Consider the following 144,179-nt stretch of genomic DNA (forward strand, 5'->3'; position numbering starts at 1 on the left):
ACTGAAGCAACTGAACAACAATAACAAAATATATTTTAAAAAGAAAATGTAACCTTATATTTATTTTTGTACTTTATCCTTCTCAAAGTGTGTCAAGAGAAACACTGATTGTCTCATTGAATCCTTAGATTGTACTTGTAAGACCTAAATTATCCCTATTTGGTTTCAAACAATAGAATGGGCAGATTGACTAATGAAGTGGAGACAGAAAATAGACATTTCATTGCCTCTCAGAAATTCTGCCTCATATTCTGGAATTAGGGACAACCTGCTTTGCAAGAACCCCAGCATCATAAATTGAACAGTGTTCTCATTTTACAGCTGGGAAACTTGAGGTCTGGAGACAAGAAACTTATCCAATAGAAGAAGTGGAAGCCAAACCCATATCTTTCAACTTCAAATCCAAGATGTGCTCACAACACAATGCTGTCAGTCAGCTCCAATAGTCAGTAAAGGGTAAGAAGCAATCAATCAATCGATCAATTATATGGATAGATGATGTAGAGATAGAGAGAAAGAGAGTGGGAAGAGAGATATATGTCTGTATGTATGTAAGGATGGATGGATGGATGGATGGATGGATGGATGGATGGATGGATGGATGGATGGATGGATGATAGATCAATATGCAAATTAAAAAAGATAAATGAATGAATGAAAAATAAAAAGGGTGTCTGGGAGCCAAGACTAGATAAGCAAGTTAACATGTGCAGGCACCTCCATCTATAAAGCATAAAACTAGAAAGTACAAAAATGAGAAGCTGCTTTCCCTTAGGGTCTGCTTTTTTTTAAATGTGGTGACTGATTGAAATGAAAGAAAAGCTCATCAAAGTTTCAACAGACAGCAGCAGTAGCTTAGGGGACTGGGAACAGGCATGGAAGAGCCTGGGAGTTGAATTAGCAAAGCAGTACTATTTCTCCTAGGACCATATAGCCCAGGAAGCAACTACATGGGAACAAGCTTTTAATCTTTCAGTAAGAGCTACTTTTCCAAAACATAACTCAAAGCATTGCCCATTGTCTACTTGTGCATCTGTGTCACTTTGTAACAACTAAATAAGGGAATTCCAACCAAGATGATATACAATAGAGACTGTGTATCCCCTGAGATTGCTAGAGTAACTGTGAAGTCCAGGGAAGAGAGCTGTAATACTTGCCAGTTGGGTCCTGGTGATACCATTGGGTTTGGGTTAGCACCCTGTCCAGTCTAATGTAATGCGATCCTTTGAATCTGGGGAGGAGCTGGGACAGCATAGAGTTGTAGACTGGCCCAACATGCCTTCTCCCTAAAGATCAATTGGAGTCAGGACAATGAAATGAAGTGTATTTTTTTTAATACCACAACTACATCAGGACAAGTTGGAAATCCAACCCAGGTGTCATCCTTAACACCTTATGCTCTTCCCTCAACCCCAAAAGCATGAATTCTTTTGAGAACACTACTTCCTTGGATTATAGAAATAATACAAACATCAAAAAAGTTGCTTTATTAAAAGGGTTTAGGGACTTTTAATGACTCAGTCATTTTTTTTATGACCATCACTGAAACTCTGAGTAAATCATAGTAATGATCACTTGCATTTAAATACTACTTTGTGGGTCCAAAACATTTTTACTGACATGTCATTTGAACTTCCCAATAAATTTGTGAGATAAGCAACACAATTGTTATTATCCCCATTTTACAGATGATAAAACAGGATCAAAGAAGTTGTTACCCAAATGATGAGTAATAAACCTATGACCAAAAGTCCAAATTCAGTGTGTTTTGTACTACACTAACTTTCCTCTGTCTTGTAAAATGTATTTATCAAGGAAATTTTATTTAGATCAAATGGATAAATATTAATGAATGAATGAAAAATTATTTATTATAATATGCTAAGTAATATGCTAATTACAGTAATGTACTGAACATTTCAATTAAAAAAAGATTCTAATTGGGGGAAGAAAAACATGTAAAGAAAGTTTGACTACAGAGTAAACCAAAAGTCCTAAAGGGGGCATGATGGATCAGACAACAAGGGACTAGGATCCTTAGGCTACATCAGTAGGTTAGATTATTGCAACCAAAGTCTGCAGAGTGAAGAGGCAGGAAAGTTGATAAAACCTAGAGAAACCTAAGAAGCAGTGTCCAGGGAAGCTGGTGGACCTCTATCTCATGAGAAGGAATAAATTTGGCATTTCCCATCTCACTCAAGTCAACTGAATGATTAAGCCACCTGGAGGGATTCTGGTTGACCAGAAATGGGGTGAAAGAAGAATAGAAAGGAGAAGAGGAAAGGGTAAGTGTGCTTCCTGTGGTGGTGGTCATCTTACTTTCACTAAGGAACTCTAACAAAGTTAAGAAAAATCAGGTTTGTATAGCAGGAAAGAATTTGAAATAGAACCATAGAATCAGAAAGTCCTGTATTCAAATTTGACCTCAGATATTTACTAGCTGTGGGACAAAGATCAAGTCACTTAACCTTTGATTGCCTCAGTTTTTTTACTATAAAATGGAGATAGTATTAGCACCTACTTTATAGGTTATTGTGAGTTTCAGATGATTTATTTGTTTTTAAAATGCTTAGCATATTTCCTTTTTTATAATGGCTATTCTTTTCCCTACCCATAAAATATGACTTAAGCAATGAACTTTATTGCCCTATTAATGGTACATGAAGAGCCAAACCAAACTTCTACATATGTACAGCATAAACATAGGGAATCAGAACAAAAGTATTTTTTTATTTAATTTCAACTAAGTTGTTCAAGTTATACAGGTGACTGGCACTGATTGTTCAGAGATTTCAAAAAATATTCACCTTTGTTGCATCCCTTCCAAAGCATAAGTAGAATATGTATGTATCTATAGCAGAGATGCATGTATGCAAGTATATATGTTTCATCTTGGTATGTTTATATTATTTATATGTGTACTATATACATGCATTATCTCTGTGTCTGCATTATATATATATTATTTATGCATATATTATGTATATATTTTTTAAAGTAATCCAGACATACAGACTGTTTTTAGAAACAAAGCTTTACATACTAAATTGATAAATGATAAAATGGTTCTTGAGAGAATATATTCCTTCATTTCATGAGCAAATTAAAAACTCAGTACCAAGAAAAATGATGGCATGCTGATCATTTTGCTAAAGCATGGACATGGAAAAGGCAATGCATTGAGTGATGTGAATAAAGTCTGTCATAAGATTTTTAAAATCAGCATAAATGTCTGTAATGTTGTAATGGATGTGGTTCTTCAAATGGCTCTCAGATATTGATTTTAAATACATCTACATGAATACTAGAGAATCATTTACCATATCTCTAATTTGCTTAATTAGTATTATAAAATGCTTTGGTTAGAAATAAGATCTAAGAACCAGAGTAGAAAACTCAAATCTAATAAAACAATTGAGATATTTATTAGAAAAGGAATAGGCTATGATATTTCCTATTAGTGGGGTATGAGTCTCAGTTTTTTCCACAATAAATCGATAATAAAAACACCTACCTCCTAAGACTGTGGTGAGGATCAAATGAGATAATATTTGTAAAGTGCTTTGCAGACTAAGTTTTTTATACATAGGATGTATGTATGTGTGTGAGTGTAGCTAGTGTTTATATAATTCTTTAAAGTTTATGAAACCATTATCTCATTTAATACCTACTGTATTAACCCTATTATTATATTAATATTATCTATCCTATGGCAGATATTGAATATAATAAATTTTATATATGGCAAGCTGCTATATAATTTGTACAAAAACTATGAATATAACTCCAGTGATACCAAAGCACTAGAAATAAATTATTTTATATGAAAGTCCTTCACCTTAAGGGGGAGGAAATAATTTGTAGGTCCTGGGAAGCAATATTGATATGTCATAGATAAAATATTAGACCAAATATACTAATGTTAACATATCCTAACATTTTGCCCACAGTAGCAAAGGGGTGGTATAACAAGGCATGGAACACATTATATCACCATGAAAGTTGACACCCCGGGAGAGGAAATTAGGTCAGATAACCCATAATTTTGTTAACATTCACAATTCTTTTCCTTATTGTGTCTTTGCTAACTCCTTGCTACTTCCCCCAATTTTATTTTTTTATTTTTTCTTTAGTATTTTATTTTCCTCAGTTACTGTAAAAACAATTTTTGACATTCATTTTTAAAACTTTCTTCTCAAATTCTCTCTCTTCTTCCCTTCCTCCCTCCCCATATTAAGAAGGCAAGCAGTTTGATATAGGTCATACATGTGCAGTCAGACAAAATATTTCTATAATAGTCATGTAAAAGGAATCACAGACAAAAAAATTAAGAAAAAATAAAGAATGTAAAAATGTAGTTTCAATCTGTATTCAGACACCATCAGTTCTTTCTCTGAAAATGGATAGCAATTTTCATCATAAGTAAGATAACTCACTTATGATGTTATGAGTTGTCTTGCCTAGTTGTATTGCTGAAAATAAGTCATTCACAGATGATCATCTTACAATATTTTTGCTATTTTGTACACAATACATTTCACTTTGCATCAGCTCATATAAGTCTTTCCAGGTTTTTCTGAGAGCATTCTGTTCATTATTTCTTATAGCACAATAGTGTTCCATCATAAGCACATTCCATAATTTGTTCAGCAATTCCCCAATGGATGGACATTCTTTTGATTTCCAATTCTTTGCACCAGAAAAGAGCTACTATAAATATCTTTTGTACATATAGGTTCTTTTCCTTTCAGCTTTTTTAAATCATTTTTTGGCAATACAAACCTAGTAGTGGTATAGCTAGGCTAATGAGTATTCATGGTTTAATATCAATTTGGGTATAGTTAAAAATTTCACTACAGAATGGTTGAATCAGTTCACAATTCCATCATCAGTGCATTAATGTCTCATATTTTTCTATGTATTCAGCATTTATCAGTTTTAGATCAGTCAATCTAATAGGTATAAAGCATTGTTTTAATTTGCATTTCTTCAATCAATAGTGAGTTAGAGTATTTTTTCATAAGACTATAGTTAGCTTTGATTAATTCATCTGAAAATTATTCATATTTTTAATCATATATCAATTGGAGAATGGCTCTTATATTTATAAATTTGACTCAGTTCTATATATGTTTGAGAAATGAGGTCTTTATCAGAGAAACTAGCTTCAAAACTTTTTTCACATTTATGATAACTAATTGTTTTCCCTCCATCCTATTCCCTTACCATTTATTCTATTCTTTCTCTCCTTTCACTGTATCCCTTCTCAAAAGCATTTTGTTTCTGATTATCTCCTCCCTCAAATGTCCTCCCTTTTATCACCTCTCCCAATCCTTTCTTATTCCCTTCCTCACTTTCCTGTAGGGTAAGACAGATTTCTATATATAATTGAGTGTGTATGTATTATTCCCAATTTGAGCCAATTCTGATAAGGTTCAATCACTACCCCAAACTTTTTGTCTCCTTTCTATGAAAAATCTTGTTCTTGCCTCCTTTGTGTGAGACAATTTGTCCCATTCTACCTCTCTCTTTCCCTTTATCCAGTAATTTCTTTCTCACGCCTTAATTTTGTTTTTTGATTTAACACCTTCATATTCAACTCACACTCTGCCTTCTCTATATATATATTCTTTCTAAATGCCCTAATAATGAGAAAGTTTTTTAGGAATTATCAGAATCATCTTCCTATCTAGGAATGCAAGCAGTTTAACCTTATTAAGTCCCTTATGATTTCCCTTTCCTGTTTACCATCTTATGCATCTCTTGAGTTTATTATTTGAAAGTCAAATTCTCAGCTATTCAGAAATATTCAATTCTGTTCTTTTTATCAGAAATATCTGGAAATATCTGGAAGTCTTCTATAACATTGAATATCAGTCTTTCTGGTTAAGTCATTCTTGATTGTAATCCTAGCTCCTTTGCTCTCCAGAAAATCATATTCCAGCTCCTCTGATCTTTTATGTAGAAGCTGCCAGATCTTTTGTTATCTTGACTATGATTCCACAATACTTGAATTGTTTGTTTCTGGTTGCTTGCAATATTTTCTTCTTGCCTTGGTAACTCTGCAATTTAGTTATAATATTATCCCCAGGAGTTTTCATTTTGGAATCTCTTTCAGGATATCATAAATGGATTCTTTTAATTTCTATTTTACCCTCTAGATTTAGATTGGCATGGCAGTTTTCCTTGATAATTTCTTGAAAGATGATAGCTAGGATCTTTTTTTTTTGGATCATGGCTTTCAGGTAGCTCAATAATTTTTCAATTATTTTCTCTTGATCTATTTTCCAGGTTGTTTACCCAATGTCTTCTATTTATTTTATTATTTTTGTTTTGTTTTGTTATATTATTTCTTGATGTTTCATAAAGTCATTAGCTTCCATTTGCTCAATTCTATTTTTTAAGGAGTTTTTTTTTATTACAATGAACTTGAATATCTCTTTTTCTAATTGACCAATTCTGCTTTTTTAAAGAATTCTTCTCCCCATTGGTTTTTGTACCTCTTTCACCATATAACTTGGCCTGTTTTTTTAAGATGTTATTTTCTTCAGCATTTTTGTGACTACTTTACCAAACTGTTGATGTATTTTTCATGATTTTCTTATATAACTCTCATTTCTTTTCCCAATTTTTCCTCTACCAATCTTACTTGATTTTCAAAATCCTTTTTGAGTTCTTACATGGCATGGCATATTTTTCTTGTAGGAGCTTTGACTTTATTATTTTCTGAGTACATATTTTGATCTTCCTTGTCACCATATCACTTTCTAGTCAAAATTTTTTCCTGCTGTTTGTTCATTTACCCAGTCTAGTACTTGACTTTTAGCTCTTTGTTAAAGTAGGGCTTTGCTTCCAGGGTGGAGGTCAGACTGTCTCAAGCCTCTAGGGTTTTGCCCAGCTGTTTTCAGAGATACTTCTAGGTAGCTGTAATTTTTCAGTTCTTCAGAGGTAGTATGGTTTAAGGAGAGGTATTTACCACTCTCCTGGCCTTTGCTTTGGTCTATAAGTGACCACAAGTACTCTTTTATGCCCCAGAACTGTGTCGAGAGTCCCTGTTCCACTGTAACCCTAGTTCTGATGTGCTAGTGCTACTCCTCATGCTGGAATTGCCACCAGACTGCAATACAGATCTGAGTTTGAGCAAAGCCATTTTAATTTCCTTCTGACCAGTAGTTCTACCCCCTACCTCTGTGGGTTGAGAACTCTGGAAGCAGCTTCAGGTACTGATGATTCAATGCCTCCAAAGACCTGCTCCTAGTTTGGTGGGGTCAGTCTATGCTGGCATGGCCAGCACTGAATTGTGCACCTCTCTCACCCAACAGACCTTTCCTAAGTCATCTTTGACTGGAAAATTGCTTATCTTTTTGTGGATTCATATATATTATTCTTTCTCTGGATACAGGTGGTATTTTCCATTGCAGATAGCCCAAAATTGTCCCTGATTATTGCACTGATGGAATGAGCAAGTCCATCAAGGTTGATCACCATCCCCATGTTGCTGTTAGGGTGTCAGTGTTCTTCTGGTTCTGCTCATCTTACTCAGTATCAGTTCATGCAATTCCTTCCAGACTTCCCTGAATTCCCATCCTGCCTGGTTTCTAATAGAACAATAGTGTTCCATGACATATATATATATATACTGCAGTTTAAGCCATTTCCCAATTGAAGCATATTAACTTAATTTCCAATTCTTTGCCTCCACAAACAGGACTGCTATGAATATTTTTGTACAAGTGATGTTTTTACCCTTTTTCATAATGTCTTCAGAGTATAGATCCAGTAGTGGCATTGCTGAATCAAAGGGTATGCGCATTTTTGTTGCCCTTTGGGTGCAATTCCAAACTGCTCTCCAGAAAAGTTGGATGAGTTCACAGCTCCACCAACAATGTATTAGTGTCCCAGATTTCCCACATCCCTTCCAACATTGATCATTGTCCTTTCTGGTCATATTGGCCAGTCTGAGAAGTATGAGGTGGTACCTTGGAGCTGCTTTAATTTGCATTTCTATAAATAAGTAATGGTTTAGGGAAATTTTTCATGTGACTATGGATCGCTTTGATTTCCTCATTTGTAAATTGCCTTTGCATATCCTCTGACCATTTGTCAATTGGTACTTCCCCAATTTTAAAGCAATGATTCAAACTGCCCTTTTATCCTCCCCCCCCCTTAAAATTCAAAGGACACTGGTTTGAACTTGAATAGTTTTTGCTTAGTTTCCCTAAGGTCACCACATTATCTTTCACCATAAGTACTCTTCCCCTGGACACAGTGATGATCTTAACTCACTATCCCCCCATCTCTAGTCTATCTTCTTTTTTTCTCTAGGCTACCAATAGAAAATAAGGCACAATGAACAGAGAATTGAATTTCAGTCAAGAAGATTTGAGTTCAGTCTGACTGATACACTTGATGATTGACCCTAAAAAAGTCACTTAAATTTTCGTTACCTCAGTGTTCATATCTTCAAAATCAGGAACATAATAGTACCTACATCACAGGGTTGTTATGAGTTTCAAATGTGATCATAAATGTCAGTCAAATTTCTAGAAATCTTAAAGTTATATTCTAATGTCAACTATTGTTATTAGGTCCACTCCTAAAAAAGAAGGCTCATTCATTCAAGTATTCTTCATCTGACAAGGCCTTCAGACCCTTCACTATTATACCCTCCTCCTCAAACCATCTTTCACTCCCATCTCAAAATGTGGTGCTCAGAACTGAAAATCATACTCTAGGGATCTCCTCACCAATGCACAATACTATAGAAGTTTTCTATTTTGGGGCCTGAAACATATAAATTTATTATCAATTCATATTGAATTTGTAGTCAATTTAATATTCCTATCTTCTTTAGTGAATGGTCATTAAATCAGATTTCTCCCTTTTTATACATGTGCAGTTTATGTTGTTAACTTCAATTCTTACAATCCAGTTCTGTCAGTCACAAACATGGCTCCATCCTTGATTTTACAGTCTTTCAAAACTATATACTTTCAGTTTTGTTGATGTGTTTTGTATTTACATGACAAATACAGATTACAAATTAAAATACTCAAATAAAATCCATTAGACAGTGAGCCCAGGGAAAGTTCATATACCATTTCACATCTATAATACCTCTACCCCCTATTTTTTAAAAATATTAACAAATCTATTTTCTTTTCTTCTCACTCTAATTATAAAAGGAAGCAAAACACAAGTTTCTTAAAACAAACTGCATCCATCATTAAAAATTACTATATTCAGATACTCTGGAAAGCATGTCTATGCTGCCTATATTATTTTTATATCTATAGCAAAATATCATATGAAAGTAGATTATTTTGAATCCTTTTCATTTGAAGAACTACCACTTTTTTACTTCTTTTCTTTTCTTGAAAATACCTTATTTTTTCAATTATATGAAAAAATAGTTTTCAACATTCATTTTTATAAGATTTTGAGTTTCAATTTTTTTCTCCCTCCCAGCACCCCTCCCTAAGATGGCAAGATGATATAGTTTATATATGTTAATCATATAAATTTATTTCTATATTTGTCATGTTATAAAAGAAAAAACAAAACAAAAAAGAAAAGCTACAAAAAATGTTAAAATAGTATGCTTCAATCAGCATTCAGATTTCATCAGTTATTCCTTTGGATGTGGAGAACATTTTCCATCATGAGTCTTTTGGAATTATTTTAGATCATTATGTTACTGAGAACTAAGTTAATCATAGCTGATCATCATACAATGTTATTGATTATGATATATTGGTATATATCATATTATTTAATTGGCAATTCTGAAGATTTAAAGATGGAAGGGCATTATAAAGTATAAATCAACAGAGTTCTACCCAATTTAATTAGTAGTTATTTTATTTATTTAGTGACTTTGTCATTAAAAAATCCAAAAGAATTGACTGTGTTATTTGATGTAGAAATTTTGGCTATTGACCAGTATTATAATTGAATCACTGGGCATAGTACGTAGTTTTTATCTACAGGGAATGAAAAATAATGACTTCCAGGGAAGAACCCAAGATGACAACATAAAGCTAAGAAGCTCCCAAAGGTGTTCTTGACACAACTTTAAATGAAGACTGTATATAGACCCTAAAGCTACAGATCCTACATCAAAAAAGAGTGAAACAAGTTCTCAACTCAAGATATCATGGAGGATTTTTAATAAAGATCTTTCTCTTCTAGGGAAAATGGGAAGTATAGCCCAGAGAAGGCAGAAAAGCCTGTGGGAGGCTCTTAATCACAGGGCAACCTAGGCCCCAGCTCAGCAAGGCAGCTTGATAGCAGGCCAACAGGGAAGGTCCCAATCCCAAAGTCCAAGCCCTGAGAACACCAGGGCAACAGAAAGGACTGGGTTGTGAACAAACTTCTGCATAGACAAAGCCTTGACATAAAGGAGGAAAAAAATAACCCAAGGACCAGATCCCAGCCCTAGAACCAAAAGCTTGGAACTATCCTCCCTGTACCCCTGTAGCAGAGCTCAAATATCAAAATAAAAGCAAAAAAGAGCACTAACCATAGAAAGTTCCTATTCTGATACAGATCATAAAAAATGCAATCTCAGAAGACAAAAGCAGCGACAAATTGCCTACATGTGAAACCTCAAAGGAGTTCATGAATTAATCTCAAATTCAAAACCTCTTGGAAGAGTTCAAAATGATTTTAAAAACCAAAGAAGAAAGAGGGATAAGAAAAATGGGAAAATGAAATGAAAGAATTATGAAAAATTGACTAAAGAAATCAACTCCTTCAAAAGTAAAATTGACACAGCTGAAAAAGAAAAACAATTCATTTAAAAGTAAAATTAACCTTTCCAAGGAAACATGAAAGCTAACAAAAGAAAATAAAACCCTAAAAATTAGAATTGGACAAATGGAAACTAATGACTCTATGAGAAACCAAGATACCACCAGTTAAAACTAAAAGACTGAAAAAATAAAAGTAAATATAAAGTATCTTTTAGGAAAAACAAATGACCTCAAGAATAGATACAGGAGAGGTAATTTACGAATTATTGATCTCCCTGAAAGCCTCAATTAAAAAAAAGAACTTGGAAAATATTTTTCAGAACATTATCATGGAAAAGTGTCCTAATATCCTAGAACAATAAAACAGTAGTTCTTGGAAGAATACACCAATCATCTCTAGAAAGAGAATCCAGAATAGAAACTCCAAGGAATATTGTAGCCAAAACTCAGAATTGTCAGCTAAAGGAGAAAATACTATCAACAGTCAAAAAAAAGTCATTTAAATACAAAGGAAGTACAATCAGAATTACTGAGAACTTATCAACTTCAACATTAAAGAATCACAGGACCTGAAATATTATATTCTGGAAGGCAAAGGACCTTGAATTACAACCAAGAATTAACTAGTCCCACAAAATTCATCATATTCCTACAGGGGGAAAGATAAATTTTCAATGAAATAGAGGACTTGCAAAATTTTCTGATTAAAAAAACTAGAACTGAATACACAATGCAATCTTCAAATTCCAAGACTCAAAAGAGATATAAAGAGATTTTAAAAGGTAAACATAGAAAGGGAAAACAATGCTAGTCAACAACATTAAACTATATACATTCCTACAAGGGAAAATAATATTTGTAACTCTTGAGAATAGTAGTTCTCTTAGGATAGTTAATAGAAACATACTTAGAGAGGGGGCATGGCTATAGAGAGAATATCAAAATATTGAGCCTTTAGTCAATATTTTAGCTAATAAAGGTTGAATATAGTTGGAGGGATTGTACTTAGAGAGTAAGAGAATAAATGAATCATGAAGTGATGTTCCTTAAAACAGGGTGCATTTCTACTGGGACAGGGGCAAAGTATGTACTTAAAGGATCTGTATGTAATTAAATGATGAAGTGATCTTGCTTTAATGAAACTTGAGTTAAAGAAGGCTGTATTACTATAGCTACTATAGAAAGGGGAAATATACTCGATATCTTTAGTCAATGAGGGTTGTAATAAAGTACAGACAAGAAAGTGAACTTAGAAGGATTGAACATTGCTAATGAAGATTGAAGTACTATAGTTTTAGTACTATAGTGACAGGGAACAGAGCGTACTTAAAGGGACTGGACATAAATAGATCATGAAATGATTTTGCCTTACTTGATATTTTAGCTACAATTAGAGGGAGTGTATATACATATATATATATATATATATATATATATATATATGTATTTGTATATATATATATATATATATATATATATATATATATATAGTAGGAGCAAAGAATTGGAAATTGAAGGGATGTCCATCAATTGGGGAATGGTATATATATATATATATATATATATATATATATATATATATATAGATGAATATAAATGATTCAGGAAGTAATTTACATGATCTTTACATATTTTAGCTTTTAGCTCATGGGGATTGCATGTCTATAGAGAGTACTTGAAAAGAGAGTATGGTAAAAATTAATTATAATTTGATGTTATTTATGACTCTTAAGAAGCATATTTCTACTGGGACAGAAGAGGGAAAAGACTTGGATAGAGCCCTTGAAATTTGACCAAGAAAGGAAATAACATACATTCCCAATAAAGTTTAAATATCTATTCAATCTACAGGGTGGTGGGGAGGGGAAGATGGGACTGAGAAGAGGGAAGGTGAAATTAAAATTAAAAAAGGTAAAGTTAAAATTAAAAAGAACGTTAAAATGTAAAGGGAACAAAACATTGATGAGGAGGGATAAAGGAATAGGAAAGGAGAAAATATAAATGGGGAAGCTAGCATAGAGTGAAGTACAATTAGTAATCTTAAGTGTAAAGGTGAATGAGATTAAGTCTTCCATAAAACAAAAGCAGATAGCTGAATGGATTAAAAAAAACAAAATCCTACAATATGTTGTTTACAAAAAACACATTTGAAACAAAGAGATACACACATGAATAAAGATAAAAGTTAGAGCAAAATATATTATGCTTCAGCAGAAGTAAAAAAATCAGGGTAGCAATCCTTATCTCAGACATAACAAAAGTAAAAATAAATCTTAATCACAACTTCTTAAAAGGCACCATGAGCAATGAAGCAATATCATTACCAAACATATATGCACCAAGTGGTATATCATCCAAACTTTTAGAGGAAAAGCTAAAGGAATTATAGGGAACTATAGAGAGCAGAACTATAATAGTGGAGAACCTCAACTTCCCTCTCTCAGACTTAGATAAATCTAACCACAAAATAAGCAAGAAGAAAGTCAAGAAGGTCAATAGAATTTTAGAAAATATAGATATGATAGACCTCTAGAGAAAACTGAGTGGAAATAGAAAGGAATATACCTTTAACTTTAGAGTATATGGTATCTATACCAAAAATGACCATATATTAGGTCATAAAAATATTACAATCAAACACAGAAAGGTAAAAATATTAAATACATCCACAATTAAATAGAAATTATAAATTCCAAAAATCATAGAAATTAATAAAATTAAAAGAAAACCATTGAACTAATAAATAAAACTGTTGATTTTATGAAAAGTCAATAAAATAGTTAAACCTTTAGTCATTTAAATTTTTTTTTAAAAAAAGAAAATCAAATTGCCATATCAAAAATGAAAAGAGTGAAATCAACATGAAAGAGGAGGAAGTTAAAGTAATAATTCAGAGCTATTTTGCCTAACTGTATGCCAATAAATTTGACAATCTAAGTGAAATGGATGAATATTTACAAAAACTTAAATTACCCATATTAACGGAAGAGTAATAAAATATTTAAATAATCCCATTTCGGGAAAAGAAATTGAAGAAACCATCAATAAACTCCCTAAGAAAAAATTCCCAGGTCCAGATGGATTTACAAGGGCATTCTACAAACATTTAAGGAAAAATTAATTCTAATTCCATATAAAATATTTTTTAAATGGGAGAAGCAGTTCTGCAAAATTCCTTTATCCCAAAGATTCTGTGATAAGAACTCATTATTAGACAAAAACTATTGGAAAATCTAAAAAATAGTATGGTAAAAACAAAGTATAGACCCACATATTACACCCTATACCAAAATAAGATCAAAATGGGTACAGGATTTAAGCATAAAGGGTGATACCATAGACCAATTAAGAGAACAAGAAATATTCTGTCAGATCTATAGAAAAGGGAGAAATTTGTGATCAAACAAGAAATAGAGACCATTATAAATTGCAAAATGGATGATTTTGACTATATTGAATTTCAAAGTTTTTGCACAAATAAAACCAATACAGTCAAGATTAGAAGGAAGGCAGAAAGCCGGGAAACAATTGTGACTGCTAGTATTTCTGATAGAGGACTAAGTTCTAAAATATATAGAGAATTGAATCAAATTTATAAGATAAATGTCAAAGGATATTAACAGGCAGTTTTTTAGAAAAAGAAAGTAAAACTGAATAAGTTATATGAAAAATGCTCCAAATCATTATTGATTAGAGAAATTCAAATTAAAACAACTATGAGGTACCAACTCATATTTATCAGATTAGTTAAGATGACAAAAATAGAAAATGATCAATATTGGAGAGGATGTTGAAAAAATTTGCACATTAATGCATTGTTGGTAGAGTTGTGAACTGATCCAGCCATTCTGGAAAACATTCTGGAACTTCACCCAAAGAGCAATAAAACTGATCATACCTTTTGATCCAGTAATACCAATACTAATTCTATATTCTAAAAGAAATCATAAAAAATAGGAAATGTTTCATATGTTCAAAAATATTTATAGCAGTTCTTTTTTGTAGGAGCAAAAATTGGAAATTGAAGGGATGTCCATCAATTGGGGAATAGTTTAACAAGTTATCATTTATGAATGTTATGGAGTACTATTGTTCTAGTAGAAGCCATGAATAGTTGGACATTAGAGAGGCATGGAAAGATTTGCATGAATTGATGCTGAGTGAAGTGGGCAGACTTAAGAGAATACATTGACAACATTATGAGATGATCAATTGGATTCAGCTTTTCTCAGCAGTTCAGAGCTCAAGGACAACCCTGAGAGGCCTGCTAGGTACCATGTCATCCACATTCAGAGGGAAAAAAGCTACAATGCCTGAATGCAGAGCAAAGCATGCCATATTCACTTTTTAAAAACTTCTATGTTTTTCCTTTCTCTATCATGGTTTTTTCCCCCTTGGTTTTAATTCCTCTTTCACAACATGACTAATCTGTAAATATGTTAAACAAAAATATATACCTACAACTTTTACCAGACTGTTCACCACTATATTCTGTTGAGGGCCAACTCCTGGGAATGATTTACACATATCCTTGGTGACCTTTTCCATCAGAGATATGTATATATTCTTGCTCATTAAATGAATTTGTTGGCTCTTCAGTTAACCCTGACCTGGGACAATCTGTGGCACTGGAGGTGGTTGTAAAAGGCTTTTCTGATAAAGAAGTATGCGGATTTCTAAGAATAAATGCTGTAAATTTACCTAGGAAATTGTGAAACTGGGTGTCCTTTAACCGATAATTCCTGAGATACGTTTTTGTTATAAAAAGTCTGAGTTTCCAAAAATATATGAATAGATTTGCATCATGACCTTGCATATATGTTTCTATTTGACCTGACTCTCATTCAATGTTTGGACACACACCAGAGCTATCTAGGGAGGTAGTTCACCACCATGGAGATGGGGGAGGAAAGAGAGGGTGGTAGGCAAATATGATACTCATAAATTTGCAAATGGATTAATGTTGAAAAACTATCATTGCATGTAATTGAAAAAATAAAACAAAATTTCATTTTAAAAAAATGCCAAAAAAAATGTCCCCAGAATACTTGATATTATTCTAATTTCAATTCACAATTTGCCTGCTTCTCCTTACTGGTACACTTCCCTCAGACCAATGTCTTGCTCCTAATCTTGGAAAATGCAGGACTCAAAAGAACAAATCCTTCATCAAGACCAGAATAATAGGCTTTAATGCTTAAAGGGTCCTCAGAGATCATTTAATGAACCCATCTTATTTTATAGAGAAGCAAATCCAGAAGCAAATAGGTTAGGTCACTTATATAGCAAATAACAGAACTGAGATTTGATACTATGTCCTAGGAATCCAAAAAATTCAATGATGTTTCCTCCATGTAGTACTAATTATATCAGCTTGGAAAACCTGAATCTCCTGAGAATAAAGACAAGCTTAGTGAGCTGGTAAATGTTTAACAACCTACTCTGGAGGGGAAGGTAGGTTTAATATGTTTTTAAGTTTAATCTGCAAAATTAACATTTTTCATTACTTTCTTACATCTAGGCAATCAACAAAACAATAAATCAAGTCTTGATTTGTATTTGCTGTTTTCCAAGGTATAAATGCTCACACTGAAAATCTATCAGCTCTCTTTGAAAACTGGTTCCAGTTTATCCCTGAGTTTAAGTGGCTATTAAGTAAAATTACCATGATAGAAACCATCAATGAACCCTCAGATTCTGTCAAAGGAACTTAAGATCATATAGTTCATAGGACTACTATGGGATTACTATGATTATTTAGTGGAATGATCAGTGAATAGAAAGGTGTGCAGGAGAGATGATGAGTGTCAATTTCTTAGGATTTCTGTTTCCTCATCTAAAAAAATGGCTAAATGATCTCCAAGGTCCCTTCCAGCTCCCCTAAACTCTATGCATCTATTACTAGAACCATATTTATGTGTCAGTCTTACTGTGCCTTAAATCTTGCCCTTTATGTGTTAATCTTACTGTGCCTTAAATCTTGCCCTTCTGATTTATGACTTCTGGTGTCAGCAACCACAAACTATCTAGGTTTAGCCTGAATTTGACTGATAAAATGTCCCAGCTAGCTTTAGATCAGTTTCCAGTTCTTTTACTCAATATTCTCAATATTTCCAACCATCCTCCTTGAGCTTCTTTCTATATTCTTTTCTTTAATATTGATGTCATTTCCCAATGTCTTCCCACCATCAAAATAGAACCATCCCTTGTGACAAAGAAATATAATTAAGAACAACATATCAACACATTGACTGCATCTGACATAAATGCCTCATTCCATTATTATTTATTATTAATTTATTAATTATATTATTAATTATTAAGCTCCATTATTAATCCCCTGTGGTCATAATGGGTCACTGAATTGAGATCTGAAATATTTCACTGTTGTTCTCCTTTACATAATCACATTACAAATGTATGCTCCTATTTATACTTATTTTATTCTGTGTCACATCATACAAGTCTTCTCCAAAGTTTTCTGAATTCTTTGTACTTATTTCTTTGAGTTTTATAAGATCCTATTGCATTCATATCCCATAATTTGTTTAGCCATTTCCCAGTTGATAGACATCTACTTTCTTTCCAATTTTAATTCTTTGCTTCTTCAAAAAGTGTTTCCATAAATGTTGGAATGAACAAAAATGTACATTTTTTAACTTCCTTGGGAGATAAGTCTAATAGTAGTTGTCTTATTAAATAAAAATTAAATAAAATAAAAATGTGTGGGTTCATAATTCCTGTTTTATTTTTCTTTGAATTCCCAGAAAACAGTATGGTCTTCCACATAAAAAATGCTTGACAATTATTTATCCAAATGAATGGAAATTGTTAAAACTGAATCACTCAAAACTTTGTTGTCTCCTAGCCTGAGAAGCAACATAGTCTGGGACATCAAGGACCAACACTGGATTATAAAAAACCCAAACCTAAATTCCTACTTCAGTGCATTAAGCAACTAAGAATAAATATAGGCAAGTCTGTGTTGATGAATAACAGTGTAGCCTTCCTTTTAGACTCACTCTCCCAACTTTCATGGGATTATGCAGGTTAACTAACTAACTAACCTTGTGTAACTAGATAACTGACTAGCCAGGCAACCAGGTTACCTACAGGGTGAAGACTATTTGTTCCCTCAGGAATCTAAAGATAACCCTGAGAGGTTGGTGTTTGTTGTCCTGCCACTAATAAGTGCCCATCCATCACAGTCCCCAACCAGTTGAAGTCAATTAGCTTTTACAAAAGGATATTTAATAAGAAAGTATAATATAAATAGAAATTACAAAACTCCCTACATATCCAAACTGACTGTAGGAACTGAGAGACAGTCAGAGAATTTAGATTTAAATAACAACAGCAATGAACACTTGGAACCATAAATTCTTTCAAAATTCCTGATCTTTGAAGTCCTTTTCTCCCTTTGAGCAGACTCCTTAGGGCATGGCATGGACAAGTCTCCCTTGATCAGTCAAGATAGTTCATAGCAAGGCTAGATGTCTCCACTGGTGGATTAATTGATTTCTTGGCTGGGTTAAGCTGGTCATTTGTTTGCTTCACAGAATCCTCACCAGTTTCAGCTGTTAATGCTACAGACTCTGCTGGACGACAGTGCAGATGATGGCTTTGATAGAGTTGGTCCCACTGGCAACCTAGATGCCTATCTTCATAGAGGACTAATTCATGTAAGATCAAAAAAGAATACATACACTTACACACACACAAACACACACACACACACACACACACACACACATGCCCCAAAACAAAAACAAAAGTAACAAGTGCTCACTGAGAATTATCTAGATGGGACAAAGGTCAGTCAATGTTTCCCAGTTCCAAAAGACGACTAACATCAGATCACTACTTGATCACTACTAGGAAAAAAAAGCATAAAAGGGTCAAGGGAAAGGCTTATCAATCTTTTTGCATTTAAACTCAATTCCAGTTCAATACCTCTAGAGTCATCAGTTCTTCCATGTCCTTAGCCAACCCAAAGAATTCTCAGTATCACAAAACACCAGCCCCTCAACCAGTCATGGTCAGACAGAGTGTGGGCTTACTCAAGCCTTCACATATTATATATTGGAAACAGGTGAAGATTATTGTACTATTCTGTGTACCCACCAGGAAGGGTAAATCCAAGCATGATCTAAAAGTCTTGCTCCAGTTTCCCTCCTCCTCCATGACAAGTATCATAGATTCAGCATTAGAAGGGACTTTATAGTCAATTCCACTTCCTCTGCAGATGAGGAAGCTGAGACACAAGAAAGGTCAAGTGACTTGTCCACTACCACACAGATCTTGAGTGGTCAAGGTAAGATTTGAATCCAGGTTCATCTGACCTCAAACTCAGCATTCTTTCCATTGCACCAACCAACCTCCACATCTGGAATTTCTCATCCTGATGAAATCACAGGTTAGAGTAAAAAATAATAATAAAATCCAGCAAGCAAAAATGCTCCTAGTCCAATGCATTATACATGGTTGGAGTTTAATAAATGCTTGTTGAATTAATACATTAATCAGTTGATGAAGTTTTACAAGTCACTTCTGGAAAGGTATATGAAAACTGCAATGATTTCTAGTTTACTTTGCCTGCCCCCACACTTAGGGGAAGACCTGTTATTTGTCAGCTGCCTCAGCTTGCCAGGTTATTAATTATCACGCTGCTAAAATACAAAACACTGGACAATTGTTCTATGGTGAATGTACATCCTAGTATAATAAATGTGCCAGTTTGTTCTCTGAATCACCCTAACCCCTTCTGGGGGGGAAAAAACCCCAAAATATTATCTAAGAGAATCAGCAGCATCACTGCAGTGAAAGTGAGAGTCTCACCTTCCCCCCTGACTGCCAGTTCCTTCTATGAGTAAATATCTTAGATCAGAGGGTACAATTCTCAGCTAAGAGCCTGGTTTTAGAATTACATAATCCCCTTGGGCAAAGTGCCAGCTGTGAAATCTGGCAATACTAAGTACCTACTGAAGCTAGTTTTATTTCTGTTTGTTTGGCTCTTTGCTTGTGTTTAGGTTTGATCATTGTATATGATGAGATGCTTATTCACAAATAAGGTCATCAATTTGTGTTGCAAGAAGGGCATGAGCTACTTTTATTTGCTTGGTCCAGTAATTAGCTTGTTATTTTGGTGACTGGAACTGAAAGATTTCAGTACATGATTTAATTCATGACTGTAATTCAAGTGAATGTTGCTCTCAATTTCAGTCTATATCTCAGAACCAAGCACCACAGAAATAAATTAATCCATAGGTAAAATTTATGAATTTGAAGATTCTGAACTTGGTAGATTTGCTGAATTTCAAGGCAAGGTTTCACATTAGAGACTCTTAATCTTATTTTCATTACTGCTTCATATCCAGATCGAATTGTCTATAAAAGTCACTCCAAAGACTTTGCTCAAAGTTGCCATTCCTAGTTCTGGTCAACCACATGAGACCTTTTAGGTCTCAATCTGGCTATAGGTGGCTCCAGTCTAAAGGGTTTGTACTTTGAGATGGCAAAAATTTAATTCTTACTGACTGTGGAGCCAGAAATGTAGGTGACCCAAGATATATGTAAAATGAATTAGGAGATTGTTTTCTCAGACTCTCTCTCCTCCTTTCTGTCGACAGATTCTTTTACTGTTTTGTACTGCTACCAGAGAGACAATTAGGAGATAAATTGACTTGCTTTAATCTTCATCCTCCTAGGGGGCAGCTAGGTGGCACAATGGTTAGAGCACTGGCCCGGAGTTAGAAGGACCTGAGTTCAAATCCATTCTCAGACACATAATAATTACTTAGCTGTGTGAATTTGGGCAAGTCAATTAACCCCACTGCCTTGCAAAAAGCAAAAACAAGCCAAAAAAAAAAAAAAACTTCACCCTCACCTCCACACTTCTGTGAGCAAGTAATATCTAAAGAATATATCCTTTATTAAGCTAATTCAAACTTGAGTTTGTGCTAACTTTTCTATGTTTGGTTTTTTCTTTCTTTTTTATTATAATGGATTTTATTAAGATATCTTTACAAAATGGGCACCTCCCTCATGGTGGGAGAGAAGGACCTCTCTTTCTTAATATTGAGTAAAAGAGTTATAAATTAAACCATTTGACCTGGGTTGGAATAGGAATTCCCCTTAATCATAGTGATCCAGTTTGTCTGGATTAAGCCCATATCTAGACATTCACTTAGTAAGGGGCTATTTAATCAAGCCCACTCACACCATTCTTATTTGGACCTAGAAGTAGCTACCATTTTATAACTTATTTATTCTTGATAATACTTAAGCAAGTCTTAGATTTAAGATGAAACTGGCTTTGTTCTAGGTCCTATAACTGGTCAAGATAGGGGACAGTCCTAGCATACAAGAACTTACAATTAGAGTTTGCTTACTTGCTGACAGGAGCAAGCAATGGTAGACAGCAAGTAAACTCAAACTATGTAGATAAATTTATGTGTGGATTTGACCCTGCATACTCTCACTGCCAAGGCTGTACAATAAAAAAATTCCTCTTCAGCATTCCTTTGATGTCCCTGAATAAAGAATCTGTGAAGCAGTAAGGATGGGATTTGTTTGAAACATCCTGCTCCCCTCAATTAGATAAGGACAAAACATTAGGATTGGATCTGACTTACATTACATTAAGATTTATCTGCCCTACAATTTACTCAAGTCAGTAGTATTTGCCATACATTCAGATTTACTTTACAAGAGTATTTATATAGTAAGATGCATGTGATTTGGCTTACTGATGACTTTGTTAGTTCAAGAGGTCAGAGATGATGTCTAGTTTTTGAAAAGAAAAGGTATTAATAAGAGAATTGTCTCAAGCCTGGTCATTTTACCAATATACATTTATCTAGAGTTGTTTAGACAGTGCAGTGTTGAGGTGAAATGTAAAATATCTAATTAGATATTCTGCAAAATGCTGAGATTAAGAATTAGACTTCCAGGGCCAGGGCCAAGATGGCGGCATGAGAACAGGCTTCCCCAGAAACTCTCTCCAAAATATTTCAAAAATCTTAAAATTAAACTCTAACTAAATTTTCAAGAATATCAGGGTAGGAGGGGATGGCAGCATAGCCAGGATCACCGTGCCAGAACAAAGGAACTCCAGCCTTCCAGGAAGAGCCTGCAGGGTGCCAGAGTTCCTGGGAGCACTGGATCTTGGCAGCAGAAGCAGTTTCCTGACATGTCAAGCACAACTTGGAAGATCAGCAGGGAAACCTCTGCTAGAGAAAGCATAAAGCCTAGGCTAGTTTGACCCTCAATGCAGCCATGGCCCTTAAAAGAGCACATATCTCAGGAAACAGACACAGGCCCACACATAGGCCCAGCAGGGAGCTGCCTGGGAGCTGCTTCAAGAGCACTCATACCATGGAAGGTTGGCTGGGAGGGGTACTGTTGAGGTCTCTCCTCTGTTCCTGGGAGAGGACCCTTGTGCTTTGTCCATATTCAGACCCTGATCATAGGCTGGACACCCAAATTGCCATAGCAGAACAGGGACCTTCCTCACAGCTCCAGGGTAGAGGGATGTGCTTGTGGTCATCCACAGACCAGAGCACAGGTCAGGGAAGCAGTGAGAGCCTCTCATAAGACCTTGAAGGAACCAAGATCCTTGCAGGGGTGTCCACTAACAACTCAAACTCCGGGGAAGCACCATCAAAACCAGGGCAAAGACTGGAGAAATGAGTAAACAGAAGGAATGGAACCTGATCATAGACAATTACTTTAATCCCATGGAGGATCAAATCACACACTAAGAAGATAAAAAAGTACAAGCTTTTGCATCTGAAGTCTCCAAGAAAAATAGGAATTGGGCTCAGGCTATGGCAGAGTTCAAAAAAGATTTTTAAAATCAAGTAAGGGAGGTAGAGGGAAAAATTGGAAAGAGAAATGAGAGAAATGCAGGAAATTCATGAAAACCAAGTCAGCAGCTTAGTCAAGAAGATCCAAAAAAGTTTTGAAGAAAACAATGTTATAAACTAGTTTAGTCAACTGGAAAAAGCAGTCCAAGAAGCTAATGTGGAGAAGAATACCTTAAAAAGCATAATTGATCAGATGGAAAAGAAGATAAGAAAACTCTCTGAAGAAAACTCCTTCAAATGTAGAATGGAGCTAAAGGAAGGCAATGACTTTGTGAGGAATCAAGAAACAATAAAACAATAACAAAAGAATGAAAAACTAGAAGAAAATGTGAAATATTTCATTGAGAAAAAAAACAACTGACCTGGAAAACAGATCCAGGAGACAATTTAAAAATTATTGGACTACATGAAAGTCATGATCAGGAAAAGCATCTTGACTTCAATTTTAAAAAATTTCTACAGGAAAATTGCCCTTATATCCTAGAAGCAGAGGGTAAAGTAGAAATTGAGAGAATTCACTTATCTCCTCTGGAAAGAGATCCAAAAAAATTATCTCCCAGGAATATTATAGCCAAATTCCAGAACTTCCAAGTCAAAGAGAAAATATTACAAGCAGCCAGAATGAAACAATTCAAATATCCTGGAGCTACAGTCAGCATTACACAGGACTTAGCAATATCCACATCAAGGGATCACAGGACCTGGAATATAATATTCTGGAAGGCAAAAGAGCTTGGAATGCAACTAAGAATCAACTACCCAGCAAAACTGAACATCCTCATCCAGGGGAAATAAAGGGATATTCAATGAAATAAAGGAGTTTCAAAGGTTCCTGTTGAAACAGCCAGAGCTGAACAGAAAGTTTGATCTCCAAGTACAGGACTCAGGTGAAGCACAGAGAGAAGGTGAATGAGAAGGGTAAATTATGAGGGATTTAATGATGTTGAACTGTGTGTATTCCTGCTTGGGAAGATGATACTCATATGACCCTTCTCATTTATTAAAGCAATTTGAAGGAGCATATATAGACAAGGCACAGGAGAGAGAGCTGAATTTGATGGTATAATATATTGTAAAAATGGAGTCAGTAGGTGAAAAGAAAATGTACTGGGAGAAAGGGAAAGGAGAGGTAGAATAGACTAAGATATTTTATATAAAAGAGTTAAGAAATAGCTTATTGCAATGGTATGGAAGGCAGGAAGGTGAAGGGGAATGAGGTGGCCTTCATACTCATTGAAAATGGCTCAGAGAGGAAACAACACATACTTAATAGGTTATAGAAATCTAGAGGAAAAAGGAGAGCAAGGGGATGAGAGAAAGAGAATGTGGAAGGGGAGGGGGAATGTAAATGGTTAGAGGAGAGGTAGATCATGGGAGAGGGTAGTCAGATATAACACATTTTATTTTTTATTTTTTGCAAAGTGGTGGGATTAGGTGGGCTGTCTGGGACCTTGGAGCTGGCTAGTTGCTGGGTCCCTGGGTGGGACACAGGCTTGGGGTCTCCTGGCCCCAGAGCCAGTGCTCTGTATGTTGCACCACAAAGCTGCCTCATAGCACACTTTTGAAGAAGGACAAAATGAAAGGAGAGAGAGAAAATATATTAAATGGTAGTGAGGAAGAATGGATGGAGGGAATTACAATCAGCAACAGCAACTGTGGAAAATATGGAAGTAACTTCTCTGATGGACTTATGATAAAGAATGCAATCCACCACAGAGACAGAACTGATGGTATCTGAACACAGACTGAAGCACATTTTTTTTTCCTCTTTCTTTCACTTTATTTCTCATAAGGTTTTTTATTTTGGGGGAGGGGGAATTATGTTTACTCTTATAAAAGACTATTTTAGTAAAGTATAAATAAGTAAAAATGTAAATTAAAATTAAAAAAGAAAGAAAGAAAAATGAATTAGACTTGTAATAATTTAAAACAGTTGGCATAATTTAAGTTACTAAATCATTTTTAAGTAGTTCTCAATTTGTACCTTTTTTGTCTTCAATATTTCTTTTAGCTAGGTGGTACAGGATAGTGCCAGGACTGAAATCAGGACTCATCTTCCTGAATTCTAATCTGATCTCAGACACTTACTCTCTGTGTGATCCTAGGCAAGTCACTTAATTCTATTTGCCTCAGTTTCCTCATTTATAAAATGAGTTGGAAAAGGAAATAGCAAAACACTCTACTATCTCAGTCAAGAAAAGCTCAAATGGGTCACTAAGAGTTGAACATGACTGAAAACAACTACACAACACAATTTCTTTTAGATATAGAAATGTTACTTGTCCTGTACTTGATCATATTTTGAGTCAAAAAGTATGATAAAAGAAAGACTCATAACATTTATTAGAAGTTCTTCCCCTAGGAATGAATCCATGCCTAGAAATAGAACAAGGGACAATCACAGAGCTCAGCCCTGGTGGGTGCAGCAGTAATTTCTTAAGATTAGTTATACAAAACCTGAAAAAGGTGAAACAGGGTAGGTTCATCTCATGTACCCAGGAGAGACTAAAATAATGAGAATGTCAAATAAAGAAGCTGTCATGTCAGTCCTCTATGCTCAATTTACCAAGTTGCATCTTCTTTTCCAATAATGTAATTATCTTTTAAGTTAAAGAGGTGACTATTGATTTTTCTTTTGCCACTCTGTCAAAACAATAGTGTCATCATCAACTAAGTGTGTACCAGGAAGAATCAGGTATATTAAGCCAATTAAAAGTCATTGAGGAACTTAGAGAACATTAGAGAAACTTTCTTTTTTGTTTCTCCTCTTTGTTCTTCTGTAAAAAATAATAACCCCTACATTGTTAAGAGTTGTTTTGCTACCACAAAAAAGTGCAAAAAAACGGGAACCAAAGTGAGGAATGACTGAACAAATCATGGTACATAAATGTAATGGGAGTATTATTGTGATATAAAAATAGCATAAAAGAATTTCAGAGAAACTTGGGAAGGCTTAGATGAATATTTCCAGAGTGAAGTAAGAAGAGCCAAGGGAATAATATATGCAATGATGACAGTAATGTAAAGGAAAAGTACAGTCAAAGACATCAGAAAATAGATCAATGCAATTCTCTCAGCTTCAGGAGTCTGATGATGAATTAACCACTCCCTGCAGTAAAGAGATGATGGACCATAGGTACAGATTAAACTATATACTATCAGAGATGGTCAATATGTCAATTCCTCCCCTTAATTTCTTTGGGGCAAAATGTAAAGTTTGGAAGTAGAAATTTTAGAGTTTTAGCAGATAACTGAAATAAATATTAAAAACAAACATCAATATGTTAAATACAAGAAAAGAAATGTCATATTTTAGATTAGTTTCTTTTGTTCTGCTCAAGTGTAACATGAGCTCCTTTAGAAAACCTAACTTTAAATATAGTATATTAGTGTCACCTTGAGTTACATAAGCCTATAACACCTCCATTAAGTTTAAAAATCTGATAGGGGTGGAGTGAAGTGATTGGAAGCTAGGGAGGTTGAGAATAAATGACTAAATGGTTAGGTCCCAAATGGATCAGCAAAATCAGTTTAAAATCTTGGAGATAGAGAAAAGTAAGTACAGTGAGGGAGAGAGTCAGAAAAAGAGAGGATAGGAGGGTGGAGAACAGAGATGTGGAAGAGAAAAGGGAGAAACAGAGAGAGAGAAGAGAGAGAGAGAGAAATGGAGGAGAGGGAGGAGAGGGGAGGAGAGATCATGAAAACGTATTAGAAAAGAAAGAAAGAAAGAAAGAAAGAAAGAAAGAAAGAAAGAAAGAAAGAAAGAAAGAAAGAAAGAAAGAAAGAAAGAAAGAAAGAAAGAAAGAAAGAAAGAAAGAAATTATTTACCAGTAGAGAAATTCTTTAAGATAACAGCTCCTGGAATACATGTAACATAATGCCTATTGCCAAGCACATGCAGGGAATGAGCCTGCTTTTCAAGAATATGAGGGGAAAGCACTCTTCTGTCCCTTTTCTTCATTCTTTCCCAGTCAGGATAACGCCTGGAGAGCAGAAAAATCCTATAAGCTCAGCAGGAATACTTTCACTAAATGGCACCCTGCTGGTCTGAATGAATAAATGGACCTTCCCTAACACCTAACTAACTATCTGAGAAGATACTAAGGAGAAGTGAGCCATTTATTTCTTATTAACTTGATGGTTCGGGAGACTGGTGGTTTCATTAACATAGAACAAGATGCTTGCCAGGTTATTTCCCCACAGATGGCATTGATAGCACCTATGGAGTTAGACAACATATGTAACACCATTTACACTCAGTGTCATCATTTCTGACACCTCAGCAAGTGCATTCATTCTTGTCAATGCCTCTTGCCTTTCTTGTTGGGAAAGGAGGAGGGGAAGAGAATAAGAGAAGTGGGTCTTCTGCTTTAGTATTACTGGCCCCACCCAAATACCCCCCTGAATTCCCCTTTCCTAAGCACATCTCTTCAAGGCATTACAACAGAGAAAGAAAAGAAAAACTTTCACAGTAGTACTTGTAAAAGCTGCTAGTCTTCTACCTCTCACTAGCCTCTGCACTGCAGATATTTTGGGACAGATCATTTTCATGTTCCTTACCAACCCTGCCCACTTTCCCCCAAAACACAAGAAATAAACAAAGAGATTTTCGGTGGCCACCAAAGTCATAGAGAATAAATCTGGGAAGCTTGGGGGGGGCAAGAATGTAGAGAAAAAATTCATTCTTTCTGTCCTATTTTAGACAGTTTTTCCCTACAAAACAATACTATTTTTTTGATGGGGTTTCTCTCTCTCCTAGACTGGTAGCACAAAGACCATCCATTAGCCTTATCTTGATAATTTTATCTGCTCTATTTCTATATTATGCCAGTTTGTCCCTTCCATAAGCAACCTGGTAGCTCCCTACTCTCAAGGGTTCATTACATTGGTGCCAGACTTTGTGCAGACAACTAATTGGCTTTATCCTTTTCTACAGCTCAGAACTCCTTAGCTCAAGCAATCCACCAGTCTCTAATTCTACCAGTAGCAAGGATTACAGTATGCATCATTATGATTTGCTATTGCTGTTATTACTTAAGAATCTGCCTCCCCCAATATTAAAGAAAATAAGCATCACCTGGAGAATAGCTAAACATAGCATGATTCATGAATGTAATGGAATATATTGCTCTGCTAAAATAAAACACAATGACTAATATAGAGAGGCATGGAAAGATTTCTATTGCAAAGTGAAGTAAGCAGAATCCTAAGTAGCATAATACACAATAATACAACAACATAAGTGGGAAAAATCAGTCATAACATAGTCAAAAGTGAATGTGGAAAAATTACATAATTTAGACATGGTGGCCCAGGGAATGGTGAACTAATCAAGTATAGAAATGATGCAGGTTAAAACTTTAATGTTAATAAGAAATGAGAGCAGAACTAATTCATTACCAAATTTCCAGCTTGGGTGAGAGGAGACTCAGTCTTATAACACACAGACAAACTTGCAAGAAACAAACATCATGAGATCTAGGATAAACAGTTGTTTATTAAAGATAGAATAAAAATCTTATAAGGTGCAATGGAAAAAAGAGAACAGAAGAGAAAGTATGGCTAGAGACAGGCAAGTCTGAGTTGTTCATTCCAACAGTCTCCTTTGCTAATTCTGCAGAAGGCACTTTGTCTCTCAACTTCCAAACGTCTTTCCTGTTTTGTTCCCATGCTGTTCCCTATACCTGGAATTCTCTCCCTCCTCATCTCTGATTCTTGACTTCCCTGGTTTCCTTCAAGTCCTATAAGAAGCCTTTCCTGATCCCCTTTAATGCTAGTGTCTTATGTCTGTTGTTTATCTCCAATCTATCTTTATGTCATCAGTGATAGACAAATGTAAGAGGAATTAGGGGTTAAGGGATAATAAATTCAACTTAAAAGTCAGAAAGACAAGTTCAAATCCTACCTCATATACTTACTAACCATAACTGGGTAAGTCATAAGCATTCTATGCCTCAATTTCCTCATCTGCAAAATATGAATGGTATACTTGGTGACTTGTAAGGTCCCTTCTAGTTTTAAGTCTATAATCTTATGCATTTCCTCAAAAATTTATGACACTTAAAAATTTTCTGAAAGAAATCATACATCACATATACACTCACACACATATACATTATCATTTCTTTTTTTTGCACAATGTCTAAAGACTAACCTAGTTTAACAAGTACTCAGATCTCAGAGACATCACCCCAGTAAATAATCAATAATGTTTGTTCATCTCAGATCCAGGATCCTACATTAAAGAAGAAGCAGTGACAAAGAACTGTATATTTTGAGAATTGGTTGAACAACTTGTGATATATGATTGTGGTGCAATGCTACTATATAAAAAAATGATGAGTTGGATGATCATAGAAAACCATGGAATGATACATGAAAAATGAAATGAGAAGAATCAAGACAAAATTGTATACAGTAACAGCAATATTGTTTTAAGAATAACTTCGAATAACTTAATCATTTTGAATTTTATAAATACCCAAATTAACTACAAAGGACCTATGAAGGAACACACTGTTTCCAAAGAACTGATAAATGGAAGTATGTATAGAATGATCTTATCTATATAGATGTATTTGTGTCTAAAATTAGTCATCTCTAGGGTGGAGGGAAGGGAAGAAAAAAAAATAAAGAAATTTACATATTATATATTACATATTATATATACATATATAATATATATGTATTATATATTACATAATATATAATATATACACATATTATATGTTACATATTATATATTTGGAAAAGATAACAAGATATGCATAATAGATTTGCAGTTTCATGTTCATGCAGTTCATGAAGTATCGTCTTTTTTATTATTCTATGTTATGGAATTTTTAAAAAAAGAAAATAGGTAACTTTGACCCTATGCAAAGCTGACACACAAATCTCTGGGACAAAATGGGGTTGTTTGACTTGGGAGCAACATTAATCTCATTCATCTAATAGTTTGTAAAAGAGATTTTGCCAGTCCTTTTGAAATAAGTGTGACTATAGTTTGTAATTAATTGAATTTTGAACTGAAGTCCCAAGAATCAGTGTTTCAATATGCTCATCAGAAGTCCTCAAACTGGTCAGTTTCAGAATTTGGGTTAAACTTTATTTGATGAACTTTTTTTCCTTATTTAAGATAAGACAATCTTTGGAATTTAAAGAATCATGGAAAATATATATGAACTGATGCTAAATTAAGTAAGAAGAGCAAGATATGCAATGATTAAAACAATAAATAAATGAAAAAAAGCAAAGAAAAACATTGTATAATTATAATCAATAGGCCTGGTCTAAAAGAAGAGTCCAGAAAATGCATCTCACTCTCTTCATTGCAGAGGTAAGGAGCTATGGATGTAGACTATTGAATACAATATCAGATGTATCCTCACCCCCACTCCCTTTCATTCTTTATTATGATATGGCTCCAGAGTAAGTGAGAGAAAAAGGAAATACCCAAAATGAGTGTGATGTAATTTCCAAGAAAAGAAAATTTCTGGGAATCATGGTTTAAGAAGCACAGTGATACATACACTAGAGACTGTCCAGAAGAGGGAAGTAACAGAGTCCATGTCCTATGAGGAAAACTTAAAGGAAATGGGTATATTTAACTTGGGGAAGAGAAGTTTTCAGGAAGGACATGATATTTTTCAAGAATTTAAAAGCTATTAAATGGAAGGGAATTAGGTTTATCTTGTTTGGTCCCAAAGGGCAGAATTTAAGCCAACGAATGAAAGTTGCATAGAAGTTAATTTAGACTTGAAAGCTGAAATAACTTGCTAACAATTAAAGCTGCCCAAAAGTGAAATGGGCTATGTAGATGAATGGCAAGTTCATCCTCCTAAAAGATTCGAATAGAAACTGAATGTCCACTTGCAGGATAATTTATAGTGGGATTTCCATTCAAGAATGGTTCAAACTAGTTAGATAGCTTTAACCTTGAACATTCAGTGATTCTATGGAATATCTACAGACATTCCACCACATAGAAAAAGAAATAATTGATAAGAACAAGTTATGGTTTTATTCTTTTAATAGATAATGGTCTCTAGTTATATTATCTGTAATATGCATATAGCACCATGCTTCAATATGTTTGGGGGTGGGGAAGAAGGAAGAAAAGCAAAAATAATAAATGATCCCTCTTAACTCTTCTCTTCCCTTTATTTTTTTATTTAGTGCTTTTTTTCATTCTCCTTGACTCATCTATGCCTTTGTGCAAGAATATATCTTAGGGGGCAGCAAGGTGGCACAGTTAATGGCATACTGGTCCTGGAGTCAGGAGGATCTGATTTCAATTCCATCCTCAGTCACTTAATAATTACCTGTGTGACCTTGGGCAAATCACTTATCTCCATCAGCTTGCAAAAAATAAAAGAATATATCTTAGGCTTCCATCCTAGGTTGGTCTCTCTCTCTCTCTCTCTCTCTCTCTCTCTCTCTCTCTCTCCTCTCATTTTTGGTGATCTCTTTAATTTCCTTGGGTTCAACTATCATCTCTTTACAGAAAACTGTAAAGAGACTAACACAAGGAATCCCAGCCTCTCTCCTGAATTATAGTTCCAAATCACTAACTACATAGATGTTCTACAGAAATGTCAAATTCAACCTATGAAAACAGAACTCATCTTTCCCCTAAATCCCTCTTTTTTCCTAACTTTCCAATTTCTGTTAGGGACAATACTATCTTTCCAGGTGCTCAGGTCCACAATCTCTAAGGTATCCTCTATTCTTCTCCCTTACTCTCAATCCTATATGTATATGTGTACACGCACACACATGCACACACACACACACACACACACACAAACACAAACACACACATACATATATAAATACTATTCAAATCTTTTTTTTCTGCCTCCATGATATAGCTCCAATAGGTCCCCTTCTCTCTATTCACACAATTTCTATTCTAGCTCAGACTTTTTTCACCTCCCACCTGGACAATTTCAATAGCTTCCTAATAGTTCTCACAAAATCCAATCTCTTCCCCCTGCAATTCATCCTTTGCAGAGCTTCCAAATTCATTTTCCTAAAATACTGGTCTTGCTATGTTACATCCCTCTTCAACATTCTCCAGTAACTCTTTCTTTCCAATAGGATAAAATATAATTCTTCTTTTAGGCTCTAAAATGCTTTCATGCTCTGACTATGGCCTATATCTGCAGTCTTATTGCACAATATTCTCTCCAGGCAAATGATGCTCCAGTCACATTGATCTTCACACACACACACACACACACACACACAGAGACACAAAAACACAGCGTGTTCATAGAATCACTAGCTCTCTTCAAGTACTTCTCAAGTAGCACCTCCTACAGGAAGCTTCTCCTAATTCCCCACCAAATAATTTGTGTCATTTTATATGCATTTTGTGTTAAATTCTTCATGTTTTTTCCCCTGGTAGAATAAATATAAATTCTCTGAGAACAGCCACTGATTCTTTTTTGTTTGCTTGTTTTAGTATCTCCAGTGCCTGCCACAATTCCAGATATATAGTAGATGTTGAGGGAATAAATGTTTAAAAGTTTGAGATTCACTTTTTTTTGTAAGGCAATGGAATTAAATGATTTGCCCAAGGTCACACAGTTAGGTTTTTATTATTATTATTATTATTAAGTGCCTGAGATGGAATTTGAACTCAGGTCCTCCTGACTCCAGGGCCAGTGTTCTATCCACTGTGCCACCTAGCTGCCCCTGAGCTTCATTTTTAATCCAAAGTATAATGAATTCCTGAGGCCTCCTGTTTAGCTCTGTGAAGAATCTACCCAATGATGAGGGAAATGTCAAATTTCTTTGTATACATTGCCCTTCCCGTTAGTTCTTAATAAAACTGAATGTAATTGAGTGCAAAAGCAATCCAGTAGCTTTCTGTGGGTCACAAACAATGACAATTTTAGGTTAAAAGAAATCTTCTTAAGGAAATATGGAAGCCAGAAAAGGATATCATTTAACAAACTATCAGCAAGAGTCCAAGCTAAGTTTTAAAGTAATAGTTATACTGAATACTTCTTAAGCAGGAGTGTATGATAATTCTATTATGGCTACTGTAGGAGAGGTGGGGAAGAAAAACTCAAAAGAAAGAACATAATATATGATAATCACCTGTCCAGCTGCTTTATGTAATGTTGAAATCATAATTAGACATTTTTGTGCCAAGGGTAAATGCCCTCCCAAAGATACCCTCAGTTGAAGGGAAGGGATGACGTTGTTCTTAGTGGAAGGTGAGAGACAAAGACCCAGGTTCATAGGTATAAGACTATTTCTGGTAAACTGCAGCTGAAAGGATCGTGAAGCTGAAAGGGAAAGAACAGCTAACTTCAGTGTACCAAAGGACTGGGAGATAATGTCACTGCCCTCTAAATTTAATGCTCTGGGAACATTGTTGTTCTGTCTTTGTTATAGTTCTATGGAATCCTATTCAGTTTGATGGTGTATCATAGCTATTATATAAACTCACCCTTTTAAAAACTTTTATTTGATACTTTAATTAAATATAATTACCACATTGATATGCAAGGGTCAGAAGAATTTAAAGTTTTAATGTTAATATGATATTGATAATCTTCAAATAATCTACAACTAAAACTCATGTTACAACAAATCTGCCCCATTTTCTATGAAAACTTTATTAGATGTCTTTTCAGAAAGAAAATATGAAAGATATCTGTTTTCATGAAAATGTGCTTCTTCTCATTCAGTCTCTGTCTTTTTATGAGACTGCCTATCTTACTTCCTCTCTGTATCTCTCCCTTTTATTGGGTCAATACAATTCATTTAGAAGAGACATGAAAGGAAAGAATTGGTTTTTGGGAATTGTACTTGCCTTCCAGCAGGTTGAAAATAATGTAGGTGTTACTTTCGGCTTTCCTTTGGCTAATTTTTTAACTTCTTGTTTAGTTAAGTGGTTAATGATGAAGCAGTCACAAGTTAACTACAGCAGACCACATGTCATAAATAAATCACTAATTTGTACAATCTCAATCAAAACCTGCCATGAAAGCAATGAGCAAAGAAAATACATTAGAGAAAACCACCTTCAGAGGAAAAAGTAATAACTTAAAATTGACTCCCTGAGGTTAAAAAAAAAAAGACTTTACTATTTGCAATTTATCCAAGTGCTTGGAGGTGACTTACAATTCTCCAACATACTCTCAGATCTGAGTTTAAAAAGTGCTTCTTTGAGCTGTTCTTGCAGGATAAATTATGACTTCAAAGCAAAGATGTCTCCATTCACAAAATGGGTCACTGACAAGAGCTCTAGGGTGCAAAGAAATTGTAACAAGCAAAGAAATATGGCAACAAGAAAAATGAATTTACTCTGATTCTACTTCCTCTTATCTTTCCATCAGCCCTGCAGCTGAATTCTCCTAGATGTATTGTCTCCCCCATTTAGAATACAAAGTTCTTGGAGTGCAGGGATATAGGGACTGTTTAGCTTTTCTTTCTTTTTCTTTTTTTTTCTTTTGATTCTTAGGTTTTACACTCATTGCTTGGCACACAGTAGTTCCTTCTGCTTAGTAGAGCTAGTTGCCTATCAATTGATCTTCATCCTTTGGTTTGGGAAGGATAGCACCTATTATTAGGATCTTCTTTTAGGATTACTTTCTTTCTTCTACCTTCTCTTAAGTCTGTTTTTGGTACAAAGATTTCATTAAACTTCTTCTGGACAGAGCAAAAAGAATAATGATACCTGGAGCAACTGGTCTCAAAAAGGAAGGACTTTCCTCCACACAGAGGTTAATTTAGACTCAGACTGTTTCTGGGTTCATTTAGTCCAAATTTATGTGAGCTGCTATTGAAAATTTTAAAAAATATGATTAAATAAAATCTTTTCCCAACTAGTTACATGCCTCCATGATTTTGACACAGAATGCTTCCAAGTTTTAATCATGGCTAATCTTACCCACTAGGACTCTACTCATAGAATTGTCTCCTTTCAGACTTTTAACCTCAAAAGTCACATAAATAATGCATTAATTCTCTAAAGAAACATTAGTTTGAAGAAACTTGAGAAACCTGAGGGTCTTTCCATCTGAGACTGATTTTTTTGACATTAAAAAGAGACCTTTTTTTAAATTTCATTTCTTTCTTACCTGCTTTAATCACTGAATGAACATTGCCTCAGTCAAACTGAAATCTGTTAAAGAATTTAGTGTTAAAAAGCCAAGGTTTCTTATTCTACCCAGGACCATCTGCAGTTGTCCTGATCCATATCTGGCCACTGGACCCACATGACTCCAGAGGAGAAAAATGAAGCTGAGGACTTTGCACAGTCCCTGCTCTGTTAAATATAATTCACTTGCATGTCATGGCATTGCACCCCTGATATCATGGTCCCCTTCAAGAATTAAGAACAAACAACAAGAAGTTTAGAGAAAATTCCCCCCTGCTCTCTCTCTCTCTCTCTCTCTCTCTCTCTCTCTCTCTCTCTCTTCCTCCCTCCCTCCCTCCCTCCCTCCTTCCTTCCATCTCATCCATCTATCCATCTATTATCTATCTATCTCTTAAAGTGGCCAAAAATGCAAATAAATTTGAGGAAAAAGGATTGGCAGTAGAGGTTCAGTATTTTGAGAACGAGTTAAAAAAGAGTGGACATGAGGAAAAAGTATGGTATGATTATCAGTTTTATTTTTGGCAATTGGGACAGCTACAACACTGGGAAATCATGACAGAGTCCAGCTACCATTGTCCCCTTCCTTCTTGCCATTTACTCTTTAACCTTCTGGCTTTGTCATAGTAGCATTCAGAAGTACCTGTAAGACTTGTCCCTTGAGGGGAGGCTAGGTGGCACAATGGATAGAGCACCGACCCTGGAGTCAGGAGTACCTCAGTTCAAATCCAGCCTCAGACATTTCATAATTACCTAGCTGTGTGGCCTTTGGCAAGTCACTTAACCCCACTGACTTGCAAAAAAAACCTAAAAAAAATAAAAATGTAAAAAAAAGACTTGTGCCTTGAGACATCTCTCCTCTTACCTCTCTTTGGCATTCCTTTCTGTTTCATAGCAATTAAACACAAGCAAATAAATATTAAAATATAATCATATTCTTAATGAATAAACATATATATGTACACATTCACATACATGCATATATGTATGAATTAAATAGCAATTTTTTCCTTGATAGAACTGTAAACATTTCTTCCATTTCCCCTATCATATCCTAAATTAATCTGGCCACCACTGCAGTAGCCCTAGTTCTTCTGTCACCTGCCACCCTCTCTATTCCTAGAGCAGAATTAGTTGATGATATGGGCTGATTATAGCCATCATTATAACTATATCCCTACAACCCTGAACTTGAATTTCTGGAGGATCTAGGCTAACTAGCAATGTTCCTATATTCTGTAGGGTATTTCTGTGCCTGAAGAATTGGTAAAGCTGAAGTTCCAGTCAGGAAAGATATTGCCATTTGGTTCCTACTCTTCCTTTATTTGAATTGGTTAATGGGTTGAAGAACAGGGATACTTTTTCATTTGACTATTTGTGAACCATTGCCTGAGTCAGTTTATAAAAAATGGTAAGCATTTCCTTTTGTAAGGAGTCCACTGAGGGGGCAGCTAGGTGGTGCAGTGAATTGAGCACCTGCCCTGGAGTCAGGAGGACCTGAGTTCAAATCCATCCTCAGACACTTAATAATTACCTAGCCCTGTGACCTTGGGCAAGTCACTTAACCCCATTGCCTTGCAAAAACCTAAAAAACAAACAAACAGAAAGAGTCCACTGATATAGGAATTCATTCATCTCTCTATCTGCCCATCTGAGAGTCAAATCAACCACTTTTCTGCCTGGGGTTATTTTTTTTTTAGTTTTTTTTTTTGCAAGGCAATGGGGTTAAGTGGCTTGCCCAAGGCCACACGGCTAGGTAATTATTAAGTGTCTGAGATCAGATTTGAACTCAGGTACTCCTGACTCCAAGGCCAGTGCTCTATCTACTACCTAGCCGCCCTGGGGTTATTTTTTAAATATGTTATTTTAGGGGCAACCAAGTGGTTCAGTAGATAGAGTACCCCACCATACAGTCAGAAGAGCCTGAGTTCAAATCTGAACTCAGACAACTTATTTAGCTGTGTGACCTTGGGCAAGTCACTTAACCCCATTCCCTTCCAAAAATAAAAACTGTACTATTTTGTAAATAGTAGCTCGGTCTTTCTACAAGTAAATATGGAGTAACTTAATATCATTGATATGTTCCATGAACACCAAGATTTCCCAGCAAACTTTTGTCACCTTGTTTAAAGTCTTGACAGTAAATTCAATCATGATAACATTGATTGTTTCTGCTAGTGCTTTTCATAATTGCTTTAACTAGGCAATAAGCTGCTTTTTTGTTCTAGATTTGAGTGCATGTGGTCTCTCCATCCTCAGAAATTGCAAAGCACAAGTTAAGTGTGGCCTTCATCCAGATATCATCAGGTGAAATATGAGACTAATTCCGTAATTCCTTGCAGAATTATATCATGTATCAGGAATGCCACATGTTGGCTCTACTCAGTTTCCCTAAATGCCCAGTGGATATGATATAACTCTAGGTCTCCTGATAAAAGCCAAAGATAAATTTTCCTTAAGTAGCAGTTTGTGATAAATCTGCCTTAGACCAAAATAATTATTGTAAGAAATCTACAGAGAAATATTTCTTCCACACCACTTTAACGACTACGAAACTTTTCTTTTTCCTGGTTGTGTATTCCTTTGCGCAATTTTTGAAATAGTCAGTCACCATCAATATGCTTCTTGTGAACATGTCATCTTCTTACATATTATTTCCTTCCAGAGATAAGAAATCAGTTCAGAAAGTCCCTATGTTTGCTAGAGTATAAATCTCCAACTAGGCATTACAAATTTATGGTATTTTTATCAAAATCTTACATTACTTAGCAATATCTGGAACAATCTTGGGGCAGTGGAATCTATTTCTTGCTAGTTCCAGATGTCTCTCTTGATTTATATGTCTAAGCATATGATACAGTCATATGTAGTGGACAACAACTGCCTTTTGGTACCATGTGTGGGATCACAGTAGTTGGGTATAATATTCTATTAACAGTTCCAAGTATTCTGTCTCTGTTATCTCCCCCATAGAAGGCAAGACAACACAAAGATTGTTTAATTTTTATCTTTGTCTTTCTAGGGCCCAACCACTGAATGATACTTAGTAGGTATTTACTATGTACTTGTTGATTGATTAAGTATAAGTTGATTAAGTTGCAGCCATGAGGCTAAAAATGAGAGGTTTCACCTAGAATAAATGTCAACTTTCAAATATCAGTACAATCTTATTACTTATCTTGTTCAAAAAACAAATCTCAAGATAAGGGGGGGGGGGCAGAGCCAAGATGGCAACATGAAGGGATCCAGTCTTAGGAGCTCTCTGATAAAAACTCATCAGCTAAGGACTCTAACTAAACTTTCGAGAGATAGAACCCACAAAGGGACCCAGTGAGGCAGTTCTCCTACTCAAGGTAACCTGGAAAAGAGCAGAAAGGCTCTGCTTCCCGGAGTCGGGGTCGGAGGGGTAGCCCACCGGAGGGGTGGCCCCCACAGAGGGAAAGAACTTCAGCCTCCCTGAGGCAGTCCCAGGGCCCTGGGAGCCCCAGCTCACAGCAGCGGGGGAGTCCCCTGAGCTACACCCCGGGAGCACCGGGCACAAAGTGGGGGAACAGCAGGGGAGCTCTGCCAGAGCAAGCACTTGGAGCCCAGCCCTCAGGGCACACAGCAAGCAGCTTGGTCTTTCCCCAGCCCAGATTCAGGAAACAGAAGCAGGAGGAGCCAGTAAGCAGGAGCCTCCAGGGCATGAGTCCATTGAACTGAGGGAGGGGAGTGAAGAGAGACTGCCCAGTTCTTCTGTCCTCTGCCTCTGGAACAGTACTCTGGGGCTCTGACTACATTCAGATCCTGATCGCAGTCTGGGCCCCCCCAATAGAACAGCAGGGCCCCCCCACCTCGGCCCCGTGGCAGAGAGTGGGGTACATATGGTCATTCACAGACCAGGAGGGAGGACAGAGCCTCACACACTGAGACCCTTGTGGGAGTGCCCCAAAAGCTCAGGAAGCACCCCAAAACCAGGCCCAGGCTGGGAAAATGAGCAAGCAGAGAAACAAAAGGAAGACTATTGAAAAATATTTTGCAAATGAGCCCAAGAAGGATCAAAATACTCAGTCTGAAGATGAGGAAGCACAAGCTCCTGCATCTAAAGACTCCAAGAAAAACAGAAATTGGGTTCAGGCTATAATAAAGCTCAAAAAAGACTTTGAAAATCAAATGAGGGAGTTGGAAGAAAAACTGGCAAAAGAAAGGAGAGAGATGCAGGAAAAACATGAAAATGAAGTCAGCAGCTTAGTCAAGGAAATCCAAAAAAATGCTGAAGAAAATAGCATGCTAAAAACCAGCTTAGGTCAAATGTATAAAACAGTTCAAAAAGTTATTGAGAAGAATGCTTTACAAAGCAAAATTGGCCAGATGGAAAAAGAGATAAGAAAACTCTTTGAGGAGAACAAATCCTTCAGACAAAGAATAAAATTCAGGGAGATTGATGAATTTACAAGAAATCAGGAATCAATACTTCAAAACCAAAAAAATGAAAAATTAGAAGAAAATGTGAAATATCTCATTGAAAAAACAACTGATATGGAAAACAGACTTAGGAAAGATAATTTAAAAATTATTGGAATACCTGAAAGTCATGATCAGGAAAAGAGCCTTGACATCATTTTCAAAGAATTACTACAGGAAAATTGCCCTGATATCCTAGAAGCAGAGGGCAAAATAGAAATGGAGAGAATCCACTGATGCCCCCGAGAAAGAGATCCAAAATAACAACCCCTAGGAATATTATAGCCAAGTTCCAGAACTCCCAAGTCAAAGAGAAAATATTACAAGCAGCCAGAAGGACACAGTTCAAATATCTTGGAGCTACAGTCAGGATCACACAGGACTTAGCAGCAACTACATTGGAAGCTCATAGGGCTTGGAATATAATATACCGGAAGGCAAAAGAGCTTAGAATGCGGCCAAGAATGAACTACCCAGCAAGGCTGAATGTCCTCTTCCAGGGAAAAAGATGGACTTTCAATGAACCAGGGGAATTTCAAAGGTTCCTTTTGGAATGGCCAGAGCTGAACAGAAGGTACGATCTTCAGATACAGGACTCAGGTGAAGCATGGAGATTGGAGGAGAGGGTGGAAATATGAGGGACTTAATGAGGATGAACTGCATTTATAGAAAAATGATACTGATAATATTCATATGAATTTTCTCAGTTAATAGAGCAGGTAGAGGGAGCTTTTATAGTTGAAGCACAGGAGAAAGCTGAATTTGAAAATAAAATATGGTATAAAAATGGAGTCAATAGAAAAAAAGGGAAATGAAATGGGAGAAAGAAAAAGGAGAGGGGAGAATAGTCCAAGATATTTCACATAAGTTTTTTTAATTACAATGAGCTATTGCAATGATATGGAAGGGGGGAGGCAAGGGGGAATGAGGGAACCTTTGCTCTCATCAGAGATGGCTAGGAGAGGAAACAGCAAATACACTCAATGGGGTATAGACATCTGGAGTAAGAAGGAGGGGGGGAGCAGGGGGAAGGTGTAGAGATGTGAATAAAGTGGGAGAGGATGGACTATGGGGGGACAGTGTTCAGATATAACACATTTTCTTTTTTACTTCTTGCAAGGGGCTGGGAATGGAAGGCCTGCCCAGGACCATAGGGCCAGGTGGATTCTGGGCCTAAGGGGTGGTATGGGGGCTCAGGGCTTCTTGGCCCCAGGACCAGGGATCTGTCTGCTGCGCCACTCAGCGACCCTACAGCAGAGTCAGAGTGAAAGGAGAGAGAAAATATAGCACATGATAGTGGAGAAATAAGAAAGGAGGGAGCTGTGATCAGCAATGGCAACGTTGGAAAAATATGGAAGTAACTTTTGTGATGGACTTGTCATAAAGAATGTGATCCACCCCTGACAGAGTTGTTGGTGTTGGAACAAAGACTGAAGCACATTTTTTTGTTATTATTATTTGGGGGAGGGTGCAGGGCAAATGGGGCTGGGTGGCCTGCCTGGGGCCACATAGCAGGGGGATCTTTGGGTGTCTGGGGCTGGATTTGGACCCAGGTGCTCCTGGCTCAAGGGCCAATGCTCTGTTTGCCACCCAGCCACCCCTACTATTATTACTATTTTATTTTATTAGGGGTCTTTTTTTTCTTCTTTTTGGTTTTTGCAGGGCAGTGGGGATCGGGTGGCTTGCATGTCACATGGCTGGGTGATTGTTGGGTCTACAGGGCTGGATGTGGGCTCGGGTGCTCGTGGTTCCAGGGCTGATGCTTCATCCATTGCGCCACCTGGCCATACCTACAATTATTACTATTATTTTTTTTTATTTTAATTTTTTTCTCTCCCCTTTACTTTTTTCACCCAAGCAAGTCTAGCTATACTCATGGGGGGAGGGGTATTTTGTTTACTTGTAAACACGAATATTTTATTAATGTAAAAAAATTTGTACAAAATGAGAATAAAAAATAAATTTAAAAAAAATAAAAAAAAAAACAAATCTCAGTGAAGAGAAAGCCTTCCAGGACCCAAGGCCAGAGATGTCACTAGGAGAAAGAGACAAAGTTCAGTGGAGATAGTTTAACATTTAGGGCAGTAATCTTTGCAGTTGGGTATGTAACATTAATGACCACAAACGGGTTGATGCATTTATCTTCACATTCCTCTCTAAGGGATTACTCTCAATTCTGGAATCACATATGCGTACAAAGTTTACTCTTGCAAGGTTTAATCCTTTACAAAGATACCTTCATACTTTCTGGGCCTTTTCAACCCATAGCCCCAGGGAATGTCACTTAAACTTTAGATTTGGCTTATGTCAAGAGTCTCCCTTAAAAAAAAGGAAAACAACTCACAAGGTAAATCAGGTATGAGGCAATTATTCCTACAACACAAAAGAAATCCTTGCATACAAGATACTCAAAAGCACAAGTTAAACATCAGCAATAACTTAAAGCTATTATTTTATTCTGTTGTGATATTGAGTATTTTATGAATTTGAAATATCAAAACACAAAAATCTTTTATGGGAATGCTGAATCAGCATTTCATTTCCACCTCAGTTCTGCCTATCTAAACAGTCTCTCCAGGTAGATGTTTCTGGAAAATCAGGTGAGGGATTAGACCAGAATATGATTTCACTAGTGTGTGAACATTTCAACAATTCAACTTTTCCACCCCGTGGCAAAGGTAAATTGCTACTCCTCAGCCTCTTCAGGAAAAGGCTTGCAGAGTTCTGAAATACTGAACCAATGGGAAGAAAAAAAGTACACAAGGACACAGTCCCTTAAAGGTCTACTGAATAGGTTACTCCCCCTAACTTAATGGCTAATTCTCTCTTATGGTTCTCTTTCATCCTACACTGAATGGGGAACCAAGGAACTCATCAAATTTGACTGCATCCACCCAAAGCAATAAACCTTTGGGGATTGAACCATAATTTCCTGAAAGAGGCCAGGATGTAGATCCAACATTCCTGACATGCTAGGACAATTAGAAGAAAGAGAACATTTGTGCCCAAAGGCAAAGCCATTTTTTTAAAAGGTCCACTATTCCTGACAGTGTAGTCTCTTCTTTAATGCTGCATTGATACAGCCTCCTTCCTGCTTTATCTTTAGACATCACAAAGGCAATAAAAAAACACTCAAGATTTGTTGTATCATCCCAAAGTGACAAGTTCCTTAATATTAAACCATACATCCCCCAGAAGTAACCAGAATGCAATTTTAGCAGTCCTTTGGGATATGCTTTGACTAGAGCAGACCAAGGGCACACTGTCACATTCCCCATTACATGTGAAATGCCAGTCAGTTTCTTATTCCCCAGGTTTTCTGGGTCTCATAAGCTATGTTTCAGGCAGTCTTCATCCTTAAATGGCAGTCCATTTTCACTGAAGATAATAGGACTGTTAAGACTGACTTACCTACTTCAACAAGACAAACAGACCAACAGAATCCTTTGTTGAGTCACCCTTGCCTGGGGGTCTATTAAGACAGGACTTTTCTGGGACTTGGTATTAATCCCTAAACTCTAGACTAAGCAATTCAACTCAAAACACAAGAAATTGTTCAGGACAGGAAACCAGACAGACTATCATAGAGAGGAATCCAGTCAGAATTTCTGAAATTCATTCTACTAAAGGCAAACCAACCCAGTGCACAAACACTGGAAAACTCTATTCAGTTCATTCAATAAATTTTTTGAGTGTCTATTATTTATCAGGAACTCAATGCACTAGATTCTGATGATAGGAAGACAAACTTAGCATAGGTCCTGTCCTTAAGAGGCTTATATTCTATTGGAGGGATCTAACATGTAGACAAGACATCAAATATATGAGGCAAAGATTAAATAGAGTCCATGATGGAGGGCCCTAGTGGATTAAAGAAGTGAGAGGGGGATAGGTCTTCTAGCAAAAAGTAGCATTTGATTTGAATCAGACAATATAGGAGAGATCAAGAAGTCATTAAGGTGCTCTTGGACCTCCACATGTTTAGAAGCTGTTAGTATCTTTGTTGTTTCCAATGTGGCTAAATCCTTAGTCATCATGTGTCTAGTTGTTGGAAATTTCTAGAACTCCAGATGCATTAGCCTATCTAGGCTACTCCAACTTCCATTACAATTAGAATGTTTTCTCATCTCACCTCTGTTCCCCTTCCTCTTTCATAGTTTTCTTCAAAACCCAAATCATCTCTCCAGTTGCCTATTGGACATTTTCAACTGAAGGTTCTACAAGCATTCTAAACTCAACATGTATAAAACTGAACTCATATTTTCTCCCAATCCTTCCATACTTTTGAACTTCTCTATTACTGTCAAGGGTACCATCCTCAGTCACCTAAGCCCACAACCTAGATTTCAGCCATAATTCTTCATTTTCTCTCACCTCTCCCTCCTTCCCACCCTCCATACATGCGCTATCTGTTGCCAAGTCCCATTGATTTTATTTTTATATAAGTCCCCTTCTCTCCTCTGCCACTGGAATTTGAACTATTATAAGGACCTACTAATTAGCCTAAATTCTCACTCCACTCCTTTATTCAGTCATCAAATTGTTCTTCCTAAAATTCAGATCTGATCACATCACCTTCACCCTCTACCCCCAATTAATAATAGGCAGCTTTAAACGGAAATGACTACAATTGAAAACTCTTCAATGATCTCTAGTGATTGTCACCTCCAGGATCAAATGAAAGAATCTTTGTTTGACATTCAAAGATGTTTATTCCCTGCCACTCTTTCTTTTCTAGTCTTCTTTCACATTTTTCATCCACACATACTCTGAGATTCATTTATCCAATTATTATTATTATTATTATTATTATTATTATTATCTCTATTTTACAGTTGAGGAAACTAAGGCAAATCAGAGGTGACTTTCCCAGGGTCACACAGCTAGTTAGTGTCTAAGGATGGCTTTGAATTCATCTTCCTGACTGTAGGCTCAGTTGTATTACCTAGCTTCCTCAAGATAATACATCTCTCCTCTTTGGATATTTTCATTGGCTACTGCCAAACATGGAATTCTCCCTCTTCTCATCTCTATCTCCTGACTTCCTCAGCTTCTTTCAAATTCCCACTAAAATTCCACTCTCAACAAGAATGTTTTTCCCAATCCCTCTTAATTCTTGTATTTTACCTCTTATAATTATTATGGCCAATTTATCTTGTAAATAGATTTTTTTGGTTCATAATTATTTGCATGTCGACTTCTCCATTAGATATGAGAGCAGGCAATGCCCAAAGCTTTTTTTGTATCTCTAATCATTAATACTTAATCTGGCACATAGTAGGTGCTTACTAAATGCTTAATAAATACCTGAGTGACTTCTTGATCCTTTCCTACATTGTGACAGTAGCAGAGTGGCATAATACCAGGTCAGGTAAAGAGGTAGACAATTTCTGATTAGTTCTCTCTTCCTTAAATTCTCCCAAACACTTCATGGAACTTGGAATCTACTAAAAATGGATAAAAAGTTTCTGTCTTGGGGGCATTGCCATGACAGCTATTTTCATATGACATCTAGCACAAAATGATTCAACTAGACAAGCTTGTTGAATTTGGAATCCTGGATGCTTTTCCCATGTTTATATTTTTTTGATTTTTTTTCTGATCTTAGATGAGTAGTATCTATTCTGAGATAGATGTGTCCAAACTTAAAAGTGATCTATTGAATTTGAGAGGCTCTCTTAAAAGTGAAAAAAATGTCCCAGTCAACAACTTCTGTGAGGAAGTGAGTAGTATGTTTCATCCTAAGTCCTCTGGAATTGTGATTGGATATTGCATTTGATCAGTGTTCCTAGGCATATATGTATTTTTGCATGCATGGATATGGATATGGATATACATATATATATATATATATATATATAGTTCTCTCTGTTTATATTTTTTTATTACTCTGAGCTTAAGATATAAAACAATCATTTTCACAATAATGTAGAATAGAAAAAAGAGAATTACACCAAAACTGCAGATCTATTATATACAACTTGCTATTCCTTTTAAATCTACAACAATTATTTTTGTTTTTCCCTACCTCCACCCCATCCTAAAAAAGGCTACCATCACATGTGTGTGTGTGTGTGTGTGTGAGAGAGAGAGAGAGAGAGAGAGTGTGAGAGAGAGAGAGAGAGAGAGAGAGAGAGAGAGAGAGAGAGAGAGAGACTGGTGGGAGTGGTAGAGGTGGATGTAAGTTCTTTCTCTGGATGCAAATAACATTGTCCTTCATAAGACCTCTGCAGTTAATTTGGGTATGTTTAATAGAATGCTTTGGTCACTCAGAAATTTGTGGTAGCAAAGAACTAGAAATTGAGGAAATGTCCATCAATCGGTAAATGACTGAACAAAGTCATAGTTATACGATTATGATGGAACACTATTATGCTATAAGAAATGATGAACAAGATACTTTCAGAAAAACCTGGCAGTACTTAACATGAACTAATGCAAAGAGAAATGAACAGGACCAGGAGAACATTGTACACAGTTACAGCAATATTGTAATAATCAACCATGAATAACTTTGTCCTCAGTAATGCAACATTTCAAGTATAGATTGAAACATAGTTTTCTTACTTTATTATTCTTGGGGGGGGGTTGGCCTGTGGTTTGTTTGGGTTTTTTTTTTGCAACAAGTCTAATACAGAATGTTTTGCATGACTGCACATACATAATTGATGATGTGAAGGGGAGAGAGGGAAGGAGAAAATTTGTGCTCATGAGATTTGGGCTCACCTCTTCATTTCAGGATCAATTTTGATAAGAATCAGGATTTCCTTCCTTTACAATAGCACACAATAGCTTAAGAAGAAATAGGGAAGCTGTACCCAATTAGCTCAATTTTATATCTTTGCTGAAGACCTTTTCCATTCTATGGCTAACAGAACTTCTTTTTTGCTAACTATTAGATGTTCTATATGTTTCAATTCACTCTAATTCTGAACCTGAGCCACTAATTAATCAATCAATAAACATTTATTAAATGCCTACTATGTGCCAGACACTCTGTTGGTAACACAGAAACAAACAAAAGATATACAGAGTAGGCTACATACAAGATAAGAAATGACAGAGAAAAAACACTGGAATTAAAAGGGATTGAGAAGGGTTTCCTGTAGAAGATAGGATTTAATTAGAACATAAAGAAAGTCAGGGAAGTTAGTAGGGGGAGCAGAGCAGAGAGAACACTACAGGCATGGGGGACAACCCAAGAGAATTCTCAGAGTCAAGAGATGAAGCATCATGTACACGGAACATGCAGAAGACTAGCATCATTTAATCAGAGTACATATCTGCAAATAAAATTTTAAAAGATTTTAAAGACAGGAGAAAGTCAGATTATGGAGCATTTTGAATGCCAAACCAAATCAACCAGAGTATGATCTGACCTAGTATATCACACCACCCTCTCTCAAGTAATAATATTTCTTAGATAAAAGTGGGGAGGGAATCTTACCTTATATTTGTCAAGAATTATTCAATTAAATAGGAAGCTGCCAAATGTTAAGATTCCCAAGGACAGACTGGCCTCCAGAGCAATAGCCTTATGTTCTCCTGCCATGTTTGTCTTACCCTATAAGGTGGTGTCTACACTATCCCATCCCCAAAGCTGCAACCAACAGGTCCCATCATGCATTTTTTATGTTTTCATCTTTCTAACTCTCCAACCCTCCCCTATATATATATGTATATATATAGGAACTAGACAACAGGTACATTTGACAATTTTTTTCATTCCACAGGCATACATAACCCAACAAATAAAAATATTGTGAAGATTATCTATATATTTCACCTGTAAAATAGGGAAGACAAAAGAAATAGAAAAAAATAGCTAGGGCTTTATGGTATACAAACCATTCCTTATCATTTTTTTCACAACAACCCTGGGACATTGGTAGGGTCTATTTTCATCTCTGTTTTAACTTTGAGGACACTGATGATTAAATGATGTTTGTCCAAGGTTATACTGCAAGCAAATATGAGTCTAAATTTGAATTGGGGTCTTCCTGAGTATGGTGTGGCACTCTGTTGACTATATCACATCATTGCCTTTTGAAGCTTGGAAAGTTACTTGGTTTTGTAGAAAGTTTGATTGAGATCCTATGATTTAAGGCTAATTTTTCTATTTTCACATAAACACAAAAAAAAGAAAACCTTTTCTCTTGTTTTCTCTTGAAGAGTTTGTCAAAATGGATAGGCTGCTCAGGTAGGAAACATCATAAAAGTGACATCATGATTTTTAACTTTCCTGATCATCAACAAAAGCTAAGAGCAGGATATCAGACTAGCTGTGCCTGCAGGAGGACCAGTTGTAGAAAATAATACATTTCAGACTGCCAGGGGCAGCCCAATTTCTTTCCTGTGGTTAAAATAAAAGCTATAAGATTCACTCCCTCTTGCTACTATTTCTATGGAAGAGTAATGAATTCATTTATACTGAAAAATCTTACCTTTTCTCTTCCATCTTAACTAACAGAAATATAGCCATGATTTTAAAGGTTTGCCATTGTAAAGTGAGACATTACTACTTTGCCTTCAATCATCAGTCTGTTTATAATTGCTTAGAACTTGGAATGAATGATGAGATTTGATGGCAGTCTTTGTTTACCAAGGCTGCTTTGAATTGCAGAAGAAAATACAAAGGAAAGTTTCAAAATAGTTCCACCTGCCCTAATCTACACACTAAAGAATTCTAAGGGAAGAAAGACAAGGAGTGCCTTATGCCTCCCCACATCACAAATTCCTTATATAATGATATTGATTATTATTCCAACAGAAATTTAAGAAGACTGTGTAAATCAACAGGGAATTGGGGTCCTGTTGTTGCCTCCCCACCTCACAAATACATCAATTCTACTTCTATAACACTGGGTAGTTCATCCTCATTAGTATGTACAAAATGAATAGAATAAGCATGGGGAGATTTATATTATACTATATGCAATTTAATTAATAAGCAACAGAGCTTATTTCTGCAGATTCCTAAGCTCCAAGCTAACATGTAACATAAATATCTTATGGCACAAAGATTTTATTGTGACTCCATCATTTTCTTCACTTATCAATGTTTATTAAATAAGTTCTTCAGTAGTGTACATATTTTAAATTACCATGATCATTAGGATGGAAAGAAAGATTTCATTTTAACCTTCAGCCCCCATCCCTAATCCCTTCTTTTAACAGTTTTAAAATGAATGTATTTTTTTAAATACATATATTACATAGTTGTCCACAAAGGATTAGCTCAGGAAGCATTGCTTACACAGGTCAAAACACAACCAAAAATTATAATATAGAGAACTGCATAAGCTTCAGAAACATTAAGTGATTTGCTCATGATTACATAGCAAATAGCTGATATTGGTAGAATTTGAACCAGGGTCTTCCTAATTCTGCTTCTAATTAGATTACCATACTCCCTCTCAGAAGAAAAAAAATAACAAGACTCATATTTTGGGAATTTCTCCCCTAAAACTGAATCTCTTGGTTCTATTTATTTTTCTACATGATCAAGTAAAATAGCAACAAAATCTATAATTTTGCACATGAAAGAAAATGAAGGTTGACCCCCACCTTTTTTTTCCTCAATCAGAACAATAATTATTTATCTCTGTTCATCTGGTACATTTCTTAATCTCATTCAAATACTCTCACTGATCTTAGTTTTGTGCCTCTGAGCAGGTCACTTAACTTCTTAGTCTCAGTTTCTTCATCTGTAGAGTGGAGATAATAATAGCATCTACTTTTCAAGATTGCGGACTATCCAGTGAACCAATACATGTAAAACACTTTGTAAGTCTTGAAACACTATTTAAATAATAGGTAGATTTAAACATTAGCTATTAGGGACACATTCACATATAAAGATTCTGGGTAGGTTCTGGTTATAAAGAATTATCAGATTTTATCCCTGTCCCTAAAAAGCTTGGAATTGCTGAGTTATAACAAGGCACATTGAATGATATCTTGAAATGATAAAAATACAAAACAATTTGAATACTAGAGCTATAAATAGTGATTCCTATTACTGGAGCAAGCACCACAAAATACACACTGGAACCAGCAGCAGGGTTAGAAAGGAAAGGGGAGGCTTGAAACTCAAGTCTCCTGCTAAGAGAGATCTTGGAAGACAAGCTCCTTTTGGTGGAAATCTCAGGACCACAGCTTTGGAGGCTGCTGCTGGAAAGGGAGAAAGCAGAATAGACTGACAAGTAGTAGTTCACATTTAAAAAATAGTGTGACTACTGGGAGGGAGGAAGGAGAATGATCTATGGTGATAACTTATTTTAAATATTTATTCTCACTAGGCAGGTAGTAAGCTCCATCATTTTTACCTGCTAAAGAATTATAATTGCTGTCAGTGCCCTCTAAATTCCAACACCCTTAGGCAAAACCCCATTTGCCCTCCCCAGTAAGTGACAAGTGAGTGGCACAGAGAAAAACTGTGGAAATCCAAAAATGGAAGAATCACATTGGAATTGATGTCTGGAGAAAGGTTCCAACAAAGGAAATGACTTGACCTGAGTTTTGAAGGAAGGATAGGAAGGAAGGATTTAGAGAAGACAAGAGGTTATATGCAAACATAAAATTGAAGAAATGCCTATGGAGACAAAATAAACTCTGAAATAGTCCATTAGTAGCAAATATCATATATGAGTGCTCAATGAAATTAAAATCTGTCAGATGACAAAAATATCTTTCCTGAATGGGGAACCCTGAGAAGGGGGAAAATGGGGAAGTAGAAAAATGAGCAAATACTGAATTATTCTGTAGGGATTGTTCCTAAAAGCAGCTTCAATGAATCTCTGATCCATATTAATTTTCCTTTCTTCCAAGTTCATTACCTCTCTCTCCCCTTCCATTCTCTCAAGGTCAGATTCTTTCCACATTAAAACTTGTGTTAAAAACTCCCAATTCACCATTATTTAGTCCCTAAAAAAAGCGTTTGAAGTTGTTCCAAAGATGAAATGAGCAGGGCAAGTCTAGAAATCAAGTAAGGTTTTGTCTACAAGTAAAAGCTGCTCCCAAAGGAACTCAGCTGAACCAAACACTACCCTCTATAAAATTTGCTTAGCACACAAACTTATGAAAAACTCACAGTAACTAAAATGTCCTGCAAAAGGCATTTTTTGCTTCTGAGACACTATCCAACCTCAGTCCCTCAATTATAAATCTAGTGGGAAAAAGATTTGGGACCATTATAATAACTCTGAATTAAATACTTCAACTCTTTTATGGTATGTAACTTTTAAAATTATGGTATTTTAAAACTAGTTCTTTTTCCTTGCTAACTTTCCAAAATATCTGCTAAGAGTCTGATATCTAAGACATGATAAGAATTAACACAAACATGTAAGACTGAGTCATTCTTCCATGGAAAAGTAGCCAAAGAAAATTAATAAGTACTCATCCAAAGAAAGACTGAAAACTAAAAATTAAAACAATTAAGAACCATATAAAAGATTGATCCAAATCATAAAGAATAAGAGAACTGCCAATCACAATATTTCTGAGATTTTACCTCACAACCAGGAAATTGTCAAAGTTGACAAAACATGGAAATAGTCTATGTCAGAGGGCTGCATAAATATAAGCAAACTACTACACTGTTGAAATTATGAATTGATCCACCCACTCTGGAAAGCACATAGAAATGATACCCCTACAAAAAAAATGCCTAAAATCCCCATTTCCTTTGGCCAAGAGATACATTAGACAGAAAGACCTCACCCAAATTTTCACAGCGGCACTTTTTTCTATATGTATGGTTGTCAACAAAGAAATATCTAAGTAAGTGCCAATCAATTAGGAAATAGAAAAACAGATAAAGATACATGTGCAACAGTAAAAATGGCTTAGAGTTGGGACTAGCTGGTACACTCATCCTCCCCCTTGTTGAGCTCTGAACCCATTTACAAATGAACAAGTTTCAGTCTTAGGGAAACCTGGTGTCTAGATTTTTATATGTCCATCTTGGACCTCAAGGACAATTACTTAAATCTTAATTTTAGCTCATGTTTAAGAACTTCCCATAAAGAGAGTAAAAAATAACTCAATGTACAATGTAAAAGAGGTACAAGATAGCTATTTCCTCTACACAAAAAAAAATTTTAACACGAAAAAACCATAAATGAACATGAAGAGCAAAAATACTCAAAATTACTGCTATCCTCTCCTAAGAGAATGTGCATCTGAGTTTATAACATTAATACTTAAGTATTTTATGACACTGCTGAATCAGCATAAATATGAACTTCCCTTGATTCTCTATCTTAACTAATCTCTCCAAGTCCATGTCTTTTAGTCAGTCAGACCAGAGATTGACCAAAAAATGAGAAAGATACCACCTGTGACCAGTTAGTCATATATACCAGTGTTGGGGAAGATGAGCCTTGGCTTCTACTCCCCCTTAACTCCCAGAATTTGAAAAGTTCTGAAAGAATGGACCAATGGGAAGAGAAAGAGTGTACCTGAAGGAAAAGTCAATCCCTTTCAGAGTCAACTGGTGGACCACTGTTTCTGATTTGGTGGCCTATTTCTGATTGTTTCCTAAAACTAATACAAGGTGAGGGGACAAGGGACTACTACATCATGATAAAGTATTGAGCCACATATTCATGGAAATGGCCAGAGGGTAGATTTAATATTCCATGGGCTATGTTCAAATCAAAGCAGGTTCATATAGGCTGATTGTTGACCCCCCATTATAGGGAAATGCAAAAACAATGAAAATGAAGAATTCAGAGAAATATGAGAAAACAGAAATTGATGTAAGCAGAACCAGGGGAAAAAAACCAGGAAAATAAAACTATTTTGCTATGTAACTTTCATAATCAAGCTTGACATTGCAGAAGATTGGAGGAAAAGTGCCCTGCCCCCGCACTTCAGTGCAGAGGGAGGAACTGTTTTGGTAGAATATTGCATAAACTTCAGATATGATCAATGTATCATTTGATTTTCTTAAACTTTTTTCTTTTTTAATCCATATTATGAGGGATATCTGGCTGTGTAGAGAACATGGTAGAAATGTATTCAGAAATAAATGTCATTTAAACACAAACATCATCAATTCAAAAAAAACAATTAACTTTCCAAGTTGATATTTTGCAGGTCTTAGCTGCATGATACCTTTTGATATTTTTATCTTATCAGGGAAACTATATATATATTGCATATTCTCTCTGAGGTTTTCAGCCTTATTATCTTTCTAGGTACTTCACTTTGAAAAATGACAAATAATATGATGTCCAATTATTTTTAATTATACTGTTATGGAAATGTTTGTGTTATTCCATATATTTAAAGCAAAATAACTATGTTTAATTGAGAAAGGCATTGAGGCAACTTTTTAGCCCTTTAGACAGGTCATCAGTGTCTTCTTGGGAAGAAAGTCTTAGTATTTTACTTGGAATAAGAAAAGCTTGTTTTTTAAAGTCACATTATGACCATAAGACAGTCATTTAACTTCTGAACCTTCATATGTAAATCTAATTAATACCTACCCTTCTACTTCACAAATTAGGTCACAGACTCACAGAATAGTGGAATTGTAAGGGATCCCAGGGGCTTTTCTAGTCCAACATATAACCCTCAAAAACATTCATACTATAACACATCCAAAAAGTAGTTCCCAGACCTTGGTTTGAAGCACTCTAATGGGGGAGAATCCCCCACTACCCAGAGTAGTCTATACCCCTTTTGAATAACTAGATTAGAAAGTCTTTTTCTTATATCAAATATAAATTTGCTTCATTGTATCTTCCACCTTTTGCTATAAATGGGTTAAACAAGTCTAGTCTCTCTTTCACATGACGGTCTTTAAGATCCAAATTTGAACTCCTGTCTTTCTGACTCCAAGGACAGTGCTCTAGCTACTGTACCACCTAGCATCTCCCAGACTCAAACATTTGACATTTACTAGCTGTGTGACTTGGAGAAGTCACTTAAACCTGATTCCCTCATATCTAGGACTATCTCCAGTTGTCCTGATCATATCTGATCACTGGACCCAGATGACTCCGGAGGAAAAAAGTGAGGCTGGTGACATAGCACAATATCTCCTCACTCAAATCCAATTCATGTATTTGACATGGCATCACCTGCCTGATGTCATGATCTTCTTTGAGAATGAAGGACAAATATCATCTTCATGATCCTAGGCAAGTCAATTAATCTCTGATTGCCTCAGTTTTCTCATCTGTAAAATAACAGGTTGTATGAAGATCAAATGAGATAATATTTATAAAATCACTTAGCAGAGCACCTCAATATATTAGTTATTATTATTATTATTATTATTATTATTATTTTGTAGATGTATATTCAAGGTGTTCCAGAAGTCTTAATGAAATTTTGAATCCTTTTGAAACACTGAGTGTTTTTGTGTATGTATTAAATATGTGTTATTTCCCCAATGTAATACAAATTCCACAAGGACATAGACTGCTTTAATTTTGTCTTTATGTTTTCAAGACCAGCTTCAAAGAGGCATTTTCAATAAATGCTTGTTGATTGATTAGTTATTGAGATTTTTCTGATTGACTTTGGGGGAGGGGGTGTGAAAGAAAAGAGAATGTGAGTCACAATATGTTGAGAGAGCAAGAAAGAAAAAGAAAGATAGAGAGCAAGAAAGAGTGAAAGAAAAAAGCAAGAAAGAGTAAGAGAGAGACAAAATAGAGAATGAGAGTGAGAGAGAAAGAAGGAAAGAAGTACTTGATATTTGTATTTCCTTGCCCTTGAAGTTACCCTTTTAACCTCCAAGCATTCCAAAAACATTCTAGTTCTGTAATTTTCTTTGAGCCTAACAGAAATGGCTGGGATTTACTTAGATGAAACAAGATGTTCAGTCCGGAATGTACCTTGGCACTAAGCAAAGACTATTTGCTAATGAATTATGTCCAGGAATTCAATATAAACAGGGAGTTCTCTACCTGCCTGTTACTTGTACGGACTTCACCAACACCTGCCTACCTGCTTACCTCCTTCAGGTCCAAGTTTCCTTCTATGTAAACAGATCCAACAGTTCTTCATTCCTTCTTTCAGAACAGTGATTCTACAAGTCAACCATAAAGAAATACAGCTTACTTAATCAGACTGATGCCTTTTTTCAGTTCTAACTGAACAGTGCTTACTTTGATATTATGAAAGATTCCCTGATTTATCAGTAACAGACAGGAACCCTTCCAGATGTTTCCTAAGATGCTGGAGACACAAGCATCCATAATATGGACAATGAACTTTTTCAGAATTTGAACAGAAATTTGACAAACTAGTCCTCATGGAACACAGTCTCTTTTTAGGTCTTTCTGGGACCTGCTTTAGCATTTATTTTCTCAGCATAGCTCTTAAGAACACAAAGTCATCTCAAGGCCATAACATTCTAAACCTTTATTCATTCTAAACAGGGTGTTAAGATAACTAATTTCTACCAAATATGTAATAAGCAGTTAAGTCAAACCAAGTTAAGTCAGGTAAATAAGTACTCTATTTTATTAACAAGTATTTTATTCAACATCTGATATGTTTCTAACCCTGTGCCAGGTATGAAGGGAAGAAAGAAAATGAAATGAAACAAATAAAATTCAAATGAAATTCCTACTCCCTGAGAACTAGTTGGGAAAATGACAAATATCATAGGCTGCTGGGTGATTCAGAGGATAAAGCACTGGGTCTAGAGTCAGGATCAGACTTGAATTCAAATCCACATTCAGGTACATATTAGCTGTGGATCCTAGCAAATCACTTAAATCTCTGTCTGACCCAGTTTCCTTATCTATAAAATAAAGATAATAATAATAGTGTCTACTTCCCAGGATTATTGAAATGATGAAATTAATTATTATTTGCAAAGTGTTTTAAAGTTCTTAAAACACTATATAAATTCTATAATTATGTGTGTTATCTTGATTATACTGGAAAAATTATTTCAGTTGTAAAGAGATTTCCCTTGGTTGTATGCTTTGTTACTTTTCAGTGAAACCAAGTATGAAACCAAGTACTCTAATACAGAAATAAGGGGATTGCAAGTGATAACAATGTTTTTATTATTATATCTTAATGATATTATAATATTATTTTCATAATACAATGATTAAGAAGTTTTTTTCAATTCTAATACAAAAGTATTTTCAATTTGCAGACTTTGGGGATTTCCAACATACCATTGATTGAAGTGAAAAAAAATTAGGCAGGACAAAGATATTAAATTGGTAGAGCTCAAAATATTATTGTCTTATGAGAAACAACAAAAATGATGATGAATAGAGAACAGAAAGACTGATTTGAACTGATATAAACGAAAGTAGGTAAAACAAAGAAAATAATATATCAATAACTTCAATGATTTAAATAAAAATAACAACAACTATAAAAAGGTAGAAACTGAATCTTGCAAAGTTATAAAGCATGAACTTGGCTCTAAAAAATAAATATGAGGAGAACTCTCTTGCAAACCATTTTCCCCCACTCAAAAATCTAGGTGTACAGATCTTTCTAATATCTTAATAGGGTTTACTCATTTTTTCTTGTCTTTCTTTTTTTTCTTTCCTTTCTTAAAAAAAATTTGTTTCAAGAAATGGTTCTTTAGGAGATGAGAAGAGTGATATAGGGGGAAATCTAGGAGGCATAGAAAGAAAGCTAGCAGGAATATATATTTTTAAATTTTGATTTTTAAAAAATCAAATGAACATAGCTAAAAGTGATAGCATTACACTGTCCATGATTATATTAATGTAGCATACCCTTGTGAATGGAGTGGCAAGGGTAAAGAATAAGAAAGTGCATCAAAAATTACATTAAATAAATGTTTCATATTAAAGACATTAAAAAGAGCATATCAATTTATTTATGTTTTCTTTTACTTTTAACTTGCTAAAGTTAAAAGGTCACCACCTCCAGAAAAGACACTCCTGACTTTTACATAAATTGGGAATTAGATCAAAATTATTCATAAAATTCAAATGTTGAATCAAATAACAATAAGAATTAAGCATGCATTGCACTGTTGAATTAAATATCTTGTTTTCCTTTCCAAGTATTTCACAATTCCTTTCAAAACACCATCACCCTTTCTCATGGTAGGTGACAATGTGTTTGGCATTAATTCTCCTTCTCATATACAAAAAATATTCATGGTGCTACACTGCTCAGGAGCCAACACAGGCAGATGCCAATTTAAGTTGTCTTAAGCATTATTACTCCATACCAAACAGGATCAAAGTTTGAAAGCAATTTTATGTGGTCATTTCCTAGCCAGTTTTTGTATTTATAAGAAGACAACCTGTCTGGATTTTAAAATGAACAATTTGGTCCATCATTTTCAAGTTTGTCTATACAATGCCAAAAATCCAGTTATTGGGAAACATCTGGATGAATGATTGAATTTTTTACTTTCCATTCGAATATTTGGCATTCAACCACTATTAGCTAATAAGAAGAGCCAAGCATTAATGGATAAAAACATTCTTTCTAACTCTTTTATACTTAGAACAGGAGTGTTGGCCAAAAGTTTCCACTTTCCCCCTTACTTAACTTTCCTATTCTATTTCCTCCTTTTCAACTCTCTCTTGGGTTTTTTTATCCTGACTGCTACTTCTTCATATGTCCTGTCCTTTCTCCTTGATTGTTCTTCTTTCATCATCTGCTCCTCCAAATATATTTGTATAGATCTTACTGCCTTCTTAGCCTCTTCTCCAAGGGAAAAAAAATGATCTCATGACTCTCAAAGTATTTGTTGAAAAGTATCTAATAGGGGCGGCTAGGTGGCACAGTGGATAGAACACCAGCTCTGGAGTCAGGAGTACCTGAGTTTAAATCTGACCTCAGACACTTAATAATTACTTAACTGTATGGCCTTGGGCAAGCCACTTAACCCCATTGCCTTGCAAAAACCTAAAAAAAATATCTAATACTATGAAAAGTTCCTAAGTTGTGATAATATTGTACCATCTAGCAATTTCATATACCTAGTACTCTTAAGGGATGTTAAAGTGATTTCATTGATCTAGGGAAATCCTGAGTGAGGAAACTCTCTCTACCAAGGTAGATTAGCAACTTCTGTGCAATTTAGAGAATTATCTAGGGCACTAAGACTTTAAAGGTCTTGCCCAGGGCTACAAGCTACTATGACAGGCTATCTTCTAATTTCAGGTAAAAGACCAAAAAGGAAAGCTGCATAAATCATAACCTATCTTGTTCTGTTGGGGTTTTTTTCTTTAAGTTTTAAAATCAGTTCGATTAGGTTGTGTGTAAGTCATTGTTATTATCAAATAGAATCCTCTAGGCCAATTATTTTCCAATTATGACAATTTTACACTTTCTTTTTCTTTCCAGAATTTGAAATGTTCATGACTATTTGGGGAGGGATGATGAATGGCTCAAAGTCATTGGCTGCAATAACATAATCCCCAGCCAAGACAAACTTAGTCCTCTCACTCTACTCTCTTAAATTCATAATCTTGGACTTAACTTTATGAAATCTTGCTGTGGACAGAGATTTTATTCTATGAAAAATATGAAGACTAACCTAACTCTTTCAAGGTGTCTTCTGTCTAGAAATAGATTGTCTTCTGTCCCTAAACAACTCAATAGGATGAGTTTACTTTGCAAAGTAAAAATGAATTTTATTCTTATTGTCTTATGCTACTTAGAAAATTGTTGCTGTTGTTGTTGTTATTGTTTATCCTTGATATCAAGGGAGTGATGCCATAAAATACAAGTAAATTGGATTTAAGTGAGGAGGAGCTATGCAAAGTCATCAGTCCCATTTTCTCCTTCAGAGCCATCTGGGGCCAGTGGTCTGATATGAATCAGCATGACCAGAGATGGCCCTAGAAGCATTGGAAAACCTTAACTAAGCTAAGCTAAGGTGTTTCCTAGGTCTTAGTTTATCTGAGACAAAGTCCATTCAGTGATTAAGGCTAGTGAGAAATGAGATCCCTCCTCCCAATTTTTTTTACCTGGGGGGGGTGGAGAAAAAATTAATCTGGGAAAGACCTCAGGGTTTCTAGACAAAACAGAAACAATTGCTATTTACACTTAAAGCCATCAAAACCCAGTCAATACCCAATGAAGATTAGGCTGGGACCTATTGTGCAATTTGTGAAGAACTAGAGTGATTAGAGTTTAAGGAATGGTCCTTTAATAAAAAGAGCTGTCTAGCCCATAAACCCTAAGAAATCGTTGTCCAGATCAAACATTAAAAATTCCTGTTGAGTTCAAGGGGTGTCTGTTGCACTTCACCCTTTCTTAAGGTCTTGTCTGCATAAATTCTAGATGAGGTAGTCAAACTCATTCACTAGTTAAACCCTTCATAACCACTATGGTGTCCTGAGAAGAGTTGCTTAAGGTTTGAGTTTGGTGTTTTGTCTAAAGTTTCCTCCATACCCCCAAATGGAGGGAAGTAGAAAGATACTCAAAGTGCAATAAGAATCAGACTATGGAACTGGTATTTATTTTCTATACACACACACACACACACACACACACACACACACACACACAAACACACACACAATTGCTAACATCAAACACTCACAAGTACTCATTGACAGGGCAAAATACTAAATGAGCAGGATCTTCCTCAGAAGAGTGGTTGGGTTAACAAAAGTGAAGTAATTAAGGAGCCATATTTTCTCTCCCTTCTACTTCCTCCTCCCCTAAGTCCATCATACCCTACCTAACCCACAAAGAAGAAGAAAATTCTTATAACAAATATGCATAGTGAAAAGAAATGTCATGTTAAGCAGTAGCTTTGAAGAGATGTGGAATCTAAAATGGGTTCTATGAAACTTAATAAGGGATAGGATTCTATATTTGGATCTTTTCTTCATGCACCTAGAGGACCTTGTAGAGAGAGCAATGATATTAAGAACTGATTATGTAACTGATCTGGACAGTGAATCCCTGGAACAATTCAAGTCTAACTGCTTTATGATTCTATATGCAAAGGGTTAGATCTCCATGGACTGAGAAAAAAGAAAGTGTTGTATTAGAATGAAATAATCATTCCCTAGGCAAGTCATAGTTGTTAGCACAAAGATGGACATCATACCACCACACCCTGCTCTGTCTAGATCTGGAAACATCTCCAAAGTATCAGAATTGTTTGAAACCAATTCTAGACTGTCCAAAGCACTGATGCAAAATTATAGGCAACGAATTGAGGCTCAATAGCAAGATGCATCAATCCAGCACTCAGATGAAAGCTTTCAAAGAAGAGATAATTAAGTGGTACCAGAGAGTATCTAAGAAGCACTGAGCCCTAATCCCTACCTCAAGGGTGAATCAAAGAGGTCCAGCTTTAATGACCATATAGTACATGAAGTTTTAATTATGTTTTGTGCCATGAATTCCTTTGGCAATCTGGTAAAGTCCATGGACTCCTCAGAGAAATGTTTAAAAATTAATAAAATAAGATGTAGATTACAAAGAAAACCAATTATGCTGAAATGAAGCTGTCAAAAGCTATATTTCTTTAAAAAAAAACAAGTTTATAGACCCCCCCAGGTTAAGATACCTTCCTCTAGAGCATGGAGATTAGGAGGAAAATCTAAGGAGGAAAATCAGAAGGAAATAATTTTTATCTCACTTCCTGAATGGGATGTGCATTATATCTGAGAAACAACACACAGACTTTATCCCAATTATTCCTGACTTCATCAAAAGTAATGTCAGAAACTTGTTCTCTCTGAGGTGGAAGACCTTAAAAATCACTTGAAGAATTGCTAATCAATGGCAACACCAAAGGTACTATTTCCATATGTCTTACCCAAAGTGGTAGTATAGAAAAAGATTTCAACATGAAGAGTTTTTAAACTTTGAGTAAGAGAACTAAGACTGATTAACAATCCTGCAATGAGTTCAAAATGTGTTGGACTGCTAATGATTTTTTAGAGTTGGACCTGAATAATGGGTTCTTCCAGATTCTCCAGCAGACAAGGTCAACAAAAACACGACCCTCTACAAAACAGAATTCAACCAGCTTGAGATCATATGCCAGGAACTTCTGGCCCTTCTCCTACTTTTCAAAGGATTGTGAAAAATGTGGTTTGTGATATGATGAATTTCTTTCTTCATAGAATTTACATTCTAGCAGAGAGATGAGAAACTAACACATATAATACATATTACTATATGATCAATTCAGGACAGCATTTCAAAAATGCAGCACTATATGAAAAGTGGGAGAAAAAGTAATGACAAAATGTGAGAGATCAAGAATTTGGTTTTATATGTGTTTTTAAATGTGTGTGTCTGTGTGTGTGTGTGTGTGTGTGTGTGTGTGTGTGTGTGTGTGTGTGTGTAGTAGTAGTAGTAGTAGTTCATGAACATATGGCCATGTAATCATTCAGTTCAACAAGCATTTGTCATAAGCTTATTCTTCATGAAGCACTGTGAAAGTTGCTGGGGGGAGAAATAAAGATTAAATAAGGTAGGGTAGCCCCCAACCCCACCCCTGATTTTATAGGTTAATAGGAAGATAAATTATAATATAAAATAAAGCACTGATAACCAAGAGATATGCAAAGTACTCCAGCAAAATCTGAAGAAAGAGAATCATTGGATTAATTGATATATATAATTATACTTGTCTATTAAGAGGTCCATTAAAAATAGTCTATTATGGGGCAAAGTGGTGCAATGTATAGAGCTCCAGCCATGGAGTCAGGAGGACCCGAGTTCAAATTTGATTTCAGGTACATAATATTTGCCTAACTGTGTGACCTTAGGCAACTCACTTAACCCCATTGCCTTGGTAAAAATAAAAGCAATAAAAAAATAAATAAAACCAGTTAAAAAAAAAGAATGGTCCATACAAGGGGGCAGCTAGGTGATAGAGTGGATAGAGCACTGGACTCAGGAGGGCCTGAGTTCAAATGCAGCCTCAGACACTTGATATTTAACAGCTGTGTGACCTTGGGAAGTCACTTAACCCTATTGCCTCAAAAAAATGGGGGAAAAAAAAGAAAAGTCTATTCTACTTAATAATTTAGGGGTTCATTTAAGATGATATAGCTCTTATCCAAACACTTGGTAAATGAAAATGATAAATGTTCTTTTGAGCATTGTACCTGTGGTATATATGACTTTAGGAGTAGGGTCTGCTTATTATACTTCTTGCCTTTTTAGCGGGGAGGAGAGAGGGCAGAGGAAGGGATAGAATTTGAACTGAAAATTTTTTTAAATATGCCTTACTTGAAAAACTACCCCATATAAAAATAAATAAATCATAACAGTACTGTGAAAAACCCAAATACAAATTCTTGCCTTGCCCTGAGTAACTTAGCTTCTTAAAAGGGACTTCTGCTTCATTCTAATTAATAATAATTTATATTTAAAATCTGAAAAATACTTTTTTTTACTAATTATTTCACCTGAGCAACACAACAATATTTTGAAGGAAGTCTTATTATTTTGTTCTGACAAGGCTCAGAAAGGTTAAAACAGAGAACTCAAGGCCAAAAACAAATATATGAAGTAGAACTGAAGTCACATCTTCCTGATGCAAGTAATAATTGTACTATCTACAGCATCATGCTGCCAATTTGAATTTTAGGTTCTGTGTCTCATAAACAAGGTTTCACCTTCTCCTCCCCAAGCTTCCTCCAACAACCTGTGAAGACCATAGAGGAAAGAGGTTGTAGAGACAAATTTAACCCAGTTTCTTTACCCAGAGGTCCTAGATCAGAGCTTCTAAAGTATATATATATAATGGCTATAGATAAAGGCAAGATCCTTTTTTGTGGCATTGGGTATATCTTCTAATGTAGATTACTAATCTATTTGATAATGCCTATGAAAGATTGAACTATTCTGAACAAGACAATTCCAAAGGACTCAGGATGAAAAATGTTATCCACCTCCATAGAAAGATGAATTCTGAATGCAGATTGAAGCATATTTTTTGAAACATTACTTATTTCTCTGATGATTGCTATTTAGAACCATTATCTACAATAAGCATTTGTTCTGTGCCTACTATGTACCAGGTTGTGACAAGTACTGAGGATGCAAAGAAAGACAAAAAATATGGTCTCTGCCTTCAAGGAGTCAGCAAGCTAATAATATAATTGTTGGGAGAGTCTGGAAAAGTAATATAGTTGCCTTTTATTCATCATTATTATTCAACAAATATTATTAAACATTTTTTCTGAGTATCACTTTGTACTGGATGATAGAGGAGAGAAAAAGTTTAGATTAAATATTGTCCCTGGTCTCACAGAGGTAATAGTTTGGTAGGCAAAATACACAGGAACATAGTTAACTATGGTACATAATACTTTGCAATTTAGTGCATTTGAGATTGCAAAAGTTGTCTTATTTAGATACACAGTTACAAAATCACATTAGAAAAAATAAAGCTGCCTTTTCATTACATTTCAATTGTTGTTGATGTATTTGTCCTATGGTTCAAATGGGGAAAGAGTCTCTTAGGTAGACTGTTTCTGCCTGTGCCTAGTGTAATATTGTTTCATTTTAAATGTTCCAGATTGGGGATTGTTTTTGGTAGTTTTTAAACCTGAACATGGAAATAGAAGAAGAAACTTCACAATAATTGAACAATATGTAATAATACTTTAGGCTGCAAGTATTTTAAAGTGCTCTTGAACTATACTTCAAAAAAGAAAAAGGAAAATTCTTTAGTTCCTCACCTCCAAAGAAGCAGATTGCATCTGTTTATAACTATGCCTGACTCACAAATTTTCACTGAATGAAGTTAATGAAATGGAATTTAAGAAAAGGCAGTAACTGTCATAAGTTATCTCTCAATTACTCATAGTAAATTACAGAATATTTTACAAAATATTCAAATTTTCATTTCAACCAATAATTAACAACTTTCTTCAAACACTGAGTATTCTGAGAATATATCAGTAAGAAGCAAAAGTAGATGATTTGAGTTTCATTTTTTTCATATGTTCTGCCAACCTCAGATGATGTAAGTAGTAAGGTCATCAAAAGAAAATAGTAGAAGGAACAAAAGTAGAGTCCACAAATAGAATAGTTAATTGACACCCAAGTCATAAAATATTGACTGAATAAAAGTATTAAGGGTCTAAAATGGGTAGGGATGGATAAATTTAAATCACTTATAGACATGAATATATGGGTGTGGCAGAATTCTGAATCATTTAGAAAGCACCATGGTTGGAAACAAACATGATCTTTGTAGTCATTTGAATTCTGGTGATCATTTGTGATCTTTGGTTAGTCTGAACTTTAAGTTTCTCATTCATAAAATGAGGAAAATATACTATACAAGGGAGCTGATCTAACCAACCTCCAAGCCTAGTATCTAAACATACAAAAGTAAGGGACTAATCATCAGGTTAATGAACTAAAAATGTGGCTAGTTCTAATTATTTCTTTATTAACTGCAAAGTCTTCAATTGAATTCGAGAGGAAGTCTAATCAAGTATTGATTAACCAAATCCTAGGTGACTCTTAAAAGGATAGTCAGTGAGTGAAGAATCTTAGAGGAACTCAATTCCCAGTGGAACTGGAAAGGGGCAGGGAAGAGGGAGGATGCCCCTCAAAATCTAGCTAGAAGAACATAAGTAAAGGCAGAGGCCATTAACTGGAAGATCAAGGAGTCTGGGAGCAAGAATGCATAGACTAATTGAGCAGTGGTGTCAAAACAAATTCAATGGTGCTGAAATCCTCTATACTAAAGCCTCCAAGATAGCATTTTTGTATTTCATTTATTCCTTTGGATTTTCTCACGGGGCCTAAATCCTCTTCTTTCAAGTACTTGGAATGACTTCGACCTAAAAGTATATTTACTTTTTAATTTGTTTTTTTAATGTTCACTTTGTCTTTTATTTTTTAGGTTTTTTTGCAAGGCAAATGGGGTTAAGTGGTGTGCCCAAGGCCACACAGCTAGGTAATTATTAAATATCTGAGATCAGATTTGAACCCAGGTACTCCTGACTCCAAGGCTGGTGCTTTATCCACTACGCCACCTAGCGGCCCCTTCACTTTGTCTTTATAAACACTATCATCTCTAGGTATTTGCTAGGCCGTGAATATTTATTGGAGATGAGGTTGGGATGAGGTAATTGATAGGAAGCATTCCAGGAGAGGAGACATTTAAAATTGTGGTATTTTGCCATGGTAATATCCCTGACTGGGGGCTTGGAACTAAAAATAACAAAATTATACATTCTTTTGTTACAACTTCAAAAAGGAGAAAATGTTTATACTAGGAATCCCAATTATGACTTATTAGTCAGTAATAGCATCAGAATAAAAAGAGTATTTGAACAACCCTATTCTTCATATTACAATATTACTGCTACAGCTAAATAGTCTTTGATATTATTTTCCCCTCTTAAAGTCTATTATCTTTCCCATGATTTTCTGTGTGTGTGTGTGTGTGTGTGTGTGTGTGTGTGTGTGTGTGTGTATATATATATATATGTATGCATGAATTTATTTTTAAAGTGAGGTAAAGTGCAAAGAAGAAAGGAAAGATATCTCACTTTCCTGAAATGATGGGCAACAGACTTGAAATTCTGGCTATAATCATTCTTAAGTAGAGAATTACCTCCAAAATTCCCATTGGGTCTTTCAGTCTGAAAAGTTTATTTCTGTGATGACATGATTGTCTCATTCCCCAGACCACTGAGAAGACTCCTTAACCAGAATCTTTATATCAGTTTGCTTTGTTAACTTTTTTCAACCACTATTCAAGGGAACCAAAAATTTCATCCCTCAAATCCACAGCTTTTCTCCTTCACTTCACTTTTAACACTTCCTCAGCAATATCCATTGCAATACAGCTTGCAATTCATATAGCTAGCTTAATTTATTCAAAACATTTTGTAAAATATCAAGGGAATTTCCTTCACTTCTCCTTTATGATTCCCTCTTTGTAATGTTTTGTGCTCTGCTCAAAACAACCATACATATGTCTCATGATAACACCATACAATTATACAGGAAGCATAGTGGTATTAAAACTATGGATCTATGTTACAGGAATGACAAAGCAAATAAAGAAGTTGAGTAGATCACATAGCAAGGGCAAAGGATAATCATTTGACTATCCATATTTTCCATACCTCACAAGTCAAGAGAAAATGATGCAGCCCCTGGCATTTTGAATGGATGCTTTGTAACAAACACAGAGGACAAGGTAGGAAACTTTAATATTTCTCACCCATACTTGGACAAACATAATATAAAGATAAGTAAAAAAAGGAAAATATAATGTCTAATAAACTAGTGAAGAATTTAAAACTGAAAAATTCATAGCATCTTCTGAATAGTAAAATCATACAGATATTGATGGATGTACTTAAATATAGATATATCAATAATGTGATTGATATAATTATATATGTATATTGATTATTATAAATGTACATTGATCTATATTGAGAGATACACATTTCGTGGAATCTTTACAAAAGTAGATTGCTTTGACACAGAAAAATTATAAATAAATATTAAAAAGTAATTATTAGCATTAATTACTGACAATAATATCATAAAGTATGAATCAATATATGGAACAGTCACAAAGATACTGACCTAAATGAAAATTTAAAGATATCATGAATGATGAGTAGTACAAAAAACAAATCATAGAAATAATTAGTAAATATGTGAAATAGAATAATGATGATGATAATACTATATACCACATTTCTGGGATAAAAAGAAAAAAATTTTAAGAGAAATAATCAAATTCAGAATCTATCTTAAAATAAAAAGGAAGAAATAATAAACTAAATTGTAATCTTAAAAATTAGGGGGAAAATACAAAAGAAGTTATTTCAAATGGTAGAATAGATTGGAAATGAAAAATACTATGAAGCTGATCAAAAAATGAAAAAAAATGGTTTATTAAAACATCTTTAAAAATCAATTAACCCCGGGATGGCAATGGAAGAGGATCGTCTCTTAGGTGTTCTCTCTCTCTCTCTCTCTCTCTGATATTTCCAAACTTATAAACTAAGGACTCTAACTAAATTTTCAAGAGACAGAATTCACAGAGGGATCCAGTGAGGCAGTTCTCCAGCCCAAGGTAACCTGGAAAAGAGTGGAAAGGATCGGCTCCACGGGGGTTGGAGGGGTGACTGCCAGCGGCTGCCAGAGAGAAGAAACTTCAGCCTCCTGGAGGCATCCCCAGGGTACCCAGAAGCCGTGGCTCATGGTAGCAGGGGCAGTTTTCTGATTTACACCCCGGGAAGCACTGAGCACAACTTGGGGGATCAGTGGGGGACCTGTGCCAGCATGAACTCTTGAAGCCCAGCTCTCAGGGCATTCAGCAGCAGCATGGTCACAGCAGCCTAATCCAGGAACTGGAAGCAAGTAGTGCCAGTAAGCAGGAGCCCCCAGGCATGAGTGCTGAGCCTAGGGAGGGGAGTGGAGAGAGATTGCTGAGGTCTGTCCTCTGTCCCTGGAACAGGACTCTGGGGCTTTGACCCCATTTAGATCCTAATCACAGTCTAGGCCTCCCATAGAACAGCAGGGCTCCTCCACCTCAGCCCCCAGCAGAAGGGTGTGCTTGTGGTCATTCACAGACCAGGAGGTAAGACAGAGCCTCACACATGGAAATCCTTGTGGGGGAGTGTCCCAATAATACTCAAAAGCTCAGGAATCACCCCAAAACCAGGCACAGGCTGGGGAAATGAGTAAGCAGAGAAAAAAGAGAAACACCATTAAAAAATACTTTGCCTATGATCCCAAGAAGGATCAAAATACTCAGTCTGATGATGAGGAAGCATAAGCTTCTGCATCTAAAGACTCCAAGGAAAACAGAAATTGGGGTCAGGCTATGACAGAACTCAAAAAAGACTTTGAAAATCAAGTGAGGGAGATAGAAGAAAAATTGGGTAAAGAAATGAAACAGATGCAGGAAAAAACATGAAAAAGAAGTCATCAGCTTAGTCAAGGAGATCCAAAAAAATGCCAAAGAAAATAACATGCTGGGGCGGCTAGGTGGCATAGTGGATAAAGCACCAGCCATGGAGTCAGTAGTACCTGGGTTCAAATCCAGTCTCAGACACTTAATAATTACCTAGCTGTGTGGCCTTGGGCAAGCCACTTAACCCCATTTGCCTAGCAAAAACCTAAAAAAAAAAAGAAAGAAAGAAAATAACATTCTAAAAACCAGCATAGGTCAAATGGATAAAACAATTGTTCAAAAAGTTACTGAGGAGAAGAATGCTTTAAAAAGCAAAATTGGCCAGATAGAAAAAGAAATAAGAAAGCTCTCTGAGGAAAACAAATCCTTCAGGTGTATAATGGAACTGAGGGAGGCTGCTGATTTTACGAGAAATCAAGACACAATACTTCAAAACCAAAAGAATGAAAAATTAGAAGAAAATGTGAAACATCTCATTGAAAAAACAACTGATATGGAGAAACAGACTCAGGAAAGATAATTTAAAAAGTATTGGAATACCTGAAAGTCATGATCAGGAAAAGAGCCTTGACCTCATTTTCAAAGAATTACAGCAGGAAAATTGCCCTGATATCCTAGAAGCAGAGGGTAAAATAGAAATGGAGAGAATCCACTGATCTCCCTGAGAAAGAGATCCAAAAAAAAAAAAAAAAAAAAAAACAATAACCCCCAGGAATATTATAGCCAAGTTCCAGAACTTCCAAGTCAAAGAGAAAATATTACAATATTACAAGCAGTCAGAAGGACATAATTCAAATATCGTGGAGCTACAGTCAGGATCACACAGTACTTAGCAGCAACTACATTTAAAGCTTGTAGGGCTTGGAATATAATATTCCAGAAGGCAAAAAAGCTCAGAATGAAACCAAGAATCAACTACCCAGCAAAATTGAATGTCCTCTTCCAGGGAAAAAGATGGACTTTAAATGAACCAGGGTAACAGAAGGTTTGATCTTCAAATACAGGACTCAGATGAAGCATAGAGAGTGGAGAAGGGTAAAATATGAGGGACTTAATGATGATGAACTACATGTATTCCTGTATAGAACAATGATCCTTATATGAACCTTCTCATTTAATACAGCAGGTAGAAGGAGATTTTATAGATGAAGCACAGGAGAGAGCTGAATTTGAAGATATAGTGTAAAAATAGAGCCAAGGGCTAAAAGGGAAATGTAATGGGAGAAAGAAAGAGGAGAGGTGTAATAGGGCTAAGATATTTCATATAATAAGATTCTTTTTTATTACAATGAGCTATTGCAATGATATGGAAGGGGGGGAAGGCAAGGGGAATGAGGGAATCTTCCCTCTCATCAGAGGTGGCTAAGAGAAGAAACAGCATATATACTCAATGGGGTATAGACATCTAGAGTAAGAAGGAGAGAAGGGGGACAGGAATAAGGGGGGATGTGAGTAATGGAGGGAGAGGATGGATCATGGGGGGGGAGTCATCAGATATAACATTTTCTTTTTTACTTCTTGCAAGGGGCTGGGATTGGATGGCTTGTCTGGGACCATAGGGCCGGGTGATTGCTGGGCCTAAGGGGTGGTATGTGGGGATCAGGGCCTCTTGGCCCCAGGGGGCAGTGATCAGTCTGCTGAGCCACTCAGCTTACCCTACAGCCCATTTAAGAAGAGGGGACAAGGGTGACAGGAGAGAGAAAATATAGTATATGGTAGTGGGGAAGTACAAATGGAGGGAGTTGTGATCAGCAATGGCAATGGTGGAAAAAATATGGAAGCAGCTTTTGTGATGGACTTATCATAAAGAATGCTGGAGGTGTTGGAACACAGACTGCAGCACATTTATTATTTTATTATTATTATTGTTATTATTGTTATTATTATTATTATTATTATTATTATTATTATTATTATTATTATTATTTTAGGTGGGGGTTTGCAGGGCAAATGGGGCTGGGTGGCTTGCCTGGGGCCGCACAGCTAGGTGATTGTCAGGTGTCTGAGCCTGGATTTGGACCCAGGTGCTCCTGGCTCCAGAGCCAGTGCTCTGTCCGCTGTGCCACCTGGCCACCTCTACTACTACTACTACTACTACTACTACTACTACTACTACTACTACTACACTATTATTATTATTATTATTCATTTTATTTTATTTTGGGTCTTTTTTGGTTTTTGCAGGGCAATAGGGTTGGGATGGCTTAGCTGGGGTCACACAGCTGGGGTGATTGTTGGGTGTCTGGGGCTGGATTTGGGCTTGGGTGCTCCGTCCACTGTGCCACCTAGCTGCACCTATTATCATTATTATTGTTGTTGCTGTTATTGTTATTGTTATTGTTATTATTGTTATTTTAGTTTTATTTTAGTTTTTTCTCTTTCCTTTACTTTATTGCTCATGTGGGTCTATATTTGGGGGGGGAGGTATTATGTTTACTCTTAAGAATATTTTAGTAATGTATAAAAAAACATCATTTGTACAAAAATAAGGATAAATTTTTAAAAATAAATTAACCCTTAGTTAAACTGATTAAAAAGACAAAAGATAGGGGCGGCTAGGTGGCCTAGTGGATAAAGCACCGGCCTTGGAGTCAGGAGTACCTGGGTTCAAGTCCCGTTTTGCCTTGCAAAAACTATAAAAAAAAAGACAAAAGATGATTTAATTATAAAATAAGATGACATAACAGCAAAAGAAAAATAAAAACATATTTTTTTTGCAAGGCAAATGGGGTTAAGTGGCTTGCCCAAGGCCACACAGCTAGGTAATTATTAAGTGTCTGAGACCGGACTTGAACCCAGGTACTCCTGACTCCAAGGCCGGTGCTCTATCCACTGTGCCACCTAGCCGCCCTTAAAATGAAAACATATTTTGTGCAGTTATATGCCATCAAACCCCCCAAATTTAAAAGAAATTAGAAAATACTTACAAAAATATAAAATACACAAATAATTGATAGTATAGGAATAATAAATATATATACATATTTCATTAATACAATTTCAGAAAAAAAATTTAATTAGCTTCAAAGAAACTAACAAATTAAAAAACCATTTGATTCAAATGGATCTTCAAGTGAACTGTGTCAAATTTTTAAGAATAATTAATATTTACAATATGTAATTTATACTCAAAAATCAAAAAAAAGAAAACACTCAACTAAATTCTTTTTAGAAATGAATGAATACAGTTCTAATATCTTGACCAGGGAAGAATAGAGAAAAGATAGAAAGGTAAAATCATGGTATCATAAAGAATATCAATTCAAATTTTAAAAAATAATATCCTGGCAATTAGGTTATAGAAAATTTGTTAAATTTGCAACAATCAATTTGAATTTATAGCAAGTATGCCAAGATTTGATATAGGAATTCAATTAACATGATTGATCACTTTAAAAAAATATCCCAAACCACATCATTATTTCTATGTCTATATCATATAAAGCCTTTCAAAAAATATAACATTCAAATATGCTAAAAACACTACAAAACATGTGAAGAGATTTTTAAGATGATTAAAAACTATCTGAAACTAAAAGCTTACATTAAATATAAATGGGGAAAGAGAAATTTTTCCAATAAAAATAGAATTAAAACAATAATATCCTTAAACCTACATATCATTAGCATAGTTCTAGAAATGCTGGTGATGATGAGAAAAAATAAAGAAATACAAAGGGGCGGCTAGGTGGCACAGTGGATAGAGCACCAGCCCTGGAGTCAGGAGTCTCTGATTTCAAATCCGGCCTCAGACACTTAATAATTGCCTAGCTGTGTGGCCTTGGGCAAGCCACTTAACCCCATTTGCATTGAAAAAAACCTAAAAAAAATACAAAAACATAAGCAGTCAAAAAGAGACAAAAGTATTCCCATTAGTTGATGACAATGATTTATATATTCTACAGAATCAGCAACAAAAAAATATTGAAACAATTGAGAGCTTCTGGAAAAAATGGGATACAAAATACTGCAAACCCATAACAACTAGTATCGTTTAAATATAGCTTGTAAAAATATACCTTGACACTCAAGAAGAAAAGGTAGAAAGGGAAATCCCATTCAAAATAATTTTAAAATGCTATATTTAAGACCATATTGGGTTACACACATTGGAGAATACAGGAGAATTATAAGAGTATAAAAGTCCTCCAGAGGGTAAAAAAAAATCATAGAAATTGGAACTGACAGCTTACAGGTTTTCAAGTTCAAATTCCTCTCTCTCTCTCTCTCTCTCTTTCTCTCTCTCTCTCTCTCTCTCTCTCTCTCTCTCTCTCTCTCTCTCTCTCTCCATATGTATGTATATATATAATATATTTTATATATATATATATATATATATATATATATATATATATATACATTTATGAGGAAATGTGTTTTTCATTGGTATCTGACTCTTCATGACCATATTTGGGGTTATCTTGGGAAAGATGCTAGAAAAATTTTCCATTTCTTTCTCCAGATCATTTTACAGATGAGGAAAATAAGGCAAACACAGTTAAGTGACTTGACAGGGTCATACAGCTAGTATCTGAGGCCAGATTTGAACTCTTCTCCACTTCAAGCCTGGAATTCTACTGTGCCACCTAGTTGACCAAAACTGGGGTCCAGTGAAAAATTGTAACTTTTCCCAGGGTCACGTATTTAGGGAAGGAAGAGGATTTAGGGACAGTGACCCTCTAGGTATCCTTGGATCATAATGGATATTTCCTTTTTTCTTCCCCTGACTCCATCTTTTTTCTTTCCATGTATACCTGCTTCTTTTTATTCTTTAAGATTTTATTTATTTTGAATTTTACAATTGCCCCCACAATCTTCCTTCCCTCCCCTCCATTGTTTCCATGGTATACATTGATCTGAGTTGAATGTGATTAGAGAGAAGTCATATCCTTAAGGAAGAAAAATAAAATATAAGAGATAGCTGAATTACATAATAAGAAAAATTTTTTTTCTTAAATTAAAGGTAATAGTCTTTGGTCTTTGTTCAAACTCTACAATTTTTTCTCTGAATACAGATGGTACTCTCCATTGTAGTTACCCCAAAATTGTCTCTGATTGTTGCACTGATGAAATGAGCAAGCCCATCAAGGTTGGTCATCACCCCCATGTTACTGTTGGGGTGCACAGTGTTTTTCTGGCTCTGCTCATCTCCCTCAACATCAGTTCATGCAAATCTTTCCAGGCTTCCCTGAATTCCCATCATTCCTGGTTTCTAATAGAATAATAGTGTTCCATGACATACGTATACCGCAGTTTGTTAAACCATTCCCCAATTGAAGGACATTCACTTAATTTCTAATTCTTTACCACCACAAACAGGGCTGCTAGGAATATTTTTGTACAAGTGATGTTTTTACCCTCTTTCATCATCTCTTCAGGGTATATACCTAGTAGTGGTATTGCTGGATATGCACATTTTTGTTGCCCTTTGGACATAATTCCAAATTGCTCTCCAGAAGGGTTGAATGAGTTCACAGCTCCACCAACAATGTATTAGTGTCCCAGATTTCCCACATCCCTTCCAACATTGATCATTGTCCTTTTTGGTCATATTGGCCAGTCTGAGAGGTGTGAGGTGGGATCTCAGAGATGCTTTAATTTGTATTTCTCTAATAAGTAATGATTTAGAGCAATTTTTTATATGCCTATGGATCACTTTGATTTCCTCATCTGTAAATTGTCTTTGCATATCCTTTGACCATTTGTCAATTGAAGAATGGCTTTCTTTTTTGAAAATTTGACTCAATTCTCAGTATATTTTAGAAATGAGTCCCTTGTCAGAAATACTAGTTGTAAAAATTGTTTCCCAATTTACTACATTTCTTTTGATCTTGTTAAAAGTGGTTTTATCTGTGCAAAAGCTTTTTAATTCAATGTAATCAAAATTATCTAGTGTGTGTTTTTAATGATATTCTCCATTTCTTCCTTGGTCATAAGCTGATTCCCTTTCTAGAGATCACAGGTATATCTACTCCTTGATCTTCATGTTTGCTTATAATATTGTTTTTTATGTCTAAATCCTGTATCCATTTTGATCTTATCTTGGTGCAGGCTGTGAGCTGTTGGTCTAATATAAGTTTCTTCCATACTAACTTCCAATTTTCCCAACAATTTTTGTCAAGGAGAGAGTTTTTATCCCAATAGTTGGACTCTTTGGGTTTATCAAACAGCAGATTACTATAATCATTTCCTGCTATTTCACATAGTCTATTCCACTGGTCCTCCACTCTATTTCTTAGTCAGTATCAGACAGTTTTGATGACTGATGCTTTATAATATAATTTTAGATCTGGTAAGGCCAAGCCACCTTCTTTTGAATTTTTTTTTCATAGAATCCCTGGAAATTCTTGACTTTTTATTTCTCCATATGAATTTACTTACAACTTTTTCTAACTCATTACAGTAATTTTTTGGAATTTTGATTAGTAGGGCACTAAACAAGTAGTTTAGTCTTGGTAGAATTGTCATTTTTTTTATTATATTAGTTCAACCTATCCATGAACAATTGATGTTTGCCCAGTTATTTAAATCTGATTTAATTTGTGTGAGAAGTGTTTTGTAATTATTTTCAAAAAGCTTGTGAGTCTGCCTTGGCAAATAGACACCCAGGTATTTTATGTTATCTGAGGTTACTTTCAATGGGATTTCTCTTTCTAGCTCTTTCTGCTGTAACTTGCTAGCCATATATAGAAATATTGCAGATTAATGAGAGTTTATTTTATATCCTGCGACTTTGGTAAAGTTGCTAATTATTTCTAGTAGCTTTTTAGATGATATTTTGCAGATTCTCTAGGTGTACCATCATGTTATCTGTAAAGAGTGAGAGTTTTGTCTCTTCCTTCCCAATTCTAATTCCTTCAATTTCTTTTTCTTCTATCATTGCTGAGGCTAACACTTCCAATAGGATATTGAATAGTAGTTGTGATAATGGGCATCCTTGTTCACCCCGATCTTATTGGGAATGCCTCTAGACTATTCCTATTGTATATAATGCTTGTTGATGATTTCAGATAGATACTGCTTATTATTCTAAGGAACAAACCATTTATTCCTACACTCTCTAGGGTTTTTAGTAGGAACGGGTACTATATTTTGTGAAAAGCTTTTTCAGTATCTATTGATATAATCATATGATTTCTGATAGGTTTGTTATTGATAAAATTAATTCTGCTGACAGTTTTCCTAATGTTGAAACTACCCTGCATTCCTGGGATAAATCCTACTTGATCATAGTGTATTATCTTAGTGATAACTTGTTGTAATCATTTTGCTAAGATTTTATTTAAGATTTTTACATCTATGTTCATCAGGGAGATAGATCTATAATTTTCTTTCTATGTTTTTACTCTTCATGGTTTAAGTATCCATGACATATTGGTGTCATAGAAAGAGTTAGGCAGAGTTCTGTCTTCACCTATTTTTCCAAAGAGTTTATATAGAATTGGAACCAATTGTTCCTTAAATGTTTGGTAGAATTCACTTGTGAATCCATCTGGCCCTGGAGGTTTTTTCCGTTAGGGAGTTCTAAAATGGCTTGTTGAATTTCTTTTTCTGAGATAGGGTTGCTTAGGTATTTAATTTTCCTTTTACTTAACCTGGGCAACTTATATTTTTGTAAAAATTCATCCTATTCCTGCTCCTTTGGAAAAGTTTCTCTCTTTCCCTGACCTATGGCATAGTAGTTCTTTTGGTTTTCCAAAATGTTTGATTCAGTTAATCCCTTTCATTTGACAGAATCATAGATCATAAAGTTGGAAGAGACCTCAGAGACACTTAGTCCCACAATTACATGAACAGGAAAGAAGTTTGTACTTTTAAAACTACTTTCATAGACATCACATCTGACTCTTTCAACAATCCTATGAAATAAGGCAAACAAGATAATCTTCATTTTACAGATTCTAAGACTCAAAAAGGTTAAATGATTTACTTGAGCTCACCCACACTCAGAAACACCAGAGCCTAGTTACAACACAATATTCCTCTTTCACTATGGCAAAGTCACAGATCATGTCTAATGGACTCTTAAATGAAGTGGAGAAGAGAGAGATCAGATGAATCTTCAACTAGACTTTTAAAACAAATAAGAATAACAAAAATAAATTAAAAAACAAATAAGAAGACTTTTATATTTTACTGATTATTATTTGTTCCCTAGTATGAGTGGAATTGTAGTTATATACATTGAATGTATTCTATTGATGAGAATTTGTCACCCAGTATAAGGGATGTGCCTGCTTGGATAAGGAAACAAAGGCATGCAGCTACCAGTTGTGGAAGTTTGACTGTGCCTAAGTCCCCTATGCCTGATGATACTGAGGTGGTATCTTAGGTATCTGGGAAAAACCTAATTCTAAAAGCTCAAGGTCTCCCATTGTGTGTAGGTCAACACTATTCATCTGGTTCTTGCTACATCAGGTCACTGGGTTCAGATGGCTCTGAAAGAGAAAATGAGAATGATGTCTTTGCATAACATCACTTTAATCCAAATTACTTGAAATTCATAATATCAATTGCTTAATGTCATGATCATCTTCAAGATTAAAGGACAATTTATTATTTAGAAATTCAAAGACATATGGAGAAGTTGCCCTTTAATTGGCCTTTGTAGACCTAACTAGAAAGGACTACACAGTTCTACAAAAGGGTGGAGTGATGGGTCCATTGATAGTTCATAAGAGGAAATCTAGTGTGCCCTGTGGTGTATGAAAGGGTGGAATGGGAGAAGGAACTCATAATGAGAAAGGAGAAGGAAAATAAATAAGTATGTCAAATATGTATGTTTCCTCAAGTTTTGTGGAGGAAGTACTTTCACATCTTATTGGTTCTGGATTCATTTCAAGAAGAAATCAACAAATCCTTAAAGTACTACCCAGCATCCTAACCAGGTAAAAGCATGGGGTGGGGTGGGGAGGGAGGCACCATCACTCACCTGGCATTCTGTACATTGTAAAGCAGAGGATTCACACTTTATACAATGGATATAAGCCAGAAAAGTTGTTTACAAATCTGATTTTTATAAATCAAAGCACTTTGAAAGCACCAGGAAAGTCAGTAGTTATAGAAGAAACCTGAAATAAATCCTTTTGAAAAGGCAAAGAATTATTTTTAAATGAATTATGCCCCAGTCCTGCTTATCTGGTTTTAAAACTAAGACATTATTAATTTTTTTTCCAGTTAAGTCTTTATGTAAACTTTTTGTAGTTTACAAAAGTATCTCTTTTTTTTGCTAAAGATGAAAGTTTGGGGCGGCTAGGTGGTGCAGTGGATAGAGCACCAGCCCTGGGGTCACAAATACCTGAGTTCAAACACCTCAGACACTTAATAATTACCTAGCTGTGTGGCCTTGGACGAGCCACTTAACCCCATTTTCCTTGCAAAAACCTGAAAAAGAAAAGATGAAAGCTTAGCTTACCCCATAAAACTGCAATTTTTACCAATAATGGTAATATATCATAAATACCAATAATGGTAATATATCATATATATATTATATATAATATAATATAATAAATATATCATATAATGGTAATATATCATAAATATATCATAAAATAACATGATTCAAAGAAGTTTTTTTATTGATTCAAGTTTTTCAGAAAGGATAAAACTGACATACTACCTCTTTCTAGTTCTTAGGAGTCCCTACAAGCAACAACCTTTCTCTTGTTATTTTTAAAACTTTTCTGTTCTCTGAAGTTTGTTTTCTCCAGTCATTTCTCCCTTTTTCAGTAGTTTTTCTAGTTTGCATGAAATCTTTTCCTGAGTCTTTTTATGCTAAATTCAAGAAAAGGTTTTTAATGTAAGCTAAATTCCCAAAACTACTGAACCTCAGTAGCTCTCAATTTTGTTGAATCAACAGGCCTTGAACCTTAAATCCATGGTCTTTTATTACTACTATATTCACTTCCCCATGCTATCACTGTAACCCAAGTTTGCCTATGAAAAGGGATGTGGGTTTTTCCTCTTCTATATAATGGTTCTCCCTATAATCAGTAGAAGTCTTTGGTTTGAATTTATTTATGGTGAGACATATATAAGTTAGTAGAACTAGAGAGCAATATGAAATTATGACCAAAGAGTTATAAAACTATGTACTATCTTTGACCAGGCAATACTACTATTTGGTCTATTACCAAGGTGATCAGGGAAAAAGGAAAAGAACCTATACATACATATATATATATATATATATATATATATATATATATATATATATATATATAAAAGCTCTCTTTCTGGTGGTCAAGAATAGATAGTAAATTGAAGAAATGTCCATCAATTGGGGAACAATTAAAGAAGTTTTATGTCTATTGTTGTGAAGTTATGTGGCATATGATTGTGATAGAATACTACTGTGCTATACAAAATGATGAGCAGTTTGATTTTAGAAAAAAACATGAAAAGACTTGCATGAAATAATGAAGAGTGAATGGGCTGAACAAAGAGAATATTGTATATAGTAACAGTAATACTGTTCAAAGAACAACTGTGAATGAACAAGTTATTGTTGAGTATTATAAATACTTAAATCGACTACAAAGGAAAGTTACTGTTCATCTCCAGAGAAAGAACTGATAAAGATATGCTTAGTATGGTTTTACATGTATATGAATACATATGTAGATGACAATTTGGTGCAAATGGTGATCTTCACTGGTGCAGGGTGTGCAAGAAGGGAGGATGATAGTTCAGAACTTAAAGTGTAAGCAAAATTTTAAATTTAATTTTTTAAATTATTTATGAGATTTTTTAAAAGCACTCATTACTATAAGTATAGCATTCCACCCTGTAATTACTCTTCCATTACTACTCCCAGTGTCAGTCTCAGATCCCAGAAGCTGACTTACTCTTTCCTCAAGAGTTTGAAGGGATAATTCTCAGTGGTTTGGGGATTCTAATATTGTTACTTATCTGATATATTCCCATCAGTATTGATTAATCATCAATTAATTTTTACAAAAGGATATTTGTTATAAAAGCATGGTAGAGAAAGACATATTAAAAAACCCTCCCCCCCATTTTGAGCTCATTTCTGGATGAAACATAACTGATGATTAAGTAGCTCCATTGCTTTCTTAACAAGGTATTTCAGGTTGATTCACTGCTAGGCTTGGTCAGAAAAGTTATGCCTCAGGGTCAGCTCCTCCATGGACTCAACTTCTGTATCAAACTATGTACTGGCTCTAATTATTGAATCTCTAATGGCTATTGGTACCTTATAAAGTTCACAAATTGTGACCTGGTCACTTCTGTCTCTGGATACTTATTTACCTAAGATGAACAAAGGATAAACTCAAGAGACAAAAAGTACAAGATCAGCTGAGAAAAGGATAGAGCTTAATGCTGCTCCTCCAACATGGAGACCCATACTCATTGTTAATCCTCCCTGGAAGGACACCAAGGAAGAAAATAAGAAACTGTTCACTTGAATCTTTTGGGTGTACATTCTCTCTCAGCAGACAATAAAAAGGTTTTTATCCCTGCTCTGAATGACAATGAGAAGCAGAAGATATATGTACCTAATCATCCGGGGCAGGGGGTGGGGGGGAAAGAGCCCCTTCATTCCATAAATCCAAAAGCAAGTTCATTTAAATTTCATATGTTGGATTGGAAATTGGTAGAGAATATTGTTTGTGCTCTGTATAACCACCACCACCCCCCAGAAAGGGAAAATTCATATATGCCCTAAGGATTGACCCCTCATTGGTCTCAATATACAAAGAAATATGCTTCAATTTAAGAGAGAAAAGAAAATATATGATGTTATTAAAATATAAGTTAACTAACCATGGCTTTCTTTGTGAAAGGATAGGGAAATACTTAACCTCCATTTTAGCTGGTACATGGCCTTCTTTCCAGAATCCTGATCTCTTATCTCAAGGAATGTGGTACTTTGAACCTCTGGAACAGAAATCTCTCAAATCTCCTGTATCTGAGACTATAAATCGGGATTCTGGTTTACAGATTTCTCAGTCTCCACCCCCATCAGATGTGATCTCTCTACTTGCATAACCACTATTAATTGGCCCTCGGCTTTCACTGTGCCAGTCCTAAAAAGTCAAGATGTCTGCAAATAGAGAGTTGCTGAATATAACTGAACCAGTTAATTTTCAATCCCACTTTGCTGAAAATTCAGTTGTTTATGGGGCAGTCAACAATATACAGAGAAGGCTAGATTTGAAGCTTTCTCTTATTCTTGTTGCTTATCCTTCCTTCTCAAAAACATCATGAGAGTGATATCTTGACTTGATCAAGAATTGAATACAAGTGAAGCAGAGCTGTTCAGAATCATCAGACTCACTCTAATCTTCCAGAGTCAAGTCCAGCAGCAAGACAAAAGTCAAGGTAATTGGCAGTGGCCCAGGATGAAGGGAATGACTTTCAGTGAGAGCCTATAAATTACGAATGCCACACTGGGAATGCTGGGCTACCCCTGGTCAAAATAAGAACAATAGGAGAGCTGGTAAGACTTTAGAGACTGCAGGCTGGTGAATTTGGTCTATTTTTTTCCCTACTAGGATTATGGTAGGGGAAGTTCCTTCAACTTCCCTTCACTCTCCACTCACACAGTTTCCACTTATTTCAGGTTCTCATCACCTCTCATCTAGACAACTGTAATTGGTCTTCCTGCCACAAGTCCCTCTTATCCTTCATATTGCTTCCCAGGCAATTTTCTTTAAGGTTTTTAGATATGATCATGAGCCACCTCGCCCACAACTAATTTCATTGGCTTCCTAATGTTTCCAGTATAAAATACAAACATCATTTAACTTTTAAAGCCCCTAAACAATCCAACCTCAACCTATCTTTGTTTTGGGGGTGGTCTGAAGACCACATGAGTCACACACCCTATCCCCCTGCTTGACTTAATGCTTTGCCATATAGAGATGAGGTGGGCATTATCTATAGAAGTTAAATGCCATTATGTCTTTGCTATGTTGTATATCCTTGCTATGTTGTATAACCTTGCTATGTTGGAATTATGTAATTAAGTAACATTTAGCTGTTACTCCTCATCTCACACATTAGGATTCAGCCAAACTTGCATTCTCTCATTCATAGCACTCATCTTTAAAATTCATGCTTTATGCACTGGTCTTACCACATGCCTGGAGCTACATCTCATAGAATCTCTCCCTTCCTTTAAGATTCACCATCTTCTGCATGAAGCTTTTCTACTTCCAAAACTGTCTTCTGTTTAATTACTTTCAATATATTTGTGCTTGCTTTCTCTATATTTAAACTGTATATATTTATATACACCTCCAATAAATTATAAAGTCATTGCAATAGGGATTGTTTCTTTATACTGGCATCCATAGCAAATAGTTAGTGCTTAATTAACGATATGGGGTTTATTATTTATTCCTCTCCTTCACATCTAGGAGTTCTTCCTAGACTTTCTTAACCATTTACCTTCCCAGGATTCCCCTAGCCTATATCACCAAAAAATAAACATTTAGAAATGGTCATGGTAAGATATCATTGCATTCATGAAGAGTAGCCCATATAGACTAATGTAATTTCCCTTTCTGGTAGGATTATTAGATGAGTTAATTCAAGGAATGCTATAGACAAGTTACAAATGGATATCAGCAAAACACTTGAAAAAAATATCTCTGTGAGAATATGAAATAGAGAGCTGTAGGTTCTCTCCTGTTTGGAGACAGGACTCCATGACCCAGGACTTTCAAGAATCCTAGTGTATTTAGGCAGATTTAGTCATGGATAAATGATCAGATCCAAACCAGTAATTTTATAGAAGAGGAAACTGAGTTTCAAAGGATGGAATTTGCATGCCTAGGGTCACATAGTTAATAAATATCAGAGCTTGGACTCTACTATCAATTCTTACCATTATTTGATGCAAATTTAAATTTTCTTGGCTAAGATCCATGACAACTTGAAGGGAGGTCTCTAGTGAAGTGGCTCAGCTACTATAAAACTTCCGTTTCTAAATGCTCATAAATCATCCTCAGAGAACTTATTGACTCTGTGCTGTTCAACATTTTTTTAAATCATTGGCTTAGATAAAAACAGAGATGGTACTTATCAGATATACAGAAAGCACAAAACTGGAATACATCATAAATATGACAGAATGCAAAAGGACCACAACAGGTTAGAATGATGGAATGAATATAACAGGATGAGATTCAAAAGGGATAAAATGTAATTATTATAATGCATCTTAGAGTGCTTTGTAAATACTGTGAATCACATTTTTAGCAGATATGTGATTTTATTGATATAGGGAAGGTCAGATGAGGATATTTCCTCTATCAAGAATACTGTCATGTGCTCTGAGACTAATACTCACTCCAGAAGAGTTGCCTAGGGCAGTGTTTGTCAAACTTAAACTGGGATCAGTAAACCATACATGTTTCCCTGCAGGCTTGAAACTGATTTAGAAAACCATGTATTAACATTATATAAGTTCTAATGGATTTATATTTTGTTAACTATTTCACAATTGCATTTTATTCTGGTTCTGGTCTAACTAAGTTGTGTTGTAACAGGACCCTGGTCTGGGCTCTGAGAGGTTAAGTGACTTGTTATCAACTCAGGATAATTCAGACTTGGACCCAGGTCTTCCAGATTGGATTAGATTCTAAATCCCATGAAACTTGGTTGTGGTTAAGGTTTGATAAAAAGAAGTGAAGCTGATTATAGAATAATAAATAGGCCAGTTTTCTACCCACTATGTCATAGCGGCCTAATTTTTTCTCTTTTATTCAAAATAACCTTGTGAAATGGATAGTACAAGGGCTAGTAAACCCATTTTACAGATGAAGAAACTGAGGCTTAGAGAGCCTATGTTTTGGAGTCTGGACTCAAACCTATGCCTCTGACTCTAAGATCAGTATCTTTACAGCATGCCACATAAACATTAAATTCTACAATTATTCAACAAAAATAATTGATTAGGGGAGTATGATAACCAAATCTACCCTGTGAAATGATCAGTTATGAAAGATTTAACTACTCTGAACAAAACAATTCCAAACAACTGAGGACAAAAAATGCTATCTACCTCCTAAGAAAGAACTGATGAATTCTGAATACAGATTGAAGCATACTTTTTGAGACATTACTTCATTTTTAAAAATTTTTGTTTGTGTTTTCTTTTGTAATGTGACTAATATGGAAATATTTTGCATGACTGCACATATATAATTGATATCAAATTGCTTACCTTCTCAAGGAAGCATGATTGACAGGAGAAAGGGAGAGAATTTGAAACCCAAAATTTTTAAGTGATTGTTGAAAAATTTCCTTATACTGTCATTGGGAAATATTTAGTGAAATAATAATTTAAAAAGAAAAAATATATCAAGATATTATGTTTTAAAAACTAGTTCACACATATCAGATTAAGAACTTTTAAAATCCTAGTCTAATGATCTCAATTTTACAGATGAGGAAAAAGTGGTTAAAATGAAACACCTAGAAACCTAGATTTGGGGTTATCTTGAAAGGACTACTAAATAATCACCAATTTCATTCTTATTTTCATTAGTTTGGGACCTATTTGAGATCCTGGTTTCACCCCTTAACTTACCCAAAAGTTCAAGGTGTTCTAGAACTATCTCATTTCATGTTTACTTGTCAAATTTCAGTATGAACATTTACACCTTTGAATAAGGAAAATCTACAAATCAAGGCTAAATTTATTATTATACTAATTGTTTAAATTTTGGTGATGGTAAAAAATGTTAATTAATGAAGATGAAACTTAAAAAGTGGTCATGCTTTTCTGAAATCTGGTTGTTAAACATTTATCCACATAGCCCTGTTACTATACCTTATCTAGTCTCCAAAGAGCCCTTCCTTGGACTTTAAGCAGTGCTACCCTAAACTTAACAATAGTTTCCTTAACTCCACCAGAATTTAGATAGCACCATACCTTGAAAACAATATCTCTTGTGATTTCTTTGACCTGATTGAGTCTCTTGAAGTCATTAGTCACTTATAACCAACAGCTGGTTCTTCCCTTTAAATAATGTTTGTCTATTGCTTTAGACTGAAGCCTAGGATGCCGCAAAGACATTCCCAGGCATCAAATCGGCAAGGAAACTGTAATCTTGGGACATCTGACTCACTCAGGTCATTTCCAACCTGAGTCCACCTAATATTAGGCCATTATCAGAGTTAGTTTAGACATTTTGGTCAATACTCTGACAACTGAGAATATTTTCTTAGAACCAAAGCTGACGTTAAAATTTATCTGTTCTCTCAAGGGGGGTCACTAATACTGAATTGAATAAGCCCTTAACAGGCAAAGTTGTGCTGGAATAGTGAAGTCAAACTCAAATAGAAAGGGATCCCTGCAGACTAAATATTGATATAGAAAAACACAAACCGATATTATTTATTTATATTGTATTTTTATTTACTTTGTTAAACATTTTCCAATTACATTTTAATCTGTCCTCCGCCTTTGGAGAGTTTTGCAGTTTTGTGTTGGAGTATTATGGATCAAGAGAGACAATTATTAAATTTGTTAAATAAATTTTTAAATAAATAAGCATTTATACCTCAGAATCAGCAAATGTTACAAAGAGCTATTGTTTTGTTGATTGTCTAGACTTAAGAAATTGATAGAGAAAATGGTAATGATGGAAATTAAATTTTTAATTAATTAATTTAATTATTTTTAAATTAAATCAATAACAATAATAATAAAATAAATTTATTGATTTAATAATGTTTGTCCTTCATTCTTAAAGAAGACCAGGACATCAGGGAGGTGATGCCATGACAAGCATATGAACTGGATTTGAGTGGGGGGGGTGTGCTGCTAAATCACCAGCCTCACTTTCTCGTCCAGAGCCATCTGGGTCCAGTGGACAGATATGAATCCGTATGACTGGAGAAGGCCCTGAATTCGAGGCAATCAAGCTTAAATAATTTGCCCAAGGTCACACAGCTAGTAGGTATATGAGACTGGATTAGAACCCCTGTACTCCTGAAGCACCATCTAGCTGCTTATTAATTTAATAATAAAACAACAACCTGTATTTTTTTAAAGCTTGTTAAATATTTATTTAGAACACCACAGGTATAAGTCAGGCAATACTGTATTTCCCAAAGTTTCTCTGAAATAAACTTGTCATTGTGAGGTGGAAGTATAGCATGCCCTCAATTGTTCTGCTACCATCCAAATGTAGGAAACTGATTCCATTTGAGGACTATTTTCTAGTGACTAGACCAGACATTTCCAAGTCTAAACTAATGCTCATTCCTTCCCTAGCCACTAAAAGAATTACTATTCTCCATTCCTATCTTCTCCTTCCATTATAAAGGTAAATTATAAATCAATCCACACCCATCCCCCTCCCCACGTGAAACATCTTGCTTCCTATGACTTTACAAAGGAAAATATTAAAGATAGTTCTGTATCATGAAATTCTATTTTAAATGACATATTAGGATCAACTAGTACAGGGAACAACTGTGTAATTTTGGTTTCTTTAATACTTTACAAGAATTGTGATCTCATCCATGTGGGCACCTTCCACCAAAATAAATTACAATGTTTCCACATTTGTAGACAGTCTTCATAAGTTGTTGTAGCCAAAAAAATATCATCACCAGTTGTCCAACTCTCTGATGATATTCAGTCTTCTTGCCCTTAGTTATGGGCAGCTAAGTGGTACTGTGGAATAAATGCTAACCTAGATTCATCTTCTAGAGTTCAAATCTGACTTCGGACACTTATCCCTGTTTGCCTTAATTTACTCATCTGTAAAATAAATTGGAGAAGGAAATGGCAAACCATCCCAGTATCTTTACCAAGAAAACCCCCAATGCAGTCTTGAAGAGTTGGACACTAATGAAAAATGACTTAACAATAAAGTCTTCAGGTGACAGACACCAATTAAAGCTCTTCATTCTTTTTCTTGCCATAATCTTAGAGTTTAAGGTCACTTCTATACCAGGCATGTGTAAAAATTCAAAATAAGACTTTAGTGAATATTGGCTCTCTTATTTTTTAAATTTATTTTTATTAAAGATATTAAGTTTTACAATTCCCCCCATCTTACTTCCCTCCCCCCCCACCCCCCCACCCCCCACCCCCCCACAGAAAGCAATCTGTCAGTCTTTACTTTGTTTCCATGTTGTACCTTGATCCAAATTGGGTGTGATAGAGAGAAATCATATCCTTAAAGAAGAGACAAGAAGTCTAAGAGGTAACAAGATCAGACAATAAGATATCTGTTTTTTTCCTAGATTAAAGGGAATAGTCCTTGAACTTTGTTCAAACTCCACAGCTCCTTATCTGGATATAGATGGCACTCTCCTTTGCAGACAGCCCAAAATTGTTCCCAATTGTTGCACTGATGGAATGAGCTAGTCCTTCAAGTTTGATCATCACTCCCATGTTGCTGTTAGGTTGTACAGTGTTTTTCCTGGTTCTGCTCCTCTCACTCAGCATCAGTTCATGCAAATCCGCCAGGCTTCCCTGAAATCCTGGTTTCTAATAGAACAATAGTTTTCCGTGACATACATGTTTGCTAAGCCATTCCCCAATTGAAGGACATTTACTTGATTTCCAATTCTTTGCCACCACAGACAGGGCTGCTATAAATATTTTTGTACAAGTGATGTTTTTACCCTTTTTCCATCATCTCTTCAGGATATAGACCCAGTAGTGGTATTGCTGGGTCAAAGGGTATGCAAATTTTTGTTACCCTTTGGTCATAGTTCCAGATTGCTCTCCAGAAGGGTTGGATGAGTTCACAGCTCCAGCAACAATGTATTAGTGTCCCAGATTTCCCACATCCCTTCCAACATTGATCATTGTCCTTTTTGGTCATATTGGCCAATCTGAGAGGTGTGAGGTGGTACCTCAGAGAAGCTTTAATTTGCATTTCTCTAATAAGTAATGATTTAGAGCATTTTTTCATATGGCTATAGATTGCTTTGATCTCCTCATCTGTAAATTGCCTTTGCATATCCTTTGACCATTTGTCGATTGGGAAATGGCTTTCTGTTTTAACAATATGACTCAGTTTTCTGTATATTTTAGAAATGAGTCCTTTGTCAGAATCATTAGTTGTAAAGATTGTTTCCCAATTTACTACATTTCTTTTGATCTCAGTTGTAGTGGTTTTATCTGTGCAAAAGCTTTTTAATTTAATGTAATTGAAATCATCTAATTGGTTTTTGGTGATGTTCTCCAACTCTTCCTTAGTCATAAACTGCTCCCCTTTCCATAGATCTGACAGGTAGACTAGTCCTTGATCTTCTAATTTGCTTATAGTATTGTTTTTTATGTCTAAGTCCTGTAACCACTTGGATCTTATCTTGGTAAAGGGTGTTAGGTGTTGGAGCTCTCTTATTGGAACAATAATAACAATTGAGATACATAGTATACTTTACAAAACACTTAGCATATATTTTTGCATTCAGTTCTTTGAAGAAAGCAGTGTGTATACTCAAAGACTGGATTTGAGTCAAAAATCTGAGTTCAAATATTAATTTTCTGCTACTTTTCTGCGAGCCTCAATTTTTTCCATCTGTAAAATGAAGGAGTTGGATAAGATGACATCTAAGACTTCTTCTGGTCTTTAATCTATTATTATAAGCTAGTAGCACTCAAATATTTAAATAATTTTGTGATTTCATCTACTTGCATGCTCATTCTAGTGATATTCACAGCCCATCCATGCCTCTCCATCTTGTATAACTCTTGTTCATGACTTCCTATAATTTCCATCCAGGAAACTAAGACCTTCCTGTATTGCCCTCATACATATGAGTTGGAGTAGTATCAGTATAATTATATGACTTTTAAATATAAACAAAATATGACTTAAAGTAGGCATGACAAATACCTGAAAGCCCAACCTGTAATACTCCCAGTAGTTTCTGAATCAGATTAGAATGTAATTGGAAAATAATGAACAAAATAAATAAAAATATAATAGATATATAATGTTAAGATGAAGTTTTCTAAGTCAATAGCCCTCAGAGATCTCAATGTATGGTTTTATTGGTTTGATGACTTTTTCTATTTGAGTTTAACACCTCTGCCTTAAAGGAACAAAATGACTTGTCAATGTCATGCAAAAAGTAAAGGTCAAGGTGACCAGATTGAGACATGGAGTTTCTGACCTTGTCCAGCTGCCTGAGGAGAGGGAAAGGAATTATATAATTAGCACCTATTATATGACAGATAACTTATAAATGTTATTTCTTTTGATCCCCACAATAACTCTGGGAAGTAGGCATTCTAAGTCCCATTTGATAGTTGAGGAAAGTGAGGTAGATAAGGCAAAATAACTTGCCAGGATCACAAAGTGTCTGAGATCGGCTTTAAAGTCAGGTGTTCTTGACTCCAAGCTGAGCAGCATTCTATATACTACACTACCTAACCACCTCATGGAAGCTTAGGAAATTGGATATTTTGGAGAAATAAATTCACTGAATCAATAAATTTTTCAATAATAAAATCACCCTATCTAGACTCTCCTTTGTAAGAATTATAGAATCTGGAAGAGGATAAGAGGATAGTTCATTTTGGGCCCCAGGAACATGAGATAATATTACAATGCAATTCATTTTTTTTTTTTAGGTTTTGCAAGGCAAATGGGGTTAAGTGGCTTGCGCAAGGCCACACAGCTGGGTAATTATTAAGTGTCTGAGGGTGTATTTGAACTCAGATACTCCTGACTCCGAGGCCAGTACTCTATCCACTGTACCACCTAGCCACCCCTAAATGCAATTCATTTTTGTAGTTTATAATTTATAGTGTACACTTCTCAAGGAAAAGAAAAAGGTCAAATACCACTCAGCATTCAAAGATTCATTTTTTTTAAATCTGATTACAATTAATGGATAATGGAAGGATACAGTTTAAGAGGAAGGGGAGGCATAGTGGACTGAGTTTCAAGAGTTTACTCATGTAGAGAGGAAGGTTTAAAAGGAAGATTTGGAGAATGGGAATAATTCAATAGCTTTAGGGCATTAAAAGAAAGGAAAGCTAAAGGAAGTAGGGAGGGGGGTGAGGGTGAAGGGCTAGTATTTTCTTTTGTTTTTCCATTAAAGAAGCTAAGTGGCAAAACTTCTCAATACTTTTGGGAAAAAAGAATAGATAGCTCCGTGATATTTTTTTCTGTTGATCAGATTTTTAAACAAACCATTTTAGACAAGAACAACTTTGCTGTATTTTCACACATAGACTATGATATTGATTAATGAAATATTTCTTAATTCTGGCAAACTCTAAAGAATAAATTGACAGAATAGGCAAATTACAATGGATACCTTCAACTTTTAAACAAAGACTAATTTCCTGAGTTTCTTATGAAATGAAAATTATAAGCCTTTCCTTAGGAGTAACCATATGAAATTTTCTTTAATGTTGCCTAGTTAAATAGAATTAGCATTGTTTTAGAAAGTTGATTTGATAAAACCAAAGAGTTGCAAAAACTGCAGAAGCTAAAGTAAGGGCAAAAAATTCACTAACATCAAAAAAGTGATTTTTATCTATCATCAAGAATAAAGGGGGATTTTTCCCCAGTGAATGATTTCATATTCAGAAATGTTATTTTTAAAGGTTCGTTTTTTAAAAGTCTTGTTTTAAGTTTAACTTTTCATTTTTCAATTAAAATGTATTGATCCTCAGTAATTATCCTCTCTAGTTAAGATTTTTAATAATAGTCATCTTCTGGTTTAAATTTTCAGTGTAAAGCAAACTAAAAAGGAAACTTTAGTATTCCAACCATTTCTCTGGTTGGAAAAATTACTCGTAAGTATATATTCATCATAACTAGCCTTGAAAAAAGGGGGAAAAAACTAAACTCTTAATATCAAGAATGTTTTTCTCTTATAATGTTAAAACCCTAGAAGTGAAATTAAGTTAATTTTAATTTTAGATATTAAAGTAAACAAATCTAACTTCTAGCTATCCATTCATTTTCTAGAAGATTTTCAAATTAAATTCAATAATCTTGCTGTGTGTTTAGACCCTGTCCTCAAGGGGTTTAAAATCTAATAAACCTTCATGAACTCTTTATAATCTACCAGATTTTCCAGCAAGAAGTCAGTTGTAATAAACAAGCAAATGTTTTCAATTTAATGCCTTTTTCAAGGCCAAATACTAAATATCACATTTTGCCATTTCACTAATGTAGTTTAGAAGGAAACAAAGGCCTGAGTTCAAGCAAGTTTCTGATTTCTTCTGTCTCTTTGACCCTGGGAAAGTCTGGAGGACTCTAGGAAAGGCCATGGGACCCAGGGGAAGTCACTTAACCTCTCAGTGCCCCAGGCTAATTCCTATAAATTGTAGAATAGTTGAAGATCTGATCAGATAAAGGTAGTTTCCTGGAGAAAGGTGGTTTCCCTGTCTGGAGTTCCCTATCTTTTTATTTTTTGTCAAAAACAAAAGCACCTTTAAGAATTAAATTTTAAATAAACCCATTCAAAATAGATACTGATCAGTCTAATTACTAGTAGAAAGTTCTCTTGCAAAGGGTAATTGCCATGGAAAGAACCTGGATTCAATTCTCTTATAGACCCAGTGAGATCTTTCTTCCCTGGGTCTGAGTTTTTTAATTTGGGAAAATGAAATGATTTGTAAGGTAATCTCCAACTCCAAATCTATGATTCAGAAAGATAGTTGTTTTGTTGCTGCTGCTTTTTTTATTGTTTTTAACTTACATTGCATAGTTGGAGACTTCAGGAAAGTGTGAAGCATTGTGTGTGTGTTTTTAAAGGCAGGTCTGATATACTTAACAATAATTGTTGATTCATTACTGTATTCAGGACTAGCATTCTTTAAATTTCCCAAACAATAATTTGATATCAGAAGTGAATGGAACTAAAGATGCAATGCAGTACAATAGAGTGATTATTGAGCAGTAGGAACAGGACAGCCCTATGAAGCCATTCATGGACTTGTCTACAGTAAATCACTGTTTTCTAACACTTGCTTATTGGTGACAATCAAGGCAGGGAGATTTTTTTTTTTATTGTTTAAAATGGATTCCAATTTATTTCATTTCCTTTACAAGATATTTGGAGTTGTATGACTTATTCTAATTTCATTTCATTTAAAGGATCTTGCTTGTTGAACTGTAGTTTACTTGTTGATTGTAAGTCTCAAATGCCTTTGTACTTCCAAATTCTTTTCCATTCCAAAAAAGGTTTCATTGTCACTAGCATTTTGGGGCTATGTTATTCAAAATTTCAATTTGGGTATGAGGCTGTTTGGTATTTGGGGGAATGGGTGGAAATTAGTATAGATTCTTTTAAATTGAAGAACATGTGTAACTTTAATTTCTCCTTCAGTTTTACCTCTCCCCCCCCCCCCCCAAGAATTCTTTGCTGGGCTTCACTTCTCTATAATATTCATAAGATTATAGATTTAGAGCAGACAGACTTTGGAGGTCAATTAGTTCAACTCTCTCCTTTTGCAGAAGACAAAATAGAGACTCAGATCAGCAAAGAGACTCAACCCAGATCACATAGGAGGTAATGAGTGAGTGAACTGGGATTTGAATTCAGACACTGAAATTTAAATCCAGTGCTTTTCCTACTGAAGAGTTCAGAAAAAAAAAAGATTTCCAAATAAGTTAACTTTCATTTGCTATAAATTAATAACTCTATTCACAATGATGTTGCACTTTTACAGAGACAGGCAAAATTTTAAAAAAGAAACAACCCCCTCCCCTTCAATTTGTGGTGGGTTTATGTTTATAAATTATATGCAATCATTTACAAATATTAAGTTTTGTCTTAATCCCCAGCTCTGCTTCTTGTTTCTTGTGTCATTTCACTTTTCAATTTCCTCATTTATAAAATGTAGGAATTGGATGCTGTGACATTTAATAGGGTTCCTTGGGTGGCACTCAGTCAATCAACAAAAATTTATTAAAATCTTTCTATGTATCTAGGGATAGGGGAAACAAATGCAATGATCTCAAGTATCTGATGTTCTAAAGCAGAAATAATAGACCCATAAATAGGGGAATAATAATATGAATAGAATGAGTGTAAAGTAACTATCAGCAAAGGCACTACAGAGAGAAGATAGAATGCCAGGGTGGTAGAGACTTCCATAAATATGGAGCTTGAGCTGAGACTGGAAGACAAAGATTCTACAAGGTGAAGGGAGGGAAAGAGGCAGAGAGTGAAGAGCAAGAGAGGTAATTAGTATAAAGGCAAGAGGCCTGGAGACAGGACATATAGCATTTCCTGTGAGGAGCAACCAGTAGGCCAAAGTGACAGTCCATTAAATATGTGAAGAGTAAAGTGAAAGAATATTGAAAAGATAAGGGCATGAGGCTAAAAACTTTAAATACCAAATAGAGGAGTTTATATTGATTCTTAAGATAATAGTCATTGAAGTTTATTGAGCTGGGGGTGACAAGGTCAGACTCATGCTTTAAGAAAAACACTTTGAAGCAGTGTGGAGGCTGGATTGGAGTACAGAGGGACTGGAGGCAGGGAGGTCAATTACTAAACTATTGTAATAGTTCAGATAACTTAATACAAGCATGAACTTGGGTGGCTGTTTGTGGAGAGAATGGAACTCCTGAGGAAGACAGTGCAGAGGGAAAAAAATCTGGTAGACATTCTGGACTTTACCTAAATGGCTCTGCAATTGAATTGGATTCTCAGCCAAGGAATTGAGAAGGGAGGGGGAGGAGGGGGGGGCTGGAAAGATTATAGACATCAAAGGCTTTTGAGGGAAAGAAGGTGAAGAGGAGGCACATTTAATGAAAAGTTAAAAGCAACCTGGGACTTGTGGGAGAAAGAAGTGGGAAATGACATCATTCTGTTTCAGTGGGCAAGCCTGGCTACAGGTGCTCCCCTGAGGGCCTCAGGAGGTAGTGCAGACACAAAAGCAGTCTTTTCTCTAGAGTTCCGGGAGCCTCTCTCGTCCTCAGGCAGGTGGAAATGAAATCCCACGTGGTTAGCATGACTGCCGCCTCCCTGGATTATATACTTTCGAATATATTAAATGCCAGCGAGATTCTGTGTGGTATTTTCTGTGTTGTGAAAAGTAAACTCAATTTCTTTTCTCCCGCATATTTTGTAATTTCCACTGAGGGAAATTGAAACTTTCTTTTCTAGATACTTATTCCTGTAAATTAAACGTACAAACATTAATACAGATAATAATTTTACGCCTAAAAAAAAATCCAGAAACACGAAGTATGCATTTCAAATATATCCATAAAGCAAACAAGACAGCTTAATTGTTTGTTTCTCCAAGGGAAGGCGCTAAACCCGGAATGAATTTGGTTCAGTCTAAGAAACAATTCGTTTGCTCTGCCTAATTCTGGCAATTAAAGTTTTCCCAGACACAATTAACATGCAAATCAGAAGCGGAGGGGGGGGGAGGGAGAGTATTGTGTGTGAAGTGGCGGGGGGGGGGCGATAAGTGTAAAAGGAAAGAAGCTTCCGAGGCTAAAAAGCAGGGAATCCAGCCCTCGGCGCCCTTCTGCCCAGCGGGGTCTACCTCCTGGGAGGGGTAAGGGTGATGCAAGTAAGGTCCTCCACCCGCCGCATAGCAGCTTTTGAGGATGGAGGTAGCTGCGGCAACTGTGGAGGGATTCTGAGAAGTTGCTCTGAGGCTGTTCAGACCCCCAGTTCTGTTTTGCTTGCTGGATTAACCCAATCTGCACCTAGCTGGGATAAATTTAAAAAAAAAACCAAGTTTCAGAGCAAGAGTGACTTTAAATTCTCAAATTTGAAGGCATTCACTGTTAGGTGCCTTCTGCTACTGCACGGGATGCTTTCTCAGTGGTAAGGGGTCCGGAGGTGGGGATGGGGGGGTAAATTGAGGTTGCATCGATTCAGGTTTCGGAGATGCGCCTAGGAGGATCGGGAGGAGACAGCCTGCTTAGTGGCTTCACCTCGCCTCACCCGCTGAGGACCGTACAGTGGGGGTGAAGAGCAGGTGTGAGTTGGCAGTCTGCCTCTTACTCTGCAGTGCCTTCAGACCAAACTGCAGACGGCTCGCTCTGGCTAGTAGCGGGCCTGCAAGCCCTAGTTCCAAGGCATCACTTCTCCAAATCAGCCAGTTTGCCTTGGAGAGGTGAAGTGGGCGGCCCCTGCTGGACGCTTGAGATAGCAGCAAGGGAGTCCCTTCTTTAACTGTGCGCTTTTTGCAAGGGGGAAGGGGAACTTGTTTCATTTCCCCTTCCCCCACTTTATTTTCCTAGTCTCTACCCTACCTTTTCTTTGCGCTGGGGGCGAGGGGGAGCTAGAAGATGGAAGGACTGGGATGGAAGACGTGGAAGGAAGACGGGAAAGTTAGTTGTAGTACATTGGGATCAATACAGGTACACGTTTGTGGGCCCACAATGCCACTTTGATAAACTTGATTGGGTAATATATTCAAAACACCTAAGTTGAAAGTTTCTTCTTAGCTGCCTTTGGAGTACCAGGGTAGCTGCTGTCTTCTGCAGAAATACAATACCAGCACTAAGTTAGTTTTACCCCCCCCCCCCAGTTCTTTGCTTCCCCTACTTCCACTCAATATCTCAGTTGTGTGTCTTATTCTCGTTTGAAAAGTGTAGGCACCTTTTTTTCCCCTCCTCTTTTTTTTTTTTTTTTGAGAGAGAGAGAGAGAGACTAAACAATCTGAAAATCCTAGTCCGAAAGTCATCCTCATCAGAGAGGTCCCAAGGTGCAGTGTGTTATAATTTACAAATGGAAATAGGGTGGGAATCTCTTGGCCTTCCACTTGTTGGTGTCAACCTCGAACTTTAATGAGTTACACATTTAAAGTTCGCAGGGTGAAGGGCTTTAGCCTACCCTTCTCCAATGTACAAACGATATGCTGTCCTTAAGAAGTGATTAATTTTTTTCCCACTAGGACTTGTATTTTTATTGACATTATGTACACTTTTAAATGTTGGTATTTCTTAGTCTACATGTCCATCTCGTTTCCTAAGAAAATGCCAATTTTCTGGTTATTAAAAAAGATTCCTTTTTTAATGCTTAATGTGCTTTATTAACATTTTCGTCTGTGGATATAGCTATATATATATAATAAGTTTGTATCTTTGAATGATATTTTTATCCACATCGGTTTATATACAATTCATTCGAGTATGTGAAACGTGCTTCACTTTGGGATCCAAGTACCGATACAGTAATCAGAATTAGAAAGCCTTATAGTTCACTTACTCTCATCCTTTAAAACTTTTCCATTTAAGAAAATCGATAAGCAAATCCTTTCTTGTAACTTGTCTCCTGGATTACTTCTATTTTTATTTTTTTCCGATCTGGCAAAAATCAGCAATACTACTTCTACCAAGTTCCTGATCCTTATCCTCTAGCCCCCCGCCCCCATCCCATCCTCCAGCAAATGCTGGGGTCGGGGTTATAAGGGAAATGGAAAGGTTTAGTACTCCCAAGCCCCTCTCTTGGAACCTGTTAAATATGTGTGAAAATAGGTGAAAGAGGAATCCAATTGGAAGGAAATGCCGGCCGCCACGTCCTCTTCCCCCATCACTACAGTAAACCCTTCCCCCTCTTGCTCTCAGTGATCTCTCTCTCTTTCTCTCTCTCTCTCTCTCTCTCTCTCTCTCTCTCTCTCTCTCTCTCTCTCTCTCTCTCTCTCTCTCTCTCTCTGTCTCTCTCTCTCTCTCACACACACACACACACACACCCCACTTTTCTCCCTCTCTTACACTCGCCTATGTACACACACACACACACACACACACACACACACACACACACAATTACAGAAATTACAGACCCCATAGCTTTGGGGCAGGAAGAGAAACCAGAGGAGGAAGAGTGGCATGAAAGGAGTCCGCTTGCCGTAATCCAGTCCAGGATTTGACTCCACCTCTGGAAAAAAAGCAGCCTAGCTACTGACAGAAGAGTTGCGAGCGGTGGAGGGAGAGGCAGCTCGGAACTCAACTCCTAAACACAGTTCAATGACCACTTGCTTTGGGCCAGGAGCAGTTGCGCTTTTCCGCTGTGGCGAACAGAAAAAGGTGCCTGCCTAGGAGTTTCTTGTGGGGGCCAACATCACCTTCACTTTAACGGCGTCTGCACTCCTGGAAGAAAAGAGGGAGCAGAACCAGAACGCTCCCTTCCCCAACCCCCATCCCCCCAGCCTTGAAATGACTTGTTAATCGACCGAGATCCGACTGAAGGGGACTTTACTGGAGTGAAATTTCTTTGGAATCTAGATTTGGAAAAGAGTTACTTGATCACACTCCCCCTTCCCCTCCCCCTTCCCCTGTTTTCTTCTCCCCTCTCCCCTTCCCCTTTTCTCCTCTCTTTGGAAATGAGCAAAGTGAATTTGTATCCCAGAAAGTGGTAAGCTCTAATATTACACCGAAAGAGCGAGTGAAGAACACATGTAGTAATGACAAAGGATTGCGAAGGGAAGAGTGGACCGCGTTGCCCAGAAAGATCCCCTATATAATGGATTACTAAATGGGATACCACATCAGCTAGTTCCGTGCTCTGGCTGCCTCTCGGTATACATGCACCGAAAAGGTAGAGTAACCCTTCTCTGCATCCCGCTTGTTGGGTGGCTCTGAAAGAAGACAACTACTGTTTTACTTTGGCAGATCCTGAAGGAATGAGCTTAATATACCGTGAGGTTGGATCCTACTTTCCTTCTTTCTCCCCCTGCCCGGGTTTTGTGATGTTTTTGTTTTGTCTTTTCTATCTCGGAGCGTTTACACAGCCTGGGAGGAGCTGGAGAAGAGAGGACAAGCGCTCCTTCTGTCTATCCATCTTTGCTGTTAACCCGGCTCCCTGGGCACTAGGTTCTGTGGGTTGGCACAGCCTCCAGGTTCTTAGCCCCAGCAGGCTGAGGACCAGTGAGGGCTCTAGGTGGAAGGCAGCAAGGCATGGCATGTATCTGTGCGCGTGGCTGGTAGTCCGCTTGGTTTCTTGCGGGAGTCCGCCAGCCTCAGTAGAGATTCTGACTCGTGTGACAGCGCAGAGCGGTTTCGGGTGGGCTTCGAGGTAGAAACTCGGGCACGAGCAGGAGGAAGAACGGGGATACTGAGAGGGCAAGGAAACGAGACCAGCTTTAACCTTTGGACTGAGGAACTAGGTTGGGAGTCTTCTTGTTAGAGGTTGCCAAGAAGGGGGCTTCTGTAGAGGAAGTGCAAAGGCTTTTGTTGTGAGATCAGGTTTTGGGGTGGGTTCCAGTGATGAGTGCACACAACACACCGCACACATACTCATTCGCACACACACACACACACACACACACACGCACACACAAACACACACACGGCTAGGGAAACTTGTGATGGTTCTCGCAGTCCTTGTCTCCCTGCGTGCTTCGCTTCTGGAAATTCCGCTTCCCTTGCTCCTGGCTTTGTTTGCTCGAGTGGAGCTGGCCGGTCCGAGAGGCGCTCTCTGAGCGACCCCCTTCTCTGGCTCCTGTCAGTCTTTTTCTTTTTCTCCCCCCCCCCCACTTCTTCCCAGGAGATGGAGGAAACAGGACTGCGTCCCCCATTACACTCTTCAGATCCTGTTCCTTCCAGCTTCTCCCTGGATGAGAAGTCTGGGGCTGGCAGTCCCCTGCCTTACCCGGCTGTTTAAGGCTCTCAATATCTGGAAAGGTTGGGGCGGGGGGAAGGGTCGTAGAACCGAGTCTTTTAGACTCCAGCCCACTCCATCTCCCCGGGCCAGTTTCTCTCCCAGGTTCTGTGTCTTAGGGGATATGGCAATTCAGCTTTCTGGGGTGGAGACGCGAAAGATTAGCAAGAAGCCCCCTCCCCAGCTATAGGGGATGTGGAATCTGTCCTATGATTCCCTGAGCTTTTCTTTAGTAGTATAAACAACCCTCCTCTCCAGCCACTCCACCCCAGTCTTCACCACACTGTGGTCTTAAGCTGTTAGTCTGTCCCGAGTCCAGCGCCCCACCCCACGATTGTCTTCCTTCCTTGGAGGGGTTGCGGGAGGGAGGGCGGTCTGGCACTCGCCACTTCCCACCCTGGCTTCCTATCCTTTCTAAAGAGAACTTTTGGATTTCCTGGCTGGCTTCTTACAATTTCTTCTGTTTTGGCCCAAGTATGAATTGGGGAGCAAAGGATGGGGTGGAAGGAGAGAAGAAGAATGAAGGTAATGATTGAGATCCTTAAAAGAAATGACCCTTTCCTGCACTCCAGACTGGCCCCTTCCTGTTTTTGGCATCCCCCCTCGTTTTTTTTTTCCTCACCTACTATCCTGTTCCTTTCCCTTTCCGGCTCTGGGCTCCGGGACAGGGAAACCAGTAACCTGGGAAAGTTAGGTTTAAAAGCCATGGCCAAGGGTAAGGGCTAGGGTTTGGGCACAATAGGGTTTTTGTTTCTCAGTTCCTTTTCAAGGTGCTGCCTGGATGTAAATCACACTCTATGGAAAGGGAGAGAAACGGGAGGCAGAGAGAAGGGGTGGGGGGTGGGGGGTGGGGCGGGAGTGAAGTACCTGCCAAAAAGCGTCTAGAGGAAAAGCAGCAACCCGCTACCGCACCCTCCTCCCCACCCTTACTCCCCCTGTTTTCAGTTCTGCGAGACCTATGGGCAAAGAAGGACTGCAGGTCCCAGGGACCTATCGCCTAGACAGTCAAAACCCGGGAGCCAAGGGCCGGACTAGAGGCGGGGAAGGGAATATGAATTAGACAGGGATTCGGGATGCTGCTGCTAGTGGTGGTGATGCTGCTGCTGACGACTATGACGAGAAGCCAGAGCTCGTGTGTTTGTATGCAAGAGCTTAAAGCTCTCTTTATTTGAGAGTTCTGCATTAAGCGCTCTGGCTGCGAATGGGTATGAGTAGAAGTAGGAACCTGAGCCTGCTAAGCGGCTAGTGTGGTATGCCTTGCTGGTGTGTGGAGAGAACTGATTGACTAAGGGACTGAGATGGGGGAGGGGAGGAGGAAGCCAGCGGATTGAGACTAACTAAATTGTTTACATGGTCATGAATCTATAAATCATATTGGACCAAACTCTAGGGTTCACTTCTCTATCTTAGCATGATGTGGGGAACCCCAAAGACCTCCAAGGTGGAACAGAAGGTTGTTTGGTTACTTTGAAGGGCAGATACACTTAGCCTTCAAATCTTCCCTAAAGTTTGGAAGAATAATCATAGTAAGAATCTAAATAAAATAACAATAAAGCTTTCTCTGCTTGCCAGACTTTCCTTAGAGCAATAGTTTTAACCACGTTGAAAGTGCCTTTGCAACTGTCATCAAATCTCCTAATAGTGTATTTTCTGCCTTCCAATGCTGGCTGGGGTTTACTTTCCATTCGATGGTAGGCGTAAATTTATTTTGTCAGCACATCTCCTCCCTCTAAAGCCCCTACGACCCCCCCCCCCCATCCACTTACTGTGCTCAGAAAACTAGGTTCTTGATTTTTTTTCTCTTGCATTGAACTGCTTTAGTGACACAGAAAGATGTTGCTCAAACTAGTGGAGTGGCTGTAGATGCAGTAATCCTTGGTTTCAGGCTTGGTTTGTTTGTTTATTCCCCAAAGTGCAATTATGACTGCACAGATTAACAGATTACATTGGACCTACCTTAGAAGACTTTTTCAGGACCTACCTATTTGTCTTCTAGAAGCAAAGTACTTTTTTTTTTAAACCTACAGAAGTTTCTTTGTGTTTAATGGCCCAGCTTTATTATGGGGAGTAAACTTTGGCGATAACTCCTTCAAGAACCAGAGCTAATTATTAACAAATCTTAAATATACTGGCAGAACTGTTACCACCCACTTACCTAAATTATATTTTAAAACAAAACTGCAGTGTTTGTCGAAGTTTAGCTTATCTATACTTGATGACTTTGATTAGTAACTTTGATTTGGATCTGTAACAAAGTTATTAGGTTGATTTAAGAGATTTGTTTAAGTGAGATCATTTTTAAATCAGAATAATAGTACAAAGTGAGAAATTGAATATTTATAACCTTCCTTCTGTTTCAGGATTTTTGTCCTTTTGATAAAAATGAATTTAGCAAATTTCTGTTTGAAAAGTTTTATGAACCAAAGTGGTCTTCTAAAAGTGCTACTGTTTTATCATATCACTTATTAATAACATGATATCTAATGTACATGAAATAAAAAGTGAATCACCAAATACTTAACTCATAGCAAAAATCAATAGGGTTCAAATAGTTTATAGAATTTTTAAAAATCACTCTTTTAACATGCATAAAAGAAATTTTAAATAGTTTGAAAATTCATGGATAAGATATCAAGTAGACACATGTAGACTATATGTTTTCACTGAGATTAAAACTACATATTTCTTCTTGAAGTGAAAAGTTTATATCATCAAGTAAATATTTGTTCTCGAGGGATCATAAATACAAAAAGATGTGTGGTCTTCACTTCCTTGAAGAAGAAAGTACATGTTTAATGTATCTTTAAAAAAAGATGCAGCAATTGGGACTCAAAGAGGGTAGTATTGAATTACACAAGTTGTGTATGCTGTCACAAAGATGACAAGAAATCACTGATATTTTTAAAGATCACTAAAATTAAGGTCTTTAAAACAATATTCCTCTCCATACATATTTGTTGTTTGACCCTGGGCAAGAAACTTATTATGAGTTGCAGAGAACCTAGGGACCAGTCCCATTGGTAGAGGAAGTTACCTGGAACTTCCAGCAATAAAGAAATAGCAGCTCTGGTTCTGAAATGTCCAAAATTTATTACAGATGCCTAGGTAGTTATGAACTTTGTGTGTGCCTAGTATAAAATAAGGCAAGACATTTATTTTGTGTTGAACAGTGAAATGAACCAAATTCTCTACTGCACATTCATAGTGATCTTGTCCTGTTCAGAGATATATAAAGAAGTGATATCAGGCAGTAATTCTAGGAACCCAGTTGGACTAAGCATCTAAAAGAAAGGCATCACAGACTAAGCTAAACTCATCTAAATGCTTTAATTAGACATGTTATCCAAGACACCATAAAACCTGAAAATCATTGAACCTTTTCTCCCTCTGCCCTTTAGTTCATTCCTTATCATAAACTGAGATGAACTATATAAGGACATTCACTAGAAATGCTTATTATCTTTCAGTGTAGTTCCTGAGTTTTGTTCAAAATAGGGAGTGGCTAAGAGAAGGTGAAATAGAACTTGATGATGTGGTGGTTCTGCATTAGTGCTCTTTCTGCTTCCTATGACCTAATCTTGACTTTTCTGTACAATTTTAAAACCAGCTTGCATGAGCAACTGAGACATTCTCCATAGGCAAACTTAGAGCTGCCTCAAGGGAATGTGGTAGGTTTGTGGAATTAACATTTTTTCAACCTTCAATTTAACAAGCATTTATTAAGCACCTAGTACATTAGTACAAGCATTGTGCTAGGTTCTGGGTATACATAAAACCATGAAATAGTCTTTCAGAGTTCAATAACAGTCAGATTCTATTTTCCTAACTTACTAGCCATATATATGACCTTGGCAAACCCTTATAAGCTTTAATACCTACATATAATGTGGTTATACAAAAATCAAATGAAATTATCAAGTTTGTGAAAACTAAGTTGCTTGAATTCTATATTAAATTTCAGTATGAGAACATCATTGCATGTTTATATAATATTATCTGCATAATATTGCTCAATATGATTATATAAAGGAATATCTTGCTTTAATAGATTTATTCCTGAAAAACTTTACATAATTTAATGCTTATTAATGCATTAGAGAAGCTTAATAGCTATAGGTAGCTAATGGTGGAGTGGATAAAACAATGGACTTGGAATCTGCAAGATCAGGATTTAAATTCTACATTTTTGAATAGGCATGTGACCCTGACTAAGTCACTTCATTCAATTGTTCTTAGTCTCTAACTATAAAGAGGCTAATAATAATTCTCACCTCACCCAGTTGTGAAGATCAAATGAGATAACATTTGAAATGCTTTGCCAGCTTCAAGGTACTAGCTATTATTAAGATGATTATTCTTATTAGTGGTAAACTAATTTATCAGTTTGGGCTAATTTATTACTTGAGAGGCAGATTGGCTTAGTGGATAGAGATTTGATTTTGGAACAAAAATCCTGAGTTCTAGTGGAAATGGATGACTGACTGGGAAAATCACTTAATTTCTCAGTGCTCTAGATATCATTCTCTAACACTACTGTAATAAAGGTGATGACTTATATAGATAGATGGAATTTCTGAATCTGGAGGTTCCCTATACTAATTAAAGGTCTATCCCTATTCTTAAATAATCTTTTAGGTACATTCCCATTTTCATATATCAAGGTTGTCTGTGTGTGTGTGTGTGTGTGTGTGTGTGTGTGTGTGTGTGTGTGTGTACATAACATTCCTAGCCCATGGTTAATGCATTGAGTTGTTTTTTTTTCTAGGCATAGTGATACATCTAAGCGGCTTGAGCCATATGTCTTTACAGAATTTTTGAGCTTAAAAGGTCCTAAGAGACCTTCTGGTCTAACCTTCTCATATTATAGGTGTGGAAAGGAAGGCTTAGACAAGTTTTGTGACCTACTCATGGTCACAGCTCCATCAGAAGAACAATGAACAACTAGAACCCAACTTTTTGTATTTTTTCAGTGGTCTTTCCACCTCATTCAATTTTAGTCAACAAATACTCAATTCACTATGTATTTAGTGAATATTTATTATATTTAAACTCTACAAAAATATGACATCCAAAGCTCTCAAAAATCTCCATCCAACTTACCTTTTCAAATTACCTATTCTATTAATATTTTAGTTTTTATTCTAATTTTTATGTTGATCGTAATGGGCTGATGAAATAGGCAGATAAAATAAGTTATAAGGTCATCCTCAAGAAGCTTATATCTAGAAGAGGGAAAAATATGTCTACAAATAGTATAGATAGACCCAAGAGATGTTGGAAGAGCTATGCAAATTTGAGGATTGAGAGATTACCTCTGGTTGATATTAGAGAAAACTTTATGGAGAAGGCTTGGGAGTAAGACTTTTGAAAGATAGATGGGTTTATGGGGTGTTTGGGGTGTTTAGGAGGACTAGCAGTGATGGTGTGAAGGTTTGCTGAGCACTGTTCAGGGTTATTCATCCACCTTTGGTGTCCATCTGATTCACCAAACTCCCCTGTGGCTCCAGGAAGCTGTAGTTCAAACAGTGACCACACCCAGGTAATACTATCTCTGTAGACAGGCTAAACCAGGTAAAGGGTTACCAACAGACCGAAAATTCATCAGTGAGTTAAGGGACTGTCTATCTCAAGTTTGTGAAGATACCCCCCCACCACCACCACCAATGGGCAGAAGAGAACAAGTTATTCCAGTGACCATGAAGGCAACTGAAGCAGCTTGGTCAGACTTGAAAATGCCAAGGTCATCCACAGAATACCAGGCCATCACCAATTGTCCAGACTTTTGTCTTGTCACTGGACTTCTATGACTGTGGAAGAGAGAGTGAGACTGACAGACTTTGTGTAACTCTACCACATTCAAGTCTAATTCATGGGCAAGTCAATGCATCAACCATGATGTCATTGGTCCCCTTTGGAAAGGAAGGACAAAGCAATCACAACAATTATAACACTAGTCTGGGACTGGAGGAAGGCACTGGAGGCATAGAGAATAGTGTGAGTGATAGAGAATAGTGTGAGTGAAAGCAAGTAAAGATTGGAGAATTTCAAGTAGGCCTGTTTGTCTGGCACTCTGAAAAAAAAAAATAAAAGATTAACATAAAAGCCAGTATTGTATTAGGTAAGTTTGAAAAGGTAGGTTGGATCCAGATTTTTGAGAGCTTTGAATGTCAAATTTTTGTAGAGTTTAAATTTTGCTCAGTAGACAATGAGAGCCATTTAAGATTTTTTTTAAAGTAATGTGAGCAGAACTGTGAGTTAGGGAGTTTAATCTGGCAGCTCTATGTAAAATGAGCAATAAATTGAAGGTAGAGAGAAACCACTTAGGATGTTATTGTAGCCATATGAATGAATTAAAATGAGGACCTGAACTAGGTGGTGGCAGTGGGAATGGAAAGGGTAAGAGATCTTTGAAAGATATTCTGACAGGCAAACGAAGCTGCAGTTGACAATCGGTTATAGAAGGCAAAGGAGAAAGGCTGAGTCAAGATTAAAAAATGTTGAAAGAAGAATCCTGGATTTGGTAATTGGGCGAAGATGAGGAGACCGGCTGTTTTTAGGGGTAAAGACAAAAAGCTAGGGACAATGAACTCTCTTTGGCCACCTGACAACTATTTGGAAAGGCAATTGCCTTGAGTTATTCTCTCCTGAGGGAACAAAGGCCTCCTACAGTTTTCTATCCTTGGGATTTTACTAGTGAAATGCTAACTCAGATTTCAGTGGGCACAGGCATAAACTTCCAGTTCACAGTGATCCTGATGGAATAAAAATATGACATAGGTAGGTATAAATGTGTGTGTGTGTGTGTGTGTGTGTATTGATCTCTAAGAGGGTAGCACTTGCTACTGCAAAACCAGATCCTTATCTACATAATAAAAAGGGGGTCATTGAAACTACAAAGATCAGACATTATGTAAAGCATTGCAGAAGTCAAAGATTTGGAGGCCCTTTTACAACATGGGGCCTTAGTTTAGGATGATGTTGAGGTTTAAAAGGAAGGCTATTTTTTGTTTATTTTGTTTGTTTTGTTTTAGGATTGGGAAGAATCAAACATATTTGTAAGTAGAGAAGAAGGTTGCCTCCAAAAGGGAAATATTGAAAATACTAAAGGGAGAGGATGATTGATCACACAATTGAGGATGCTACCCAGTCCTCTGAGATATGTGGAAATTGAGGATATAAGTGTGGAGGAGGATAATTGAAGGAATTCACACATAATCCCTTTTATCAATAAAATAAAGTAAATTGGAAAGCAGAGTCATCTTCTTAGAGTAATTTTGTGACCCATAACCCAAATTTCTGAGATACCTACTGGACTTAGAGGCAGTTATATGCCAAGGCCAAAATGAATAAAGTTTTAAAAGTAAGCTCTCATATTTGGTAATTGAATCTGTAATCTTGGCTTTATTAATACTGAAGAGTTTTAGAATATTAGGACTGGAAAGAAATCTAATTTTTAATTCAACTTCCCCTCACTTTAAAATAAGGAAAACTCAGATTTAAAAGGAAATATAAAGTGCTCAAGGTCACACAGCAAAATTGTGGTGGTTGTTGAAGGTTTGTTCTTGAAGAGGACTGTGACATCAGGAATGTGATTTCATGACCTGCAAGTGAATTGGATTTAAGTGAGGAGGGCTATATAACGTCACCAGTCTACCTTTTCCTCTGGCACCATCTGGTTCCAGTGACCTAGGTAGGATATATACTCAGAATTCTTGTTCCAAACTCAGTGATTTTTTTTTTACTATAATACAACAGAGAATTGTCCATTTCCCCTTCTGGTATATATTTGCCTTTTGATAACATGTTAGGGAGAAATCCCTAGAGCTGGCATGTGCCAGTGGACCAGTCTTCTCAAATACTACCATGTCTGATCCATTTGGGTCCTGGATTCAATTCACTGAACATATTCAAGGAGAGGGGATGAAAATAGACCACTGGTCACTGAGTTTCCAGCCACCAAATACTCTGATCATATGTACTTCCATTTCCCAGAAGATTCAATATCCTTCTATAGATTCTCAATTACAGTCATTTGAGCCTTTATCTTCATTTTTTCTTTCTTTTCTCAAGCACTGACTTTTTTGTGAGGGTGATAGGAGCAGTAGGGAAAGGAAAAAGAGTCAGGGCTAGTAATTTATTAAGTGTAGAGAACTGGTGAAGAAAAAATCTTTCTATTAGTGCAAATCAGTAACTCTGTATTTAATCAGGACTTGAGCTAGTCTTTCTGAATCTGAAGCTCCTCTCCACTATACCCTACTGCCTCCCCATTATTTGTAGATTCTAAATCTGGAGGCATGATCTGTGTTCCAAAACATTTATTTGGCCTCCATCTAATGAGAAATATAGGACAAGCAAAACATGCATAATAAAATGTAAAACCATGTAAATGAATTTGTTTTTTAAACTATATTAATATATACTGAGAGGATACTATGATGAATGCAATAATAGATTGAGTCTGGTAGGGCATCCAAGAAAAGCATTTCAAAGGAGAGGAATATTTAAATTTTTTTAAGGAGGAGATGGACCTGACTTATTGGAAAGGTAATTTGGAAGCAAAGTGATAAATTTCTGCCCGATCTCAAAAGATGATGCAACAGAACCAATTCTGTGCAATAAAAATTAGCATTTACGTCATGTACAAACTTTAGTATCATGGGTTTTATACTGAGAAATGTGTAAATAGGTCACTGAAACAGGAGGGGGGGTGACAAATCCTTTCCTTCCCTCCATCTCTGATGAAGTTTCAGGATGTATATTAAAACATGAAGACACTATATCCATCCAAAATCAAGTCATAGTTTTTTATATGCGGTAAGTACTCAAAAAATTATTGAATGAGTGAAAAAAGTCAGTCCTTTATTGAAATTCTTTTTAAATCTAAAGTAAAAAAACAATTATCTACCTCACTTCTATTATAATATCCATTTAAGTTTATAATCAGAAAAGAACCAGTAACCAATGGTTTTAGTCATAATGTTGGATTGAGTTAGGACTGAATAATATATGGGACAGAAATTTCTTTTTAGCCAGGGGGTTTGTCTAGATAGGGAATTCTTTGGCCAAAGAGACTATGTTTATTTCCTCTTAATTTAAGTGTATAAGAAAAACACTTCGATACTTCCAAAAATCCATGATTTCTGTTGTATCCTTCTCAGTAAGAAAAGGAGGGATGGGAAAGAGGAAATTAAATTGGAAGTTTAGAAAAAAATATTTAATGAATATTAAAAATAAAGTTTTTTAAATTTCATCAGTTCTTTGGTTTGGACATATCTTTCATAGAGGTAACTGAAAATCTTTCTAGACCTTTATTAACTTTTAAAATTTCCTTGAAGAACTCTGGTCAAGAATGAGACCTTCAGCAGTCAGCATATAGATTGTCATTAGACTTATACTTGAAAACTTTTCAGATTGAAAGGACCTGTCTGAGTTTATATTGATACTGACATAGCCTTTAGGGAGCCAGGCAGGGTTACATCCATACCACTAGGTCCTTGGTGAAAAATAAGGAAAACTCATCTATATTAAAATGCAAAAGAGAGGAATGTCTATCTTTGTTCAGTCCAAGGACCATTACAGTTGATGTATCAAGTAACTTGCTTACTCTAGTGAAATTTTAGCAAAGGCTATGATATACACACATATTACATATTCACACACATGCTATTTATCTAACATAGATAGCCGTTTGTGTGTGTGTGTGTGTGTGTGTGTGTGTGTGTGTGTGTGTGTGTGTGTGTGTTTCCCAGGAAATCTAAAACAATTAAAATAATCTTATAATTTAGGTTTTTTAAAAAAATTTTGACTTTTATTTTATTTAGGTTTTTGCAAGGCAAAACCAGGGTTATGTGGCTTGCCAAGGCCACAAAGCTAGGTAATTATTACGTGTCTGAGACTGGATTTGAACCCAGGTACTCCTGACTCCAGGGCCAGTGCTTTATCCACTAACGCCACCTAGCCACCCCAAAACTTGACTTTTAAAAGGCAAAATATAAAGAAAAATTAATCTATGTTATCCCACAGTTTCCTGCAGGATTTCCTTGGGAAGTTTATTTATTCTCAAAGTCTCCCTCCAGAATATGGAATTATGATTATTTTCATCCAGGAAAAAAAGATTATTCTATCTGAGATATAGATATTTTCTTTTATAGCATAGCAGTGGGATTTTTTTATATTTTTAAATTTACCAAGTTATTTTTGACTGAAATAAATATAAATGGAAGTAAATAAACTAGTCATTACTAGCCATTCCTTCATTTCAAGAGTGAAAAAGCATAAGAATTCCCAGCAATTACTGAGGACCTGGTTTTTAAAAGTGGTTTTTAATAATGGTCATTCCATATCCACTATTTACAACTTGATTCTTGGTACTTTCATCTTAATATGACTGTTCTTCCTTTTTTTTTTTGTTTCTAACCAGACCTATTACTGGTTTCCTTGAAAAATATTAAACAACAAGAATCAATAGAATTTTAAAAGAACTAAGTCCATAATACTTATCAATAGAATTTACATGGAAGCACATATATGTAAGCATATGCTATAGGATTGTAGGAATTAGAGCAAAAAAAAACAAAATAAAAGGTAGTATGATATAATAGAAAGAGTACTTCATTTGGAATTAGATGAGTTGGGTTCAAGTACTAACTGTCAAATTCTCTGTTTGACCTCAAAAAAATAACAACTTCTTTGGGGTTCAAATTCCTTAAATATCCTCTACTCTCAAATGAGGAGCTTGGACAAAATCTCTAAAGGTTCTTTGAACTCTTAATCTATGATCCTCTAGAAGACAAAGTCTTACATTTTACAGATAAGGAAACCATGACCCTAAGATTCTGCCCTCCTTCATAATTAGATTTACTTATTTTTCCCCTATTTCCTTTCTAGCTGCAAATATAGAGTTGTATTTGAAGAGCTGACAGAACAGGGAGGGATCTGTGATTATAAACTCAATTAACTTCTTTCCATGGAATCTACATATTGGGGATAAGGGGCCTGGGAAGAATTAAAGACTTTCTTATTATAAGTATTTGGTCTAATTACAAAGATATTATATGGGAGATTTATGTATGAGATTTTTATGATGGAAGCTGCACTATTCTCTCATCTCAATACCTAAAACAATTTTTTTTTCCAGGGAGTATTCAGTCTTTTCATTAATATTGCAGCATCTCTAGTGCTTTCCCCAACCCCTCCCCCCACTCTTCTACTGTCCTTGAGCATTGAAAGTGATAGAAAAGATGGGGTTCGTTAATGAAACATGGTTGTCTCCTGAAAATTAGAAGTTTTATGAAAAATTAACCCCCCCCAGTAGAATGTCTTAAAAACAACCCAGAAATGCCACTCCTTTCTATCCAGATGCACCACTGTGCTTCTTTTGGATATTGCTATCACCAAAGGTAACGGCATCCCTTTGTACTTTGGTCACAGATACACAGGTGGAGAACTCTCTCTTTGTATCTTAGATTGTTCTGAAAATTATTTAGCATACTGACTATTTGAGAAGACCCTTATCTCTGTTGTGTGAGATAAATGAAAACAAAATTGTTTACAACATTCTCCACTTCAGTTTATTTAGCAGGAGCACAGTTTGGTTGATTTCTATCAAAAACCCTACTTGTTAAGGGTGGTTGGAGAGAGATTCTATGCTAATTCTCCTTGCATTCATGAATGATGGCCCCAGCTAGACACTGTCACTGGGATCTTCATCTATTAATCATGGAAGCTGCTTTCTCATTCCGTTGCCATAGTTTCCATGTCTCAGATAGTGTTGGGGTGTCTTGGGAAAGGCTTGAGATATACTAGGACTTGCAAGCCTTGCAGTTCTTTTGGCAGTTGGGAGGCAGTGAAAGAACAGAAAACAGCTCCCAACATAATTCAGTGTTGGATTAAAAGAAGCAACTTCTGAATGTGTCTCTCTGGACCTTGTTATGTGCACATCCAGCTGATATTTACTCCAGGATTTGCCTCTTGTTTAGTCTTGCTGCTAAAAATTTATGATTCAAAGACTAATGGCTATTTTCAGCTTTCTTGAAGAGCAAAAGGGGAAGCTTTTCATTAGGACTGCTTATGCTATAAGTGAACAGGTAAATGAAGTCATTTAGAGTTTACTAAATGCTATCTCATGATTTGCCTTAGAGACCATAACACAATTGACAAAATGAACTTTAAAAAAAAGAAATCAAATATGTATAATGCCCAGCAACATTTTGAATTCACTTTTTGGGAGGTTGGAAGAAGGTAAGGGTAGAACTTTACATAGGTGTAGGTAGAGACCAAATAAAATTATCATAAACAACAACAACAAAAAAAAAAACTTGAGTTTCAGAACTTCTGCATTGTCAACTCTGAATGGAGTAAGTCTATTTTCTTTACCTTTAATATTTTTAATGTTTTCATAAGATATTTTCAGGAATATTTATTCCATCTCTGTTAGGGACAGCTTTCTGGCTATGTCTATACTGTGCAATTTAGACAGGTAAAGGGAGAGCAACATGTTGAAAGGGAAAGAGGAATACCTTAATGATTTATATGAAAGCACAGCTTTCTTTTGTTGGGTAAATTTGGTCTCCAGTAATGGAGCCTTCCCTACTTCTTAAAGCTTTGTTTCTTATTTCTGGGGGCATCTTTCAAGAGCTGTATTCCAAGCCATGAAATCTGCTTCCTCTTTAAATTTAAAAAATAAAAAGAAATCTGTCAGGTACTGTCTCTTAAAAAAAAAAAAACCCAATACAATTTGAAGTTACAAGAGTATCAAATTAAAAGCAGGCAGAATTAGATTAAGATTTTCTAGATGAGATCAACAAGCAGTTTTTAATGCATAAGTCCATTATATTCTTCCCCCCCCACCCCTTACCAACTGTACCAAATGGTTGATTTCTGAGTCCAATAATTTGAAGTAAATGAAAAGGATATCATGGTTCTAATTGCTATGAACTTCACCAGGCTTCTGGGCACCAAAATTCTTTGTGGAGAAACACTTTGAGTGTCACAGCAGTTTTTGATCATGTGGTCTGCCTTTCCCATAGGCTGCAATTATCCCTCTCCTCAGCCCCCTAAATCTCTCCACTAAGCAAAGAAAACACGACTTTGTATATCTAGTATTATGGTAGCTTGATGATTTGACAGTGTAAGAAGATATGTTCTGGTTATTTTACCATTTCCTTGCAAAAGGAAGTTCTATTTTTTTGAATTATCTAATTTTTTTTCAGATCAAAGACTTCTCTTGTTTAGGGAGGTAGCTAGTATGAATTCAATTTGCTTTCTCATTTCAACATTAAAAACCATTTGATTTGTTTCAGATGCTAGGTCAGACATAATATTATTCATGTAACCTTAATGGTAATTGGTTATTTTATATAGCTGCCAGTCAAACATAAAATGTGAATTTTAATTAATCTTAATAAATTCTGATTATTTTCTTTGGGGCCTCCAAGGCATAAGCCAATTTGTGGTTATATTACTGTAAAGCATTTTCAGTCAATAATGGCTTAAAAATAGTCTGAACTGAGTTGTTTTCCTAATTTTAGTGAAAAGTGTGACTGGTTAGGACTTTAAGAATGGCTATTTAATAAAGGATACATCATTGAGGTTGCCTGGGATATTTGGTTGATGTAGGATGTTCATGTTCCAATTTGAAAATGAAAATGTTTAAGAGAATTAAAAGCTGCTTCTAGGTACTTACTAATAACTACTCCCTAAGAACATTATGAACCCCTTTTCCTCAGATGCCTAATCTAATATTTGGGAAAGATAGTTTAGGTTGCCATAGGGTTTTAGTTTTGGTTTTTGTTTTTTTACCAGTACAGTAATGGGCTGAAAATGCACTTTCCCCAGTGCCAGACTTACCATCATGGAATAATGTAGGCACCTGAAAGAACTAAGCTTACACTATTAGAAATACCTTTTCCTCATGTGCTGTGAGCTCCACTTAGACATCAGCAAGTTGAATTATAATGTTAATGCATTGTTCATATTCTTAATAGTATTCAAGTTTTAACTAGAGGTTCTAATAAAAATTAGATGGAATACATTAATGCCAACTTATGAATTAAATTTGTGTGAAAAATCATTTCTTATCTCATATAAAACTCTAGTAGCATATAACACATCTATTTCAGAATAATTTGTGCTTATTAATTATAAATGCTTAGCTTTTGCAATTATGACTTACTGATCTTTACGCATCTTAATGAGAAATTACCTAAAATAAATTGATTTGTAATATTTGCTCTAATGCATTCTAGGATAGCGATTACATAAAATAAAATTTCAGAATAGTATCCATCTACAACTTACATTAATAGAGACAAACTAAATAGTTTATTATGAAATTGGCATAAAGAAAAGAAATGGAGAAAGTGAAGCAGTTTCATTTTTAGTCCAGGGAAAATGTCATAAACATCTCTTGGATGCTCTTTTTAAAAAAGGGATGTTCACAGAACAGGAAGAGTTTTGTACTAGATATGCAAGTTTTATCTACAAGGTGTTTCCTTCTTTTCTGATGAAGGGAAACACAATGTTTTATTCTCTGACTGATGAATTCTCAAGGGATATGTTAGGAGGCGGAATCTCTGATTTCACCTTTTGCCATGTCCTAAACACAAGACCTACTAATATTGCCAGAGAGCTTCCTTTCCCAAGAATTAAGAGAACAACATAATTACTTTTGTTATTAGGCAATAGTCAAGTATGGTTCCCCTAACAGATAGACTAATGAGCCAGAAGGTGTGGGATGGTTTTGGGAATGTTGTAAATAACATTATCGTATTATTTTGGAAATGTACATTTCCCCAATGTATTATTTGAAAGAATGTGCTACAGATATAAGATTGGGATAATGTTTTTCTTAATATGCTGTATTTAGAGCAAATGGGTGCTTATTATATGCTAATGATGATGTATCTACATTTCCAGTCTCACTGTCTTCATCTAAGATATGCTTCTCCTCCTCCTTCTCCAATGACTAATTGTCCCAGAGACCATGGCAGACTAGCCTTAAGGGGCATGTAAGGATGGACCTACTGCTTGACAAGACTGGTCTTACTGGGTCATCAGGTTTAGAATGTATGTTTACTATTATTACTATTAACAATCATAATATATCAGATCATGATCAACATTAATTATAATAATAAACATAATTTTCCATATTATGAAGCACATCTGTATATAACTCTTTATCTTTTTGAGGTAGGTAGAGTAGGTATTAGAATCTCCTTTATTTTGGCGGCGGGGAATTAGGTCTATGATTTTATTGGTATGATGAGAGTTGCCTTTGGCATTGAGAAGTTAAATGCCTTGCCCATGATCATAAAAATCAATGTATGTCAGAAGTTTATCTATGTCTTTCTGACTCTAATCCTGGGTCTCTACCCATTGAGTCATACTGTCTCTCAATCCCATTTTACATATTAGCAAATTGAGGTTAAGGAGGCAGCATAGTACCTTGAAGTACCATAGTACCTAGATTTCCAGGCAGAGGACCAATCATATCCTGGCTTTGCCACTTCTTACATATGGGACCTCTCTAGACTTTTGGCAAGGATCAAACTGTTGAGTGTAGGCAGGAAGTTATGTTGAAACAGTTTTTCAGAATGATTAGTTTAGACCCTAGTGTTCTTTCACAGAGAAAGGGAGCTCTATAGTCAAAATATTTCTTTTGAAGCTCATATAAATACCCTTATTGAGAGTCATAACTGAGAGACTAAAGAGCAAGGCAGTGAAACAAGTCCTTAGCCCTTCATGTGAAATCTTAAGAAAGAATATTGAAGAAAAGACTATAGTCCTACTCAGGTATCATAGAAATGTTTCTGAATTCTCAAAAGCTTTGCCACAAGAATTCAAGTTTTGGTGTTTGACTATTTTCTGTTCCCTGAGGACCAACCTAGGTAAGTGTGGGGAGACTGTGTTGTGCAAAGGTTGATCACATTTTGGACTATAGCATCTCATAAGGAACACACTCCTACAATTTCAATGAATTATAGTCTGTGCTAATTTAACAATTTAACTTCTGCAGATTCTCAGTTCTAAACTTAGTTCAGTCTGGGGTGGGGGAGGGGAAGAGGGGAATGCTAACCAGCTAAAAGAAGAGTTAATCATTTTTTTCCTCTCACAATCTTTGACTTTGTAAATCTCTACCCCAGAGCTATATGGAAAATTACTTAGAGTTTAGTTTTATGATCATGTCTAAGGTTTCCCCAAAATTGGGGTTTAGAAAGATACTCAGTATAAAATGTATATTTCGTAGAGGATCAACTATTTATTATCTCTTCACAGAAGAAAAACTTAACAAAAAACCACAAACGTCCATTGACAGAAAACTGGAACATGTAGCAGCAGCACAATTGCTATTATACTCTCATAGGTAGTTGATACTTAAAATATCAAGTGATGACATAATTTGTGGGACTTCTGAATAGACATTTTATAGTTCACTTTGGCTCTATACTGTGTCTTTTGGTAAGTCAGATCAGGGTTTGGGCTCATTCTCTGGTCTAAAATCATATATTCCTCATAGAAAAGTCTAGTAAATGTAGATAGCACCTTCCATAGCATAGCTGACAGCTGAGGAGTCTAGGCAACCTAACCTTTTGAATCTCTTGAATAGGGTTCCTTTCAAGACTCAACATATTTATCTCAAAATTGTCCATCTATATTTAGGGAAAGAAACGTATAGATGGATTGGCAGTCAAGGGCTCCTTTTAACTGATCTCCTGCTTTAATTACCTGGTGAAAACTACTCCTTCCTCCCCCCTCACTGATAGTACCAATTTTCTGGAGAATCAAAAGAAGAGAGAAACCCAGAAGAATCACTTCTGTTTTGAAGTCCCCTAAATCACTGTCTCTTCTGGTTTGGTGGCCTAGCTCTCTGTCACTACTCCTCCCATTTTCAGGTGTCATGATGAACAAGAAATCAACTCCAGATTTCCTGTTATTCCCAAGTGACAAGTCTTTCAGAGGTGAGCACATATTTTCCCAGAAGTGATGAGAGTTGGAGTGGCTAGGTGGCGCAGTGGATAGAGCACCAGCCTTGGGTTCAAATCCGACCTCAGACTCTTGGTAATTACCTAGCCATGTGGCCTTGGGCAAGCCACTTAACCCCATTGCCTTGAAAAATCTAAAAAAAAAAAAGTGAGGAGAGTAGTTGAGTACATGCTCTGTGAGATGACCTCTGCTTGCCCATTTCTATGCCATACTCACTAGGGTGCTATCCTAAAATGATTCTACTACACTAGTCATATGTATTAAAATACAGAAATTTTGAGGGGTGGTTACTTTTTTGACATATTGAAGAAGTTACAGTTTAGAAAGGATATTAATTGCCACATAAAACTCAAGAAATGAGATTACTTTTCTATACCTAGTTAGGTTGACACTCACAATATCAGAAGGGCAAAAAATAAGGAATTTCCTTGGTCAAACAACACATTCATTCTTTGGTCTCAAAAAAGACAAGAATCAGCATTACATAAGTGCAGGAGAGATGTATTTTGAAAGATTAACTCATGTAAGAATTAGGGCACATTCTCAGCCACCTGCTTCCTATTTTTCCCCTTTTTTGACAATTTTTGAATTTTTTAATTGGCTATAAACTCATGTATGCTTATTCATTGGATATATTTATATGTATGTTTATCTCCAAAGTTGTCTTGTGTAACAAGGAATGTTAGAGATGACATCATTCGCAAAGAACACAAATAGCACCTACACGGTGTTGTTTGCTTAATGACAGTGTTAATAAGGCAGCTAAGGTTTTTTTGTAACATTGTGCTAAAACGGAACACTGCTTATATAGAGAAATGGAGAATGTGATGTTTTTGATCCTGTTAAAAGTGGGAGAAAATGAATCTTCCTTACAAAAATATTTAATTTCTCTTGAATTCTATAGTCAGTTATTCAGTTTTATCATGAAACATCAATTTCTGTTATTGATCCAGAAGCTAATAACCAGAAAAATAAATCATCATTGGATTTTTCAATATTTTCTGAATCTTCTGCTGAAGTTTCTATTTAGCTTGATTGATCTAAATTGAATTCTAAGGGTTTTCAGTTCTCTGGAGAAGCACAGCTAGCAAGCCCTATGGTGTTCCTCATCATGGACATATTTATATGCACAGTATAAAGATTTGGCTCTTGATTATCAGTGTAATCAGATTATCAGATTTTGTTTTTATAGATATTGATAATCATTAATAAATAAATATCAAATGCCTTTGATGATATAACACAAAGCTGTTATTTGTATTAGTAAGACTTCTAGGAAAGCATATTTAACTCACCTTCATTCTTTTTTCAGTGATAGCTGAAAATAAAGATTTTTAACTTGAGGAAACTGTATTCCAGCCCCTTCCTATCTCCTTTCCCCTCTTCATACAGGAGAATAAAATAAAGTTAAAAAATAGAATATTTGACTATAAGTTAAATTTAAAAAATTAAATTTAAAATCAGCATAAAAATGAATAAAAAAGTATTGAGACTCGGTATTGAAATTTAAAACCTTTCTCTGAGTTTAAATAAATGAATTTCCAAAAGATATGAACTCTTAAAAACTGTTTACTTTCAAACTTACTGGAAAAGATTGATTTTTAATTAAAATCTAATTATCTCCCATATAGAAGAGGCACCTTTGTTTAGGCTTATGTTTTACATATATATGTGTGTGTGTGTGTGTGTGTGTGTGTGTGTGTGTGTGTGTGTAAATTTGTTTCAGTTTTATTTTCTAAAATTAATTAATAGACTTTGGGTTTCCTCATCTAAACAATAAAGGTTAGACTTGGTCTTTAAATTTCTTTCCAAGCTGTAATCCCATGAATTTGTGCTGCCCTCTAGTGGAACTAAATGTCAGCACAGCCATTGTGGATCAACTGGTGTTTGAAAATCTTGGAAAGGGAAACCAAGACAGAAAATGTTTCCTTCTAACTTAGATACATCTAATTCTGAGAAGTATGATATTTTTCTAAATAAGTTTTTTTAAAAAATATGATAAATTCGTGATGCACAGGCCCTTAAAATTGTGACAAAATAAAAATGTTCAACTATTATTGTATGGAAAGAGGTTTTGGCCAGGCCACTGTTGAAAGTTTAATAAAAAGGTTTAATAAAAAGTTTAATAGTCTGAAAGTTTAATGATGACATAATTAGTCTACATGAAAGATCTCTCAAATTAAACATGGCACTCTTGCAAAGTGGCTGGATTAACTATATACTCAAAATGGCAATTTATGAGCTTTGAAATTTATTCTCATTTTACAAAGGAGGTAGATGGCAAGGACTCATTGCACTCTTAGTTTCTTTCATCATATTTATGATTTTTTTCTTAAGACTAAAAGAAAACAAATTCAAAATAATATGCCCAAAGTAATGTCAGGGATTATAATTTCAGACTCTGGTGCTCATTTGCATGTGTAATATTTAGAACCACTAGGAGCTAGTCCTTAACAAAAAATTACTAATATTTCAAGTCATAATTATAGGCATTTACTGAATTTTAAGACATTGAAAATACTCTCCTTACAACCACTTTGTGACACATTTTTGCAGATGAGGGAACTGAAGCTTGGGGGTCATACAGAGTCTTGCCTAATCCATTCAATAAATGTCAGAACTGGCAACCAATTCATTTCCAGGACTCTCTCTCCACTTGTACCCACCTACCACAGAGTACTCACAGTATAGCCAACTATTAGGCATTTAATAATAAATGTTTGTAGATGATAATATTCGATTTGAGTTTTATAGTCTAGGGAAAACAGACTTTAAAATTTTTTTTTGGCAAGGCAATGGGGTTAAGTGATTTGCCCAAGGTCACACAACTAAATAAACATTAAATTATCTGAGGCTGGATTTGAATTCAGGTCCTGCTGACTGCAGAGCTGGTGCTCTATCCACTCTATCCACTTAACTGCCCCAAGAATAAAGGGTTCAACCAAAGGATAGATGATATATCCCTTGTTCTAAGATTCTACAAAAGGAAGTCAGCCCCAGAGGGATATAAGACACTCAATAATGAAATTCAGGAGTCACAGAGATAAACTATGTCAGTAAGGAGAAAAATTGGGTGTTGTCTGATGAGCCTGATATGATTTAACAAGAAACTTACTAACCATCTAGATTTTTAAAAAAGCAAGGGCAGGGGGGGCGGCTAGGTGGTACAGTGGATAGAGCACCAGCCTTGGAGTCAGGAGTACCTGAGTTCAAACCTGGCCTCAGACACTTAATAATTACCTAGCTGTGTGGCCTTGGGCAAGCTACTTAACCTCATTGCCTTGAAAAAAATCTAACCCCCCCCCAAAAAAAGCAAGGGCAGATAAAATAGAACATGCCATAGTTCTGTAAAAAGCAAAAACTAGCATGAGGAACTTTTAAGTTCAAGACAAATTGAGGCTGGAAAAGGAAATAAAGACCAGGGGAGAAAATGTCTGAATTTATATTTTCATTTGTTCCATTAGGAGAAAAAAGATCAGAGAATGGATAAGAGGGGGCATGGAAAGGACAATGACAATTAAAATAGAGAGAGAAAGATAAATCAGATAAATATTTCATTTCTGCTTCTCTGAAAAGAAGAATGACTTTTGTAGGGGAAAAATGGGAGTTAATGCCCAAAGAAAAGTAAGGAGATGGATGGTAAAAGAGAGTCTATCAGTCATTGATGAATTCATACCCACCTGGTCAAGAATCTAGGATTGTTGAACCCCTATCAGTGACATGTGAAAAATGTTTGAGAAGAGGAGAGGTGGGAGATAGACAAATGTCTTGATTTTTGAAAAGGGGAAGAAAGTACTCTGAAAACTGTACAGAGTCATAAATCTGATTTTGATTCCTGGAAAAATTCTAGATAGGTATAATCTATTTTCCAGGATTATTGTGAGATTCAAATGAGATAATATTTGGAAAGTTCTTTGCATAGTGCCTGGGATCAAATGAGTGCTATATAAAGGTTGGTTAGTATTATTAAATGTTAGCTAGTAAAGCTATATATATATATACATATGTATATATACATATATAATAGCATATTTTATATAGATCTTTATATAGGTTATATAGATTTTAAATATTTATATATATATTTTAACCAAAATAATTCCAATTGTCATTCAATTCTTATGGAAAAGATGAAGAGTTGTGAATAAGATAATAAGAGAATTAAATCAATTCAGAACTGGTTGAATGGCCACACTCAAAGACTAATTTTTAATGGATCAATGTCATTGTAGCAGGAGGTCTCCAGTAGAGTATCCCTAGGGATTTGTGCTTGGCCCTGTGTGACTTAACACTTTTTTAAATGACTTGGATAAAACCTTGCTGACTTGCTCACCAAACAAGCAAAAGACAAAAATCTGGGAGACTTAACTAACACTGCATGATAGAGTTAGGATCCAAAAAAGATCTTGACAGGTTAGAACATAGGTCTAAATATAATAAGATTAAATTCAATAAGGACAAATTTTAAATTGTATTCTTGGGTGCAAAAAAAAACTTCACAAATATAAGATGGAGAAAATCTGGTTAAACAACAAAGAATTGAGGCAGGAGACTAATCAGGATAGTTTCAGGTGCTTATTCTCTTATTCTATTTATTTGTGATCAGACCATGAGTTAAAATAAAAGACTGAAATCATTGGCTTAAGAAATATTGACTGAATGCCTTCTATAGCTAGGTGCTGCTGTGAAGCTCCCAAGTGATCAATAGGGTTTTAGGGATGAGTTAATTGTATTTTTTTCTGAATTCTACTTGTTTCAATTTTAATTGCATTCTTAATATGATTTAACATAGATGTTGATATTTAACTCAATAGCCCTGAGTTATAGACTATAGTTTCCTGAGCTAACTATTTCCTCCTGGGGCATAGAAAATAAAGTGCTTATCTACTGATTAACACTTAAGTGACCTTTGTGTATATAGCGTTTGCATTGCAGATAATGTCTGAAATCAAACTACATTGAAGAATTTTCATTTAGTAGAGAAAGGAACTAAAAGAACCTCCTCACTTTTGTTCATTTTTTTCAAAGTTCTTATAGAAATATGGTTAAAATTTTCATGTGGATATATGATAAAATAAAAAAAAATTATTTTATGTAAAGCCACCACTCAATTATCTATAGTATTGGAAATCAAGAGGTAAATTAAGCCTGTCCATAATCTGAAACCTATATTATGAGTCATTCATTTGAGCCTCTTCTTCTATTTCTATTCAAGCCATTCAAAAGGAGCCAAATGAAGAAACAAAAAGGGGGGGGGAGTATTTGCGTGTATATTATATATATATATATATATATATATATATATATATATATATATATATATATATATATGTATATATTTATTTGTATATATATAACTTTTATGTGAATAAGAGTTATTATTTTTCTTCTTAAGTGTGCATGTTGTTTGCTAAACTTATTTTGTAAAAAGGAAGAAAAGAAGGTGGGGGGAAAAGGAAAAAGTATGGAAGAAGAAAGGAAAAGAGGGAAGAAAAGAAAAAAGAAAAGAGGAAGGGAGAGCAGGAGGGAGGGAAAAGTTGCCCATATGGTAGTTAGATTGACTAACAAGTAAGATCTCAAGGGAGTGGGTGTCTCAGGAGTTTGGTAATGGGAACTGGAGCCTCCAGTTGAGAATGGAGCCTTGTTTGGTATTCATTGAATGTCAGTACCATCTGACAGCTGTTTGGTGGTTCATGTGAAATGACTTGGTCTCTGTCCAGATGCTAGTGGACAGATGTTCACAACACAAAAACCATCATCAAAATTGGCACTAATTGGCATCCTCCTGGGAATCTGAACAAATAAGCCATGGATGTACTCTATATATGTAGTGAACCTCTCGACTCCTTGGTATATGTTACTTAATTTTGGATAGAATCTTTTGTCAAGATGACAAATCCATAATCTTTCATTTACAGAACTTTGCATTTTACAAATTTCTCAATATTATGTCTTTGATATGATATGATGTGATGACTTTGAAAGAAATTTTTAACTTTTCTAAAATTTCAAGTCATCTTATGTGAACTTCACAACTCTTCTACTGGCAAACCACAGAATATGAACATTGAAGATTTTCTACTTACATGAAATTTCTATGCTATACTGTTAAAGCAACACCTTGTGAAAATCATTACACTTCTTTTATATTAATCTTGTAAAGATGGCAGATTCATTTCAAGTCTTTGAATGAAATTTATAGCTTCAATTTATTTTTTCTAATATTTTGGTTAAAAACCCCTAAATTTGAAGAAACCTTCTAGTAATTTAAAATGGACATTCCAAGGCTAAACATATCTGACAATACTCATATAAATAATTAGATGAGCTTGTTCCTACTTGTCCAGGTTACTATTAATTATCTTTATTTCTTCATACAAATATCTTTTCTGTAGCTTTTGAATGGGAATTCTCTCTTTTTTCCATCTTCTGCCTCCTCCCTCCTCTATTTCCATTCCCCAGTTTTGTAGTTTAGAGATAAACTTTAACCTTAGATGAATATAAATGGACCAATGCAGGACCAATTCTGGTTGAAGTCAGTTTATCCAACTTACATGTATATTAAAAAAGGTACTCTATGTACAAATATTTTTGTTCAGTTCTACCTTTTTGATAAAGGTAGTCTAGTTGTTTATGGACATGTTTGACTTATTTTATTCACATACCATTGAATTTGACAAAAAATCCAAAGATTTAGATGAAGTGATTCTTATTACTCCATTCAGTTTTAGAATCTATGAGCCTATAGTATGATGATCCTATAAAAATAGTAACAACAGTAAAATTATCTCAATATTTTATTATTTTTTTACCTCCCAAAGGTGAGTATTGTCATCCTTAACCAACTACTAGGTTGTCTTACTAGATCAAGAAATTTTTGACACCCAGAAGTTGCTTTTCCAGCTATCTCTCTTCCAGAACCACCAGATTCCATATTTCTTTCCTAGAACTGATCAAGAAATCAAGAAATCAAGAAGTGTTTCTTGGTCTTCATAAGGCAAATTGGAATTATGTTTTATGTGTATGTGTGTATGTATGTGTGTTCACATTTACCCTTTTCATTGACCCTGGAAATGATATAAGAAGTCTCCACAATTTCAGAACAAATGTCTAATCTTAACAGAAGCCAATCCTTCTAATTAGCCAAGTGTTCATATTCATTATTTACTGTAGCTTCTAAGTCTTCTTAAAAATATCAGAAGGAAGCATTGAATTGTTTCAGTGCTAGGATAATTAAGGCAAAGTGTGACATAGATTATAGCACCAACATAGTTGTTATAGCATTGTAACTGTCCATCTTTTATGCCCTCTTCATTTTCTGGGTAACTGCTTACACTATCTCCAGTTTATCCAGCTTAATCCTACATTTGTTCTTTCTTGCCCATGAATTTCTATTGATTATTTCTGGGAAAATAAAAGAAATGTAGAAGAAATGTTAAATTGTGTTTCATTAGCATTTCTATCCAACTTTCAGTCTTCTCCAACTTGGCAGAGTTGGAGTTGGCCAAATGTAGCTAATCTTTAATAGGATTCTCAATACTGGGATGGAGTGGGGAGTGTCAATTTTGATGCCTAATTTTTTTGGGGGGGGGGTTCTGTAAGAGATTTTTTTCATCTCTGAAAGAGATAAAACCTTCAATGTAAGTGTCCAATTAAATAAATAATTCTTTGGGATCATGGTAAATGTAATTCAACATTTCAATCTCTTTAACCATCTTTTTTAGGTTCATTCAACTACTCAGGGAGGCATGTGACCAAAGCTCTGAATAGTCAGTCTCTTTTGTCAGAGAGACCCATCGAATCTCTGGGATAATATAGGTTATCAGATTGCAGGACCAAAATAGTGACCATTGACAAATATAAGCTGGCAATCAGGACATAATGATTTTTTCTTTTAGCATTTTGACTAACATTTTAACCTAGGTTTCAAAAAAAGTAAACTTAGAGAACTCCCTGGGGAGGTGACAATTAATAGATAAGTCCTAGAAAGTTGTCTGAGGCAGGGGGAGATATAACTTGCATAGAATCTCTCAGTTAATGTCTGAGGGAAGGATTTGAATCTAGGTGTACCCAGCACTGACCCAGCATATCCTTCAAAACATGGGAAGGGTTGAGAGGACCATTACACATATATGGCCAAAAAGGCTCCTATTCATTGATCATGTGCTTTAGATCTGAATGGAAGGATTCTCAGACTTCAAAAAAGAGACCAAGTGCCCACAGCCCATATGTCTTCTAGGCTAATTTGAAGTCACTCTGGCTAAAGTCAAAATAACTTCAGAAGGTCTCCTTCCCCTTCTGCTCGGATAGTCTGTCAGTGCAACTAATTAAAGAGTTTAAGACAGAGATAGAGGCATATATGCAATAAGATACTGCCATGGTATTATCTCTGCTGCTAAATATTAATAACATTAGAACAGTTGCTGTATATATTTCACAGCTTCAATTTTAAGAACTGCAACTCAGAAGGTATATATAGTAGTATCAAGTAACCTTAGAGATAACAATTCTTTCTCTATCCCTTCCTTTCTCTTTTTAAAAGTCATTGCTGACAGGGTGAAATTTGTGACAGGTTTTCATTTGAGAAGTTGATTTTATTTTAAAAATAAAAACAAGGACAGCTTACAATTGTTGCATAGAAGAAAATTTTTAGGCATGAAATCATTTCTTAAAATATGTAATTTTTTTCAATTCAACAATAATCTCTTATTAACAGTTTACTATGTACAAAATACTGTTAGTTGCAGAGATAAAAATGAAACCGCCTGGGAGGATACAACATCTACATAGATAAGTAAATAGAAACTCATTGTATTTATATTACCAATCTCAAAGGACTATTGCGAAAAAGATTAATTAGGTAGAAATATAGGTTACTATTATTTTAGACCTAGCTCAGTAAAAGCATCATAGGGAATAGGAAACTGTGACCTGCATTCAGAAGAACTAAAGAAATGTTTCTTCCTATATCTAATTTTGTATCACATTGATACAAAAAAAATATAAAATTGATTTTAAGGCATTTGCTTTTAAGTAGCATTTAAGTCATCTCTTCTTGCTAAAAAGAAAAATTAAGTCAATTTCAGATAGATCACTGTTTCTCAAAGTGTGGTTGAGAACTCTTTAGAGTCACTGAGTTGCTTTCAGGGGATCCTTGATGTTAAAACTTATTTTTTTAAATAACTAAGCTGTTTTGAATTTTAATATGATAAATATTAATAGATACTTACGTATAGAACTTATGTAAATAAGAAATTTTTAAGGAAAGGAGGGTCCTTAATAATTTATAAGAGCAGGAAGGGGTCCTTAGACTAAAAAGTTCAAGAACTGACTTTCTCAGAGATAGACTGCTGGACTTGGTTGATATCCTTATCTATAAAACCATAAGATTTTATGATTCTATGACTATTTCTAGCTAGACCAGTTAGGAACAAATACTGTATCAAAAATGAATAAGACTCATTTAAATGAGTCATAAGGAAAGGACACAATATTTCCAGGTCATAGTTATATGGAACTACATCTTTTTAGTGTTTTACAACACTCAAGTATAGATATATTCCAGCAGAAAGAAGGTAGTGATATTATCTCAGCTTTAAAAATTCTTGTTCTAAATATTATTAGTGTTCCAGAAAGTATTAGAACATAAACATAATTTGCATTCTCATGACTCTCATAAATACTATAGATATGGTACTATAGTGTAACAGTTTAACAAAGAATTGCATGATATGTTCTGTTTGTATTACCAGTAATAGGGGATTTATGAAGGTAGAGTGCAATTTGCCACTAATTGATAAAAAGTAACTTTTCATCATTTTTTTTTCCAATTTATCCTCCCCTTATATTTTCTTTTTAACTGCTTTATGTTGGCAGAGGTAAAAGAAGTTGTCCATCTTCAAATCCAGAACAGGGAAATGGTATATTCTTTATGGTCTATACTAGCAAAGGAGACCTTTTTAAGGTTGTCTCGGGTTGCAGTAAGTAGAGCACTGGACATGGCAAGAAGATCTAAATTCAAATCCAGCATCAGTTATTTACTAGCTTTGTGACCCAGTGCAAGTATTTAATTTCTGTTTGCTTCAATTTCCTCATTATAAAATAAGGATAATTAACAACACTTATTTCTTAGAGCTATTACAAGAGTCAAATGAGATAATAGTTTTTAAGTGTCTACCATATATTAGGCAATGTACTAATTTCTGGGGAAAAGAAAAAGATAGACAGCACTTACCCTCAAGGAGCTTACAATTTAATGAAGGGAGACAAAAAGAAACTGAAAAATGGGAGGAAGGGGGCATGATTTCCATGGAATACACATCTAGATCAGCTGCTTAAAATAGAGAGTTACCTGTCAAGTTCTGAACCCTCTATAAAAGAAGTCTTTGGGAGTTTTGCTTCACCCTTCAGAATTCCAGACAGAGTAGAGGGACAACTGAGGACACTGAGAAGTATACATAGACATACACATGCAGTGCACATATATGTGTGTAATAAATACATACATATATATGTGTGTATGTATATACCAGTGATACCTTCATGTGTCAAGAGGATCGCAAACCCAAGAGGTTTTATTTTAACCTGTGGCAGTTCAAGTTTCACTATACTATTTCTTCTCTTCAGAGACAGCACTATGAATTGACTGTGTAGGTCATATATTTATATTTACATTTATGTGTATTATGTATATGTTATTTCCACTCATTAAAATGTAAGATCTTTGTAGACAGGTACAGTTTTTCTTCTGTTTTGTTTAGCAGAGTGCCATTTAATGGCATTTTTAGTATAATCTCAATTTTTTCAAAGCAGATACCTCTATTTTCATCATTTTTTTCCAATTTATCCTCCCCTTATATTTTCTTTTTAACTGCTTTATGTTGGCAGAGGTATGCTTCATCTTGTCTGGGAGGTAACTTGGAGGTCTAGAGAGTTATGCCAGTGGAGTGACCATTCTGCTAGATTGATGATAGATCTAGAGAAAGATTGTGTGTTGCTTATGTAAGAACCACCTCAGCTGAGTTCAGGGAAGCTCATGTCCTGAGAGCTACTCACCAGATTTGAAGCATTATTTTGGCCATGGAAGTTATTAATACCTAATAAGGTACAAGGGGTGATGAACTTCATTGGTAGAAAATGTATCAAGACTAACAAAATCATAGATCCTTGAAACATTAAGGTAAGTATGTAGGAATGAAGATCCAGTACATAATCTTTAGTATTTTAGAATGCCTTTGGTGAAAAAGATTATGTTCTTGGTTTATAATAAAGAAGAATCAGTTATTAGATATCAGGCATATTTTATTATACATTAGAGAGTCATTTAAATGTTTTTCTTTAAGTTTTTTTAATGACCTCCAAATTATTCAAAGAAACAAAACTTCATCTTTCAAAGAGCAATATTCTCTAGGTAACTAAGTGGTACAATGGAGAGAGTTATTTGGAATCAGAAAGACCCATATGAATCCTCCCTGAGACACTTACTGGCTCTGTGACCCTAAGCACTTAACCTTTCTCAACCTTTTCCCTCAGCTGTAATACAGGGATGATAATACTAGAATCCACCTCACTGCATTGTTGTGAGAATCAAATGAGATAGTATATGGAAAGTGCTTTGCAAAAATTAAAGTACTTATATAAATGCTGGCTGCTATCATAAGCAGTAATAGTCATATTTTGAGACTTTAGTTTCTGAATAATTGAATTTAAGGATTATCCAAGGGACAGTGGAGAGACACGTGTGCATAAGCAACTTTAACATATTTCAAATGAAGAATTTATAATGGATAAATCACCAAGGGAGTTCATGAAAGAAATAAATGAATAAAAAAGAAGATAAGCCAATAGACAACCACATGTTCCATTGTGATGTCAGCAAAAATTGAGGGAGGTCCCCAGAACATTGGATCACCCTGCTTTGGCATTTAGAATTGTGTGTCCATATACACAAGCCCCTCAAGATGGGCCCTCAAAGAACTTACAAACTGATGGGATGATGACACTCAAAAAAAAAAAAAGCTGAAAAGTAGGAGGGAGGGGGCATTATTTGTGTGGAATCCAAACTTCTCAACTACTGTAAGATGGAGAGTTACTTCCAAATTTCTGAGTCCTCTATAATGATATACTGTGACCTGAATCATTGGAAAGAATATCCATGTTCTTGAGATTACAGATCCATTTGAGTGAGCATTTAGATGGCCTGAAGGGTACCATTTGAAAGTAGAATAAGGTTAAATGGGTAAAGAAATCTGGATTTGGAGAGTGGAGGGGAACTTCCTCCTTTTGTCATGTTATGTATCCTTAAGTAGGTTATTCATTCTGATTTTCCTGTTCTAGGAAATGTTTTTGATGTGTAGTATGCTGGAATGAGCAGTACTTCTGGAGTCAAAAACCTTTGTTCAAATCCTACCTTTAATACCTGCTTAACTAGTAGAATATTGGGCAATCAAAGCCTGCCTGGTCTTTAGTTTCCTTATCTATCAAATGAAGAGAAACTCTCTGGAGAATGAAGTACTATTTAAGTATCATGATCCTCTTCTTCTTGGCATGCACCACCCTTTTATAAGCTTCAAATGGAAAAGGTTTTTTTTTTTTGTCTATGAAAAATTCTTAAATTTTTAAATCGCAGATGCAGCTGGATTTTTCAGAAGTACAGTGTGATAGCCAGGGAGAAAGGTGATCCTCCAGAATACATTTTCCTTCTTGCCTAAAATAGATCATTGTGTGCAATTTTTGTGAGAATCACAGGAGTTTGGCTCCTCACCCTCTACCAAACCCCAAACTAAGTTTGCTGTTTTTGTATAATTACAAGTATATATTCATCTAAAATATGCCACGAACCATAGTAGTTGTGCTTCTACAGTCTTTAGCATGTAAGCTTAACTGACATTATCATAAATGAGTCAGTCTTTCTTGAAAGCAAGAATTAAAGCCCATAAATCATATCTCAAGTCAGAGAAACATGCTATTAAGGAAGGCAAAGCAGTGTTGAACTAACAGCTATTCCATCGTCACCAGTACATATGGCAGTGCTGACACTCACAGAACTTTGGAATAGTCTCAAGGACTGCATCAAGTATCATTCTCATAGCTGGACATTTGAGTGCCATAGCTGCCAAGGATGCTGGGGCTGCCGGCATTCTTGTGAATGTTAGAATTAATTATTATTATTATGTAATAAAGAAACTAGTTATTGAGCCACATTCTTCCAGTCAGTCAATAGACATTTAACAAGCACTGGGGTACTGGAGAATAGAAAACTGTGAATGGTACATGGGGGAGAAAATTTGTCACTTTTGGAGCCCAAATTAATACAGTTTCTAAAAACACTTCAGCTATTTTCAAAGAGTACCTTCTATATTATTAGGTCCTGGACATACTATTTCCTCTCTTACTTTAATTAATAGCATTGATAATAATCCCTTCATAGATAAAAATAATTTACATTTACTTGTGGAATCTTACAATTGATCTTTTTATGCAATATCAAATATATGGTGGTTTACATCAGAGGTTTCCAAATCTAGTTTATGTCCAAAGGTTTATGTTCCTCTGAAAATGCTTACTTTTTACTAATATGTTATAGTATGCAAGCTTCTGGCCTAGACTGCTATGACTAACTTTTAAATCATTTTCTCAATCAGTACATTATTTACAAGAATAAAAATAAAAAAAGAACAGAAGTGAACAAATATTTTAAAATATGGTCATTTTATTTTTACAATATATGAAAATCAGTGTCAATCTCTGGTGACACATATTACACTTGAAAGATACAGCAAAGATTTTCCAAGTCATGAACTTTAACTGAATTTCAGAAGTTTGGATCTGGAAAATCATATTGATATAGACTTTTTAATTCAATTTAGAAGATATTTATTAACCCCCATGTGTAGAGTACAGTTCTAGGTCTTGGAGCAGATGTAGAGATTAGATAAAACCTGTTCATTTCTATCCTTTAATCCTCAGTGATTTTGTTGTTTTTTAGGCTGACTCTTTGGGACCCAATTTGGAGATTACTGGCAAAGATACTGGAGTGGTGTGCCATTTTCCTCTCCAGCTCATTTTGCATATGTGAGAGACAAACAGGCTTGAGTGACTTGCCCAGGTCACATAGCTAGTAAGTGTCTGAGCCTGGGGCAGCTAGGTGGTGCAGTGGATAAGCACCAGTCCTGGAGTCAGGAGTACCTGGGTTCAAATCCAGTCTCAGACACTTAATAATTACCTGGCTGTGTGGCCTTGGGCAAGCCACTTAATCCCATTTGCCTTGCAAAAAAAAAAAAAAACCTAAAAAAAAAGAGTCAATGTAAGTGTCTGAGCTCAAATTTGAACTCAAATCATCCTAACTCAAGGTCCAATGCTTTATACACTCTGCCACCTAGATGCCCTTCCCAGTGATTAGCCCAATCCTTTTCACAGAGACTGCACTCAAATAAATAATTTGCCTTATTGAACTGATAAGACTCCATTCTTGCCTTTGTTGAGTTTACAATATGGAGTCGGGGGTTGGATTGGGGAGAAGAGAGAGAGGAATACACCCACAAGTAACAATAACACAAAATTATGTGTGAAGAGTACACAAGCAAGGAAACAACACTATGCGAGCTCTAAGCAGATAATCACCATTACTTGGGGAGATCAGGCGCTGTTTGGGTTGAGGTTTAAAGGATAGGTAAGGGAAAAGAGAGAAAAATAGGTTTATATGAATTGTTACAAGCCCTAGTCTGAGAAACAATTTAGATTATCCTAGAAAAAAATTGATTATTGAAAGTATTCCCATAAAATATTTGTGGGATAAATGAATCATTTTGCAATGTACTTGGCAACATTAGTAATATCTTTTTCAGGCTATTAATTGATATAGGATGACCTTTGCTTAAACAATGGTGAGAGTGGGAAATATTGTTAACATCTGGGTAAGCTGATAGATTTAAAGTATCCCTATTTCATCATGAAAATATGCACATACCAGTGTTGGTTATTTAAATGAACACAGAACACTGATACAAATTATTTTTATGCCAATAAACAAACATGCATGGATATATACCAAATCAAAAAGAATTTATAATAGGTAAAATGGAAGTTAGCAGACCTAAAAGAAAATTATCTTTTAATACCTCTCATTCTGTTGTTTGGGTTTCTTTGCTTTGTTTTAGAACCATAAAGGAACTCATTATATTTTTCACTAAATAGAGACTTACATTTTCAGTAGGGAGCAATAAAAGAAGGGAAATTATCTGTAAAAATGTGGAAATGTCTAAAAATAGTTGGGGAAATATCAATAAATAAAATTGGGTTAAGTGCAAATTGGTGACTGAAAATCAGTGAAAACTTTTTTGCAAAGCTTATTCATTTTGTTAAAGGAAGGAGTTATATAAAGGAGCTATGCAATTAGTGGGGATAACTTCTGGTCAGTCATCTGTTATCTAATAGAGAAATAACTTCTAGTAATTACCTAGATATATTACTGTCATAGCCAAGTAGTACAAAGGACACCCATAAAGTATGGGAATACAAAAGATATGGTTTAATAATAGTTTATTGTATACAAAGGAGTAACAGAGTCCTGCTGTTTGTTGATCTTTCCAGTTGGCCTCACTTTATAGACAGGGAAGTATTTGCTAGTTGTTCATTTTTACATGTCTAAAAATGTCAAAAGTGTGTCAACCAAGCATTAAACTAGACCTTGACCTGTGATGTCTCAGAGAATTCAATACTTATCTAATGTACCCAGAGTCTTACAGGTTACTAGAAATTGAGCAAGAATTCTGGAAACAATAAGAAGGATTAAGCTAGCTTGGATTAAGTTGTATTTATCACTTGTAATTAAAAGCATTTACCCTAACAAAAATTATGACCTTGTTTTAGTGATCATATTCATTATTGAAATGATTTCCCATGGAATAAAAAAAATCTTATTTGGAAAATATAGCCAAATTAGGAAAAAATATTATTCCTCATTAGCAACTATATTAGATGACTGAAAGACTCAAGAGGCCTTCATTTTACAGATTTAAAAAAACTGAGTCCCAGAGATGTTAACTGTCTTATTCATAGCTAGTAAGGGATAGAACTGGGATTCAAACCAGGTTTTCTAATTCCAAATTGATCCCTCTCTTCCCACTGTATCTCATAGGTTAGGATGGTGGTCATTTGATTCTTAAAAAGGAACTAGGAATTTTGGTTGAAATATCAAAATGGTCCAATTCATGATCCAGAATATAAGTTATGCTACAGATGACTTATTTCTGATATAATAATATTTGATCATTATCAGTCACTATTGAAAGCAGTATGATGGATGACAGAATAGGTAAGGTCATTTAGCTAGCAAAAAATGAAGGTGTCCCTCTTTAGGAAAAGGTCTTCTGCTGCAGTGGCAATTTCTTAGAAGAGTGGGTGGCCTCTCTAGAACTTAAAAAGGTCGAACCTGCTACTGTATTCCTTTGCATGATGCTAAACTATTATTATTTTCTAGAGAAGCTAGAGGATGACATATCAATAAACTATATATCTTATCTCTTATTTTGCATTATGGAATTGGGAGTGAGATTCCACATATGTCATCTGCTTCCTCACCAGCCACACAAGAATCTAAAGCAAAACTGAAGAAACACTGATAAGTGGTAATCTGGCAGATATAAAACTTTGTCCTTTGTCCTTCTCAACTTTGGTTTAAGGTCTTCAAGTAGAATTAGTCTAGTTGTGAATCATCTGTATGTCTTAAGGGAGACATTGTCTATAAGGAAACTATAAAGTGAACAGCAGTTGGATTGGTCTGTGCCAATCTGTGCCACCCAGCCCCCTTGCAAGGGTTTTTGAATCAAAGATGGGGTAGAGGGAAGGATCAGGACAGAATAGCTTAAAGACTTCCTGGTTGGTTGATTTTTTCCTCCCTGAAGTGATTAAGTTCAGCTATCTAGTATAGTAGAGCATTGGATTCAGTCTCTAAGATCTGAGTTCCAATTCAGCCTCAGAAACAACTAGCTTTGTGATCCTGAATAAGTCATTAACCTATTTTGGCCTCAGTTTCCTCATTTGTAAAATAGGGATGATAATTGGTGTTTGTCTTTCATTCTAGAAGAAGACCATGACATTAGGGAGGTGATACCATGACAAGTACATGAATTGGATTTGAGTACAAGGGTGTTGTGTGCTAAGTCACCAGTCTTACTTTCTTCTCCAGAGCCATCTGGGTCCAGTGGCCAGATATGAATCAGGATGAATGGAGATGGCCCTGGATGCATGGCTATCAGGGTTAAATGATTTACTTGTCCAAGGTCACACAGCTAGTAAGTCTCAGTTTGAACTCCTGTGTTCCTGACTCCAAGGTCAGTGATCTATAAGCAGTGTTGTGAGGATAAAATGACATTATAATTACGTAAAGCATTTTTGCAAACCCTAGAGAACTATACAAAACTGATTTTGAAGTAACAGCAATAAGGGATCTCTTTATCCCCTGGCAAAGAAGTGATGTAACATTAATCAAAGAACAAGTTTAAAGTGCCTACTATGTTCTAGGCACTATATCAAATACTGGGAATACAAGAACTAAGAATGAAACAATCTCTACTTGTAATGAGCTCACATCAGTGTCTGGAATAGTGAAGGTAAAATAAAATGCCTCCAAATGAAATAAAATTGAATCCCATGCTGGGACTCTGTCTTCTTTCCATTGTCCAGCTTATTCTCTAAAATTAAGACAAAGCTTTTAACAGAATCTTTTACCCATTCAGATCAGCAGGATACCATGTAACATAAGGCAGTGTGGTATTTTGTAACAGTGACTCTCATATCACCAAAGACCTTCCTCTTATATTTTAAGAAAGGGTGGGAACTTTTCAATGGGAGAGTTAAAAAGAAGGGGAAATGTGGATAAGTTGCCTCCAATAGGGAAAAGTCCTTGTTTTGGAGTCCTTTGAAATTGCCTCTAGAGACTAGGTGATCAGTAAAGCTAGAATTTGTCTCTATTCTCTAAAAGTATCTGCTCAACTTATCATATTGTCCCATTCCCTTTTATTTCCCTTACCTGCTCAGACTCATATCAGCATGAGAGAGAATTCTGCTACATAATCTAAGACAAATAGTCCTGTAAGATCAGGGCTACATTCATATTGTTAAACATTTAGAGGAGATAATGTCAAGCAGAATCTTTTTAAAAAACATTGGTCAGTTTCTGCTCTTGGGTATTTTCAAAGCCCAAGTTTGTTGGCATTGTTTCAAAAAGGTAACAATTCCACAAAGAAAGACTTTGTCTATTTTGTTGATAGCTTCTTTTTGTCCAGGTTGTCAAGGTTTCATAAGTATGAATAATGAATAGAATGACATTTTGATAAGAGAAAATATTGATTTCAAAATGAGGCAAAATGAGAATACAATTAAAGATGGAGATAATTCTTCACTTGTGAGTAATCTCTCAAGAGGGAGGAAGGAGAGCAAAGGATAAGAACAGGAACAAGCAACTTTCTTGTGCTGGGCTATCTCATATACATGCTCCAAAAGCAGTTCACTGCACTCAATATCCTTGAAGACTCAAGACTGAAAGAGCTTTTCCATACATTAAAAAGGAATGAATTTGAGTAAGAATTATTCAACCATGAACAAAATATAAAAGATGGACTCTTAATGGTTTAATGGTGCCCTGACTACAGTAAAAGCTTAGTCAAACCTGTCATCCCTTCCATTATCTTTGAAAGAAAAAAAATCCACATTTCCTTCAAAGGAAGATAGAAACTTGGCACAGTGTTTATATATATACATATATATATATATATATATGTATATACATTTATTCCAATATTCAATTTTGTGATACACTACCCTAGTCTGTGTGAGTATTCAAATAATATATTGAAATAAGCCTTTATTCATAGTGCTTTAATACTGCTTCTGGAAGGTATTTTAAAAAAGATCTTTAAAAATGACATATGGAGGGTAATAAATCAGAAAAGGAGTTCACAGGATAAAAGAAATAGCTGGTACTTATCAGTCCATCCTCAAGGAATAGGAAAATTAGATAATGGAACAAATGACTATTCATTTTGTTGAATCTCACTTGGCTATATGTCCTTGTGTAGGTCATTTCACTTAATTGTGTTTCCTAGTCTATACAATGAAGGGATCAGATCCTAAAAATGTCCTCCATATCTTCTAGTATAACCTATTCCATGTAGACTCCCACTTCAAGTACTTTCCAAAGATAGAAAAGGAAGTTTCGAGGAAAACAAAGTATTTATAACAATCACTGTCTGTATTTTTCAAGTTGCAATCATATATGTTAAGTTAGTTTTCCCTTTGAAAAAAACCTTTTCCTTCCTACCTATCTACTTGTATGCCATAGATTATACATGTTTTACTATGTGAAAAGTCCTAATCTAGACAGGGTAATCACTTTATAGAATTTAGCAGCTTATTCATATGTGGTAGATTGGGTGGTTTATACAGAGACTGGCATTCATTTTGTCATTGTATCCTTAACTTCCTCAAAAATGTTTTGCACATAATAGATGCTAAATAAATGTTTGTTGTGGAGTTCAAATCCAACATCAGTCACTTACTAGCTGTGTGACCCTGGGCAAATCATAACCCCAATTGCCTTGACAAAAATAAATAAAAGATTGTTGGATTTGGATTTGGCCATGGGGAAATTGATATTTGTTAAAATTATAAGGAAGTTATAGTGGTTAGTAAATAGTACAAAATAATATAGTAAAGTAAGGACAGAATTGAGACTAATTCCCATACTTTATCTATTACAGTCCAACTTCTTTCACTATCTCTTTCCAGGGGTCATTTATATCAGCCTTGCACCAAGTTTAAAAATGATATTTAGCCCTGTGAAATTAGTCTTGATGCCCTGCACATTTACATCCATCTCCTAGCAGAAACTGTAATCCATTTTTATGTATTCATAATTTGTCTGGAAACTTCCCCAGAAGCCTTATCTAATGTTGCCCAGTTTCTACCAGATTTGACCTGATTTCTTTTGTGTCCTGAATTTGTGGTTGATTTAAATCTACAAGGTTAGAAGGAAAATATTTGGGGAGCAAAAGAAATTTGGATTAATACTTTGTACAAACTATACAGTCAGTCAAATGGAGGAAATTGACAATTGAGTAGAAAGACATTTCTGACAAGACTATTTAAGATTATACTTGTTTATAAGAAAAAAAGAAAAAGCAAGAGAGATATGAGGAGTAAAAAAAATAAAATAAAAAAGATAAGTTCTGATGTTCTTTGGAGGGACTTTGTTTCTAAAAGAAGTGCTGGCAGATCTTTTGACTCAAGCAATCATCAAAGTAGCAAAGTCAGACAAGGTTACTGGGTCTCACTGTGTGTTTTCTTGTTTTCATGTGTAGCAAAGGATTTAGTCTGCAAATGAAGGCATTTCTTTTTCTGAAAATGGCAATCTCTTTCCCTATTAGATGCAATGTATATATCCAATTATTTCCTGTAATAAGGAATTGAAGACAATTTGCACAATTTCTACAATGTAAAATAAAAGACAATCTATTGTTTATAAGACACAGTTCTTTAAGCTTGGTCCTAACTAGTTAAAAAGCCATGCATGGTTTTTAATCTGATCATTGGGAACAGATATTAATAGACCTTTTTAATACCAATACTATTTTGTGAGTTTGGGAGAGGTTTCAGTTGTAATCACAGAAAGAAAGGGTAGGGCAAAAATGTTTAATAACATGTAAATTGTAAAATAAACTATATTTAACTATGTGAAAAATCCTAATCTTAGCAAAGTAAATACTTTGCAGAATTTAGCTGCTTTATTCATATGTGGTAGATTGGGTAGTTTATTCTGCATATACTTACATTTGTCCTTGTTATGTTCCCCTTTATGGTATAAATTCCTTGAAAATAAGGATGTCATTGTATCAATATGTCTTATGCTTAACACTGTGCCTATTAAGTAATAGTTGCTTGTGGATGTGTTGCTTGATATAGTCATAGAAAACTCAAAGTCTAATCACAAGCTATTAATGAAGTGATAAACTAATTTTAAAGATGGGTCTACACCCCCCCCCCCATCTCTTTTTATCAGATATCAACATCTCTCTGATTTAAAAGAGAACAATGCAGGGAAAACAACAACAAATAATAAGCCAAGTCTACCAGGGGCTTTAAATAGCTAAGGTGAGGAACTTGAGAAAGTCTAAGCTTAGAATAGTAGAGTCAAACTTTAAGGAAGAGAAGAGAATTTCTCTTCCATTTCCTCATTGGCCACTTAGCTTTGAAGATAAGCTACTAGACCAATCGGAGATATGCCTCTTTTGGTACCCTTAGAGAGAGACTCATTCCAGATTGATACAAATACACAGAGAGATTCTTACACAAAGAAAGAAGTTGCTTTAAGGACTATGGAAAGGAGCAAATCCTAGGAATTTAGGAATCTTTGTGTCACTTTTGCCACATGCATATCCTACATGAGGGCTTTACCACTGTAACTTAAGTTTGAGACTGTTTTTCCCATGGATCTTATATGCATTTGTGAGAGAGTTTATGGGGGGATTTTTTTTCTCTTTGTACTATACCATTTTAAGAAATACCTTAGTTAAGAGCTAAATGTTTTTATTGGCATGATTGTTATGAGAAATATATTAGGGACATGTAAGCTAGAGTAGTAGGAGTAGTCACCCACAGGGTTATCCCTAGAACTGAAGGAAGCAGCTATTCTCCAGACCTTCAATCTGCCAATATGAGGGCAAGTTCAGAGAATAGCCCACAAGGGGCTATAGTTATATTTAAGACTTTACCAAATTAATTCTATTAATTTCTCTATAATGTCTATATGTCTATAATTGTTTGTCTATAACCATAATAACAGAAGAATTGCATTGATAAAACAAACTTATATAGGTCTGTTAGCAGTAAAAACACAATTAGTACTCAGTAATTCTGAGACCATACTTTCATAATATTGTATTCAATTATCAAAGAATATTAGTTGTTTAAATGTGGAAAAAAGTCATTACAGAGGTTAACAATGAATAACTTCCATCTTCCCCATGAAAATACAATCAATTTTTCTTCTGAAAATTAATAAGCAGGTTTAAATGAAAAGGTCTATGATTGATTTTGACCAGAATGTAAATTTTGGGACTTTACAAAACAAGTTGATTATCACCAATTAGTAATTTGCCCCAGGCCTGTCAGTGTGTGACCCAAATATTCTTGGGTTTTATCTCTAAAATAACCTCCATGAATGTTATCACAAATTTTTCAACCTTTAGACTGACTAGTGACTGTCTGGAATAGTTATGACTGTGAACCTATAATCTTTTTTTAATGTCTGGATCTTTTTTTTCCTCCTAAAAGTTTATACCAAATATAAAGACTGACTGAACAAACTCTCTGCTGCAAGTTGTCCTTAGATGATAGGATCATAGGCTTAAAGCTGGAAGGGATCTCAGAGACCTTCTAATCCAATCTCTCCATTTTGCAGCGGAAACTGAGCTTTGATGAATTGTAATTTGCTCAGGATCACTCAGGCAATAAGCATCAGGGACAGAATTTAAACCCAGATACTTTGAGTACAAAACCAGTGATTTTGTTTCCACTTTACCAATTCTTCAAACTTTTAGCATGAATGTTAGTTATCGTGTAGCACATCCTGAAAACTATGACAAAGATTCAGCTTTACTAGTGGAATTTTTTTTTTAACACAAGATATTGTTTCTAATGGGGCGGCTAGGTGGCACTGATAGAGTGCTGGGCCTGAGTCAGGGAGGCTCATCTTCCTGAGTTCAAAACTGGCCTCAGATACATACTATGATGATGTTGAATATGAATATGATTCTGGGAAAGTCACTTGACCCTGTTGGGCCTCAGTTTTCTCATCTGTAAAATGAACTAGAGAAGGAAATGGTAAACCATTCCAAATCTTTGCCAAGAAAATTCCAAATGAGGTCATAAAATAGTAGTTTATTCTGCATATACTTATATTTGTGCTTGTTATGTTCCCCTTTATGGTATAAATTCCTTGAGAATAAGGATGTCATTGTATCAATATATCTTATGCTTAACACTTTGCCTATTAAGTAATAGTTGCTTGTGGATGTTTTGCTTGATATAGTCATAGAAAAATCAAAGTCTAATCACAAGCTATTAATAAAGTGATAAACTGATTTTTAAAGATAGTTCTACACCACCTCCCAATCTCTTTTTATCAGATACCAACATCTAACAAGAAATTTTTGTCTATGTCTATATTTAGAATTGTACACAAACCATCATCCAAAAGACAAGAAATGTTGATCTGATACCTCAGTAAGGCTGAGGCAGGTGCCAGTAGGTAAAAATGCAATTGGAAGACATTGTAGTGAAAGTACTATTAGGACCAATGATTCTGTTTTTTCTAAGACAAGATGTCCAACTTTTCCATATATACATCCAAGTTCATGCTAGTATATACATTTGAAATACTCGAGGGTATATGTATTCAGATGAAATGCAAGAGTATCTTTGTGGTCCTCCCCAATTATTTTTCCTTACTCTATTCATTGACAAAAGGGGTAAATTAGTATGGAAAGATAAGAGAGCTCAATTGTTGTCTCTAGATCTCTATGAACAAAGTGTCTCAATTCTGGGAAGAATAATATGAGACTGACCTAATGGATAAAATTGATAGGCATATATGTGGAAGTCTAAAAATGGGGCTAGTCCATGGACAGTCTGCTAAAATGGCAATTAGTCAACTACAGGAATGGAATGCCATATGACCTTGTAAGCTATGTTCAAGACTATGTATAATAGCACAGGTATTTAACTTCCAGTTACTTTAAATTACTGTTTACTTACCTATTGTTGGAGTTTTAATTTTGTATGAGTATGAAAAAGTTTATAATTAGAAATTATTACCAACCAGATAATAATAAAGGACACTGCTTGATTTTGATATATGCAGAAGATTTTATTCCCATTTTTTACTCTGAAATTAATGAATATGAACTAAAATGAACACTTTAAATGATACAGCAGAAGAGAAATAGGTGTATATCAAAATGTGAATCTGTTTTAAATAGTTTGCTTTTCTTTTTAACTATATAAGAAATTCAACACATAATTTTCAAAATTGTCCTAATTCTCTGTGTTTCCTTCTCTAGTCTTTTTCATCATTCAAAAACATGTTTTCCAGATTCCTCTTGTTTCTTTTCTTTCCTTTTTCCTTTTTTTTGAGGGGTAACGCTATGCCTAGTCTCCTTCATTCTCTTCACTTCTCATTCCACCCATCCTCAATTGAGAAAAATTAAAAACTTTGTAACAAATATTCAGTTAAGCAAAACAAATTTTCCCGTTGACCATATCTAAGACTGTTTATCTATTCTTCAACATGAGCTCATCACCTTTCTGTCAGGAGGTTGGTAGCATGCTTCATCTTTAGACCTGAATAATTGTGATTAGTCATTGCCTTAGCCTGAGTTCCTAAGTCTTTTCAAGTTTCTTATCTCTATGATGATGTTGAATTCTTGCCTGTTAATCATCAGTTTCTTTCTAAAATCATCATCTAGTGACTCATTATGAAAGAGATATGATTCTGATCTCAAAAGGACCATGCCAGCGAAGCACAAACTCCAGCCTTAGAAAACTGGAAGACTTTGAGATTAGGCCTGGACTCTGTCCCTACCATCAAAGGCCCAGCCTAAGTGTTGCTAGAAGATTAGCTACTGGTACATTAATTTTTCAATCATAGCAACTCATGAAAGAAACATGGAGGGGTTTTGATCTAAACTGATAGAGAGAGTATACAATCTGCTCTGAGTTAAAACCAAAAGGCACATTACTGTTAAAATATTCCACAAATATTTTACTAAATGAATATATTAGTAGTAGTATGAGCAAAGTATTCCTTTTTTCCCTCAAATGCTTTCTTCTCCTAACTTCTATAATTATTTTGGTGGTACACATCTTCTATTAAGGCACAAAACTGTAGACCTTTCCCTTTCTTTGGTCTTCCCACGTTCCAGCCCTTCTTTCCTCTGGCTGTTGCATAGTTTCCCCTAAACACAATTCTAGTGATGCTCAAAATTCTAATTCTGCTTAAAATCTTTCAATGGATCTCTTTTGCTTATTGAATAATGCCCAAACTCCTTTTTAAAGCACTCAGGGTTCCATCATATTTGCCTCCAATCTATCTTTCCAGTCTTATTTAATAACATTTTACTTCAGGACTGTATAGCTTAGCCAAACTAGATTGTTTTATGCTTTTCAAATTTATTGCCTTTGTTCATTCATCTTATCCTTACAAACTTAATCTTTTGAAATCCTTCAAGATCCTTTCAAACTGATACTACATTCTCCATGAAGTCACTTTGATTTTGCCACCAATCCAGTCAAGCAATTGTTCCAACCTTGAATCTGTCCATTCTCTACATGTTGGGTTTTGTTTTTTTTTTTTGGTCTGAACTCTTGATTTCATTGTAATAGAAAACACTCAATATGGAAATTCTCTCCCTCAAATCAGGTTGGCCTTTTGTCAGTAACTTATCTTAGAGATTTGCTTAGAGACACTGAGAGTTTAGGTGATTTGCTATATTTTAATGTATTTTATAGCTATTTGTGGTCTCATATTTTTCTACTAGAAATGGATTAATACTTTTGAGTTCTGATTTCCTTAATCTATAAAATGTAAATAATAATATTTTTTACTACCTACTTCTTTGGGTTGGGATGAAGCATTATAAAAATGTGAAATGAAATTATAAGCTATTTGAAGGCATGAACTAAACTTTTGAGTTTCCTATCACTTAACTCAAGGTGGAAAGGAAAGGTTGTTTACATAACTTTACTAGTGAGGGATTTAAGGATTTGAGATTTATTGGGAAGGACATTTGTGTACATATTATTCGTAATAGATAAAGATCAACCTTTGGCAATCAAAAAGCATAGTGGTGATAAAGCATTTGGTGAGCCAATGAAGTAAATGCTGGGGTAGAGGAACTGAAGAAGAATCAATAGGCTTCCTCACTTAGTATTAGGTTTCTTTCCCCTTTGTCCTCAATGTGGTATGTGGGGCTATTGGTAGATATATATCAGTTCTGGTCACACTTTTTGGGTTGCTTCTGGGCTAGATACCATGGATGTCTATATAGAGAATAAGCAATTATGAAGCTGTAAAAATATATACAATCTCACATTGTTTAGCCAAATTGTGCTGAGATTGATCCTGGTTCTTATTGCCTAGAATAGGAAATTCTGGGTGGCAGGATTCTTAATTTGATCAACTTATCATTCTGTTCAATAAATCCAATGAGTCATTAACACTTGCTAAAATTACTGTTTTACTCAGAAGAAATATTCCAAAGTCAGAATAATAAGTATTTGTGATTCTGATTGAGGACATGAAACAAATTTAGAATTTGGAGGATATTAAAGTTGGTTACCATCTCAGTAATTTGGGAAAAGGAAGGGAAAGTTTCTCCATATACACAAGTTTAACATCTCAAGATATATTATTTTTTTTAACTATGAAATTGGTGCCAATTCAGAAGTTACTTCTGGACCCCTGTGACATCCCCAGGAAGTGCTTGTCAGCAACAGCTGATTATAAGGAGAACCAGGTGTGAAAAATCAACATAAAACGATCACTACTCTTAGAAAAACAAACTCAAAAATACACATCCAGTAGCAACATATTTGTATATTCTTTTTTCTCCTTTTCATCCTTTCTGGTAATTTCTCTTTTTAGCTCAGTAGACAGCAGCACATATCATGTACATTTATAGATATGATAAAAATGCAATTTCAGAGCCTAATCTATTTCTCAAGCTATTATGTGACCTTGGACAAATCATTCCAACCATTTGGACCTCAGTTTTTTTCACCTATAAAATGACAGATCAAAGGATCATATATTTATGGATTTTGTTGTGCCATGGATCTAGAGCTTAGTTTAGTGCTTGGGACAGAATAGCTGGAAAATACCTTAGAGAGAAATAGGTCCTACAGCCTATCCCTTTTATTTCATGGATCAAGAAGCTGAGATCTAGAGAAATGAAGTGGCTTGCCCCAAGTCACACAGGGAGCAAGACAAGGAGTGAGGTTTTGAGCAGCGGTTCCCTGACTGCAGGGCAGCCACAGTAAATTGAGTGCTTGGTGTGGAGTCAGAAAGACTCATCTTTTTTAATTCAAATCTGGCCTCAGACATTTACTAGCTGTGTGACCCTGGGTAAGTCACTTGGCCCTGTTTGTCTCAATTTCCTCATCTGTAAAATGAGTTGGAGAAGATAATGACAAAGCACTCCAGTATCTTTGCCAAGCAAACCCCAAATGGGGTCACAGAGTCGAACACAACTGAAACAACCAAACAACAATCCTGATTCCAAATCCTGAGTTGTTTCCTCTACAACATGCTAAACTAGATGAACTTTAAGGTCCTCTCTAGTTCTAACATTCTATGATCATATTTTATATTATTCAACATGGACGCACTCTGTATATGCCAATTATTAGTAGTTTATGTTTACTGAATAATTCTTAGAAACTGCAGTCATTTCTGGATAAAACCTTTTAGATGGTGTGGGGAAAGAGGGGACAGAAAAGTAGGGACAAAGGATTGTTACCATTAAATCTTTACTAATGTTCTTACGTCCAAATACTAACTTGTTATTGTGAATCCTGCTTCCCGGTTGGTGTAAAAAACAATGTTGCATTTCCCTTGGACCCCATTGTTCAGAAGCAATGAATATTTTTCCTGTCACCCTTGCTCTAATGAATTGTCCATCCTATCTCTCCTAATAGTCCTTGAGATTTGAACTTGGAGTCAGCAAAGTAGTTTTTGTGAGCCACAAAAGAACTACAGGTCTTTATCCACCAGGTCTGAACCAAAAGCTGTCCTACCATTCATTCTCTATCTTTATTGTGCTACTGCTATGTCACTGCTGAGAGCATCATGCTGTTGACAATACGGTACCTGAAGGAAACACTGGCCCACTGAGCTATTCAAGGGAAAGCTGGACTTGGGACTTTTGCCAGCTTGCTCAGTGGAAGGTTGGGTCTTGCTTTATTTGGCTAATTCCTTGTAAATAGGGTTGAGTAGATTGGGGAGCACAGAGGGGGAGGGAGAGTTGTTGTTTGTTTGCCTGCCAACTTTTGTTTCAGAGTTTTATTGCCACAATGCCTTTCCAACGCGTTGGCGCTCAATGACCTTTCTGTGTTGCTCTCATCTCACTGAAACTTAGCAGCTAAACTTTGATAGGTCACAGTCCAGCTACAGTTTGCAGGGAGTGCACGACTGTGTTGACAAGGTTCCCATGAACGTAGCTCCCTGGGACAATGTCTCTTTCTTCACCAGACTGTTGGTCAGTATCTGGTCAGTCTCATCTATTTAAAATCAGCCAAGCAGCAATCCTAGAGCTGGGTAGAGGACTCTTTTGTTTTCTTGGAAGTAAACAGTAGTTTCTACTGTTCCTAATGTAAAAGAGGGGTGCCAGGGGAGCACCCTTGCTATACAAATTAAAATTCAATATGAATTGGAGTGTCAAAATAATGTTGATGGGTGGGTTTGATTCCACAGAAGCCAGAAATCCACATTGAGGCTGTTGCTGGGTGTTGGGAGAAGAAACTCTATTTTCATGACTCTGAAGATTCTAAGTCAAATTCCTGTGGAAAAGAAATTCCCTCCATTTGAGTATGTGGACATCGCAGATTTAACTGAAAGTCTAAACATCTTCCTATTAAATTCTTCATTTGGGACCAGATATATTAGATATCATAAAATGGCATAGTACTTCTTAAATACTTTTTTTAAAAGAAGGTATTAAATACTAAATGACCATTTAGAATATCTAGAATGTCTTCTCAATGTCCTCTATTTAAATCCAATAGAAGAAAATTTGAATTTTTTAAAAGAAAAATCAGGGTATGATTTAATTACTTTACCAAAGGATTTTCTACTTTATAAATGTATTCATAATATAATTAAGTAATGTGTTTTCCTAATAATTTAAAATATGAATTGATTTAGAAAAAGTCAATTAATGATTTTTCAGAAATGCATCCCTGCTGGTTTCTTCCCTCTTTCCCCTCCTTTCTCCTTTATCTTTCCTTCTTTTCCTCTCTTCTTCCTTACCTCCCCATTTCATTTAACTTCTTTGATCCTCATTTTCCTTATTTATAAAATTGAAATAATATATCTACTATTTTTCTCACAGGGTTTTTCTTACTTTCTTACAGTTTGCTGTGAGGATCAGATTAATTTATATCCATGAAAGTATTTTATATTGGTAAAGGTCCTATTTATATATGAGCTATATATATATAATATATACATCACATAATGGCAGCAGCTTTCCATATGACTATCTAGGTCATAGATCCCAGAAATTAGGTATGGCCCAAAGGATGCTAAGAGTAGAGGAGGCGGGAGAGAGTGATTCATCATATAGCTGTGACAGTCCTATATTCTAGCAGTTTTAACTCTTGGACAGTTCTGCAGGGAAAGCTTAATGTCATTGTGAAGTGAATGTGTGTTTTTCTCTTCTTACCAACCTCTACTGTTAGAACAGAGGACAATCTTACCTGGCATTCCACATTCCCTACCCCACTTCCATCAGATATTGACAAGAGGGATGGGCTGAATTCTTCCTTTTGTTTCCAGAAAGAAGAGCATAAAACCTCTCTTGGGCAGATACTAGATACTAGATACTAGATACTAGAATTTAGTATCCAAAAAGGTCCATTTACTAGATGCATCATACAGGATCTCAACACTCTTGGGCTCTCTGTCTTTCTTTAAGAACTGAGGAGGTGACAGATTTGTATTAGTGATACCACATAGTTTACCTTACTGATGTCCTCAGTTTCATAAAGCACCACAGATTTGCTACCTCCAGGCCAGTCTTATCAGATTCTATTATTTGATGATCGCTGAATCTGCCCATGTAGAAACTCCTTTATATTTCCTTTCTTAAACCCAACTATTGGTGAAAGCACACATAGAGTAAAGTCATGAGCTATATCCTACTGCCCCGCAGCTATCCCTACGATCAGGTCAGTTGTCAGTGTGAATTACATGCACAGTAAAATCTTGATGGACTAGGGCCCAACTAACCAGAACCCTCAATAAATTAGAGTGCTTTTCCATAAGAGAAAGAAATAAATGACAGTTTCTGTTAAGTTAGAATCACAGACTTAGTTAAAAAGAAAAAAGCCTAAGTAAAAAAATTTCCATTTGTAGAAGAATCAGTTCTTATTTGGCCCTATGGAATGTAAGTTTCTTGAGGACAAGGACAATTATTTTGTATCCCCACTAGTATGGTGCTTAATACATAGTAAGCACTTAATAAATGCTTATTGTTTGAGCAATTACTTAATCATCAATCATTATAATTCTGTACCATGATCATTGATACTAAGAATTCTTTCCCTGTGCTCTAAGGTCCCCAGGGTTCAGCCAGCTGTGTTAAGAGCATTCTATTTTCTAAGAAAAACCTAATATAGAGAGAGTTCAGTTTTAAACTTATGCACCTTAAAACTACATTAAGACTTTTGGAATATCCAGAATTATGGACACTAAAAACCCAACCAAAATAGCCCACTTGGGTATGGAAGTGATCTTAGGTCCTCATAAGTCATGCCAATGGAAC

This window comes from Macrotis lagotis, chromosome X (genome assembly GCF_037893015.1).
Source record: "Macrotis lagotis isolate mMagLag1 chromosome X, bilby.v1.9.chrom.fasta, whole genome shotgun sequence".
Taxonomy (NCBI): domain Eukaryota; kingdom Metazoa; phylum Chordata; class Mammalia; order Peramelemorphia; family Peramelidae; genus Macrotis; species Macrotis lagotis.